At 40.4% G+C, this 116,834-nt stretch overlaps 14 protein-coding genes across 21 annotated transcripts; 10 read left to right on the top strand and 4 right to left on the bottom strand.

Moving 5' to 3' along the window:
* Positions 1-3,951: 3,951 nt before the first annotated feature.
* On the bottom strand, positions 3,952-11,145 carry LOC116257790 (OVARIAN TUMOR DOMAIN-containing deubiquitinating enzyme 2). Its single transcript, XM_031634781.2, has 10 exons — positions 10,998-11,145; positions 10,798-10,893; positions 10,516-10,604; positions 10,386-10,431; positions 5,983-6,091; positions 5,395-5,486; positions 5,224-5,286; positions 4,766-4,881; positions 4,335-4,410; positions 3,952-4,249 (listed from the first exon to the last, which is right to left on the bottom strand). Exons 1-10 carry the CDS (start codon positions 11,034-11,036, stop codon positions 4,193-4,195), a joined length of 783 nt encoding a protein of 260 aa, XP_031490641.1. The 5' UTR covers positions 11,037-11,145; the 3' UTR covers positions 3,952-4,192.
* A 6,513-nt stretch (positions 11,146-17,658) lies between these two features.
* LOC116246396 (uncharacterized) lies at positions 17,659-20,833 on the top strand. Its single transcript, XM_031618258.2, has 3 exons — positions 17,659-18,202; positions 18,697-18,828; positions 18,938-20,833. The coding sequence occupies exons 1-3, from the start codon at positions 17,735-17,737 to the stop codon at positions 20,504-20,506; spliced, it is 2,169 nt and encodes a 722-aa protein (XP_031474118.1). The 5' UTR covers positions 17,659-17,734; the 3' UTR covers positions 20,507-20,833.
* A 7,967-nt stretch (positions 20,834-28,800) lies between these two features.
* On the top strand, positions 28,801-29,178 carry LOC116267757 (uncharacterized). Its single transcript, XM_031649682.1, has one exon. It carries the CDS (start codon positions 28,801-28,803, stop codon positions 29,176-29,178), a length of 378 nt encoding a protein of 125 aa, XP_031505542.1.
* A 4,016-nt stretch (positions 29,179-33,194) lies between these two features.
* On the top strand, positions 33,195-34,057 carry LOC116246039 (uncharacterized). The gene is made up of 2 exons (XM_031617722.2): positions 33,195-33,336; positions 33,510-34,057. Exon 2 carries the CDS (start codon positions 33,551-33,553, stop codon positions 33,932-33,934), a length of 384 nt encoding a protein of 127 aa, XP_031473582.1. The 5' UTR covers positions 33,195-33,336; positions 33,510-33,550; the 3' UTR covers positions 33,935-34,057.
* A 4,883-nt stretch (positions 34,058-38,940) lies between these two features.
* Positions 38,941-39,725, bottom strand: LOC116250168 (40S ribosomal protein S16-like). Its single transcript, XM_031623637.2, has one exon. The coding sequence runs from the start codon at positions 39,649-39,651 to the stop codon at positions 39,220-39,222; it is 432 nt and encodes a 143-aa protein (XP_031479497.1). The 5' UTR covers positions 39,652-39,725; the 3' UTR covers positions 38,941-39,219.
* A 3,209-nt stretch (positions 39,726-42,934) lies between these two features.
* On the top strand, positions 42,935-51,075 carry LOC116257948 (uncharacterized GPI-anchored protein At1g61900-like). 2 transcript variants are annotated; one of them, XM_031634976.2, is made up of 8 exons: positions 42,937-43,304; positions 44,598-44,822; positions 44,927-45,532; positions 47,092-47,337; positions 47,521-47,532; positions 49,145-49,288; positions 49,772-49,816; positions 50,529-51,075. In XM_031634976.2, the coding sequence occupies exons 1-8, from the start codon at positions 43,247-43,249 to the stop codon at positions 50,591-50,593; spliced, it is 1,401 nt and encodes a 466-aa protein (XP_031490836.1). In that variant the 5' UTR covers positions 42,937-43,246; the 3' UTR covers positions 50,594-51,075. The 2 variants fall into 2 exon arrangements, with proteins under 2 accessions (XP_049932827.1, XP_031490836.1); XM_050076870.1 differs by lacking the exons at positions 47,521-47,532; positions 49,145-49,288; positions 49,772-49,816; positions 50,529-51,075 and adding an exon at positions 47,445-47,514 and having other exon boundaries at positions 42,935-43,304.
* A 1,640-nt stretch (positions 51,076-52,715) lies between these two features.
* Positions 52,716-56,247, top strand: LOC116257938 (probable disease resistance protein At4g27220). Its single transcript, XM_031634964.2, has one exon. The coding sequence runs from the start codon at positions 53,128-53,130 to the stop codon at positions 56,059-56,061; it is 2,934 nt and encodes a 977-aa protein (XP_031490824.1). The 5' UTR covers positions 52,716-53,127; the 3' UTR covers positions 56,062-56,247.
* A 10,641-nt stretch (positions 56,248-66,888) lies between these two features.
* LOC116246342 (disease resistance protein At4g27190-like) lies at positions 66,889-70,086 on the top strand. The gene has a single exon (XM_031618173.2). The coding sequence runs from the start codon at positions 66,948-66,950 to the stop codon at positions 69,879-69,881; it is 2,934 nt and encodes a 977-aa protein (XP_031474033.1). The 5' UTR covers positions 66,889-66,947; the 3' UTR covers positions 69,882-70,086.
* Positions 70,087-72,097: 2,011 nt separating this feature from the next.
* Positions 72,098-75,875, bottom strand: LOC116251445 (uncharacterized). Of its 2 annotated transcripts, XM_031625740.2 has the most exons (6): positions 75,509-75,875; positions 74,169-74,618; positions 73,874-74,084; positions 73,540-73,771; positions 73,286-73,348; positions 72,098-72,422 (listed from the first exon to the last, which is right to left on the bottom strand). In XM_031625740.2, exons 1-6 carry the CDS (start codon positions 75,813-75,815, stop codon positions 72,363-72,365), a joined length of 1,323 nt encoding a protein of 440 aa, XP_031481600.1. In that variant the 5' UTR covers positions 75,816-75,875; the 3' UTR covers positions 72,098-72,362. The 2 variants fall into 2 exon arrangements, with proteins under 2 accessions (XP_031481600.1, XP_031481592.1); XM_031625732.2 differs by having other exon boundaries at positions 73,874-74,618.
* Positions 75,876-76,592: 717 nt separating this feature from the next.
* On the top strand, positions 76,593-84,113 carry LOC116253536 (mitochondrial intermediate peptidase, mitochondrial). Of its 3 annotated transcripts, none has more exons than XR_004172454.2 (17): positions 76,593-76,864; positions 76,964-77,045; positions 77,136-77,188; positions 77,269-77,323; positions 77,708-77,846; positions 77,925-77,979; positions 78,417-78,639; positions 79,368-79,463; positions 80,495-80,614; positions 80,687-80,812; positions 80,972-81,127; positions 81,306-81,422; positions 81,690-81,815; positions 81,897-81,964; positions 83,140-83,275; positions 83,354-83,506; positions 83,636-83,775. XR_004172454.2 is itself a non-coding variant. In XM_031628397.2 (17 exons), the coding sequence occupies exons 1-17, from the start codon at positions 76,647-76,649 to the stop codon at positions 83,872-83,874; spliced, it is 2,070 nt and encodes a 689-aa protein (XP_031484257.1). In that variant the 5' UTR covers positions 76,595-76,646; the 3' UTR covers positions 83,875-84,113. The 3 variants fall into 3 exon arrangements, 2 of the variants coding, with proteins under 2 accessions (XP_031484257.1, XP_031484248.1); XM_031628397.2 differs by having other exon boundaries at positions 76,595-76,864; positions 80,600-80,614; positions 83,341-83,506; positions 83,636-84,113; XM_031628388.2 differs by having other exon boundaries at positions 76,595-76,864; positions 83,341-83,506; positions 83,636-84,113.
* A 372-nt stretch (positions 84,114-84,485) lies between these two features.
* Positions 84,486-90,271, bottom strand: LOC116253523 (uncharacterized protein At4g04980-like). 2 transcript variants are annotated; one of them, XM_031628368.2, is made up of 9 exons: positions 89,462-90,271; positions 88,777-89,003; positions 88,209-88,298; positions 87,983-88,106; positions 86,192-87,908; positions 85,947-86,112; positions 85,688-85,852; positions 85,299-85,451; positions 84,486-84,969 (listed from the first exon to the last, which is right to left on the bottom strand). In XM_031628368.2, the coding sequence occupies exons 2-9, from the start codon at positions 88,984-88,986 to the stop codon at positions 84,769-84,771; spliced, it is 2,826 nt and encodes a 941-aa protein (XP_031484228.1). In that variant the 5' UTR covers positions 88,987-89,003; positions 89,462-90,271; the 3' UTR covers positions 84,486-84,768. The 2 variants fall into 2 exon arrangements, with proteins under 2 accessions (XP_031484228.1, XP_031484236.1); XM_031628376.2 differs by lacking the exon at positions 89,462-90,271 and having other exon boundaries at positions 87,983-88,126; positions 88,777-88,799.
* A 2,466-nt stretch (positions 90,272-92,737) lies between these two features.
* On the top strand, positions 92,738-94,042 carry LOC116245751 (protein EPIDERMAL PATTERNING FACTOR 1). The gene is made up of 2 exons (XM_031617283.2): positions 92,738-93,040; positions 93,482-94,042. Exons 1-2 carry the CDS (start codon positions 92,929-92,931, stop codon positions 93,775-93,777), a joined length of 408 nt encoding a protein of 135 aa, XP_031473143.1. The 5' UTR covers positions 92,738-92,928; the 3' UTR covers positions 93,778-94,042.
* An 879-nt stretch (positions 94,043-94,921) lies between these two features.
* On the top strand, positions 94,922-102,980 carry LOC116263338 (uncharacterized). Of its 3 annotated transcripts, XM_031643067.2 has the most exons (11): positions 94,922-95,039; positions 95,178-95,546; positions 96,953-97,055; positions 97,847-97,959; positions 98,404-98,472; positions 98,973-99,088; positions 100,025-100,079; positions 100,165-100,285; positions 101,408-101,455; positions 101,586-101,680; positions 101,772-102,980. In XM_031643067.2, the coding sequence occupies exons 4-11, from the start codon at positions 97,855-97,857 to the stop codon at positions 101,871-101,873; spliced, it is 711 nt and encodes a 236-aa protein (XP_031498927.1). In that variant the 5' UTR covers positions 94,922-95,039; positions 95,178-95,546; positions 96,953-97,055; positions 97,847-97,854; the 3' UTR covers positions 101,874-102,980. The 3 variants fall into 3 exon arrangements, with proteins under 3 accessions (XP_031498927.1, XP_031498903.1, XP_031498921.1); XM_031643043.2 differs by lacking the exons at positions 94,922-95,039; positions 95,178-95,546 and adding an exon at positions 95,940-96,059; XM_031643061.2 differs by lacking the exons at positions 94,922-95,039; positions 95,178-95,546 and adding an exon at positions 96,216-96,392.
* Positions 102,981-105,697: 2,717 nt separating this feature from the next.
* Positions 105,698-110,295, top strand: LOC116250599 (ABC transporter G family member 9-like). The gene is made up of 4 exons (XM_031624355.1): positions 105,698-106,002; positions 106,735-107,533; positions 108,448-108,791; positions 109,169-110,295. The coding sequence occupies exons 1-4, from the start codon at positions 105,919-105,921 to the stop codon at positions 109,823-109,825; spliced, it is 1,884 nt and encodes a 627-aa protein (XP_031480215.1). The 5' UTR covers positions 105,698-105,918; the 3' UTR covers positions 109,826-110,295.
* The last annotated feature ends 6,539 nt before the right edge of the window (positions 110,296-116,834 follow it).

Raw genomic sequence — 116,834 nt, 5'->3', positions numbered from 1 at the left:
AAAAAGAAAGGGTCTCTCTCTTCTCTTTTTCTAATCTATCTTTTTCCAATCTAAGTTGACTAACTCACCTTTGTATATACATATACACGCTTTCTAAGACAAGTTTGGTCTTCATTATTTTTTAACCATAGTTAGTGGCTTACCGTATGTGGGTAATTAGCAAATCGGATGTAATTCTTTATACAAATCCAGAAAAGAAGATCGTCTCAAGATTATTTATATCTTTCTCATGCCAAGAAAGATGGCTTTTCTGCCAAGTTTAACTCGGAGAACTAATTTGAAACCCATGTGTTTGTTAACAGTCGTTAGATAAGAATGTAACATGTGTAAGAGACCCACAAAATGCAGATGAATAAGCAAGAACCGCTCCCTAAAAGAAGGGCAGTAAAGCTCACTTGGCTCGATGAGCTCCCTTTTAATCTTTCTTTGTCCTATCTCAATAACGGTCATTATTGGTCAAATTTTGTGTGCTTTCGTGCACATATGTATGTGTTTGTGTCCGTGTTGCATGCAGCCGGCATGCGCATACACGTGACACTGTTTTAACTTATTGGTTGGCGGTTTATTTTAGTTGTTAAAATGGCAGTGAGCCCTTAGACTAGTAAGAACATTTGGATTTTCTTTGCATGTAGCATGGATTTAAGATCTACACTCTTAAGATCCAGTATTTCTTCTCACATAACGTGGATTTCAAATCAGATTCACATATGATTTGAGAGTATCAAACACCGCCTCGAAAAAGCTCAAGCAATAGAGTGATAGGGTTTAAACTTTATGTAGAGATTTGGATTTATCAGCAAATGCATTCTCCTTACGATTGCTTAGTGGGTGAAGCTTTTCTTATGGAGAGAAAAGGACTCAATGCAGCCACTTCCATTCGCTTTTCTTTAAAAATATGGAACTTGTGTACTCACACAAGTTTTTAGCTCTATGTGGTGCCGTGCTCTACTCTGCTTCGTGACATTCTAATGGCTGGCATCCCGAACTGGACAACTACTGAGAGCACTCGAGAAAAATTCAGCACTGGTACAAAAGGCAGTCCACCATGTGGAGCCCATTTCCATCTTTGAATTAATTGTGGGAAAGATGCGACAACTGCCATCTTTGTGGTTTTCCAAAACGCATTTGAAGCAGAAAAGAAAAAAATCTCATGGGAAAAGGAACGGGTTTGCCTGTAAGGCGCTTTGTATGAGAAAATTCATTTGAATGTGAACAATGTGGGAGGTAGGCAGAAGAGAAAGCTCCGTTTATGGCGTGAAAGAAGTTACATTTTTCCCGTAAAACCTTTTAAAGAAAATTAAAAATGTGAACTAGAAAGATCTATCAGATTGAACCAACTGCGTATAAGAAAGTTAAGGGGGCATTTGGATGACATCATCTAACTTAGTTTTGCAAAAATTTGGTTTCTGAAAACTAAATCTGTTTAGTGAGTTTTAAAAACTTGGTTTAATGTGATTTACATTCCAATGATGTACTTACATATGACAATTACCACTTCAGTAGCGAGCAGATCTCCTCGATCGCCTAATAGAATAATTTCGTGAAGAAATTGCATGTTATTTTCAGTTGATCTGATTTCGTACTTGATTAATTAATGCAGATGGCACAACCAAAAGCATCCGATGAAAAATAAAAGCCAGAAGGATCTAAATCTTTTTCCAACGGTGATTTGAAAGATTGTTGGATCTTCTCATTACTCGAAGCGGACGGGGGATTACAGTTGGCGTGAGGAAATACAGGCCGCAGCAATGGCTTTCGTGCCTTCTCAGCTGCCACCTTTTCGGGAGAATTTTCGAAGGTAATGAACGGTGAGAACGTAAGTAAGTCTGTTGGTGTGAAGCGAAGGATAAAGACTGCTTTGCATGGAGGGAACAAACTTGAAAGCAATCGTGTGGGGAAAAGGGAGTGAGGCGGCGCCGCCTGCATCCCGGAAAGCTAAGTTGGAGGTTTCTCGGCGGCTTCTTAATTTGCAAGGGTCCTTTCATTCCATCTCCTTATCTCCTTTCTGAATGCTGTTGTCACTGCCTCTTCGTCACTCTTCCATGAGATGCTTCGATGATTCTACGACTTTAGTAAGCTTTTTTATTTGTTCGTGTGCAAGAATAGTCGATCTGTAGTTATTCCAATTTAATGCCTTCCACCTGGCTTAACCATTTCAAAACTATTATTATGCTCGTCAAAGTTTGTTGATAACCGATAGGATGGGTGGTTAAAAGAAAAATGTGATAGATATTTCTATCATTTAGCATTAGTTTACACTTTTTTTCTTTTTCTATTTCTATGAATGATTTGATGAAAACTGAATGGTAACTCTGGCTATTTAGAATCACTGAACTCATTCAGAGTCGTTCGATCCATCCATTGTAATGGACGGTTGAAAGAAAATATTATCAATTAATATTAGATGATCAAATGTCAATCTTCTTTCTTTTTTTTCTCTCAATTGTCCATGTAAAAAAAAAATCAAATGTGGCCTGACATCTACCTGTTCCTATGTGTGTATGCAATGTAGAGAGAGAGAGAGATAGAGAGAGAGGAAGGGATGAATGAGTACAAGCATTTTCAAAATAGGATTGGCTGAACCAGTCCTCCCTTTTGTCCTTTCCCTCTCCTACTAACTTCCCCAACCCCACCCCTCCTCTTTTTCCCCTTCTTAGTCTTTTGCAGAAAATGTGCGTTTGTGTGTGTGTGTGAGAGAGAGAGAGAGAGAGAGAGAGAGAGAGAGAGTAAGTTAGACTCTCAGAATTCATTGTAAAGTAAGATACTCTTTCTTTTTCTTTCCATTGAAAGCTTAGTGGTAAACGTTCAAAAATAACAAACAAAAAGTTCCTTGAAATTGTCCACGTCGTTATTATCTAATTTACATACATGTACACACAGATAGGGGCATGCGTGGTGCACGAGAGAACACTAAATTTTCTAATTATAGCTCTGAAAATACCGAGTGCTTCTAAATATAAGTTCACTAGATATGTCATTCCCTAAGGTAAATAAAAAATGTTTATGGACCATTCCGTTTAGCTTGCTATTGAAGGGATGAAAACCAATTACCACGAGAACAGCATCTCTTTGCCCAAACTAATTAGGCCTTTACTTACTGTCTTGATGCAATAGTAAGTTCGCCATGTTCAAACTGCCAGCTAAATGGAAATGCTCATGAACTTCTCCAGTGCGTCTCAGAAATGTAGTCGTGCTTTTGCATGTTTAGTTTTAATCGACCTTTGTCTTATCACCAAGTTTAGGTGTTTTCTCTACATTTCCGTTTCTGTCAAAACAATGTCAGCTCTTTTAACGCATAAAAGTTACACAGGCTCCTCTCTCTCTCCCCCCAATGCCCTGATAATACCATGGTGTTCTCCTGTTATAACGACTAAATGCAGGATCTAACCATATAAACGTGCTTCATGCAAATAATTCACCATATATGAAAGTCGCGAGACAGCCAGTTCTTTCCGAAGGGGAAAGTTGGTTCACCCATGCCCAAAGAAAGAGAGAGTATCCCTGGTATGGCACCCTTTTACATTATTCTCTGTTTCGTAGTAAGGAAAGACATGATCTCCCACTCTGAGAAATAAGGGGACATCCTGATCAGACAAATTGGATAAGACCACCCAAAAAGACTTCAATATAACATCACTATCAATTGCTGCTCCAGCTTTTCGCCATCTTATCCTCTCATCGTTTAGGCAAACCCATGCTATCGTGAAGGGTAAGTTGCTTCCTGTGATACGACTATTCATCATGTAAGCCTTTTTGCAATGACAACGGCATCTAACTTTTCAAGACGCACATTGCAGATTATCCGGAATCAAGTTCAGGCCCCTTTGAAAACCTTCTAGTGGACACATCAAATGAGAAACAACATCACGCCAGGAGATTACACCGAAGCATACAGATATGGTTCCATGATCATAAAAAGGCAACTATCAATGGGTAGTTCAATCACATGCGTGGAGGTGAAGAGATGAGTTTATTGGTTAAGAAATGTTTTTCTCAAATAGAGCCGCTTTGTCATGATAATTCTCTCATCAATTACATCTTTGCTGCAAAAAAGATCCAAATATTCCACAGGTTCCACATGGAGAAACCTAATTTTTATGTTTACAGTGTCCATATAGATGGGCCCCACATTCTCTTGTTCCAGTCAGTAGACTGGGTTGACAAGTTGTGTCATAATATCGAAAGCTAGCACTCACCTGTATTCTTGAAAGTTAACGTGTCCAGTTGCCTGTGCATGCTCCACAGCTTCCTGTCATATTGATGGAAAACATAAGTACAAGAATGACCACATGACAGACAAAAGTATGCTAAACCAAGTTCAACAGTTCTAGAACCTTCTGGCCCACAACTCCAATTTGGCAAACACCGCAACGCAGGGTAAAGTTTGATGTATCAGTGTAATTCCGCTTCCTGGAGTTTTACAAAGAAAGTGTCATATGACAGAGAGAAAGGAGGGAGCGGAAGAAAGAGGAGAGAGAGAGTTCAGAACACTGCTGAAAATTGAGCCTCCATGGACCATGATTAATTACCATGCGCAATTTGCATAACACAGAAAAAAGAAATAACAAGTGAAATAACATAGCAAAAATGTCAATAGGAGATCTGATGGTCCAATGTGTAACTCGATTGTTGTAACACTTAAAATCAACCAATATGGGTCCAGTTGCTAAGCACGCATACTGAACCAAGTACCATGAACCTAGGCTTTCTAAAATGTCCATAATTTTGACTTTGTGATGTACCAGAGAATATGATAGCTTATTACCTATGTGCTTCCTTGACAAGATTCAGAGCAAGCTGTTCAATGGCGCCAATAGTGCCATTACGTACTTGAAAAATTGTTTGGTCAAACTCCTCAGGGGCATCCTCAAAGGGTGACATCTGAAAGGCCAGTATGAAATCACTTTTGTACACAATACATTAGGAAAACATGAATGTAAACATATGCATAAATCATTCTTCTATGAAGCACTTGACGTCCCATTTTGGACTGGTACAGAAGAAAAGTACACCATTTCTTCCCTAAAAGAATGTCGATATGTAATGCCCCAAATGTTTAGTCTTGTATTGAAGTGGTATCAGAGCAGTTTCAACACTCATCAGCAGAGAATGATTCGCTGATGCAAACCACATCAAGCCTACATATTGATGCCACTAAGACAGATGACAACAAAAAGAAGATGAAATGAAAGAAAATTAATTTAATTAAAGTGCATAACGTACAGCTAGTGCATCATAGTGCAAGCCATCATAAATCAACATGACTCTCTCTTTGTAGTTTTTATCCTGCTCCAACAATAAATAACATCTCAATAAGAATCAGCACTTTACTGCAACGGGTTCAGCAATTTTAGATGAAAGATCAGAAAAGTGGCAGGAAGTACAGCCACAAACCTGGCCATACAAATCACACCGTGTAGTTTGTATGTCATATGCTGCAATTTCACGCTCATAATAATCTGCTAGTATTGAAAGCTCAATAGCACCTTCACAAATATGATAACAGAAACAGTATTAGAAGTGATGGTTTCTCTTGAGAACACAAAGGCACTTCGTAGGTTGTATCATGCAGAAAAGCTGCAACCAGCCTTAAAGACCCAAACCAATAGAGATTACTACTGAAGGAAATGCAGCTAGAGCTTAGAATTTGTATAAGTTACATGTAGCTTCAAAAATATATATATATATATATATATATATATATATATATATATAAAGTATAATCCATGCTCAGAAAAGTAGAAATTAACTTCTAGATCATGTTTTCCTAACAGGCGAAAAGGTACGACAGGTATAACAAGGATTATCAAAAGAAAAGACCATAAGCTATATGGTTAAATAATGATGATGATCAAGCAAATGTAAACAAGAGCAAGAGCCCCATCTAACTGGAGCAGAAATATTTAACCTTTTGAAAGGGTCATTTTTTTCCAATAAAGAACCATCATACACGTGTATGTTTTCATGTCTTGAAGGCCATACCTCCCCATTTTTCTGAATCCAGGATCCAGGCACAATAGTCTTTATTTGATTTCCCAAGAAATGCTTCATTGTACTTTGTAGGATCACCAGACACTGCTGCTGCTATGACCTGTTGAAGAAAAGGAAAAAATACAATATATCTATAAAGGTCATTAAGCTATTAGCTATATATATATATATAAACAAACAACAGGACCAGCTGTACGCTTGGATTACAAATAACAGATTATATATATATATATAACAACAGGACCAGCTGTACGCTTGAATTACAAATATCAAAAAATGAGACAAGAACATTTGAAGTTATTGCATATCAGAATTACTTTCAAACACACCACCTATTGTCAATGCCAATTGCAGACCATGCGGTCCCAATATATTATCAACTCCAAAAGAACCACTTAACCAACATGGTTTGCCCATCTAGTACAAAGCAGTGTCACAAAAGACGCTTTTGAAAAAAAAAAAGAGAAAAAATGCGATAAGTTAAATTGTCATTTAAAACTTTTAAAAAACGCGTTTAAAACTTTTTAAAAAACATTAAAAACGAAAAAACGTGTTTTTTCGTATTTTTTTCATTTCATTTTTTTAATGCCAAACAGTTTTCTTTTTTCATTTTCTATTTTTTATTTGTTGTAAATCTACTTGTTTTTTGATGTTTGTGTTATTACATTCTCACTGATTTTATTTTTCCCTAATTTTTAGTTTTTTTAATTTTTAAAAATTTATCATATTTTTCCCTTTTTTTCAAGCTCGCCATATTATACCCAAGAAAAATTTCGTCATTTAAAATTCTGAAATGTTATTTGTGACTATGGTACAAAGTAACCACCTCTGGTTGCTATGAAACGATTATCCACTAGACTCCCTGCAAGTGATGTTCCATATATTCTGCAGACATCTAAAAACCTATATACAGTCACCATCCTTGCCATCACTACCACTGAAACTAGACAAGGAATAACTGTATTATGGTTCATTAAGGGCTGACTTCAAGCATCTTCTGAACTAAAGCGTTATTTTCAGTGTCACAGACTCACAAATGGTAAGCAAAATTTGTCCACAAGAGCAATAAGCAGTCAACCTTGTGCAGGTTGAGCTGAACATTCAAAGTGCTAGGTAACACCTATGCAGCAACTCCCACAAAGAGGCCTATAGGGGCCTAGGCAGCTCCTAGTCAGGGCCTAGGAGGTCCTATTCAACAGAAAAAAGGTGAAAGAGATAATAAGGAAGGGGAAAAAGAGGAAAAGGGCCAAAGTGAAGATTTTGGAACATCTCCACCCTAATCAATATATTAGAATTTAGAAGATAGAACAACCAGATATAAGTAAACTTTTTACGTTAAAAATATAAAGTAGTATTTTTTGTTTTGGCTACCTAGATGCCCCGGGATAGGTATTCAACCTATGGCCCCGGGCATAGGTGTGCTTTTAACTTCAAAGGAGCTGAATTTATCTCACTGAGTGCTCCTGAACTTCCAAACTCAAATTTATGTGGCTACAAATAAAACAATTTTCATATCCATTCAATTAGATGGCTCCAAAAGCACGTCAGAATTCAGATTCAAAGACTTATTCACCTTGGGTTCACTCGAGTAGAAGTACAGCGCCATTCACAAAATACAATACCCAACAGGAGACAATAAATGCATATCCCAGCTTAACATTCCACTTTCACATTTGCAACACAATCAAGTCCAATAGGATATAGCATCCAACATATAAAGGCACATGTAATGTAAGATGAGGACTAGGATACAGAAGCACAAATGATACAGGAAGAAAAACTCACCAACATGTTATTTAGCATAATAACCTAAGCCACATGGATGCCAATATGGGTTCGGGTGTGATTATGGTGGCGAAGGTAAGTGTGTATGGCAGGGTGTGTGTGTGTGTATATAATATATATAGCATATGTTCAACAGCATGAAATTTCAGCAAAAGTCAATATTATTTTAAAGCCTCTCCTGACTATCCTTGCAAGCCCCACCCTCTCCCTCTCTGAAGGCATGTAGAAAGGTGCTATCAACCAAGCCCAGCAAATCTACACAGGAAGGTGCCTTCAATGGAAACCAATGTTCCATCCAGCACTGTGCTCAAGCTTGCCGTGACTAGTCAGTGGCAAACAGCTGGATTCTTCTAATTGGAAATCACCTTCTCTCTCTCTCTCTCTCTTGCTGCTATTTGCTGACTTAAGGTGTAGAGCACTGCTGCTATCGGTTAATTGGGAGCATCTGCCATTGCTGGCATCAACCAATGAGACAGATGAGATTACTCGACGTTTTTCCTTTTGTTTTAAAGTAAGATGTTTTAGATTGGATCTGACCCAACATACCCAAGTTTGCTGCCACAGTGTCAAAGAATCGGCATACTGACGCAGGTATGGCAACCATTTTAATGTGCTCATGTGACAGATAATAACAAAAGCAATGAAAGTTACCATGATTTTAACAAGAAAAGACCCCTTTACAGAATCTGATATTTACATGTCAAACACCGCATTCTACAGGTAAACGTTGTTTCAATACTTCTGTAGATAGATAAATATTTCCAATACCATGTTTTTGTACCATGTGCTTATTTTGGCTATTGAGCCCAGTCCAACTAATCTCAAGCGTTGAGAGCCTCGTCTTGAGCTCAGCTAGAGCTAACTTAACAAGGCTCAAGCCTGGCTTCACTAAGCACAAGTCAAGCCAATGTCAGAAAGGATTTCTAAAATCTTCTTTCTGAGAGATATATAAAACAGAGAGAAAAGAATGGGTTTTGAACTTGGAACCCATGCATGACACCAACAACGAGGAACACGTACACAAAAAAAGTTCACATCATGAAGCACAAGCAAAAAAAATTGTGTATACATACCTTTAAATTGAACATAACAGTAAATGAGTTCCAATGGGATAACTCGAGTTTGACTTGTTCAGTGTACAAGCTCAAGACATTATCCTGAACTCATAATCTCATATTTACTTAACATGTGTAGGGATCGAGCAAGCATATCTAAGTTGAGCCCACCGTGTTTGAGTTACTCGATTCTCCTACAACTTATATACACTGTGAACTAAGCGTCATAAGAATGCCCCATTGGAACTTCCATGGTTCATTTTCAGTTTAGTTTTCTATACTCTGCCTAATCCATGAAAAATGTGCTCAACGCTAATTGATATATTACTCTCATCTATGATGCCATTGGCTACTACAATAAGGGCCAAGCATGCACTGATTCATGAAGACATGCAAGGTACCAGAGAATATCAATCATCTCTTAGAAGATCATCCATCAAAAAACCAATTATAATTGTATGTTACGCTAATGAGAAAGGTCAGAATCAGCCATGAAACAAGTATACAGTTTTTGCATAAGTGTCATTTCTCATGGCCCTCAAGCCTGTTTAAAAGAAATCACATGAGCAGCATTCAGCAATTAAAAATGAAGATTTTTCACTTACTAATTATGTTAACTATACGACACAGAAAATATGTAAGAGGAAGACTAGAAGATTGCCCCTATTTTCTTCTGGTCTTTTTTTATGAATATTAGGTCATCGTAAAACGATTTTGACCAATTACTCTTCCTAGGTTGATATGTTCCCATATAATCCCATGCGGCCATGCCTATAAATTACAAGCAGGCAGCTTAACAGGAATTATTTTCCTTTTCTGGTATCCATAATTCACTTTGCTCTGTATCACAATAGTATATGAATACAGCTTACCAGGAAGCCTTTTCTATTAGCCATAATTCATTTTGATTTGTATTACAAACAGAGATGCATTTTATGTCCACATATCTTATAGTTTCCAAAAGAAGTCATAAGGGAATGAAGAAGCAATCACAAGAAAGAGGGATACCAAGTAACTACAAGGAAACAAGAAGGAACTACAGAAAAAGTAAAGAATTTGGATTTGGCCTGTATCATTGTGGTAAGAACAGATGGAATCAGAAGATAGTAGGCTAAAAGCAAGTGACAATCTTCAGGATAGCAATTTAATGGTTATTCCAGAAAACTGAAGTATGGGAATAGTTTTGAGCTTTCCATAAACCGGACGAGGATTCATACTCCCCATCTTTCTTCTTCCTGGAAAAGTAACAGGACCCATCTACCGTAGCATTGCATTTTCCAACTGCAGAAACTATAAAATGGTCTGTAAACACATCCAGGATGAACCATACACTACTTCTTCCGGATGTGGCTGAACAGACTAGTTTCCATAACCCGCCCTCGTCTTGAACTTGATTTAAATTGTCTCAAAATATTTCAGATTTCGGCCAAAAAGAAAACTTGCACCAATCAATCTCATGGAAGCGACTGCAATTGTCCATCTTAATAAAAGTACTAGGACTTCCATTAAAATCAATAGAAACCAAAAAGCAATGAAATGAAGTGTCTGTATAACCTGTCTAAGCTCCTGCGCTTTGTGTTTATTATGTTCCATCACGTATCTACAGACAAGGTAATCAGAGAACACAAATTACAAAAGAGGCACATAACTAAAAAACCAGTCAGAAAGAAGAAAAGAAATCAACCCGACAGCGTTGAACAGGCAACTGTTATCCGACGGTATGACCCTTCTGACAACAACTCCTTCCATTTCTCCAAAGTTCCAAACTCCCACCTGAAGAAAACCCAAAAGGCCCGGTACTAAAGGCCATCAAACCTCAATCCACAAATTCAGCAAAGCAAACAAAAGAACATTTTAAAAGTTCGCACAAATCCAAGTATGTATGACCCAGAAAACAAAATATCAAAAGTACCCAAACAAGAAACAGAACCAAATACACCAACAAGTCCCAACAAAATGTCATTACCTCTTCTTTTCCTGTACAAATATAACGTGTCTCAGAATGACTTGAAAATGGAAACAGAAGAACTTGTGGTGCTGCAAAAGCTTGTTGAGGAGTTGCCTGGACGCAGGTTGCAAAAGAAAATCTAAGACAACTAGCGAAGAGATATACTAGGAGAAAGCTAAAGTACAAAATTATAAGACAACAGAGTGGAAACGAACAACCTGGGGTCCTCTTCCTTCCTTTATTGGGTTGGCTATCATCCCATCTATTCCTCCTTACAAATTACAATATTCTTTGCGTGTCCGGGACAGAGCAGCGTCTGGTTTAGAGTGAAATCCGGAAATAGGTGGGGACTCTCGCTCGCTTCTGTCGGGGCGGACATATTTGGGTTAAGGGTATCAACGGGTCGGGTCTACATGGGAACCGGTAGACCACTATGTGGTATTGGATAATTGATACTCACTTTCAACTAGACTTGTCATTCGAGGAAAACGATAACCACGACCCAGTGTGCCACCAAACTGCCCCATAAGATAAAGGGTCCAAACCTCAAGATGGGTTTTTCTATTGGACTATGTGGATCTGATCCGAATCTGGATCCTCCATGTATTTAAGGTCTTGATCGACATCTTGGGGTATGTTGTGCGCATGCAATTGGTAGCATCATCCCATGCCACCTTCGATCGCATCAGACCTGGAACCATGGATCTTCAATTCTAGGAAATCACTTGTCAAAACTATCGCATCCCCAAATCCTGGATTCTAGAAATGAAATTATCCTATCAATGCATTTTTCATGAATCAGTGAATACCTTAATGTCAATATGGGGGCGTTTGATTGCTCCTATGCTTCAGGACCATTTAAATCACTTGCATCAGCTTTCATATTCATTTTCAGGAGCTCAGGTGACTAGGATGGGGCACTCAAACCCGGGTAGCTGCTATCCAGATTCACTAAAAAGGCTTATCTACAAACCCGAAGGTTGACATAAGTAGCGGATGGCACGAGAACGTCCCAGTTGCTACCAATGCGACTACGTCATTTCATGTCCACTCCAACGATTGAATAGTGGAATCACATAAAATATTTCGCGGTAATTAAGTATTTCCACCCATCTGCCTGATGTAGTTGACATATTTGCCTGAACAATATAATATGATAACTTAGCGTAAGGTGCCATATGAAAGAAATATAATATATAACACATGGTAGGCATACTAGGCAATAAATAGTCTACCGGTTTCAGGAAAAAACTTGCAGGGCATAAAAGATTAGGTTTGGGAATCCAAGAGGCAAATTTGGATGGACCAGAGTGTCCGTAACATGGTTTTGTGACACTTCTCCTCACCTTCTGCTTCAATAAACAAATGCCAACGGTTTTAAACGCAATGCCGTGGCCACATGTGCCAAACATGCCTTGAGCATGACTGCAGGAAGGCGTAATGGACATCCACAACCAAACATTCTGATTGATTGCTAAACATAAGCCAATTTACCATCTTCAGTTCTGCTTTCAAATATGCATCTAACAAAGACAGAGAGAGGGACCAAAAGCACCTGATGTAACAAGCGATTGCAGATTTAGAAAAAAGAAGTAAGCTGCTGATCTGAAAAAAAATGGCAGAAAGGGGAAAGCCACAACTAGCAATTCCTGTAAATGAATGAGATGAGTGGCAAACTATACACAGACGATATGGAAGGATCCAACTGTGAGATCATAGTATCACCTTACCGTGCATGTCATTGGAGATTCACCAATTGAATTAAGACAACAACATAACGTAGTTGGGGATGATCTGCTTGGGTTCCCGTAGGACTGCCCACAACCAATATCTAGATTCAGGCTTCAGATTCATGAAACCGATCAAATTGCACGAAGAAAACGATTTGAGTCAACCAAAATTCTTTCTTCACTTGAACTAAGTAGGTAAAGAATGCAGACAGAATAATCCAGTGGGACAGTTGGTAGAATCTTGAGGTTATAGCACTTTGATTTATGCAGACAAAATGGCGTACAACATCAAGCGATTATGGCATACTTTTGCAACTGACTTGACATAAGAACCGTGCAAGTGGAAAAAAACAAAGACAACCAGTCAAGCTATAGCGCAGATAAAGACGAAAGTACTAATTATATACAAGAGAAAAGAGAGGAAACGAAGAGCAACAATTCATTGCCACAAACTCACAATAATTAAAGGACAGAATCGAAGTGCACTGTTCAAGTTCACATGACAAGTTGAAGGAAGATGGCAGCTATATATCTTGATAAGAAGAATAATCCCCTCTGTGTTGTCATCATAGCGGCACCACTGTGAAGACTATTCGTATGCTCGCAAGTTGACAATAGATACTGCAGAAAGAAACACGCCACTTCTACATGAAAAGAATGAGAGCTAGTACAAAAGAAGTTTATGCTTCTCCAAAAGCAGTCCTCTTTTATTAGCAGAAAAAGAGTATTTACGTCCCAAATTGTGAGAGAACATCTCTTTCTCAACTGTGTTGTACAATTAAGTGTGGACTCAACCCTGCTACCCCTTGTCATCTTAGACAGAGAAAGGGCCACACTCACCAGCAACTCTTCTCCATTCTGGCGTCTATTTCATTTCCCATTTTCTAACTACAGTTTCCGAAAACAGAGGAAAGAAAACAAAGAGATAACAAATATGTACTGTTGATCCGTCCATCACAACCAGCTCCCCATGACCAACCTGAAAACAAGCACCCAACGCCGGTGTCATCATCAGTCATCCACGATGAAGTCGGCAGCAGAATGCGCCTCCGGCTTCTCTTCAGCAGACACCATGCCCTCCGGGTGGTGCATTGCCTGCAACACCTGTGGAGGCATCGAATTGAGGCCGCCTAAACCATCACCTCCTGATCCGAACAGCTGATACATCAATCTCACCAAGACCCCCAAAATCTGCATCTGGTTTTGGCAAGCGTCAGCATGCATCTGCATCATCTGCTTCTCATGCTCCATCTGCAAGCTCACCATCCTTTCCCTCCATTCCATCTCCTCTCTTTCCCTTTTCTCCTCCATCCTCAGCCTCTTCTGCCTCTCCTCCTCCAATTCCCTCTCCACCCTCAACTCCCTCTCCACTGCCCGCTGCTCCCATAGACTCTCCCTGTCCTCGCATTCAAACCCCCGCTGTCTTCCACCACCACTACCATCACTAACCCTGTCCCTGTCCCTCTCTCTCTCCCTCTCTTCCCTCCTCACCATCAAATCCCTAATTTCCAGCAAATGGGTGCACAACAAACTGAAAACCCTAGCTCTCCAACCACTATCCTTCTTCCATCTCTTCCTTCTCGACTGAAGATGGTCAGCCCCATCCTCCCTATTGCTCTCATCCCCCAACAATTCGTTCTCTCCGTCCAACCCATCTCCATCCCACCCTAATGCAAGTACATCAGAATCCTCATTCAGGCAATCAGATTTTTCACCCAAATCCACATCCCCAAACACCTCCTTGTACCGCAAGAAATTCTGCCAGTGGTTCACTCCATCCTCCCAATCATATTCATCCGCGTCATCACCTTCAACATCACCACCACCACCGCCATCATTCTTCCGCCTTTTCTTCCTCTTTCTGATCTTCTGCTTCACACCCATGTACTGGTGCCTCATGTTCTGGATCTTGATGGAGATATCCCGCCATGTCCACTCCCAGGGGAAGGTTTGTGGGTCTAGGGCGTGGTGGGTGGAGTTCACATGAGCACATATGGGCAGGAACTTCTTCTCTCTCGTCCTGAGTTTGGCCAGTGCCCCCGATGCCACCATTTCAGAGTATTTGTTGATGAGGGTCTCTTCTTCTTCTTCTGTCCATTTCTTCCTCTTCATCTTGTCAGTTTTGCAAGATCAACCAGGAAAGTGTTTTGAGAGAAAGGGAGAACGAGATTACTCTCTGCCTGCGGACAATTCACAAAAACGAGAGTGCACTGGATTTCTTTCCCACAATGCCTTGTAAGAGGGTCCCTACTTCCTGCCCCTGAATCTGCCTTGTAAGAAGGAAAGTTTCTCACAAAGCCTCCAACTCTTGTTTGACTGAGTGGAATAAAGTTTCACAGCCACCATGTTTGGGAGCGATTCACTGTATTTTGCGCATCTATCGATTATACTTTAGAGAAAAGGTTGTTTAATAATAGTATTACTGTCGCATGAGTATTTCCTAAAAGTCTGGAGCAGTAAAGTCTCTAGTAAATCTGTTTCATTTTTTGAAACCACAATTAAAACAAGTGCAAGATTGAAGCGAACGGGCCTGAATTCACAGTTTACTTTAGATTTTTGTATTTGAAAACAAAGAAAACTATGTCATAAGCAATCAAGGTAGTTGAATTTACAGTTTATCTATTATGAATCAGATGCACTTATTTTGCTTCATATTATTGGCAGTGCAAATCATATTTTTAAATCAACTGCTTCGTTTAATTTTTTTAGATCAACTGATTAAATGTAACATACTTAACTCTAAGCACGTTTTTATTATCATTGATCCCTCGGGGAGTTCAATAAATATTGGCACTTGTATGCACTGATTTCAACCTTATGATCACTTATTAAGAAACCAAAAGAAAAATGCAGTTAGGAAAGCATCGAAACTCCCTAGTTTTTCCTAAGAGGATGCTCTACGCGCGTCTATGTATAAACTATAAGTATCCCATACGTTTGTAGTTTTTAGATTTTTACAACCCCGTTTTAGTAAAATAGAGTTTTTTATTAGCACTTGTCTGTAAATTGCTAAACCTTTAGTATGAAACAGAATTGATCGACGAATTTGTGCTCTCGCCTGAGTAATAACTCGCCTAACGTGGACCGTTTTGGAGTTTGACTACGTTTCCACCGGGCCTGAATCCACGCCGTCAGCGGTTGGACTTACGGAGTCAGGCACACACTTTCAAGAAGCCGACCGCGACCGGTTTCAATTAATTACCTAAATGTCCAAAATACCCGCTCCTCCTTTCTTTCCTGCACCTATGAAGTGTAATTTACAATGAGACAACCAATTTATTCGTTTTTATGGAAAGAGGGTCTGTTTTTTTTTTTCCGAACCTCGCTGCAAAACATGTTTAACATAGCTTTTATAACATGATAGTTGAAGAGGTGGAATCCCCTACCTAATGGTTGAGAGTAATTGGTAATAAATTTAAAATTTTTTAAAATTATAAAAAAAAATTGTCCTGAAGTATTAAGATGAAAATAAGTTTTTTTTTTTGTAGTTTGATTCTGCCCCTGTCTAGGAAAAAACACGAGCCGAGTCGAGCCCGAGTTCAATCAGCTTGAGCTCGGCTCGACTAATGAAACATCGAGCTTGACTGGGCTCCAACTTGAGAATAGCTCAACAGAAGTAGCTCGAACTCGACTCGATTAAGGCTCGACAAACTCATTTGAATGAAATTGATATTCATCGTTAAGTGTTGAGCTCGACCTCGACTCGAGTAAGGCTCGACAAACTCTATTAAGGTTCAAGTTCGACTCTACAGTTACGTGTTGAGCTCGAACTCAACTCGATTATTTGAACGAGTCGACTCATGAACTCGAGCTCGACTTGTTAAGCAAATAACTCGGCTCAAACTCGTTCACAAGCCGAGCTTTAACAAGTCGATCTCGAGTAGCTCGACTCGTTTTTCACCCCCTACCCCTATCCCCTCCATGGGTTAGATCTAATATGAAGGCTTTGGCATATTCTATTGCACCAAATCTAACATTGACCCAAAAACATAGTTTTCTGTCTTTGTGTCACAAACTCCTCATGCGATCCATTAAAACAAAAACAAAAAATGTTTGATGAAATATGCAGATATATGTAAAAAGGAAGCATGACCAAGTTCTTGGTCTCCATTCAAGATCAACCAGCCAATGAAAGCGAAATCTCAGTGCAATCATCTCTTGTTTCCAACTAGAAGATTTCAGATTCATAGTGACAATTCAGAATGTCCTTGCCACAAGAAGGAGGTCTCAGTTCTTATGACACAGAGGAAGAAGAAGAAAGCATCATCTTAGCCACAGGTTTTTTTTAGAGAAGTAGCTATCAATGTAATAAGTTGCAAAGAATAAGCAAGGCCAATGTGGGGACAAGGAAAACCATCATTTCATCATGATCAAGAGGCCCATGTCCCTCTCTGGGTGGGACCAACAGAGTGATGGACTCCATGCCCAAGGTGGACCCCACAACCATAGCAAAGAATAAAAGGGGCCTTAAACAAGTGCACTGAAATCCAAGGCTCTCTCTACTCTCTAGCGAGGCGAGGGGCTGCTGCAACTTGCAAATTCAAATCTTTGGACCAGTCCTAAATAATAAAGCAAAATTGTTGTTTGGACTTAAGTTTCTTCTCCTAATTTACAAATTAAAATGGATATGTTCACGGCATTTATTTTATGATTATCATGAGCATTATTGGTCATGATTTCTAAAATTTTGATTGGTGAGTTGGCGTAAATTGCACCATGCTAAATAGGTTTGCAATTGGACCGGTTTTTTTGTTCGGATTTCGACGGGCCTTGCCTTTTCAGGTTCGACCCATTTGAGTCCTTATATACATGAAAAGAACTTTTCCCTTGCATTTATTTATGTGGATGAACTGTATTTATTTATCAAAACCACCTTGAAAACATAAAAATACAGCGTTTCTGGGTTTTAGATTGAAGAGGGTTTCTCATAAATAAACATACAAAAAATATTCGTTACTTGGACCTTGCAGCAAAAGGCAAGGGTAATAGCGTCATTTGGGAAAGTGAAGATGATGCTTCCGACCGTTACAAAAAATACAAAAAAAAATAAATAGGGACAACTCTGGCCCTTTCAGTAATTATTATAGGGTAAGGGTATTTTAGTCATTTACTTCTCTCTGGCTCTTCACTTTCTCTTTCGTGGAGACGCCATACTGACAGTCATCGCTCTCTCTGCTGTGTGTGGGCGTTTTTTGTTCCATGGCGTCTCCGACTAGGTGGAGAGGATGAAATGCGAAGCTGCTAAGACGGTTCCGATGAAGACTACGGCGGCCGCTTCCGTCGGACCGGAGAATCTGCGTTCCATTTCGACGGCGAATCGCAGGCCCCAGCGCCGGCGGAGGAGCAGCATCGGCCGAATCCGGCTCAAGCGGGAGGGCGGTGGCGGTGCGGCATGTGGCACAGCACGTAGAGCCGGCAGTCCGGCGACACCGCTGCTGACGTGGAAGTTCGAGGGCGATGACGAAGATGGTGGCAGAGGAACCAAGGCGAAGAAGACGGAGAAGAAAAAGAAGCAGGCCCAGGAATCCGGCCAGGACAATGGCGGGGGAAGGAAGAAGGGGAAGGACGAGAAACCGGCAGGAATCATCTCGGCCAGGAGGCTCGCCGCCGGGTTGTGGCGTTTACAGCCTGCGGAGGCGTCCCTCTCCGGCAAGGCAACTCGCCGTACGCTCCACCGACCTGTGGGATCTGAGGTTTGCTTTCATCTATTTTACATATCGAGATCTGCTTACTTCTTTCGGCCTTGGTGTAAGGATGCCATTGTCGATGTTAGTCCGTGATAGGCTTTATTCTTAGTGTTAGCTCGGTCTCAACCCTTAATGCCTAGTGGAGTAGTGGTCCCTGCTCTCCTTTTAGGGTTTCTCCGTGGTTTTGAGATCGAATGGAGTAGGACAGCGATTCGATCTAGGCAAGTTTTTTTACTGGATGTTTGGGGTTTTCAGCGAGGGTGAAGACGATTTTTGCCATTCTTTTTGGATCGAAATTGATGTTAACCTGTTTTACTTCGGAAAATGTTAAAAATGTGGTTCTTGGTTTAGTATTTGTGGACGTTTTCCCGGATCATCCCAAAAACTTACCGATCCTTGATCTGTTAGATGTTGTTTTGATACTGAAGGGAATGAATCAGGAACTTGATCTTGTGTCTGATCTCCATTTTTGTCTCTGGATATGCTGCTCTTATGTTCAGGCTTTCTTTGGTCACTTGGGGAATTCGTTTCGTCATGAATTCATTGAATCAACATGCGGGTCAGAAGCAAGGGATCGCCAATCGCAGAGTCCAGTTGCGGTCTCACAAAGAATGAATAAATTTTGTCACAAGGTACATTTGCATGATTTAGCAAGCAAAAGTATTCTTCTATGTGTTTTATCATGTATGAGTTTCTGGTGGGTTTGGATGTTTCTACTTATTGTTTTGCATACCATGGCAGCTTGAATCGTCTGTTGCATTTCCGGATCCTGCAATGGAGAGAGCAACAAAGTGGGATAGGGGACGCCAGAGAACAAGTGATGACGTCTATAGATGCTACAGTCAGTTGAGCTTTATTGAAGATCAACGAGAGCCTTCTTCCTCAATAGTTGCAGTTCTTCAATCAGAGCTTGATTTGTGCAGGATGCATATTCGTGAGCTTGAGGCTGAACGTAGATCCTCAAAGAAAAAGGTTGATCATTTCTTGAGGAAGCTTGCAGAGGAAAGAGCGTCATGGAGGACCAGAGAGCATGAGAAGATAAGGTTGGTGATTGATGGGATGAAGGAGGACCTCAACAGGGAAAGGAAACACAGACAGCGGGCAGAGATCATGAACACAAAGTTGGTGAATGAGCTAGCAGAGGCCAAATTAACTTCAAAAAGATTCATGCAAGACTATGAAAAAGAGAGGAAGGCTAGGGAGCTCATGGAAGAGGTCTGCGATGAACTTGCGAAGGAGATTGCTGATGACAAGGCTGAAGTTGAAGCACTAAAAAGAGAGGCCATGAAAATCAGGGAAGAAGTTGAAGAAGAGCGGAAGATGCTGCAGATGGCAGAGGTATGGAGGGAAGAAAGGGTCCAAATGAAATTGGTTGATGCAAAACTGACACTTGAAGATAAGTATTCCCAGTTGATAAGAATTCAGACTGAACTGGAAGCAGTTCTAAAATCTGGAAGTACTGGAGACCCTAGGGAATTGAAAGCAGCAGAGATTCTCAGGAATGCAATAAGCTTGGTGAAGATTCAAGACATAAAGGAATTCTCATATCAGCCTCCTACATCAGAGGATGTTTTCTCTGCCTTCGAGGATTCTGGTGAAGCAAATGAGTATGAGAAGGAGATAGAAACATGCTTCGGTTTAGAACCTGATCTGGGCTGCTGCAGCCCAGCGAGCCGTAGCTCAAAGATTCACACTGTGAGTCCGGAGGTTCGTGGTTTAAATAGTCATCTGCAAAAATATGTTGTAGCAGTCAATCGGAATGGATCTATAGATGATGATGGAAGTGTGTGGGACTCGGGCAGTCAAGATGAGGAACAAGGTTCTAGCAATTCACCTGATGGCAGTGACCTGTTCATTAATGGGCACCACGAAGGGAGTAACTTCTCAGGAAGTGGAACAGAGTGGGAAGAGAATGCTGATAATATCTCTGCAACTGCGGAAGTTGAGGTAGATTATTCCGCATCAGGAATGCAAAGAAAAAGGAAGCCTTCAACGGTGTCCAGAATCTGGCGGTCATTACCCAATAATGGGGATTCATTTAAGGCAATTCCAGTTGAAGTGACAAAGGGAAGGATTTCTAACCGGCTTATGTCTCCAGATAGAATATCTGGTGATGGAGTTCATACTCCAGGAAGTGTGGATCTCTGGAGCTCACCTGATGCAAGCAATCCCCGTATAAGCGGAGGCACAAAAGGCTGTATTGAATGGCCTCGCAGTGCTCAGAGAAACAGCTTGAAGGCAAAACTTTTGGAAGCCAGAGTTGAGAGCCAGAAAATTCAGCTTCGGCAGGCCCTTAAGCAGAAAATCTGAATGTCAATCTTATGCAGTGTTTACAGAAAAGGCCTGGAAGATGTGAATTTTTTAGCTTACCGATCGTGCAAGAATAATAAAATTCACCTGTGGATTTTGCTATTCTTATACTAACCAGTGAAGGCAGATTTCAAGTAGTGATTCTAGCAGAGCATGTTAGCTAGTAAAGGAATCGCCCTCTTCCTGTCGTAGCTGTTACAGCAGCATAAACTGCCAATTGGTAGTAAGCTCTGTACAACCAGCATTTTGGGCTGTCCTCCCTATCTTCTTTATTGTACTACAGTAAATTGTTCATGCATCAGGTAACAAAGTGTTCATTTATCTTGATTCTCTTGCTCGCACTCCCGAAATTTGCTCGACTTGGTTCTTTTCTTGTTCCAGATGTACCCATCTTAATGTCCTTCAGTGAGGTGTCTGCCAAATCTAGTGTGTAACAAAAACAATGGCCACGCGATAGAAAATATAGAAATCCTTCACCGTGATATCCAATGATCTTCACATGACGAAAATTGCTTGATTTATGATTGTATAGGTTAAATCTCTCAAACTGTGACTGACTGAGAATACGAAGACCTTTCGAACAATCAGCAGTTTAAGAACTGCATCGCATTAACATGCTCGTTTTAAACAACTACTTCTTAGATCCTTCGTTTCTTTTTCTTGTTTTAGTGGAGTTGCGTCTCTCTCCTGTCTCTCTCTCTCTCTCTCTCTCTCTCTCTCGCGCGCGCGCGCGCGCGAGAGAGAGACCCATGTGTAGTAGTACAGTTTGTCAGGAGAGTGAGATGTCTTTTTAAGTTTTAAGGAAACTGAATGCCTCGAGTCCTCGACCAATGGCTACAACTACAAAGTTCAAATATTTATAGGTCCTATATTTTACAAAAGGTATTGAGACTTTATAATATGAAGATTATAATTAATTGTAGATGCAACCACATTGATCTCCTCATTCAACACATTGGAACTTGAAGACAAGTATCTGTCAGTTCATTATATTATAATTGACATTACATACTTTTTAAAGCTAGTCACATGCCGCTGGATAACTCAGGCTACAAAAGAAGAATCCTATAAAAGATACTCATCTGACCTCAAACAACCTTTTGTTTATTGACGTGGGCCTTTCTTTTATAAAATGTTGAATGGTGGCCCCTCAGCAGAGTTTTCACCGGCATCATGCTTTTTCAGAGGCTTTTGAGTTTATCCTGGGAGATGTCAGAATCATCGAAGCACTAGCAAACAAGTGCAGATCCAGTAACCTTTGGATATGGTGAATGCTGCAGAACTTTGAGTTTCTTAGTCTGAACCATCTCAATCGGGATCTCCCAGTTGAGTGTATTTTTCGTGTTATTATTATATTTTTCCAAAAATAATCCAAAAATTATATTCAAGTCATTTCATAAACAAAATTTTTCGAGCACTTTGGACGCCCATCGGTTTCGAAATTAGATATTCCATGTAAAGGAATATGGACAAGCTCAAATTGCCAAGGCACATGCTACAGGTCTAGGGCCATAGACGAATGATAGCTGCAATGATTTAATTCTCTCATAGTCGGTGAATATTTTAATGATGCGCATAACTTTGTGCATGTATTATCGAAGAAAATATAATATTGTGTATACACTAAACAATACAAAGCAACTTTTGCTTGACTAAGTGAGGGAAACCATGCATGGCTTTCAGTGTTGCTCTGTTGGCAAATTTGGGCCCTGAATGCATGTTGTGTGTGTGTGTGTGTGTCAGAGAGAGAGAGAGAGAGAGAGATCAATTCAAGTTACATTTACGGTATTAGTGGTGATAAAATTCAAAGGGATTCCTTAACAAATAAGGCCAGCATCAACTTCAAATCCCATGTCAAATGCATCTCACAGTAACATTGAGGCTCATAGTGTTGCCTGTCAATGGCATACTAGGCTGTCTAAAATATTGGCAACCTTTTATTGCAGAAACTGGTCAGAAGAGCCGGAAATGTGTATTCATACAGCACAAGTCACCGCAAACCTTTCTATGATTCGCAAGTAGATGAACTAGAAGAGTAAAATCCAGGCCAAATAAGCAGCAGGGCCCAGGTCTTGGTTCTTGCTTCAACTTCTTCCTAGAAAAGATAATTGTGGCTAGCTTAGTTGCAATTGAATTAAATGCAGAGCATCTTGTAATATTTCCTTTTCCTCACTAAGAAAGATAAGGAGTGTTATGTAAGGAAGATGAGAGATGTTATCCTTTCAAGATATAGCTAGCATGTGATTCATCTTTCCATTTTGCAGAATTGCTGCAAATTACAGATGTCCTGCTAGCATGTGCTCATGGTTTTCTTCTGATGATTCGAAAATCAATGGCTTTAAATATGTCCAACATTTTAGACTCGAAAGGCATGTTTTTAGCAACAAATAAATATTCGATTCATAGGTTTTATGGCCATAAAACCATAATGGGCACTTCTAATCCATGTGAAATTGGATTGCACTTACAATTCATCTGAAGTTCTGAAACATGTGACAGGAAACCAAACTATCATGATTGATAAGGTTTCTAATGTACGTCTACAAACTTGTGTCGATGACCCACTTTGCAGCTCCCCACTTGCTTGTTCGTACCATAATGGTAGAAGCTACAAGGTTTTGATCCTTCGGCTTCCTCATTTCTTCAAATGGTGCTACATTAATTAAATCTGCCGCATAAAGTTTCTCCTTTTACCTATCAAACTTTTACCAGTAGGGATAAATTGCATGCCACCAGGAAAAACGACCATCAAGTTGAGCACCAACATGGAATCTTGCTGTTATGGTGTCCCTGGATTCACCACCCAAAATGCATCCTTTGCCAAGAGGCATAAGCATGGATATCTAGGGTTTTACACCGGAAAATAAACCTGAACAAGGTATGATAAAACAAGTACCTTCTGAATCAGCTGGTCGGACATTTCCAAGAAACTTGACGATTTCCTTCACTATCTAAAAGTTTTCCTAGAATCAGGGCATACCCATTAAAAGTATTTCATTTTATGGGACTTTTCAATCAATCTTTGGTTATTTCCCGCATAGCAGATACTGTAAAAGTTTTCCTAGAATCAGGGCATACCCATTAAAAGTATTTCATTTTATGGGACTTTTCAATCAATCTTTGGTTATTTCCCGCATAGCAGATACTGTATTAATGAGCAATGTGCCATCAATCTCCATGACCAATACCGGCAAGCAGTGGGTAGATGAAGTCCAGGAGCTGGTTTGAATCGGAGACGTCCACACCAAAACACGGGTCCGGCAGCATACACCATCGGCTAATGGGACCCAATGAAGCTTCACAAGAAAATTGCATGTGCAGTCGGTATCTGGGCGACACAAAAATCCGGTGAAATTGTCAAAGGTGTGCTTGTGAATCGGACTTGGCATTTCCTTTGATGCTCTGATATCCTTGTCTTTCTCACGGACTGGTGGAATCGTTCCTTCCCCATTGTTGTTTTCACACCATCTTTGTGAGTGATTAAGCTTTCAAAACATTTTGGGCGGTTGGTTTGCAGGGTATCTTAGCTACTTACGGTATTTCAATCACATGACCTATATGTGAACAGAAGTTCTTTACAACGCTTTCACTATATATAAAGATGATGATGATGGATTCCTTTAAGTTTTCATGGCTATAGCAGGATCTGACTTTGCTGGTCCTTTTTTTTCCTTTTTAATTAAAAAAGGAAACAACTTTGGTCATTCTTTCCATTGGTGCACATGCAACCTTTTTTTATTTTATGCGCTTGTATGGCCAGTGGCCCACACAGTTCCATAGAATTCATTTATTTCTTATTAATTGACTGTAATTATTTGCTTAATATATAATTCTATATTGGTTTCCTTCAATAATTTGCTTATTTATGGTGTCCCTCGATAACTTTACTTGGAAATGTCTAATTTTTTTCATAAATTAGTCACTCAATAAAAAAAAGATCAGGCCCCGCTGCTGTTGATTGGCAATTTGGCATGCTCAGACGTGTGTTTGCGGTAACTTGTTTAAGATGTCCTGTCAATCTTTGAGGTGATATAGAAATCATTAAAATCAATGATAAAATCATCGCACGCAGATCGATAGTCCGCGTTTTTCATAACCTATTTCTGTTTATGGAAGCAAAAAATTGACACAAAGTGCCCTAAAAATGACGAAAAGGAGATATATATATATATATATATATATATATGTACTTGTAGCTTTGTGCTATATTCAGCTGGTAACAGTGAGATTAAACTTAACTGTTTTTCGCCAACTTGAGAGTTGAAAAGAAAGAGTAGGAATCGCTTTGACTACCAAAAAGTATGAATTATTTATCAATATAATCTGTAAAATGTCAACATTATAATGCCTATTGAACTGGTAAGTGGTACAACTACAAAAAAATTTGCCTCTTCAGATCGATGCAGTAATCACGGATGCTATGTCTCACGGAAAACTGACGATGTGCCGCACAAAATTACCATAAAATACAAAATCTATGGCACCAGGATCCCAAATCTGACTTGAATTTGAGAACAATGAAACATGAGTAAGCCATATTATTCATTCATCAAACATATATATTACTATTTTATATTAGAGGCTTGAGATGAAGGTGAGGGGCCTCAAAGGACGTAGGATAGAGCTGATCGAACAGATGAGTATGAAAAAGGATGATCGCTTGTTTAATTTTTGTGGATGCTATTCTTTTAAATCATAAAAAGTGGGATCACAACACTTTATTGATGTGTTTATTGTACACCACCCGGGTTCTGACGTAACCCAAGACTTTAGAAGCAGGAGATTAAGGGTCTTTCATGTTTTTTCGAGCGTTCTTAACCTTACTCCAATACTCCCCTTAGTAGTTTCAACTCTAACCCCAAAAACACTAACAACCAGAACAATCATCTATTTAATAACCCTTTGAAAATCCATCACAATCTTCAGTATTAGACTAAAATTTTGGGGTGTTACAATCTACCCCCTGAAGGCACAGGCATCCGCGCGTGTGGGATCCCAGATCCGAGTGTTGAACCGACTCTGATATCACAATTCACCCCCCTTTAAAATACACGTGTCTACGCGTGTGAGACCCTAGATCCGAGTGTTGAACCGGCTCTGATACCACAATCCACCCTCTTTAAAGCACACGCATCCGCGCTTGTAGGACCCTAGGCCCGAGTGTTGAACGAGCTCCGATACCACAATCCATCCTCTTTAAAGCACATACATCCGCATGTGTGGGACTATATGTTCGAATGTTGAACCGGCTCTAATACCAAAGTAACAACCAGACCTACTCTTGGGCTCAAGCCTTTAGTTCAACATTTCTCAACCTGTCTCTTAGTAATTTCGACTGCAATCTCAAAAAGGCTAAGAACCAGAGCAACCACCAATTTAGTATCCCATTTTATAACGCCTTGAAGATCCTTCGCAATCTTCAATATAAGACTAAATTTTTGGGATGGTGCAGCCATGCAGGTAGGAAAAGTGAAAAGGAGAGAGGAGGTTATTGTCAAATCCCTCCCAGGTTCTGAGGTTCACATCTTATTCGAATCTAACTTTTAGATATACAACCAAATCTAACCGTATTATAATATGTTAAAACCGACTTTCAAAATGTATGGATATTGGACATACGAATTTGAATGCTGTATGCTGAATGCTATCGGATATTTATTTAAAACAGAAGTCTGATCTGATTGAATGTCAATTCTCAAATTTTGATTCAATCCAGTTTCTCAATCCGATGTTAAATTATTTTTCATATCTGAATTTCGACATCCCTCATTCCTTTGTAACTAGATCCTATTTTGAATCTTGCTTACGAAAAGCAAGTGATCCGCTTGGGGGTTCGGATTGCAGTTGCGCAACTCCAATGCGCCGACACTCTTAGCCGGACCAGAGAACGTGTCGTTTTCCTCACACGGCAAGTCTTTGGCAGACAGACCACTAGCAACTGTTTGGAAAGTGGGCAACAAGGGCCAAGCCATACGGGCTGATCCCTTTAAGTTGCATGGTTGTCAACTTAAATGTTTGAATGGGAATCCAAGTTGGCCATCCCTTGATACCTTCATCCTTTATTGCTCTTAGTGGAAACTCAAATGATTCCGTCTTTTTCTTTTCTTCTAACAAAAGTCACGTTGAATGTTGCTGCCGCATCGGGTCTACCAGGGCCTGAACAAGTCTGCACCCACCATCACTCCCTTGATAAAGATCTGATCCACAGTGTCCATACAAAGCATAATTATCGGTCCTACGCGTCGAGAATGAAGGAAGAGTCGTTGACAAGTGATATCAAAGATCCAAAAGACGGCCAGGATTTCGGTTTAGGATCGTCCAAGTACATGGGAAATCAGATTATGCTGAATTTGATATGCTGGAAATTAAGCTCCAAAACTTGAAATCCATGTCCAGATTACTCACAGTCGCCGCATGCGTTTTGTCTGGAAGTAACAGTTGTTGAGGCCTTTCCATGCAAGAAAATGGAAACGTACATGTGAAAAGGATCATTGTTCAGTTCACCTAATTAATATGTTTTGTTCAAATGCATTTCCATCTTCGGGTTGTCTTCACATCACGAATTCCATAGGAAGTTCAGTTGACAACCGTGCAATAATCAGTATTTTTCTTTTCCTTTTTGGAGACTTGTTTATTAACTTCAATGGAGTTGATCTAATTTCTTCTTAGATAATGTCCATTGGCAACACTACTGCTTGCATTGACTCACACTGCGTTTCAGAAAATAATTAAATCAACTTCTGAGAAAGGAATGGATTTCTATCGTTTGCTGTGAATCCAATGAAGCTGCTTGGTTAGGAACGAGTTACCAATTCTACATCATCATGCTTCGAAATTGTAGCACAATCATCATCAACATAGTTTTACTTTCAACAGCAAAGTGGAAGACAATAAGATCGTGGGAACGTTCCAATTAGCTGGCTCTCTTCCAATCACGCTTAACTTTGTTTTTGTTGCTTCTGATGTCTATATTGATAGCAGTACAAAAGAGTTAGGGTCCACCCACTAGGCAGACAGTCCAAGGTGGCACTGGCTAGAAAAGTTTGGTAAGAAAATTAAAAAAGCAAGCCAAAATGGGTCCCATAATAACTTTTTCTTTTTTAAAAAAGGTAATTTCAAGTGCTATTTTGTTTATGAAGAGTCCTTGCATTTTTTTTTTTTTTTGCTCATTCCTTAGAATCTTTGGCATCCCTTGTGTTCACACCTTGCTTTCTTGAAAGATGCCCTTAGTTGGCTAAGTTCATACCTCATACGTGGCCAACACCATCACCGTGGACGCCAATCGGCTCGGCTGAAAATTGACGGCGAAGTTCCTCACCGGATTTGGATCCAGAGAATTTAGGTGCTAAAAGCTAAAGAGTCCCCAACTTCTGGAACAACATAAGCCAAGTCTAGGTTAGACTTGTCCCTTCCTAGAGACAGAGGGTAGTAATGAATTGATTATAGAGATGCCAATGGATTGGATTTGAATTAAACATCTGATTTAAAATAGTCGCATGTGAGAAAATTTAACTTTTGATTAAGAAATTGGATTGGATCAAACAAATCAAATCAAATTTGAAAGTTAGATTCAGTTGTATATCTAAAAGTTGGGTTTGGGTTCAGATGTAAAAATAAAAGTCAGATTTGTATAGAATTTAGATTGTGTTAAAACCCGGATTGAGATATTGTGTAGATCTCTGTTTGTCTATAGTTATTTGAAATTAGTACATAAGCATCCGATAAATGAGATGCGGTAAAAAATATATCGGATTATACTTCGATCCTTTGACATCCTAACCAATATCCGGTCCTCTTGCCCATGTAAGAGACATAACACCCAACACCGAGTGGAGCTGACGAGCTGGAGCCGGAGCCGGAGCCGGAGCCCAAGCTGGAGCACGACAAGGACGTCGTGCCCACCGAAAAGGAGTCAAAGAGAAGAGGAAGGCTCTGCGCACCGCCGCTGCCGACGGCGTCTTCTACAGCAGGCGACCTTCATTTGCACCCTGGACTTTTATTTGCTGATTTGGCCAACACTGATTAGCCTCACCTCCCACGTCAGACTCATCTTCTCTCTGACTTGGCCTCAAATCCCAACGTCGGATTTGACGTTTTCATGTCACTGAAGATCTAGAGAGGGATAGAGAGAGTTAGGTCATCCTAATCTCTCTGCCCTTGGCAGCATATTATAAATACACGGCTTCTCTTTCTCAAGGAAGAACATTGCAAACCTTCGTAATTTTCTTGTTCCTCTCTCTAGATCGATCTCTTTCTCCCTCTATAGCTGGAGATATAACACACATACATCAGATATGGGCAATTGCTTGAGGACCCATTCATCAAGATCGTGGGTTGATGACGATGAAGATGACTTTGGTCTCATTGGTGATCAGACGCCGGAGTTGAGGCCGTTCATACGCGGCCGGAGCTCTGCCGATGGGGAATTCCAAGGGACGGGTGGAGAGTTTGGGTTCGGGGATCACAAGGGTCATGATCAGAAGGTGATATCGACAGAGGTTAAGATCAAGGTGACAAAGAAGCAGCTGGAGAAGCTGGTGAGCTTGGTGGGGATGCAGGGCATATCCGCCGAATTACTGTTGGAGACGGTGGCGAGCTTGGGGTGTACAGAAAGCGAGACTCGGCACAAGCACTGGAGGCCGGCCTTGCAGAGCATTCCGGAGGTGGACTGAGCAGATGACCATGATGGTGTACAGGGCTGCCCTTAATGGTTGCATCATGGTGGTGGTGATCATCAGAATTATGATATATATAACTCGATTGTGGAGAATGGACATGGTGGTGGAGCAGATGTTCGTGTTGGAATTTCTCGTCCCTTCCATGAAGCTGCCGAGATTTGTAAATAGGAAACTCTCGGAAATGGATTAACCTCTCTTACTCTCTCTGTATCTTGCTCTGGCTGCCCCTTAGCTGTTTGCATACTATTTATTCATCTACATGGATTGTTGAATAATTTTCTTGATGTAAGAATTTTTGGTTCATCAGATTCAGATCTCTCTCTCTCTCTCTCTCTCTTTGTGCCACGGCTATCAGTCAATTGCTATCAGAGGGACACGCCATCTTGGGACTGCGATATTCCTCGTCATAGGTGCCCATATCATGCAGAAAATTTTCGATCTATTGTTAATTTATACTCGAGCCTTAAATAGTGCCGGTGAGTTACATTAACAAATGAGGCATGTAATTATATAGGTGATCAGTCATGTAAGTGGAGGGCTTTGGTTGTTCATCAAATTAGATCTGATCAGTTAGAACAAAATTCTTTACATGTCAAAAATCTAGTTTGGATCCCTCAGCTCGACATGAAACTCAATTTCAAGCCTCAACGGGTGTAGCTTAAGTGGTCGAGCTGGTGGGTGCATTAATAGTGTGCCATTAGTTCAATTCTTGTAGGTGCTATTCGCTTAAATTACAAAGACGTCGGATGTGCTATATTCTGGTTCACAGGTCCCAAGTAATTCCAAACGCGCTGAGAGATGGGAGAAAGAGGGAGAGCTTCGACCTTTCGTGGCTCGTCCGATCGATCACATGAAACTCAATTCCAAATCCTTGAATCTCATATTTACTACATTTAATGAATATTTTAAAACATTTAATACATAAAAAAAAAAGGTTAATACTGCAACGTCTGTATCGCACCTCATATTCTTATTTCCACCAAGTATTGGTTGAACTGTATTTTTAATCACTCGATCTGCTTCATTGTCGATTTTTTGCAAATTTGCTGTTGTTGGGTAGTGTAGATCAAAAGGATGCAGGTCGCTTTGATCAAGTAAATTAATTAACAGTTCTCCTTGACCGGTGCGATTAGGACCCATTTTCTCTTACTAAAATTTGATTCCCCATTTCCGCGTCCCCTCTCGCATCACATCGATTCCTCCAATCCCATCATCCTTGCTGATGTGGTTAGTGCTTTCCCAAAAAATTCATTTCCTTTCGTTTCACGGATCACGTCCTGCATCCATTATGTTACCATAAATCTATGATTTCATTAATGTGAACCTACCAACATGGACGTTGTAAATAGGACCAGGTCTGCTTGTATGACTTCATCAATATATCTGCCTACCAACATGGTAAATGGAATAGGTGAATCTCATAGTGGTTGGAACTAGAGTTCTATTTACTATATTTCTAACCACTTTTTCCCTCGAATGGGAGAATTGAATGGCTCTTTGAGATCAATTTAAAGAAGTGAGATCCCACAAGGTGTAAAGGCATCTACATCATTTGATGTTGTCATGCTTACACCACCTCCACCATTCATCTCATTATCATGGTGTTGGTGCTTCAGAGTTAAGGTGGTTAGGTCCATGTGGCCTGCCCCCTAATGGTTGGGGTGACCAAACCTAAAAATTTAAGCATCTGCACTATTTTTAAATGGGTAGGAGGCAATAGAAAAAGCTTCTTGATGACATGTTCACAGGTAAGCAGAATGAAGCTATTGCTGTGTCTGTAGTCACAGCCTTTTAAGCAGAACAAGACACAGGAACTTTGGGAATCTATTGGTGTGGCTTTTAAGAAAGGTGGTTGAAAACTTACAGCTAGCAATATAGAAATCAACCAGACTCATTAGAATTTTCATGGACCTGGTAGCTGGTTGAATTGTTTATTTCTTAAAACCAGCAAGCAGGGGAAAAAAAGAAAGGAAATTGATACACTAAAATGATGAATAGCTAAAAGTTTCTTGAGAATTTGGGTGTGTATGTTGATTGGTTCTTTACACAAGTTCAGATTAGATATCAGACAATGATGATAGGCGGAATCTACCAACTTTGCTGTGAAAGCTTTTATTCTGGATGTATAGTTCAAACAGGCCTGCTTCCCTTGATCAATTCAGTAAACATCTAAAAGGTTCTCCAGATCTCCTTCCCTTCGATCAGAAGCGGTGCTGATCAGCTTTGGGTTACGTAAGAGTGACGACCACAAAAGATAAAATCATCTGGTAGCCACGCCCAATACGCCAATTTGTTTGGATCAGAAAAAAATATATATTAATGTTCATGATCACTGATCATCACCAGCTAGACTTTCTTGCTGACGATCGATAAGCGTCGATCTCTGGCTCAACGATAGCCTTATCCCCAGGCTGCGGAAAAGCCTTTCCAATAAAATTTTATGAAGAAAAGAAAATTCTGATATGTCCCAAATATTCTCTTGAGCTCAAAAGATTGAGAAAGAATGGTTAATTAACTGCCCGATCCGGAAAGAGGATAAATTATTCAAGATAAGTTTGACCGATAACCAGATGTCCTCTCGCCAGGTTAAGAGAGATTGGAAATAATGAGGCAGGTTAATAAGTGGATCGAATTAAGAACCTCAAATCTTGTCAGGTTAATTGCCGAATTCATGAGACTTTAGATTCACAGATTTAAGATCCATGGAACGAAATGCATCCTCGGCGCTAATCTAATCTAGAAATGTGCCCTCTCAATGAAATGGCTATCCTTTTCCACATCACGATGGAGCTGTTCAGCCTTATCGCTTTGATGGATAGAATTGTCAACGATGTATATCTGGGTCCATTAATGGTTCATGGTTTTGAATTTGATCTACCACCTTGTGGTTCATATCTCATATCAAAGCCAGAAGGAGCCAATTCCAATTTAACTATTGGAAACAAACAATCCTTTAAATCAATAAGCATCAGCGTGTTCATGTTGTCATTGTAAAAGCACGGTGGTCATGGAAGCTCATTCCGAGCAGACTTCAGAATCACGCCCCAAGAGAAATGCACCTGATTTGACAATTTTGCCGTTAAAATGAGAATTCATAACAAAATTTGGATATAAGAACAAACATCAAAAACATAAATAAAAAGAAGAAATATACAAGATAACTGGACAACAAAACGAAATAAGAGGGGTGGGAAGGGAGTGGATAGAAGGAGCGACACAGTCACCCAGCCGTAGAACGAGCACGGCGCCGCAGCCGAATAGCAATTTTGAATGTTTTCCTTTTTATTTTGAAGATGTATGATCCTTCGAGGTCTCAAGCAAATGATCAGCTTACGAAGTAAAGTTTGCTTATTTGGAGGAAATTTTCCCCGTGAGCATGTAAGCGGAAGAATATTAAAGCATGGTAGTAAGGAGAGAGCAGCTAGGCCATATAATCTCCGAAATTAAGTATTGATTGAAATGATCTTCACCCCTTACCCTCCTCCATCTTGGGAACAGGCCTATGTAAATAATATAGTGGACTTTTAATTCTTTTTGGTGGAACCTACCAATTGTAATGGGGATGACTTGACAAGGATTAATGAGGGTTGAGGATATTAGACCCTCTTGAAAATATTATGTGACATAAGAAAATGTATCCTTTCATAGCCTAATTTTCAAAAAAGAAAACATGAAACAAAGCCTACAACTGAAGATGTATGAAATAGGTGGGCCTTGGCAACAATATGTTAGTATTCATCGTATTCATCATATTTATTTCAATATTTGAACATACTATTATCGTTCTTGAACAGTCTCTAATTTGTTTGTATAAAGTAATCGGCAAATCCCAATATCAATCAGTTTCATTTTCTTGGCCCACCGTGCGGTGGGGGCTTATGTCATGGAGGGGGTGGTCCAACTCGATATACAAACATACTATATTTTATCATATAAATATCTTGAATATGAAGATTTGTCGTATATATATTAATTCTGATCTGTTGAGATTTAAGGAGGAAAATTTCTCTTCGACCTCCCATTTTCACGATGTTGATCAGCCTCTCGGATCGACGAATCAAAGTCATTCGCGAACCAAGACGAACAATGGCAACCAAGACTAGGCTTTCTCATCCCCGCGTCGAGCTATCTCACCCGTTCGCTGATGACAAGGTTGGCTTCTACATATTTGTGGGATTTTTCTCTTAAGATTTATTCCTTTTGACCGCTTGGTGGAAAAATCATAAGTTTGACGATTTCGCGCTTTCCAGATTAGAATAGAGAGTTTGAATTTTATTATCCCCACGTGTGCTGATGATTGTATATAATCTAAGTTCTACCTGAAGATCGGGACATATTTTTTCGGCATTCGTACACATAAACAAGCATGGGCAACTGTCTGAAGATCCAATCCTCAAGCTCTTGGAGCACAGATGATGATGATGGTGGCGACAAGGAGTTTGAAAATGGCCTTACAATGATGTCAAGGCAGCCTATGCGTACCGGGAGCGCGGCCGGCAGACGAACGGAGAAGATGGTTGAGGAGGGAGATGGAGGAGGGATTAATGGGAAGAAGGCGACGATGCACGGAGAGGTCAAGATAAGGATGACGAAGAAACAGCTGGTGGAGCTGGTGAGCGTGGTGGGAATGGAGGGGCTATCGATCGAGGAGTTTTTAGAGAAGGTCACCAGCTTAGGGATCGAGGAGAACCATCTGGAGCAGCGCCGGCACTGGCAGCCGGTGCTGCAGAGTATCCCGGAGGAGGCTTGAAAAGATGGTGGTGGCGGCGAGCGAAGAATGGTCAGGGTGACCATGAACGCCGGTTTTCGATGTTCCTGTAATGCAGCATATTGTACAGCGGGAACCTCTTCCCTGATATTTCATTTATTTATTGAACTGTGTAACTTCTTGAAGGTTTTCCTTCTGTTTCGTAGATGAAGAAGACATGATCACTCCATCTCTCGCTCTTTGAATTGTGGAACAGGAACTCTAAAATTAAAATTCTCGTTCTTTTATGAAATGGGATTTTACGTTATCAAACCAAGAATTTTAATTCCAAAATTAGAGGCTCATTCTTCAATTAAAAGTTCTCAAATTGTGATTATACCTCAGGGGGTGAAATTATGATTCCAGATTTTTAGAATTTTTTTCTAGGACAGATGCCATGATGGTTTTAATTCATCAAATTCTAGAATTTTAATTCCTGTTTTGTCAAACACATCATTTTCTGGAAGCAAAATTCTATACAATCAAGTACAAAATAAACTAGAATTTTGTCTCTATAATTTTAATTCTAGAATCAAAAGTCAAGGCCGTCAAATGCCCCCCAAATCAAATTCCACATGGGCCTTTTTCATAATTCTGGCCACAGAAAAGAGATCTATTCCAGTTCTGAAATAAGAAACACGATGGTAAAAACATTAAAAGCTTTATAAATTTTCAGATATTACCTGTATTCCCAAATAAGCTGAAATGACCATGCAATCTAGTTTTGATCTATGTAAATTTTTACTAAACCGTTAAATTGCGATCTAATCACGCATACTTTTTTTTTCTTCTTAATTTTGCTGTTGCTTTACATCCAATTTGTTTTTCCTAGTTTTTGTTTCCCGAATCCATCCGATTGTTAATGAAGACCCTGAGGAAACTACAGTACGATACATTTCTGGTCTTGAATGTGTTGATGGACTCTGCTCCGTCTAAGTGAATTTAGAGCCAATCAATACCCAGCCAGATCTCAGCTACTGCGAAGCACTGCTCGCATTTATTTGCAAGATTCTGCCACCAACATTGGTAGTAACCATTAATGAAGTTGATCCGTCAGGTTTCCGCCTTCTGAACAAGTCATCAGAATAAGTAGAGCAGCTTTATCTTCTGGTGTATGAATCCCTGCAAATCAGATGGTGGCATGGTTACGCCTAGTTGTAAGAACGAATGGCTTATCAAACCTAAACCAGAGTTTAAACAAGGAACAGCCTACGATTATCCATCTCTTTCCATGTCATTGGCCCTCAATTTAGTCATAAGATGCCTGAAAATATTGGGTGGACATGACACACTGCAAACGATTCATGCAAACTTTCCCCTAACATCTTCTCAACCATGGGACAACCACTGGAGGGATGAAAGAAGGCATATGGTCCGCAAGGTTTGCAGATAATGATGTTTAAAGAACTCCCGATTTATTGGACTCCATCCGGCATCCAAAGACATGATGGAAGTAAGAAATAGCAGAAGATTGCCCTGCATTTGGGCGAGACCGTGAGGCAAAGTTCCTTATTTCCATTTTTTTTTTTAAATTATTGCCCTTCCGCCTTTTTTAACTACTTTGTATTTCTAATATATTTTATCATAAAAAATTAGCAAAAGAGTTGTTCAATAAAGAAATGATGAACGAATAAGGTTTGCTAAATTACACTAGAAGCGATAGGATTGAAGGGGCAGATAGAAGGTCCTTCCACCCCAATTAATTAGCTCGTGAACAGAGTTCTGGCTGGTGCGAGACGACGTCTGAAAGAATTTACATCCGTTCCGACAACGAATTTATTATTTTCTACCACTCTACCTTTGTTACTACTGCGCAGACTCAGACGTGTGATTGAAGGCACCCAACAGGATAGCTACTACAGAGCCTTTGCAGGAAGTGATTATCGTAAATCACACAAAAAGGTGGGGGCGGCAGAAATTCAGTATCCTAAAGCCAACGAGTTAGACTCGATCAAAGAATCTCAGCGTCATGAACAAAGAAAACAACGTCAAAACCAAAAAGCCCATCAGATTTGTTTCCATTCTCTGCATACTCGGTTTTAATGTTATGCCCCTTTGCTACCAAACCCGTCGTTGGACTAACCAAAAACCAAGAAGCGGAACCAACAAAAATCAGATCCAAACAACAGGAGAAGATGGAAGAGAACAAGAAAGTAACTTCAGAAACAGCATGTAAAGAAAAGGGGAGAAAAAAAAGATGAGTCCCATCACCCAGGGGATTACGATGTTGTTTAACCATCTTCAATGACCTAAATTTTGTCAATCACTTAAGAGAAGGACAGGTCATTACAGAAGCCAGCATGCTTCCAGCCTTCTCAAAGCGTCCCTTATCATCGTCGACTTTCAGCTATTCGTCCATTCATACCAATGAAAGGTTCCCTTAAAACTTTAAAAACATCCCATCTTTTTAACTAAATGAGCGATCAAATCGCCCGTTTCCTGATGTGGACAAATTCCGCTGGGCATGGAGCTTTTCCAAGGGCCAAAACCCCACACTTAACTGGTAACACGTCACGGGCCAACTCAGCGTCCTGCTTCCATAACTACATGATGACATTAAAACACCTTCGACTACAAGACTCTCTGCCGACCAGGCCAGCCAACATATAGACTTGATTCAGCATACTACATAAAGTTCATTCGCCTGACAGGCTATAATTATAAAGGTAACTAACTTAACTTACACTCTCCTACAATCAGCACTCTCAAATATGATAATCACAAAAATTTTAGTTGATAGAATCACAATGCTAACCTGATCACAAAACAGTGCCCTTCTGCTAGAGAACAAACCTGTCTGCGGTTCTTTCTTAAAAAAGGCCATTTCACACCTCTTCCTGATCGGTAGAAAATACCCAACTTAAGCCTGAACCAACGGTGCCCACCCCACCCAACCACCACCCCCCGCCCCCCCTCTCAAAGAAAAGAAAAGAAAAAAGAAAAAGGAAAAAAAAACAAACAAAACAACACCATGGGTTGGGCCAGGTATAATACCTGGCCCCAAATAAACATTGTACAAGAGGAGGTGTTTATATCAGTCACCTAATCAATTCATCCACCAAAACTAGCAAGTAGAACCACACAATAAAAGATACCTAGCTGGTAAGATGATACTGAAAGCATGGTTCAGGATACTAACTCAACAACAGATTCCAAGAAACATCCGACACAAAGAGATCAAAAGGAATAGCAAACCATGGAATTTGTCATTCCAACGATAACTGACAAGTTGTACAACCCATTCCACAGCCTAAAACGCTCGAGTGTTTATAAGCTGGTGCATATACCGTCAGCATTATGCATCGTAGTGCAAGAAAACTTTCAACGAAACCAATGCAGAGCACCTAATATGGATCAACTTCTTTTGGTTGGACTCAGATTTTTAGAATTAGCAATTTCAAAGGAACATACAGAATCAACTGAGATATTCAAATAGGATAAACTTCCACTGTGAGTGTCCACCAGACAACCAAACAAACAAAATCACCAAATTATCAGACTGATTGCTAATTCCAGTTCTTAGAAAACGGTAAGCTTCACTCTCTAGCATAACTGGCCATACCTCATTAATTATCATCCTGTCTAGGCTTGCATCTAGAACCTTAGGCTTGGCTGATCACTTAGGCTAGTTGTTGTTTACTAGCACAACCGAGATTTTTATTTTCTTAATTTATTCTTCTTCTTCTTCCTTCTTCTGCTGCCTGAGGCACAAACTTTCTTCAGTTTTATGTACATATTCTTCTCCTCATTGTTTTTCATGTTACAACTTACAAGTGATTTAGTATTATATGTATGTGTTCATATGAATCATGTTTTTTTATGTAGATTCTCATTCTTCATTCCTTTTTATGATATAAGTATGTGTTTGTCACTTTATCAAGAAGAAACATAAAATAAAGTTGTGATCAAAATGTTGCAGTCTTATCCCTTCTTTATTTGGTAAATGAGAAATTAAAATTTTAGTCTAGGTCTTCAGCTAATAGAAATTGGAATTAGATATTTGTATGATCTATAAGCAAAACAATGGTGTACAACAAGAAAAGAATTACTCAATGCTTTCTAATTGTGTTGCATTGTTGCTTTGTTATAAATTGGCCATGATATGTTTTTCATTGAAACATGCTTCAATTTTTTTCACACTTTAACATTCAGTAATGCATTTTATAAATTTTTTCTTAAATCCTTTGTGCAGTTTAATGCACCTAATCCAGTCTAGGGTCTGTGCTGAAAATTGCCTGGACTTTGCTTAGCAATCCTAACAACATAATACAGAAAAGGAGTGAAGTCCATCTGTCACTAGCTCGTAGTACCATTCAAGTAGATCTTTCAGAAGAACAGAAACAATCACCTAACTTGAACACATACATCACTACATGCGTTCTGTAATTATGTAAAGACACGAGAACTATATCTCAAATAGTATTGACAGGCTACAGACACAAAATAAGCAAAAGGGAAGGACAAAAACACCATTTGATGCACCACCAAGCATGAAAAACATAAAAAACCTGGATCCTGTACTTTTTAAATTGTTAACCTATGTCACATGTGTGGGCCCAAGAACCAACCACTTGCGATAAGATTACATTCTGGTGCCCTTAAAGAAAATCATGATTCCTAAATAAACATACGCTTTCCACACAAACAAACATTGGAATTTGCGTATTTCCATATATCTATGCAAGAAAGCCAACAAAGTATGCATGAACATCTATCTAAACTCAAGAGCAGGAAAATAAGCAATTGTATCTCACTCCTGTAATCCACAAAAAAGTGGCCATGAGACATTCATCCAAATTCAAAAATCAGATTTATCCATTTGGTGTTACGTATGTAGAAACGTAGATAGCAAATCACGAATTCGCCACAAAAATCAAAAATTAAAGAAGAGCAGATCGGCCGATGAATAACCGAAATTGGAGTTACGGTTCCACCACGTACAAAGCACAATTACTAAAATTCCCATAAAATAGCATAAAATAGGGGTCAGGGGGAAGAAGAGACGAATGGAAATAAAATTGCTATACTTTATGAAGAACGGAAACTATGTCTTGATAATCCCAATAGTTTAACAAAAATGTAAATCAAAATAAACAGTGGATATCATCTCTCTCTGAGCTATCCTTCTCTACGCGTCCAAAAAAAACGAAAAAACCACACTTCACCAAAACTAGAGTTTGCACAATAGAACGGCGGATTTAACTAAGAAAACCGAAGACAAAAGAAGAGCAATAAGAAGAAATACGGTTCCCTCTCTTTTCATTCCCCCTCCAGTGGGCATCGGCGACTCAACGGTAGGACTTCTGGAAACGGGCACGGGCACCACGACCGCCGAACTTCTTGGGCTCGCAGCGGCGAGGGTCGGCGACAAGAAGGGTTCGGTCGTAGCGGACTAGGATATCCTTGATCTCCTTCTTGGACTGCTCGTCGACGAATTTCTGGTAGTAGGCGACCAGAGCCTTGGCGATGCTCTGGCGGATGGCGTAGATCTGTGAGGTATGCCCTCCGCCCTTAACGCGGATGCGCATGTCGACGTTGGCGAAGCGGGCCCGACCGAGCAACAGGATGGGCTCGAAGGCCTTGTAGCGGAGGATCTCCGGCTGCACCAACTCGATCGGGCAGCCATTAATCTTGATCAGTCCCCTCCCGGCCTTGCAGTACGTCACCGCCACCGCCGTCTTCTTCCTGCCGAAACACTGCACGGATTGCACCGTCGCCATGGCGGCCTCTCTCTCTCTCCCTCTCTCTCTTTCCCTCGCTCCCTCTCAAGCCAGTTAGGGTTTTTGTGGGAAACCCTAAAATGACCGGGACGTTTTATGTTGCCCTAGGGGTTCTTGCGTTAAACCCCTCATTTTTTATGTTAATTTCAGAAGGCGACCCTGTGAGGGCACTTTGAAATTTGGAATTGAAAAATCTGCCCTTGACTGGTTTCCATACCATCCAAGATCTTTTTAGAGACAGTTTGATTTCTTGTGAAGACGGCGAAAGTAAAAATGTTCTAAGCACTAAAAATACAAATCATGCCGTGGTTATATTGAAGGTGTTCGACAATAACATTTTGTTCTTCCAAAATATGTGGTATAAAAATACTATGCTTTTGTTTAAAAAATCATAAAGCTTTCATAGATGTTCATCTATATTCAAGTTAACAACTTACATGAGTTTTTAACAAGCTCGGTTTACCCTTGTGTTCAGTTTTTCTTTTTCTTTTTTTTTTTAGAACATGAAGCACAAACAAGAAAAAAACTAGATAATTTATTTCAACCAATCCAACACAAAATAACCTGATATACAATGGTCTTAGATGTTTGACGTCCTCGATCAGTTATTTTGATTTTTTTTATATATATGTAGATACTAATTCCTGAAATTTAAACAACCTAAGACACAAAATTTACCCTACTTAACTAAAAATTCATTTGATGGGTTGCATAATTTGGTAGGAGCAAAACATAACCGTGTTTGTTGACAAGGAAATTAAAGGTAAATTTTCCTTTCAAGAGTAAAAAAAAATTGACACTCAGAGAGGCAATAGTATTCTATTTCTATTCTACCTCATGGAAACGAAGGGGATAAGTCTTCTAGATGAAATTATCAGGGAGAAAAAATTTTACTAGAAGTGGATTTCTGCCCCATCCAAAGCACTGATGGTAAACCAAACACAACGCTTCCACAACAGGTGGCCAGGTTTGATTAGTCCTGCATCTTATCATTTTTGTGACCGAGTATATGGTTCCTGGTTCCACCTTTTAGAAATCGCCATTAAAGATGTATCTTTAATGTGTTGAGTTTCACAAGGAACTGACTTGTAATCTGAAAAAAAAATGATTCAATGATAAAGGCAGGAACTTCTGTAAGATCGTATTTGTTGGTTTCCATACTTTTCTTTTGTGGATAAGTTTTTCTCTAAAAACAACTTGTCCAGGGTGTGATTATCCAAAAAAGGCTTTTACCATCGTATTCGTGTGTATTTGTATGTGATATACACTTGTTAGATGAATAAGAAAATTTCAGCCTCTGATCTTTTTCATATCAGCAGTTGAAATAAAAACATGAAAGAAAAAACATATTTCTCATTGTTTTTCTATCTACTGTTTCTTAACAGTCTCTTTTTCCTTTTTATGACCTGCCAATTCTAGGATGAAGAGGATGATCATGAAAAATATTAATGTATATATATATAGGGTGCTCAGTATCCCGCCCAACTCGGGCCCGGGCTCAGGCATGAGAAAGAAGAACCGGGCAGGTGAGCTCGGGCCTCATAAAAAATTTTCATATATATTTTATTAATTTATATATATAATTATAATATTTTATTATGATCAATTATATTTATATACCTTTTTATATTAAAAATAATTTTTTTTATTTAATCACCAAACTCAAGCTCAAGCTTTAAGTGTCGAACCGAGCTCAGGCCTAAGTTTGAGTGTCGAGCCAACCAAGCCCGACTCTTTATCGGGCGGGCCGGGCCAGGGGCAATGCTCAGGTTTACTCACATGGTGTGCCTTCTATCCAAAGCCGCTGAGTGCATAGAAGTCAACGTCCTGTGTTGGGGAAATTATTGGTGTAACATGTAAACCATTTCCACTAGGAGCCAAAATTTATACATGTACAAAGACAAGACCACACGTTCTTGGTCCCTTCTCCAAGTTTTCTAAATAAAATGTAGGATTAGATAAGACAAAATAAATCCGGATCGATTTGCTACCTGATTACCGCAACTTTGTCAATGTCTTCCTCGCCAATGATGTGGACCTGCGAAGATAAGTTATTCAGGATTCTTGATTAAGTTTTAGGGCTTGGAACCCTTTTAGTTTTAAAGGATCAGATCCACTTACTAAAGGTGTGCTGTGATAGAGTGTGATTATGATAATTTAAATTATACAAGCATCTCTAATCATAGAGGGAAAAAGAAAAATGATGGAATCTCTTTATGAGAGAGTCGACATCTATACATATAATACACCAAGAAAGCTAGAATCTCTTTATGAGATGATTGATATCTATGAAGACTATAAAATAATACCTCGACCTTAATAAAGGTGTTTTTCGGGTGAGCAAGACGATTAATTCCATCACCTGAATGAAAAGCAAAGCCTCCCTTTCTCTTCGCCTTCATGGTTTAGAGATGCATCTGAATCAGACAGTCATGGGCATAAACCCTTGGGAGAACTGGAAATAGTGTCACACAATCCACTCCAGCCGCCCATTTAAGCTATGTCCCTCAGAGCCAATAAAAGTGCTTTTCAACTCAGTTCTTTACAAAAACTGGAAGGAGGAGCTAACAAGATACGAGAAACCTAATCTGGCATGAATGAAGGATTCATTCTTTTCACGAGAGAGAGAGAGGGAGAGCAAAATCATGATTAACATTGTCTTTAGTTTTTCATGTCAAAGTAAAAGCAATAGGAATCAGCATCTCCCTCTTCCTTATCAATAAGGCACGGAATACAAAAGAGTAGACATTTCAATGCACCACATTTGTGCGCATAGAATTCTTCCTCTCCCTCCCTCTCTTTCTCCCTCACCTTTAAAGAGTGAAGAAGATTAAAATTAACTACTCTAGGTAAGTCTCTCATTACATAATTAATTGAAGTTGTTTGATTTACGAAACTTTCTCTTTATCTTTCTCTCTATAACGTGGGTGCAGAACATGAAATTAAGGAATATTCGGGCTTCAAGATGGCAAAGGCAGGCCATGCTTCCCCCACTCATTAATGACATGTATCATAAGTAGACGGTGTCATAAATTGGTTGGGTGCCATTCAACTACTCCCCAATAAAGAAAAATGCATGCTCGGCTCGTGTGAAGCACAGTAACACCCACGAACACGTGGGACTTGAACATGAGCCAACTTAGCTCAGAGCTACAGAATTCCAATCCTTCTAACTCCATACAAATGATGCTCGAACTTTCAATATGATGAACATGTTCAGGTTTTGGTGAGGCCAAAGAGGAGCAAAGGCACCTCGTTTTGAGCTAGCTAAGCCCCACCTGGTTCACTCTGTCGCTGAGTCGATTGAACTCGTCCTCAAACGAAACTGCATCGTTTCAGGCGCCGAGCTGGTTGTGTACTTGTGTTTGCCACGCCGGCAGAATCGCTGGCTCATTTATGTATTTCTCGCGAACTCACGGCTGTTTCGGCACGTATGAAGACAGAGGCTTCACTAGTTCTGGCACGTGTGTAGCGAATGCTGCGGGCTCAGTGCTGGCTGATGTCCACACCTTAACTCTCTCTCGCTGTAGCAAAGGCGACTGGGGGCTAACTGGCATGCTTGTCGCCGAGATCCGTTGTGGGTAGGGAGAAGAAAATGAGGGAAGGTCTCTCTCTAGGACTCAGGCTTCTCCAATCACTGGTCCTGTTAAACTGTGAGTATTTTCTGTTACTGTTTTGTACAATGGGTGCCTCAAAAATTGAGTTCTTGGTGATTGGTGGCCTTGGTTCAGTTTGTGGTTGTTGACCTTATAGAGGCAGTGGAAGTAATGGTTATGGGTTCTAGGGGGCGGTTGTCTGTTGGTGGGGTTTCCTTAGTTTGTCTTGCAAAGGTTTTGGCGTTTTTGTTGCATTTGTGAGGTGAGGTTGCTTTCAGTTTGTAGTGGTGATCTTTCTTTTTTTTTTTGAGACAAAAAAATTGGTTCCTTTGTTTGGATTGCCTTCGATCTCAGAATTTCGGCCTGTGAGTGATGAGTTTTACGGCTTCGTTTGACCGGATTTCATTTTCATTTCTATTTCTTTAATCTGACTGTCTTGAAAAATATTCGGATGGAAAAGGGGAGATTGTACTAAGAGGTTGTAAGTTGCTACAAACAAATCCTAGGAATTTCTCGAACCAGTTTCTCTTCTTCTATTTTTGTTAGTTTCCTGAGGTTTGTACATTTCAAGTCTCTAAGAGGAGGAGATAAAATGAATCGCTGCTACATTGCATGTTTATACGGGCCTCGTTGTAGCTAATTCATCATTTCTATGGCGAACCTTCGGTCACTCTGGCATGTTGCAGTCGTAGCTGTAAGCCATTGGTGATCTTCCACTTTTCGTTGGGTAATTAACTAACTACTGGCTGCCTACTTATTGAAACAAGAATATGAGAAGAAATCAACATCAGGAGGTTGCTAGCTAGAAAATTGCCTCCCGTCAGTGGAGACAACAACTGCAATGGAGACAACTTTAGCTCATAAAAATTTGTTAGTTGCTTTGATGCGCACCATCTTCTTGTAAGATCATTTAGAATGATGTCAATGAAAAATTTCAATATCCCTCTTATAGATGTTTCGAGTTACTGTGCATCTCTTAACCATTGGTGTTGCTTGTGCATTTTGAAATCTCTTAATTCAAAAAGTTTCTCTCAAGTGATTTTCCAGCATAGGTGTTGTTTTACTTTTCATGCATCTATGAATTCACATGTAAGATGTTGGTAATATAGCTGATATGGGAGGAGACTGGTCTATTGGTACTTGGTATCTTTTTATTGTTGTGCTTTTGCTATTATATCTCTCGGTTGTGGAGTATCATCCTAGTCGCTACCTTGCGGTACAGCTAATTGTCTTGTTTCTGCATATGTTTTGATATATTACTATTCCTATAGGGTGGAATTGCTAACTCCTGCATGAGGTTATGTGCTTGCTAAGGTAACCCTAAATCTGTTCAATGTTTCCAATTTTCAGGCTTATATTGTGGACAGTGCAAACCATGGGATGTATTTCATAATTATAGTCTTCTTGTAAGATACACGTCTCGATCATCTCAGATAGATACTGTTAATAAGGTGCAAAAGCATGGCGCCATTTCTCCTGTGCCCTCACCAAGCAGTACTTCTGGTGCATTTATGCCCCTTCTGGCACCATCACCTTTGGCACCATATGGAAATAGCAGTGTGCCATTATTATCTGGTGATGACTTTTTTTTCCCCTAATTCATAAAAGTGCTGAACGAGCACTGAACATTTTGTTAAAATGTGTTAACTTTTTCATTTCCATACTTATTGCTTTTGCAGGAATGTGTACATTGAATTTTTCTGCGGCAGAAAATATGGTAGCAGTGACTGCAGTTGATTGCTGGGGATCATTTGCCCCTTTTCTTGCCAATGTTATCTGTTGTCCTCAGTTGCAGGCCACTCTAACAGTTCTTATTGGTCAATCTAGCAAAACCTCTGGTGTGCTTGCTCTGGAAACAAAACACGCAAACTACTGCCTATCAGATGTGCAGAAGATCTTGACAAGCCAGGGTGCAAATGAAAACCTCCAAAAAATATGTGCCATACGTCCATCCAATCTTACTGGAGGTTCTTGTCCAATTACAGATGTAAATGAGTTTGAGAGCACGGTAGATCTGTCTAAACTTTTGGCTGCATGTGAGAAGGTTGATGCAGTAAAGGAGTGCTGCAGCCAGGTGTGTCAGAGTGCTGTATCTGAGGCTGCAAGGAGAATTGCCTTGTCAGATTCTTCTCTTTCTAATCCAATGGGGATACCAAATTCTCCTCCACATTCAACTACAATTGATGATTGCATGAGAGTTGTGTATAGATGGTTAGCTAGTCGTTTGGATCCAGATGGTGCAAAACAAGTTCTAAGGCGTATATCCAATTGCAATGTCAATAAAGGTATCTAAAACTACTTTTTCTTCCATACTGAGCTTCTTGAACATTATCCATATGGGGCATCTCTCCTTTCATATACTGTTCAAATTACGTTTTACTGTTTTTTTGTAAAATGACAAAAGGTTATCAATCTTAATTACCAGATTCATAAAAGTCTTAAGCTTAAACTTAAAGTAAATTCATAGGACTGCTTCAGGTAACAATTTCTCTTTTGAAGCTGTTTCACTGCTTTGTTATCATTTTTAGAAGCTGCTAAAGTATGAACAATCTGGCATATCGCTTCAGGCAAGGAAAAGACATAGAGAAAAGCTGGGAGATGTGGCTAAAATTGAAAACATGAACTGGATGTAAAACTAAAGGTTTGCTCAGCAATAGAAAGGGTGCCTTAATTACCTCAGTAATTAGCTACATCATTGGATTATAAAGAACCAAGAGAGATTGATTCCTGATACTGAAATCTCTGAACAAGTTTGCAAGTTGTTTGATCTTCAAAATGAACACCATATGTGAAGGAAAATTGTTTATGCTGAACAGCAAAATGTGTGAAGGAAGCTTATAATATGATGGACAAAGTGTATAAAATAGTAAAAGTAAATAAGGAAAATATATCCCTAATCATTCAGTCAGTAATCTGTTTCTACGAAACTAGAACAAATAATCAAAACATTGCTAGCTCCTTGGTGCATATGCAGCACAGCAAGGGTTTGTCATGCATGCAGAAAGATTATATATCACGATTCCCTTTGAAGCTAAATTATTTTATTTCATAGATATTTCACTTGATGGTTAGGCGTACAACTTTTTCCTTGGATGATTTGTTTCTGTATCTGTTGTCAGTGGTCGAGCTTATTTATCACTGATGGACCATGGAATGTTCTGTACGACAGTACGAGTAGTCTTTTTTCTCTCAGTGGATTTGTTGAAAATTGACTCTACCTGGATCTTGGTTGAGCATGACATTGCCTGTAACCTGTATTGTTGTATATTGTTATCCGTCTCCACAGATGCAAAAAATCTTTAGTTGGATTTGTACTAGATAACGTTCATGCAATGTCATACAAGTCAATGCAGATATTCTCTACTATGTTCAAATGGTTGGATGGGATGCCTCAAAGTTGGACACTCCATCTCGACCATGCCAGCACACAACAAAGCATATGATTCAATTTCTGTGACACTCAGTCGCGTTTTAAGGGGTTTTTTCTCCATTATTTCTTCTGCTCCCTTGGGGGTTTTTCAGGAATTCTGAGGGATGTCAATACCCGGTGCTAGATGGGGTGTCCTTAACACCTTGTATGTGCCTCTCAGACACACTCTTGCAACACCTGTCTGTGCCTCTCAAATACATCCCTGTGTAACAATTATTGTTTGCTGGTTAATGAAAGAGTGAACTAGGAAAGGACATTATTGGGCTTATATTTACACTTTTGGTAGAAATTATGCATTTATTCTTACACAGGATATAAACTTATGTTCTAATTAAGATTTTATGTTTCAGACTGCTATTTCTGCTGGCTCTCCTCCTCTAATATATCTCTTTACTTTCATCTTTCTGAATGCAGCTTGTCCACTGGTTTTCCCCACAACCAAGAACATTTCCATTGACTGTGGAGGTGTGATTGGAAACCAAACTGCTTGTTGCAAGACATTGGCAAACTACATTTCTCATTTACAAAGGCAAAGTTTTATTACAAACTTGCAAGCTGTTGATTGTGCTGCCCTGCTTGGCATGCAGTTGCAAAAAGCTAATATCACTGGCAACATCTACGAGTTGTGCCATATAACCCTTAAAGATTTTACTCCTCAAGGTTAGATTGCATTCATGCTGCTAGTATAATAAGAGAGCAGAGTGCTAAGTTGTTGTCCAGTTTGTTGCTTCTTTCTAAATTATCCTCATCCTCTTCGATTCTTTCAGTTTACTGACTTTAGTTTTGACGTTTTGGCTTCTGGATTCTGGATGCTGCTGTGGTTGGATCTTCAATTATCATTAGTTGGATCACAAGGTAAATAGAAGACTTTTACATGATTAATTGAATCTGGAACTGTTGTTATTTTTGCTAACAGTGAATTATGGGAGGCTGTAAAGAAGATTGAGACATATAGAACCCTCCTCTTCAGTAGCATGAAACTTGCACACAAGCATGTGAATGCAGTCAAACAATCCCACATGCACAAACATGTATTGTTGTATCCTCAAGTTTTCATAATCCTGAAGGCATCATCTGTTGTGTTGGAGGCACTACTGTTGACATGATATCTGAGTTTATTGAGGCATTGAACAACTTCACCTAAGGGTGGTGGGATATGATAGGTGGTGGAACCGAGACGGCCGAGGCATCATGCCTAACAGAATCTGTCTGCGAGGATGGTGTGATGCCTTTGATGCTGGTTTGTTTCATAAATGCAAGCATCAGTTCAAAAACTGACAAGAAGCTAACATATTTATCCGTATAGCAGAATATAGAAGCCAGATGTCCTCCACTTCTTTCTCATTCACGTACACAGGTCTTTCCTGAGTACATCTTACTAACGGAATCAGTGCACCAATGATCAATAGTATGCTGTTGTCTATTTTTTATGATTAATCCATGTAAATGTGTTTTTCTTGGCCCATTTATTAAGTCAGGCTTTTCCCTGACAACATACGCTTTGACATCCATCCTCCTGTTCATTTTTCAAGTTAATACAAGATGAAGTATTAGTTCTTGTTAGCATTTGAGAGGTAAGTAGACATGTAGGGTCTCCTTTACAGAGTTGATCTGGATCTGCTTTCAGTTTTTAGGCCTAAGCACAGTCTGCAACATGTTTAGGAACTGAATTTAGTTATGCATTTAAATGTTCTTACTTGATTAGCCACATGGTCGAGTACCATGTTTTTACCACCACTAGTTGGATGTGGACAAAGTGGCGGTATGTTAAATTCAGGTCTCACTGCATTTTGTTCAGGCCTATCCTGACCCAATAAATCATATGCCATTTTTTACCACCACTAGTTGGATGTGAACCAGGTAGAAGCACCTCATATTCAGGCTTGACTCCCTCTTTGGACAGGCCTTGGTTGGATTGCAGTACTTACAAAGTTGATTATTTAACCATATAAACGTGAATATATAGCTGTTCATACTTGCGAGTGAAAGAAAGAAGAATTGCAGTTACCTATGGTATTCTACAAAATGAGGAGTGCTACATAGTTTCTGAAAGTGTTGGATACTCCAACATAAAAGTTGAAATGCTTTCAGGTACTCAAGTTGTAATGTGTGTGTGACAAAAAATAGCTGACGTTGGCCTACCTTTTTTGTTTTTTTCTTTATTCTTAAAAAAAAACATGCTTTTAGCATGCTAATAGAAGATAACATCACACTGTTTTTGAATTAGTTGATATTTTAAACGTTACCTTTTGTAGGTAACGTTCGGACCCTGGGAAACATGGCAGTAAAATTTTGATATTTTCAGAATGTTGCAGATACTTGTGACATAGCACACATGCATATCGTTGCACGGCACTGACCATACAATTTTTCTAGTGAATTGAGTTTTTGCATTTACTAATCTTTGAAGTATGAAATGTATTTTTCTCTTCTTGAATCTGACCTTTGTCTTTGTTTGTTCTGTTAGAATCTGGTTGCTTGTTGCCAAGCTTGCCTTCAGATGCAACGTTCGATCAATCAGCAGGTTTTAGTTTCACATGTGATCTGAATGACAACATTGCTGCTCCCTGGCCATCTTCATCTTTAGTGTCAACACCCTCATGCAATAAATGTATGCTCCTGCTTGCTCTTCTGCACTTCCATCCCGAGTCTGTCTTGTTAATTTGTTTTAATTTTTCAGTATGATAACTTTATGTTTAAATGCCTGAAATCAGTTCAGCATTGAGAGGTTTCTAAGTCAGTGTTGTGTCTGCTTTGTATACGGTGACTTCTTTCCAGTACATGTTGATAAGGAGTCTACTAGTTAGGTATACGGTGCCTTCTTTCCGGTACATGTTCATAAGGAGCCTACTAGTTAGGTTACCAAGGCCTTTAATGTGCATGTTGTATGCTCAGGTTGACTTTTTGGTTTTGCTTTTTGTCAACTAAATTCATTGGAGTTGAAAATGCCAAGCTTTCTTCTAGTTTTCTATTTTTTACATTAGAAATAGGACTTGATATGTGCTGCCAATAATTCAGTCATTGCAGTCAATGCCACTTATATGTTAAATTTGCTTAGTAGAATTTGATGACCATTTATATGTTTATACTGCAGCAATTACATTACCGGCGCTTCCAACAGCAGCACCTTCTCAGGGTGGTAAGCTGCTTTTCACTTTTCTCATCCTACCAATCAGCATAAATTTTTTGTTGTGAGGACAATCATGGTGTGGTCAATTCTGTGATGGTGATATACTAGGACTTTCGTTGTAGCTGAAGGTTGGTGGCATCGGTTGGAGCACTAACTCTTACATAAGTAAACATGTGAAATTAGAATCGTTCTTGAATTGGTTGCAAGGGTATCCACTAGGTTATATGCATTTTTAGGCCAAGAAAAGAATTAAGGGTCCTCAAAATCTGTTAAAACTTTGTTGATGAAAACAATGCATTCATGCCATCTTCGATATAGCCTAATCATATTTTGACCTAGTGCTTCACCATAGAGGGAAATATGAAGATAGCACCTTGTCTCCCTGGAAATCAGTGCAAGCTTAGGTGAGATAATAACTCAAAGGTAATTGAAAGAAACATCGACACTCCTTTTCTTGAAAGAAAGCATCTTATATTGATAGTTTGGAATGCAAGGCATCAATTTTTAAACAAGTTTCTTTGTGTTTAATATGGTGTTTAGTTCGTAAAATATGTAATCAGTAAGAGCATCTCAATTACCACTGTCTTCAGAGAGACAAATAATTGATAATTAGTCACCTAACCAAGTCTTATTTGATAAGAATATTTTATATACTTGGTTGTGTCTCTTGCGTTATGTGATCATTTCAATTTGTTCAGTTGCTTTCTTCTTATTTTAACAGGCCAAGGCAAGAAGCCCTTGCTCTCGTTGCTCCTAGTGTTGTTCGCGGTTTTGCTGGCTTTGTGATTGTCTTGGTTTTTTGGTGCTCTCTCTCTCTCTCTCATGGGCGCATGCATGTATCTGCATGCTTTTTGAAGCACACGTCTGCAGAAATACACCATCCTCTTCAAGCAGATAAACGTTCTCCACTCCATGCAAAGAAATTTGTAGTTAAACTAGATGAAGATCTCGGTCACGAATGTGCTGCTTTCAGGTGATATGACCCATCATTTGTTTATAGGTTTTGGGATTCCAATTGCATTTCTCCTGTCAGATGTTCAATAAAAGAGCCTTCTCCTCCAATGGAATTGTATAGTGCAACCGACAGCGTATAGTTTCTCCGTTTCCTCTCATTTCATTTTTCCTTTTCTAGAATATCTGTTTTCATTTGTACGCATATGGTGGCTCCAGATTTAGAGTTGATCTTGACGTTCATTTGTAGTCACTTCATGAATTGCCCTTAATTTCGTAATACAATTTATTCACCGCTTGGTGGTAGCCCCAGAAAACTTCTTTCTTCCTTTAATTTCTTTGCTTTTGATAGTCTGAAGATCGAATTCTTGGTGCACGAGCTCTCTGGCTCTCTCTGTCTCTCTGTCTCTGTCTCTGTCTCTGTCTCTCTTTCTCACTCATTCACACACATACACACACATTTAACCATCAGATCTGCATAATTTTTATTGTTTGGGTCGACAAACTCTCGCGGACTAGGCATGGATCATGACCACGAGATTCCCCCTTTTTTCGGGAGCACTTTTACCCACAACTACATAGATGAACTGTCAGTCTCTCAGATATACATCTTCGATCAGTTATTTTGTAGGGAATATGTATCAAGGAAGGAAATTGTCACATTCCTAGGTGTTCAAAATCTTAAATAGATCAAAATTCAAAGGTTATAATAGGAGTATGTAGATTTGAGGAAGGCTCCAACTCAAGTTTCGTGCCATTAAGATTAATATAGAATAAGGCGTAGGTCTAATCAGTTTAAGATGTCTTAGCGGATTGTCTAAGGTAAGTCTCAAGTTTATCCCCGGCCACGATCTCGACTTCTCAAATCTGGCTATATGTAAATGTCGGAGGAATTCGATATGGTGTATAAAATTGCATTCCGTTTCGAATCGATAAGACGAGTTCGACTACCTCTGACTTGGTAAGCTTAGACCGATCCGTCACGTTCCTATGTGTCAATAGCAGTTGCAGGTCGTTTTCCACAAACTGGATTTTCGATTTTTAAATGTTGCGGAGAATGAATTGTTTTGAAATGCTCTTTCTGAATTACTAAGAAGTCCGAATTAAATGTTTGAACAAGTAACTAAATGTTTGAACAAGCATCGGTGTGGATTGCAGTTTGGATTCGGTAAGTCCCACATGATTCAGGTTCGGACTCTTGACCTTTTCAAAACAAAGTCGAGTCTGAGCAGACTTAGACAAGATATTACATGTCTTAAACTCAAATTTTGTTGGATCTCGGGCTCATATCTAGAGAACAGGAAATACACGTGTGCTTACCTTGTTGAAGTAGGCACTGAGAACATTGTAAATGGGTTTAGATTGGTACTTTGGTTTAACTAATTCGGTAATAGTCTGCAAAAGACGAAAGCCACCCCTTTCCATTGCTTATAGGGTCTAATCTTTCAACTTGAATATCATGCACAGTTCAGATGAATAGTACCCATGAAACTTGAATATCATGCACAGTTCAGATGAATAGTACCCATGAAAATTAAATTGAGAATTAATAATTCGATCGAGCTCTTTTTACCTGAACTGCCGTAGTCCATTTAGATGAAAAGGGTTTTCATTTTTTGGGTCCAAGTCTTGAGGTTTTTTAACTTGAGAAAGTTTTTAATTCCTGGCCGATGGAGCTCTTTTGGTCGCTTCCAATAAGATTACATATTAAAATGTCTACATCGAAAATCCTCTTGCAGGTTTTTACGATGCAGTCCAGCTGATATGATGCAAATTGTCCTTTTGAGACCAATAATAGCACATCCAAACTGTTCCAACCAAAGTTGTCAATGTCGGATTCCAATAATTTGAGGGCAAACATGATTATTCTGTTTATAATAATTCAAATGGACGAAAGATCAGTCCAACAAATGAATAGTTGATGGTTCACATGCAGAAGCAATGAATAAGAAAGAAACTTACGTTACATCAGGCACGAAATCAAACAAACATCGATCTACATCGTGATGCCAGTTACTGTAGATAAATATGGAAAATTTAAGAGACTTAGATCGGTCTTGGTATGTTGAATAACTGAGAACAAGAAGATGCTTAGTTTGCTAGAAATTGAAAAGCAAAAAGGGTTCGAAAAGGAAAAAATTCCAAACGCGTGCTCAATTACGGACAACTACGAGCCCAAGAAAAATTGGAAGAAAAGGTGATTTCCCGTTGCCGCTCTCCTCTTCAACATCGTGAGTCGGACTCGTGCGTCACGTTCGGTCAGCCATCCCGTCGCGTTGAACGACTTCGTTGAGTGAGCCATTGACGCATCCTTCCTCCCCGGCTGATCACAAGAGAAGTTTCCCGATCGGATTTTTCGTTGCCCGACTATGATTCTTGAGATCGCGACTTGCATCTTACAGGGCTGCAATCTCTTCTGCGTTCTCTGCTCCCCTCAGCTGAAAGATATTATCCAGCTCAAAGAAAACAAACAGAGGCTCGACTATCAATTTGAGGTGCTCATGTATCAGAAAAACAAAATAATTAGCTACGTCGAAGGCGGCAAGAGGGACGGGAAAGTTCCTTCCGAACCAGTGGAGTGCGCCCTGCAGAGGATGGAGAAACTGGAAAGGGAGTATGGGGACATACTAAAGAAGTTCGAGGTCCGGCACTGTGGTAACTGCAAGCTGCTCTTCGAACTAAGCCGACAGATTGAAAATACCGGGGGAGAGATGAAGACGGAGAGGGAGATTGGCCTGAAGTACACGGACGGGGAAGGGGTTCTCAGGGATCCACCACCACCCATGGTAGAAGTGCTCCCTGTTCCCCATGTTTATGGCCGGGAAGAGGTCATCAACAGGATAATGAATCACTTGAACAACGATGATATCCGAATCATCGGCGTCTGGGGAATCACTGGAGTGGGCAAGACCACCCTTGCCAAGATGGTGAACAACCAGCTCATAGGCAAGGAGACGCTTGTCTTCTACGTGGACATGGAGGAGGAACCAGGTAACAAGGGGATACAGGACCAGATAGCTAAGAGACTGCAGATGACCTTTCGGGAGCATGATAACGAGGTAACCAGAGCCGCCATGCTCTTCAATAGGCTGAAGGAAAAAAAGTTTCTGCTAATCTTGGACGATGTTCATCGTAAACTAGATCTGGATCACGTGGGAGTGCCCAACAGAAGCGATCAAAGTATGATGAGCAAAGTGCTGCTCACGACGACCGACTTCGAAATGTGCAAGACGATGTTGAGTGATGAAACTGTTGAGGTGGATCCCCTCCCCAAACCGCACGCCTGGTGCTTGTTTCGGGAAAAGGCCGGGAAGGTCGTGGAAAGCCACGAGATACAGCCGCTTGCAAAGGAGGTTGCCGGGGAATGCGAGGGGCTGCCGCTCTTTCTGGTTCTCTTGGGAGAAATCATGAGGGATGTAGAGGAAGTTGGGATATGGAACAACGCGCTGAGGGAGTTGAGGGCCTTGAGGGTGACGAGGGTTCTGAGCAATTGGAGCGTGGCCGACGTTGACAAGCAATTCCGGCTATTGAGACGCAACTACGATCGGATCACGGATAGGAGCACTAGGTTGTGCTTCTTATACTGTTGCTTGTTTTCTAGACGCTACAGTGTGAATGTCAAGAGGCTTGTCTCCTACTGGAGGTCGGAAGGCTTAATGGAGGAGCTCAATAGCAAAGATTCGACGGACAAGGGGTTCCAAATAATTGAAAGGTTCCGGAACTCTTGCTTACTGAAAGCAAGGGACTCCTTCAGCAGCGTCATGATGCTGGGCTTGGTCCGGGATATGGCACTCAAGATGGCAGACGAAGAAGGCCACCAGTTTTTCGTCCGGGACGAGAAAACCAATCCTTTGAGGCAATGGCCTCCCAAGGGAATGATTCCACAAGACATCAAGAGAATCTCCTTGATGGGTCACCAAATACAATCACTTGCAGACCAACCACAACAAGTGTGGTCGGAGCTATCGACCCTGATCCTCCAACATAACCCTCTTAAGAGTATCATCGATGGTTTCTTCCATGGGATGCCCGCCCTTCAGGTATTGGATCTAAGCCACACAGAGATCACGACTTTACCGCCGTCCATCTCAACTTTGGTGAACGCCCAGGCGCTCTATTTGGGGGACTGTCGATACTTGAGGGAGATGCCGCCGATTGGGGAGCTGAGACAGCTTAAGTTGCTTGACCTCAACCACACTCAGATAGAAGAGTTGCCCCAGGGACTGGAAGAACTGAGCCAGCTAAAGACTTTGATCTTGTCCTATACAAAGAGGCTCACTAGAATCCGGCGAGGCCTCATGCCATGTCTCTTAGCCATTGAGGAACTCGACATGCACCAAAGTGCATACTCTTGGGGCCTGGAGGGCATGGCGAAGCTCGAGACAGCCACACTTGAAGAGCTAAGTTCCTTGCACAAATTGGAAGCTCTTTACGTCAATATTCAGAATCCGATTTGCCTCATTCCAAACGAGTTCGGTGACCAGTGGCGGATTCTGTGGCAATTCAATTTCAGTATAGGAGGAGACATCGATCTCCAGCGGCGCCACAACAGAGAACTCCATGTCATCAATTCCGACGGGCTGCTGCCAAGTGAAAGCGTGAAGATGGTGCTACGCCGGACTCAATCGCTGGTGCTGTTCAATTGCACAGGCATCATGTGGATTTCCCAAGTCGGCGGTTCCTTCAAGGACCTGAAGTCGCTCTTCGTTCATGGCTGTGATGATGTTAGCAGCCTGATGATAAGAGGAGATGACGTCGACCAAGATGGCGAATGGGGAGCGTTGGAGACTCTAGACCTGCGGAACTTGGCCAATTTGCAGAGCATATGGATGGGGAGAGCTCCTAGAGGAGGAAGCCTTCGTAATCTGACGCACATCACTATAAGCTGCTGTCCGAAGTTAAGGAGTCTGTTCCCCATCGGCATATTCGGGAAAGAAAACAGGCTGAAGGAGATCCAGGTATTGGGATGCGCTTCGATAGTGGAAGTATTTCAAGGAGAGGTAATGGAAGCGAGGGCTGTTGGCGACGGTGAGGTAGAAGATGAAGCTGGTCTCCCCTGCCTGAGAAGGGTAATACTCGAGAACCTGCCTAGACTAACAATGGTGTGCAAGGAGGAGCCTTTCCTTCCTTTCTTAGAGGAGGTACGAGTGAAGTCTTGCCCGCTGCTGACGAATCTTCCAATTCGTGAGCTTGGTGAGATTCAACAGATTAAGGGCTCCAAAATTTGGTGGGAACAACTGAAGTGGCAAAATGAGAGCATCAAAACTGCAATGCAGAGAAAATTTCTTGATATTGGGGAATGACCATCTTCATCATCTCTGCAATTTCATCGATACATATGCGCGTTGCCTGCATTGCAAAGACGATGTGTGTTTCTGTTTGAACTAATTATCTCAATTATGTAAATGTTGTATCCTGCATTACTTTTTTTCTTGTGTTTTGCTTTTAATTTAGTATCGCGTCTTAATTAAGATTTTTGGAATGGAGTACTCTTTGCTCTTCTCTCATAGGCAATCCGCCTTCTTTCAGATCAGCATGTGCACAAAAACCAGTTGTTCAGGGCACTTAACCCACTAAGCACAAGGAAAACCCAAAGAACACTCAAAGAAAGATGGATAACCGGTGGACAAGAAAACAGGAGAGTAGATGCGCCCAAAAGCATTACGAAAACGTTTTTGGAAAACCACTTTATGAGTAATTACTAAAAGAGATCACATTTTGTGATTTTTCTAACAAACAGGGATTTTTTTATGAGAGCTAACAAAATGAGCGTGAACCGAACCATCGTTAGCCTGAAAAATAAAATAATGAAGGCGGAAAGAATGAAATGTTTTAGTATTTGAAATTTAAAAGGAATTGCAGTAAATAAATTTTATTTCTCGCGTTAATAAAGTTTACAGTTTTTGGCACTTTTTACGGTCCTTAATAAAAAAAGTTACACAAAATAATTTATAGGGAAAAGGAAGCCCCCAAAAATGTTTTCCCCTACATAATTACCAAAGGTAACTATTTTCTTATATAGTATATAAACTTCACGTCCTGATATAATATACGCATTGTGTACTTTTAAACTTTAACCCTACCAAATATTTTGCCGAGAACTTCAAGGGACAAATTATGACCTCCTTCGTGACACCCTCCCTTGCGTAAGGAACATCTAAATACTGAAATCTGCGACATGAAACTGGGTACACTAAAGTTAGTGTTCGTGGGACATTAGGCATATTTTTTGTGAACAAATTACAGAAACCATCTAAAAGTTTGCTTAGTTTACAAAAAAAATGTGCACCCAAGAACGTTTGGGAAATTACATCTAGCCTTCTGCGTTTCATAAAATATTTCTCGCAGTATTGCTCCAAGGATTTGGCTCGTGTAATGTGGCTGAAAACATTTCCCAGAGAGGAACCCCTCATCTCTCATGCTTCTTGCTTTCAAGAATTTGGCTGCTTCATTCCTCTGTAACCCTTCTTCCCTACTTTTTTCGTTTACAACAAAAAATTTGTTATTCTGCCAGTTTCAAGTGTTGGATACTACCGACATAGAAGTTGGAATGCTCTCAGGTACTCAAGTTGTACATGTGTGTTGCTGTGGCAACGAATGGCTGGCATCGTACTGTCTTTTTTGCTCTCCTCTTTAGCCTTAAAAAAAAAAAGAAGCTTTCAGCATGCTAATGGAAGATAACAGCACACTACTGTTGAAATAATTGATATTTCAGACGTTACCTTGTTGTATGTAATGCTCAGACCCTTGGAAAGATGGCAGTAAAACTTTGATATTTTCAATGTTGCAGATACTTGTGACATTAGCACACATGCATACATACATATGCACATCGTTGTGTGCACTTTGACCATAAAATTCGCTGGCAGATTGAATTGTTTTTGCATTTACTCATACTGAAAACGAAATGTATTTTTCTCTTCTTCGCCCTTACCTTTCTTTGCTATTTCTTTTGTTCTCTTAGAATCTGGTTGCTTGTTGCCAAGCTTGCGTTCAGATGCAACGTTCGATCAATCAGCAGGTTTTAGTTTCACATGTGATCTGCCTTGGCCGTCTTCATCTTTAGTGTCCACACCCTCATGCAATAAATTTAAGCTCCTGCGTGCTTTTCTTTCCTTCTATATCGAGTCTGTCTTGTTAATTTGTTTTAATTTTTCAGTATAACAACTTTTGGTTTAAATGCCTGGAATCAGGAGTTCAGCATTTAGAGGCTTCTAAATCAGTGTTGGTGTCTGCTTTGTATACAGTGACTTCCTTGCTGTACAGGTTCATAAGGAGCCCACTAGTTAGGTCACCAAGGCCCTTAATGTGCGTGTTGCATGCTCAGATTGACTTTTTGTTTGTTGTTTTTTTTGGTCAACTAAATCCATTGGAGTTGCAAATGCCCAAGCTTACTTCTCGTTTTCTATTTTTACATTAAAAATAGGGCTTCATATGTGCTGCCAATATGGCAATAATTCAGGCGTTGCAGTCAATGCTACTTATATGTTAAATTTGCTTAGTAGAGCTTTGTGACCATTTATATGTTTTTACTGCAGCAATTACATTACCTGCGCTTCCAACAGCAGCACATTCTCAGGGTGGTAAGCTGCCTTTCGCTTTTCTCATTCCACCAATCAGCATAAGTTTTTTGTTGCGAGTATAATCATATGCTGTGGTCAATTCTGTGATGGTGATATACTAGAAGGACTTTCATTAAACTCTTACATAAGTAAACATGTGGAATTAGAATGGTACTTCAATTGGTTACGAGGGTATCCGCTAGTCTTTCAGATCCAGAAAAGAATCAAGAGTCCTCAAAAACAGTGAATTCATGCCATCTCCGATGTAGCCCTATCATGTTTTGACGTAGTGCTTCACAATAGAGGCAAATATTAAGATGGCACATTGTCTCCCTTGAAATCAGTGCAAGCTGAGGTCTGAAATAATAAATCAAAGATAATTGAAAGGAACATCTAAACTCCTTTTCTTGAAGGAAAGCATCTTATATTCACAATTTGGAATGCAAGCATCATTTGTCTTAACGAGTTTCTTTGTGTTTCATATGGTGTTCATAAAATATGTCATCAGTAATAGCATCTCAATTACCACTGTCTTCAGAGAGGCCAATCATTGATAATTAGTCACCTAACCAAGTCTTTTCTGATGAGGATGTTTTGTATACTTAGTAGTTGTGTCTCTTGCGTTATGTGATCATTTAAATTTGTTCATTTTCTTCTTATTTTTACAGGCCAAGGCAAGCAGCGCTTGCTCTCGTTGCTCCTAGTGTTCTTCGTGGTTTTGCTGGCTTTGTGATCGTTTTGGTTTTTTGGTGCTTCTCTCTCTTTCTCTCTCTCGTCTGCAGAAATATACCATCCTCTTCAAGCAGATACACGTTCTCCACTCCATGCAATGAAATTTGTTGTTAAACTAGATGAAGATCTCAGTCTGAACGTGCTGCCATCGTATGCTTTCGGGTGAATTGACCCATCATTTGTTTATAGCTTTTGCGATTCCAATTGCGTTTCTCCTGTCAGATGTTCAATAAATGAGCATTCTCCAATGGAATTGTATAGTGCAACCAACATCGTATAGTTTATTCTTTTCCTCTAATTTGATTTCAATTTTTCTTTTGTAGAACATGTCTGTTTTCATTTGTACGCATATGGTAGCTCCAGATTTATAGTTGATCTTGACGTTCATTTGTAGTCACGTCATGAATTGCCCTCAATTTCGTAACACAATTTATTCACCACTTGATGATAGCTCGAGAAAACTGCGTTGTTCTTTTTCTTTTTCTTTTTTTTTTTTGATAGTCTGAAGACCGCATTCTTGGTGCTCTCTCTCCCTCTCTTTCTCACTCATTCAAAGACACATTGCACATATGCACACACATATTTAACCATCGGATCTCTTGTTTCGGTCGACAAACTCTCTAGGACTAGTCCTGGATCATGACCATGAGGTAACCCCCTTTTTCTCGAGAATAAAGCAATGTCGATGCCACAAATCGCTCCAAGAGAAGGAACGACGACACCCGATTCAATTGCCGCCTCTAAGATTCATTCAAGAATCGCATTCGTCGATCAAAAATAGCGACGATACCGCGAATGGAAGCAACTATATCACCTAGTCGAAGGCAACAAACCTTTTCCTCTGTGGCAAATCAAGATTCAGATATTTCACTGAGAAATCTCAGCACCTAGAAAGGAGATCAGGCATATGACGGTTGGGAACCCAACGACAGGCTTCAGGCTTGTGATGGCTTGGCTCCTTAACTCCATGGAGCCAACCATCGTCGAGGGATTCATCAGCTTCAACAAGATATCAACAGACGTACAAAAAGATCAAAGCCCTTTCACCTGTATATGAGCAACCTCAAAGGGATGGGGGGAGTTGATCCCTGTATCGTGCAACCAATACTGACATCAGTGTGATAAGTCTGCGGAATGACGAGGACAAAATTTTTAAAGGGATGGGGAAACATTTCGATCACCTACGCAGTCAGATCTTAATGTCGAGTCCCCTATCTTCACTAAATACAGTTTGTGCAATGATCCAATGAGAAGACACTAACTGAAAGGTCATGGGTGGAGACAGCCCCTGAAGAGGCCACTGGTTCATCTCTCATGGATAAAAGGGTTGCATTCAAAGCAGACAATCGCTCAAAGATTTGCTAAATCTGAGACAGAGACCTAGATGCAGCACCTATTGTAAATAACTAGGTCATACCTAGATGCACCTGTTGTAAATAACTAGGTCAGAAATGCTGACACATTCAAGGATGGCCAACCAGAACTAAAGGTCACGAGATGCCAAGGAAACGATTACTGAACTCGTGCAACTGCTTAAACAAGTTGCTGAAATGAATACAACAGCAAACTTTGTCATCAAGCAAGTTCCACAGACAAACGTCAGAACAACGTACCCTCACGCAAAATCAAACTATCATCCAAAAAAATTCAGGTATACATTTAGCTATTAGTGCTTATACACCAGCTGATATGTGGATTTTAGATACTGGTGCTATGGATCATATTACAGGAGATAAGTTTAAACTTGACATTTTAAATTCATGTGAAAAATCGTATGTGAAGTAGCTGATGGATCTAAACTGCAGCAGCAGGAGTAGGTTCAGTTAAAATTTTTCAGCATGCAAAACCTAGTGATGTCCTATATGTGTCAAGCTTTTCTGTTGGATAATGAGTTAAAATGTGATGTGGTATTCACTAATAACTAGGCAATAATTCCGGACTCCAAAACTCAAAACAAAGATTGGTGAGGCCAACAAACATGGAGGTCTACATACAATCAGTCTACAGAAACTTAAAGGTGTTGTTCGTGCTGCAAGTGCTCAAAATCAAATGCATCTATGGCATTGCATATGATGTCACCCTGTTGACCATATAATAAAACAGTTGTTTTCTGTTTTTGGATAAACTTTGCAATGTGTGAGTCATGCGTGCGTGTTTGCAAAAATGTCTAGACAACCATTTGTTAGTTTTGAAATAAGAGGTGAACATTACTTTGAACTCTAATACACTCTGATGTACTACGGTTTTAGATACTATGTAAAATTTATGGAAGATATTTCAATAATGACCTGGGTTTATTTCTTCAAGAGAAAAAACATGAAAGTGTTCAAATGTTTTTTACAGTTTTACCAACTCTTGTACGCAGAAGGTTAAGAGCAATCAGATCTTCTACACGTCCCAGTGACTTCTGGATGTGGTATGTCAAGACTCAAGAGAGATAACAACAAATGTTCAATATCAGGCTACATAAAAAGTAATGATTCACCTAATACATGGGTTACTTGTAACGACCCAGCGCATTCCTGCACCAGGCTCAGGCTCTTGTTCCGCCAAGTCACAACCCACCCTAGCAGGACACATCACTCTGCAACTTGAAGCCAGTTAGCATTGATAAAAACGGAAAACTCAAGAGATTTAGATCGGTTTTGTTATGTGGAATAACTAAGAAACCAACGTTAGATCAAGACTTGATTGCTCTGATTTAACTTTTCTCTAAAAATAGTGACCAACTCAACATTTGAGAACGAAGGTTCTCGATCATTTTAACCCATTGATTTGTGATTAACTATGATTAAATTAGATGGATGGTGGTAGGTAAAGACGTTTATTTGAGAACTACCTATAATCATTAGCCAGTTGAATGTTTAATATTTGGACAGTTTTTGTAAATTAGAGAAAGGTTAGAGTCATTTCGTAAACTTCTAACTATTTATGTATGCAACTCAGCTAGTCAACTTTTGTCCAGATTCGAAACATATATCCAAAGAAAAATTGAAAACACTAATGAGTTCTGCACTAGCATTTATTAACACAAACAGAGAGCATCACCATGAGCCACCGCTTGATACAGTCAAAAGGAATTAAGATGTTCTCGTGGTCTCTATATACAAGAGGCAGGGGTATAAGTACAGCTTTTCCCATTCAAATGAATGTTGTTAACATGACTGAGTTTATTGAAACTCAGACGGGTTGACACAGTGGGTTTAAAGTTTAAACTCAGGCAGTTGAGGCTCGCCACAGTCGAGTCGAGGGACTTTGTTTTTTCTTCACCCCTCCTTTCCAACAACGTAGAACCTTGAGATTCGGAGGTGAATGAAAAACAGAAGTCTCCTCTTCTCTTCATCCCCCAAAGTATTGCTTTCAAAAGTTAAAAGGCTTATAAGTGGGGTTTAGGTGTTTCGGGATGATAAGTGGGGCTGTGATTCGGCGTTGGCGCGGCCAGCGAGAATGGAACCAGGGACTAGTTTTATACCAGCTGCACTGATACGTGAAAGCTGAACAAATAAATAGGAAAAACACGAACTGAACTCATCCAAACGCATTTAAATAATTGTTTCCGTGGCAAGACAAGAGAGGTGCGCCTTCCAGAAAACATCGACCATCGCAGGAGCTGGTCAGGGTCAACGAGTCTGGATTTTGCATATTCGAATCTCTTTTCTTCCAGATTTCCATCTCGAAGAAGTCACATCTCAGAGATAAAGATGATTGGCATGGTGATGTGAAATTTCATTTTGTAATTTTTGTTTTTAAAGTATAACTTATCTGCTTTGAATTCATTTAGTCAGATTTGGTACCATGCTTTCTTACTAAATTTGGATCCGAGCCTGATATCCGATTGAGATCCAATAAAAATTCAGTATGTGGGATTTGGGGACAAATGGGTACAGGAACGGGTTAGATGTAATCGATTACCAATCAGGTACTAGATTCATTTAGTCGGGTTTGGTAAGAAGCTTTATAACCGAATTTGGATCTGAGCCAGATACCCGATTGATGTCCAATAAAAATGCAAACGAAATGTATATAGACATCGAATCTTATCTTACGCGGAATTGAGCTGAATTCGACCTGAAATCTGAGGAATTTACATCTTGAAGAACAAAGACAGAAAATAGAATATGGACCAAAATGAAAACGACAAGGAACTTAAGTCTCATCTCTCATGTCATTCACGCACTTAGATTGTGAAAAGGGGAGGAAAGTTCCCAGTTTGGGGACCTCAAGACTCTGCGTCAATATCAATTTGCTCTTTTTCGCTCTTTCTTTTTTCCTTGAAATTTTCACTTGGCTATACTTTCAAAAGCAAGCCTTATTCTTTTTCTCTTGATATCTATCACCTTCAATTCTTTTGTATATTATCCTTCTATATATATATATATATATATATATTCAAGCCGGTTCAAACATATAACCTTCTTGACTGTAGCAGTAAGAAATTGCTTTAAAGATGAAAAGAAGAAAAAATTAAAGTTTTAATAAATGAGAACCAACTGTAAAAGGGTCCAATTTTCTTTTCTCAGGGGCAAAGTTTTCGCTGTATTTATAGTTACTGAGCTGCAGATCCAACAGCTGTAGATCGAATACTTCAGATGAATTGGTAATTTGGAAGCTTTGATTGTTCGATCTCCTACTGCAGTTTTAAGATCTTTTTATAATATCGGTCACTGGTCAAGGAGTAGGAGTGCCGCCCATTTAGCGCTCTCTCTTGAAAAAGAAAAATAAAAGTTCAATAAAATAATCTCACCCTGCTAGAGGGTTGATGACATAAAAGATATTCTAGAAAGTGAACCGCTTAGAGAGGAGAATGGGCGTCACCTAGGTCACTTAGGTCATGGACAAGAAGTAAACCGCCTAAAAAACATGCTAAAAGATATTTTATACGTAGTTTCAAAACGCTAGAATGTTGTTGACTACTGATTTAGTATAAAACATTGTTTGGTTCAAGTTGTAAAAAGATATTTTTTTAGTATAAAAATTTTTGTGATATAAGGGTAGTTGATATTTTTGATTTGGAGAGAGACGAGGGCTGATAAGCAACCCATCTTTGTTTCGAGTTCCCATTGTGTTAACTTTTTATGCTGCACAAGGAGGGAAAGTAATATAGTAGGAGCAGGGAACAGGAACGGAGTCAGTTTTTTTTTTTTTTTTAAATATATAGTTAACAACCAAGTCCACCCAAGTTCATGGGGGCAGTGACTCAAGTCTCGTGGGGCTGCCACATTACTGGACCCAGGTCCACCTAAATCTATTTATCAAACTAAGGTTTTAAAGTGGCTTGGTAGAGCACATGCCCTACCTCCTATCTGGACCATTACCCCGAGGCATTGAAAGTAAGCTTACTGCTTTGAGAAGAGGAAGAGTGTGGAAGCTTCGTCTCTTAACGGTGGGTGGTGCCTTGAGGAAAAGAAAAGGGTGGAAGCTTCGGCTCTCTCAGCAGGAAGGTAAGAAATACCCTTCCCACCCGAAGGGCAGCTGATATTTTTATGAATTAAAATAAAAAGTGATCAACTTAAAACATGTTTGGTCTAATCTGCTCGAGATCTCTAGCAGATTGTCTAACGCAAGTCCAAGTTTATCCCCGACCACGATCTCGACAACTCAACAATTGGTGAAGAAAGTTGGATAGCATTAATACGCAGATTCTGATGTCGTTTCCTTTTTTTGGTTTGAATCCCAAATTCAAATCTGAAATCGGGCTAGATGTAAATGTCAGAGAGAGGAATTCGATATGGTCTAGAAAATTGCATTCCGTTTCTAGTTGATGAGCCTAGTTCGACTACCTCTGACTTGGTAAGGAAGGTTAGACCGGTCCGTTACGTTCCATAAACTGGACTTTCTATTTTCTGACTTGCCCTGAAATGGTCTTCCTGAATTACTAAGAATCCCAATTAAATGCTTGAACAAGAATCGGTGTTGGATTGCAGTTTGAATTCGGTTCGGCCCGGGCTTTAACAAGTTCCACGTGATTTAGATTAAGACTCTAACTTGACCTTTTCAAAAGAAAACTCAGGTGTGATCAGCTTAAGGCAAAAGGCACCCTTTTCAAAAGAAAACTCGAGTGTTATGTTACACCTTTTAACTGCGTGGAAACTTAAGCACTTTCTATCTTGGGTGTCCTGGCCATCATCTGCTCAGTCCGACACCCACAAAAATCAAACTAAACTTACACGTCCCATGTAGCACTCAACTCTTTTTTTCAAACTGAACTTTACGACCAGACTGGGTCCAAGCCTGGAGCTCCTTCAACCTAATAAGTTTTTAATTTCTGGCCGATGGAGCACGTTTGGCCGCTTTCAATAGGATTACGTATTAGAATGTCTACATCGAGAATCCTGCTGCAAGATTTTACCATGCATCAGTCGGCTGTCCGATGGAGCACTTTTGGGCGCTTCCAATAGGATTACATATTAAAATGTCTACATCGAGAATCCTGTTGCAGGATTTTACCATGGAGCGCTGCCAATTAAAATGTCTACATCGAGAATCCTGTTGCAGGATTTTACCATGCATCCGTCGGCTGTTCGTGGAAATGAACAGCTGGCATTATGCATCTGAGGCCAATAATATCACATCCAAAGCGTTCCAGCCTGACTCGTCGGCGTCAGATTCCAATTATTTGAGGGTTAAAATGGTTTCATGTAAGTGGACGAAAGAACAGCAGAATAAATGAACAATTAAACCAATCACACATCAACATGCAACGTGATGCCAATTACCACATACGTAAATGTGAAAAGTTTAAGAGATTTAGATCGATTTTGTTATGTTGAATAAGAAACCAGCCTTAGATCAAGATCTAATTGCCCCGACTTAACATAGATACACCTCTTATCTGAAACAAGGAACCAACTCAACCTTTGAGATGGGTTTGCCGCCAAGTATGAAGGTCTAAATTTCATTGCCATCATCCGGGCCTCTTATGAAGAAACGAGATTTGGCATTAACCAGTATTGTTAAATAGAATATTGTTAGTTTTCTCGGAAGAAAAAGAATGCTTAAAATGTTTCAAGTTGAAAAGGAGGAAGGGTTGAAGAGGAAAAAACTTCCAAACATTTGCACGGACAACGGAGCCACCTTGCTACCGAAGGTGGTTAATTGCTACGGCCCAAACAAAAAAAATTAGAACAAAAGAAACAGTGATTAACTTTTACCGCTTTCTTCTTCACCATCCTGAGTTCCGACTCGCCATGTCACTGACCGCCAGCCATCCCATCGTGTTTGAAGAGATCGAATTACATGTGTTAGTCTACGTGACCATATGTTAAAAGGTGGATAATACTACCAATGTGTATATTTACAACATTATACGTGAGATAACAAATAAGATATGAAATAAAAAAACAAATCCGAAATATTATTTATGAAATAACAAAAAAATTATGAAATAATGAAACAACGAATGAATGCATATATGAGATAACACCGTCCGAGATAATGTTCATGATATAACACATTTTTTTTAAGATAACGAGGTAACAAATAAATATATAAAATAACGTTAAATATAAATATAAGATAATATTTATAAAATAATAAATGGATGTATGAGATAACACTAAACATATAAATATAAAATATAAGAGATAATAAAATATTTATGAGAACTCGAAATAAAGTTATAAGTGAAAGAAAAACAATTTTTTTTTATTTTTTAAAGAATATATTGATTAAAATGATATACAATAACAAATTTCACTTTTATCTAATCTTGAATTTTTTTTTACGGTTTTTGTTTTTATTCTTAAAAGAATTTCTTTTTATATTAATCATGATTTTTTTTTCATCTTTAAAATAACCTATGAAATTAGGTACAGCAGTACATAACCAGCTTCACTCGTTGGAAGACTTCCTTGAAGCATTGAAAGTCTGCAGACGGGATTTTGCGTCTCCCGACTATGGCTCTTGACATCGCGACTTGCATCTTTCAGGGCTGCAATCTCTTCTGCGATCTCTGCTCCCCTCAGCTGAAAGATATTATCAACTTCAAAGAAAACAAACAGAGGCTCGACTCTCAATTTGAGGTGCTCATGTATCAGAAAAACAAAATAGTTAGCTACGTCGAAGGCGGCAAGAGGGACGGGAAAGTTCCTTCCGAAACAGTGGAGCGCGACCTGCAGAGGATGGAGAAACTGGAAAGGAAGTATCGGGACATATTAGAGAAGTTCGAGGCCCGGCACTGTGGTAACTGCAAGCTGCTCTTCGAACTAAGCCGACAGATTGAAAATATCGGGGGAGAGATACAGACGGAGACGGAGATTGGCTTTCAGTACATGGACGGGAGGGGGGTTCTCAACGATCCACCACCACCCATGGTAGAAGTGCTCTCTGTTCCCCATGTTTATGGCCGGGAAGAGGTCATCAAGAGGATAATGAATCACTTGAACGACGATCGTATCCGAATCATCGGCCTCTGGGGAATCACCGGGGTGGGCAAGACCACCGTTGCGCAGAAGGTGAACAACGAGCTCAAAGGCAAGGAGACTCTCGTCATCTACGTGCCTATGAAGGACAAGCCAGGTATCGAAGGGATACAGACCCGGATAGCTAGGAGATTAGGGATGACCTTTGGAGAGCATGATAACGAGGTAACCAGAGCCGCCATGCTCTTCAATAGGCTGAGGGAAAAAAAGTTTCTGCTAATCTTGGACGAAGTTCATCGTAAACTAGATCTGGATCACGTGGGAGTGCCCAACAGAAGCGATCAAAGTATGATGAGCAAAGTGCTGCTCACGACGACCGACTTCGAAATGTGCAAGACGATGTTAAGTGATGAAACTGTTGAGGTGGAACTCCTCCCCAAACCCCACGCCTTGTGCTTGTTTCGGGAAAAGGCCGGGAAGGTCGTGGAAAGCCACGAGATACAGCCACTTGCAAAGGAGGCTGCCGAGGAATGCGAGGGGCTGCCGCGCTTTCTGGTTCTCTTGGGAGAAATCATGAGGGATGTACACGAAGTTGGGATATGGAACAACGCGCTGAGGGAGTTGAGGGCCTTGAGGGTGACGAGGGTTCTGAGCAATTGGAGCGTGGCCGACGTTGATAAGGAATTCCGGCTATTGAGACGCAACATCGATCGGATCACGGATAGGAGCACTAGGTTGTGCTTCTTATACTGTTGCTTGTTTTCTAGACGCTACAGTGTGAATGTCAAGAGGCTTGTCTCCTACTGGAGGTCGGAAGGCTTTATGGAGGAGCTCAATAGCAAAGATTCGACGGACAAGGGGTTCCAAATAATTGGAAGGTTCCGAAACTATTGCTTACTGAAAGCAAAGGACTCCTTCAGCAGCGTCATGATGCTGGGCTTGGTCCGGGATATGGGACTCAAGATGGCAGACGAAGAAGGCCACCAGTTTTTCGTCCGGGACGAGAAAACCAATCCTTTGAGGCAATGGCCTCCCAAGGGAATGATTCCACAAGACATCAAGAGAATCTCCTTGATGGGTCACCAAATACAATCACTTGCAGACCAACCACAACAAGTGTGGTCGGAGCTATCGACCCTGATCCTCCAACATAACCCTCTTAAGAGCATCACCGATGGTTTCTTCCATGGGATGCCCGCCCTTCAGGTATTGGATCTAAGCCACACAGAGATCACGACTTTACCGCCGTCCATCTCAACTTTGGTGAACGCCAAGGCGCTCTATTTAGGGGACTGTCGATACTTGAGGGAGATGCCGCCGATTGGGGAGCTGAGACAGCTTAAGTTGCTTGACCTCAACCACACTCAGATAGAAGAGTTGCCCCAGGGACTGGAAGAACTGAGCCAGCTAAAGACTTTGATCTTGTCCTACACAAAGAGGCTCACTAGAATCCGGCGAGGCCTCATGCCATGTCTCTTAGCCATTGAGGAACTCGACATGCACCAAAGTGCATACTCTTGGGGCCTGGAGGGCATGGCGAAGCTCGAGACAGCCTCACTTGAGGAGCTAAGTTCCTTGCACAAATTGGAAGCTCTTTATGTCAATATTCAGAATCCGATTTGCCTCATTCCAAACGAGTTCGTTGACCAGTGGCGGATTCTGTGGCAATTCAATTTCAGTATAGGAGGAGACATCGAACTCCCGCGGCGCCACAACAGAGAACTCCATGTCATCAATTCCGACGGGCTACTGCCAAGTGAAACCGTGAAGATGGTGCTACGCCGGACTCAATCGCTGGTGCTGTTCAATTGCACAGGCATCATGTGGATTTCCCAAGTCGGCGGTTCCTTCAAGGACCTGAAGTCGCTCTTCGTTCATGGCTGTGATGATGTTAGCAGCCTGATGGTAAGAGGAGATGATGTCGACCAAAATGGCGCATGGGAAGTGTTAGAGACTCTAGACCTGCGGAACTTGGCCAATTTGGAGACCATATGGATGGGGAGGGCTCCTAGAGGAGGAACCCTTGGTAATCTGACGCAAATCACCATAAGCTGCTGTCCGCAGTTAAGGAGTCTGTTCCCCATCGGCGTATTCGTGAAAAAAAACAAGCTGAAGGAGATCCACCTATGGGAATGCGCTTCGATAGAGGAAGTATTTCAAGGAGAGGTTTTAGAAGCGAGGGCTGGTGGCGACGGTGACATAGAAGAGGAAGCTTGTCTCCCCTTCCTGACAAGGGTGATACTCAAGGACCTGCCTAGACTAACAGTGGTGTGCAAGGAGGAGCCTTTCCTTCCTCTCCTAGAGGAGGTAGAAGTGAAGTCTTGCCCGCTGCTGAAGAATCTTCCAATTCGTGACATTGGTGCGATTCAACAGATTAAGGGCTCCAAAATTTGGTGGGAACAACTGAAGTGGCAAAATGAGAGCATCAAAACTGCTATGCAGAGACTATTTCTTGATAATGGGGAGTGACCATCTTCATTATCTCTGCAATGTCATCGATACATATCCCCGTAGCCTGCATTCCAAAGACGATGTGTGTTTCTGTTTGAACTAATTATCTCAATTATGTAACTGTTGTATCCTGCATTATTTTTTTTTCTTGTGTTTTTCTTTTAATTGTGTATCGCGTCTTAATTAAGATTTTGGGAATGAAGTACTATTTGCTCTTCTCTCATAGGCAATCCGCCTTCTTTCAGATCAGCATGTGCACAAAAACCAGTTGTTCAGGGCACTTAACCCACTAAGCACAAGGAAAACCCAAAGAACACTCAAAGAAAGATGACAACCGCGGATAAGAAAACAGAAGAGTAGATGCGCCCAAAAGGATTAGGAAAACGGTTTTAGAAAACCACTTATGAGTAATTACTAAAAGAGATCACATTTTGTGATTTTTCTAACAAACATGGATTTTTTTTATGAGAACTATCAAATGAGTGTGAATCGAACCTTAGCCTGAAAAACAAAATAATGTAGGTGGAAAGAATGAAGTGTTCTAATATTCGAAATTTGAAAAGAATTGCAGTTACTAAATTTTATTTCTCGCGTTAATAAAGTTTACAGTTTTTGGCAATTTTTATGGTGCTTAATAAAAAAGATACGCAAAATAATTTATGAGGAAAACGTAGGCCCTAAAAAAGTTTTCCCCTACACAATTACCAAAGGTAATTATTTTATTATATAGTATAGAAACTTCAAGTCCTGATATAATATATGCATTATGTACTTTTAAACTTTAACCTTAACAAATATTTTGCCGAGAACTTCGAGAGACAAAATTATAACCTCCTTTAGGACACCATCCCTTGCGTAAGGAGCATCTAAATACTGATCTGCGACATGAAACTGGGTCCAACTTCAGTTAGTGTTCGTGAGTTACTGTTCGCGGACATTAGGCAAATTTTTCGTGAACAAATTACAAAAACCATCTAAAAGTTGGTTTAGTTTACAAAAAAATGTGCACCCAAGAACGTTTGGGAAATTACATGTAGCCTTCTGCGTTTCATAGAATATTTCTCGCAGTATTGCTCCAAGGATTTGGCTCGTGTAATGTGGCTCAAAACATTTCCCAGAGAGGAACCCCTCATCTCTCATGCTTCTTGCTTTCAAGAATTTGGCTGCTTCATTCCTCCATAATCCTTCTTCCCTACTTTTTTCGTTTACAACAAAAAATTTGTTGTTCAGCTTCTGATGAGGCTCTGTAAGATTCAAATATGGTGAAGGTGGTAAATGTTTCAATCTTCGGAGTTTGGTTTCCTTTTTTAAGCAACATTCATTGTAAGGCTAATTTGCAGTTTCTCTCAATTTATAGGCCTTGATATTGAAGTGTGGATAGAATAAGTCACCTTCCTTCTAAGGTGCAAAACAAAAATACTAATGCTTATAGCGGCCAAAAGAGAAAGAAAACAACAAAAAAGTTTAGACAACCCAATCCAAAAAAATGTACGGAGTATACGATTCATGCAGCAATGTTCAAGAGAATTATCACCATCAGCCTGTTCCGTCTCTCGGTGCCTAACATTATTAGCCATCGAGATTGTCTGCTCACTAACCATATTCCTCAGGGTTTAATTTAAATTGATGATAAAGTTATAACATAATAGAACCAATACCAATGTACCATGACCACCAGCATTACGGGTTGCAGTGGCGGGAACGAGCAAGCATTTGATTTTATGAGCATGGAATAATCAGAGGTCAGTGGCCGGCTCATGAAAATCGGGGTAAAAAAGATCGCCTCATCTAGAGTGGACCATGGCATAAACGGAGGAAGGCAACAGCCAAAGAAATACCACTAGAACTAGATTAAAAGAGGCTGGTGGCCAATAGGAACAACGGATGATGACGAGAAAAGACGAGTTTTATCGTAGCTGGTAACAGTAGGAGATAGAGCCGGAGATGTAACAAGAGAAAGATCGCGAATAACTGGCAGACCTTCAAAAGCTTCTGCAAGTGGCAAGCTTTGAACGTTGTCCCTTATCCCAGAGAAAACTCAAGAGACTCGAAGGAGTGATCGCACAAGTCAGGCCTTACGGAGTCGACCATTTCATCTCATTAGTTTGTGATTAAATATGGTTAAATGGATGGTGGTAGGTAAAGACGTTTATTTGAGAACTACCTACAATCATCAGACATTTGAATGTTAAACGTTTGGGCAGCTTTTGTCGATTGGAGAAAGGTTAGGGTCCTTTTGTAAACTTTTAACTCTTTATTTCAGACATCGAGACAATTACATTATGGAAACATGTAACATTCATCACTGAAATCAGCCAGAGGACAGCATGTTACCTGCGATACATCCACATTCTCGGCCATAACAAATTCCCTGTGGCGTTGTAACGGGTCGAATCCCAAGTTTTAAATCTCTCAAAACTCGGTACAGCCAATGGTAGGCCGGCGTGACGACTAGAGAGACCAGCAACATTATGAGGGCGTCCAATAGGAAATTCCCTATCACTTTGATTTCTTCTTTGCGGCCGGCTTCTTCCTCTTTTTGAAACCCTTTCCGCTTTCCTGCAAGTAAAATAACTTTTAGGATAAAAACCAAACAGTAAAGCCAAACAGTTGAAACAGGTAAAATGGACTGTACTAGTAAAAAATGAAAAAGGGGAGAAAGATAATCAATTTTCAGTTTGGCGGAGAAAAAGGGCACGACGGTCATGGGAACAGACATGAAATACAAGCGAAGCATGTGAGAGAGGATTATCAAGCTCATAACTTGGTTTATCAACATGGAGCAACTGCAAACATAAAAAATTTTCGTTATGAACATTTCTTTGTGCTACTCAAAACATCTTCTCATTAGCTCTTTCATTGATAAATAAATATCATTTGGTCAAACAAGCCTAAAGCTTGCCTTCTTCATAATTCAGCTTCTGCAGTGCAAGCACTCATATGTTAAAGCAAAGAAGATTGTCTTACTTTTCACTAATCACCAGTGCAGAATTTGCATCAGGAGCAGTATTTACTGTTTAGTACAGTATTTTGTTTAAAGGCTTGGGCCACAACCTTTAATGAGCACGGAACTTGGCTAAAATTCCAATGTTAATTTCCCACAAGAAATCTGAGAAAATATACCTAGTTGTCAAACATGAGACTGATGATCAAGACATAAAATGACTAGCAATGGTGCCCCAAGTTTTCAGAGAACGTCTATGCGCAATAGGCAAGGACAGAAAATAACATTAAATTTTAACACAGCATTTATTTACATTGGTATGGAAACCTAATCTACTATTATCACGAAGATAATTCCTATATTTGTAAGAACAAGAGAACAAGTAATGCCAGAAAACTGAAAAAAAAAGTAACATGATAGGATTTCTTTGAATTTCAAGCAATCAAAATCTCACCCAAGGAGCCAATGCAGGAAATACCTTTCTGTAATTGCTGTATGCAACTCGGCCAGTCAACTCTTGTCCAGATTTTGAAACATATACCTGAAGAAAAATTAAAGACACTAATGAGTTCTGCACTAGCATTTTCTAACACAAACAGACAGCTTCATTATGAGCCATCGCTTGATACAGTCAAAAGGAATGAAGAGATTCTCATGGCTCTATATGCCAAGCGGCAGGAGAATAGCTATTCGCTTTCAAATTATTTAACAATTTCTTATAATTTCAAGTACCTTTCTTCCATCTTGGCCAGTATACCAGTGGCCTGCAGAACCTACGGCTTGAACTCTCCTCTTACCAGCATCTCTTGGAACTGTCGCAGAGCTTTTCGGGTTCACCCATCCTGTTGTCCCTAGAGGGTCAATTGCCTTTGAAGATTTTTTGCTGTCGCTCGAAGATCTCCTGTTTGAACATCCACGAGCTTTGGTCACCTTGACCGGAGTTTCCTTTTGTCCAAACTGACTCCTGCATGTCAGAAAGAGAGCACGTCATTTCATCCAAATCCAGGCCTTCGGAAAGATGAAAAGGAAATAGAATTTGCAAGAAAAGAGGGAAGGCGGACATTACATGTAATCAATAACTCTCTCCCCTGCCAAATCATTTGTCCCATTATTCTCATACCCAAGAGGGCGAAAATTTGCTAGTCTTCCAGATACGAGATTCCGGATCCTAGGATCATGATGATAGAAGTAACGACAAGCAGGAGGAATACCATTACACAAGTCCCCAAAGCGTTCTTCTTTGTCACGAGTCTTTTTTTTTTGGGAGCAGCTTATTCCTGCACCACCAAATTTACCCGAGAAACGTGACCTAGTGCTTCCAGCATCTGCATGTATTTTCTCGCTGTGCACCACCTCCTTACCTTTCGTAGAACTGAAATGTTCTTGACAGAACTCATCAAGAGCAGGCGTTGCCAAACTTATAGGTTGCTTTTCATTGAAATCTTTCCAAAAGGTCTCCAAAGGGTTCGACTTGGAAGAGGCCGTCACACCTGATGTTTTTGGGAGCATATCACTCTGGGAAGATTTGGGGTTCCCCACGGATGCCTCCGCTCTATGCCCAATTCTGCATGTATCCTTGGAAGGCGAAGGTTCGTCAGAATCAGAATCAAGTAGTTGGATTCTTCTCAGAGGACTGTTAAATGCTGACGAGAGCATTGATTTGGTGGTAGTGGCAGAAGATTTTGAAAGTATGGAGGTCTTAGGAACAGCTGAACTTCTTTTCACACTGGATCCACCTGTTGATTGAGAAGTCAAGACACTCTGGGAGCGCAATGAAATCTTTGAGCTGCTACAGACTGAAATTTTTTGAGCTGAAAGGACGGGGGAAAGTGTATCAGTAAAATAGTTGTTTTATGCTAATAAACAGAGAGAGGTGATTCAGCACATAAAAGACATAAATGCTTTAGCTAGCTGGTGCAAAGCTCTTACTGCGTCATGAAATACGCTAAAAGAGCAAATGACGAGGCACTTCCGAGGATTTGATCAGTACCAAAACTGCCAGGGTCGTAGGGTTAACACTAGGACTAACAGCAATAACTTTATCCGAATCTACGCCTATGACCCCGTGGTCACGAACAAATGAACGCAAAAGGCCATTGGCTACTCCACCTAATAAGAAAAAAAATTCTGACGACTAAAAAACCAGAGAGCAAAAAGATGATGGGGTAAGATTAAACACGGAATTCACTTTTTCTCCTTGAGTTGAAAAACATATTTGACACATAAAGTTTCAGATTCAGAGAACGAGAAAGAAGACAAGAATTCCAATCAAGAACCGGATCAAATGTAATGTACAAACAGTTCACGATTTAACGTTTCATTCAATGTCACGCCTGTTGCGATACAAACCCTGAACCTTGTTCAACAATTTGTTGATAGATTTACCAATCGAGAGACCATAAAATCAAACTCTTCCGTAAACTGCTGAAGAAGATTAAAGAGAGAAGCCAAAACCTAAGATCGTTTCCCCTAATTATCCATCAGGTAGGTATACTTCCGCGATCAATTTAAAAGGAACGTAATACTGTACCAACATTCACGATAAAAAATTTCGACCTAAAACTATGCACACAATGATAAAACCACAAAATGCCGATTCCCGAACAACAGCGGAGCGGCCCCTCAAGAAAGAAAATGAATAAAGAAACCCTATAAAGGAAAAACATTCGACGTTGGAAGCCACAAACACCCATGTTTTTACCTTTGCAACGATCTTCCGGTGACGACAACTTCGAGAAATTCTCGATCTCGTCATCAGCATCAGAGAGGACCTCCGACACGGGATCATCCGGCGCAGACCGAGGGCGTGGCGGAGAAGAAGGGCCTCTCTTCAGCCGCTTCAAAACAGGAGGCGGAGGATCCTCTTCTTCTTGCCCTTCATCTTCCAGTAACAAATCGAAACTCGGTTCTGGCGCTCCGACTTGACGAGTTGGGGTTTCGTCTCGATGCTGATCCTCATCAAGGGCATCGAAGCCGAGGGAGAAAGACGGTGGCTCGAAATCCTCCATGGACGTGCTGTTCAGGGGAAAGTTTGGATGAAATTTTTTGAAAGGAAAGGGAAAAATCGGGGCGGGAGGAAATTTATCGATGGCGCTAAAAAAAGGCGATGTCCGCGTTCCAGCTTGGTTGCGGGAACAGGTCGGATATTATTCTCCAGAAACTGATCCAGTAAATGTTTGGATCGTGGACCGCTTCATTTCTCCAGATCTGGATTCCATTGCTATCAATTTTTCTTTTCCGGATTATTCTTGGTTGAACCATTGTCACTATTTGTCAGCTACACCAGTCCCGCTCCAGAATCGACCATATTTGAGAACAAGAAAAAGCAGTTTAGTCCATGATTCATTCAGTTAGTTCCATTTGAGTTCAAGTTTTAGGTTCAGTTTGGATGTTGAACCCAACCTAAGCAGATAGTATTTAAATTTTACATGAAAAGTAGTGTTTAAATTTTACATGAAAAGAATACGAAAGGTGAAATGTCAATTAAAAAGTTCATATTATATAAGAATACATTACATTAAAGCTAGAAATCAATAGAGTGAGAAGAAATTAGATTAAAAGAAGCTGGTTTCGAGTAACAATGACTGTAATATCATCTAATCAGATTTTACCAAATCCAATCACACTTAGTTCTGTTTCGGGTTAAGATCAGATATCGAAACAAAGTTCGGACCGTTACCCTTCCCTCGTAGGTTAGGGGCTGGGGCAGCACGAGTGAGCCGTGAGGTCATTTTGGCGATTCGCGCAGCACGCGAGAGAAATCGAGGGAGGGAGTGAGGGAGAGAGGGGGCGGGAGTGAGGGAGAGAGGGGGCGGGAGTGAGGAGACTTTAGACGATAGATGGTGGGATGCCGATTCACCGCCCTTTCTTCTCGGCTATGGCTGATCAGGAGGAAGGCGCTCTCTCGCTCGTACCACTTTGGGCGAGCAGATTCAGTTTCACCTTCCATACTCACTTCACCAACCGCCCACCAGCAGGCCGAGACTGGCCTTTATGGTTTCGAACAACTGAAGACGCCCAAAGGATTCCGTTATTTAGTGAAGGATGCGATCAAGAGGTACCAAAAATAGACTGCCCATTTCCATCTCCTTTTCGTTCCGTTTTGTTTTACTCACGTTAGGAAGCAACTTAGAGAACAAAATGGGTCTTTTTCCAGATCAGAAGAACTTATTGCTTACATTTCGAGGCTTCCTCCCTCGGAAGATGTCATTAGGGCCATGGATGAGATATCAGATACGGTATGACTTTCAAGAAATGGTGTTGTTAGTCGTTTATTTGTTCTGCTCTTTCCAAGAATGAAGGTGGTGCTTCTGTTCTTTGTTCCTCAGGTCTGCTCTGTCGTGGACTCTGCGGAGCTGTGCAGAAATACGCACCCGGACAGGTTACTTGAAAGTTGAAACATACATTGGTTTCTTTCTCCGGGATGCATGGACATCTTGATAACTGTTGCCTGGTTTTCAGCGAATTTGTCAAGGAGGCAGATAAAGCATCCGTAGAAATGAATGCTTTTTTACACGTAAGTCGTGTTCTTCCCTCGTCGTTTTGATGTCATAATTAGTTATTATACTTGTGAGTTATTCGTTATAGTCTAGTTCTTCATAAATGCTTTATTTGTCGATTTTGATACCGATGCTACATTGAAGTTTTTTCCTTTTTTTTTTTCTCCTTGAACTTTTAAAAATGAAGATGGATGTAATAGTAGAGTCGTGTACTAGTCAGCTGACAAACATGTTAAAGCTTAAACCGTATTGGTGCCTCTAAAACGGCTAAGGCATTTGGTTTTCCATACTTAAATTATAATATTGGGAAAATATGAAAAATTTCCGCCTTCTAAAAGGTTGCGTTCATGCTTCTATTAACAGATTGAAAAATTTTTCTCCTCTTCTGAGATCTTTTGCAGCTGCTAAACACAAATCAGAGTCTTTACGATGCAGTCGTTAAAGCAGAAACGGAAGGGGTGCTGACAACTGTTGAAGCTCAAAGAGCAGCTCATACTTTACGGACTGACTTTGAGAAGGGAGGCATCCATCTTTGTGCTGGTAAGCATGCCATCACCTGTCCTATCATGTTAATATCAAATGAAGATGATTGTGATTCTTGATATCCCTATCTTGCAGGGAAGTTAGATCGGGTGGATAAGATAAATGCTGAAATTGCTCGGTTAGGGAGAGAGTATGTGTCTGTAACTCAAGCTACCAGATTATGACATTTTATTGTGGTTTATCTTATTTATAATAGTTGCTTTAATCGATTAATTAGAATCCTTGATTTACATGGGCCGTTACCTTTAGAAGCTTAAAGATCCTTTTGGTCCTAACACATAGGTTATGTGTTTTTCTGGGAAGGACATGTCTACCAACTTGTGTTATTCATTTTTATTTTAATTACATACTCCATGGGATCATATATCATAACCCACTTCTGGAAGTCTAGTTTGGTTTTGGTTTAATTGCTAATAGTGAAAGTGGTTGGTCCTACATTTTGTCATTAAGTAGTTTTCTTTCACTTGTATTCAATGAGCAGCCCCTGTCCTCAATTTTTTAGTCTTTAGTAGTTAGATGTTGACTACGACTACTGTGTCATTTTTTCTCCTCTTCGGTTTTTGTCAGGTTCAATGAAAATATAGTGAATGACCCAGGTCAGTTTGATGTATTTCCTTCTTCACGTGTCCCAAAAAGTCTACATCATATTCTTCAACGCATCTATTGCACAAAGTCTGGTTCTGTGAAACTATCAGTAGAATCTTCGAGCATGATAAAAGAAAGTGGGTTTAGGATTACAACAGATGAGGGCACTCTCTCCTCCATATTGAAATGGACAAATGATGCAGAGGTACATTGAGTTTACATGCTGATTTGAACTTATCTTTTTATCCCAGTGCATTATGAATTCTTGGTTGAGAGCTTCTTCTTGTAATATTTGAAAGAATGCCGTAGATCTTCTTTTTACATGCCAATGGGAGAGTAAATGTAATTGAACCATTATGTGTTTATGGTGGTTCAAAGTGAACCATTGTCACAAATATCACGAGAATTTTGAAAATATAGTGATATTTATTAAAAAATCAAATAACATGAAAAAAAGAAAAAAAATCACGAGATTTTGAAAATCTTGCAAAAAATGAAAATTTTCAGAATTTATCGCGATTTTTGCACAAATTTTCCTGAGATTTTCATACTTTTAATTGCCCGACATTTACTTGTAAAGAACAACTTCACTGAAAAATACTCGAGAAAACCCTCGCCAAGATTTTCCCAAGAAGGATATTTGTGACAGTGGTTCAAACCCATCGATGTTGCTTTTAACTAGGTGCAAAAAATAAAATTTAGATATGCATATCTTGCACCGGCAAGTGCAATTATCCAAAAAACTTACTGGTTACTAAATAGAGGAATGATGGCTATTGTTCTTTTCCACTAAAAAATAACTAAAAGGGCTCCGAACCCCATTTTTTTCAGCTCAACATAAGTATCCACTTTCGATGGTTAGGTTGGCTTTTTGTTTGCTATCATAATAGTATGTAGAAGTATCTTAAATCCATGTAAAAAGCTTATGTGCAGGTCAGGAAACGAGCATATATTACAGGACACTCTGCTCCATTTGCGAATCTATCCGTACTTGATAAGCTTATAGCAGCTCGTCATGAGCTTGCACAGGTAAGGCTATTTTGCTGTCCATAATTATCTTTTGCTACTTTTCTCATCACTCATGCTAAACAAAACTTTAGGTTTGGATAGTGATAGAGTTTATTAGATTTTTTTTTTTCATACTAATAGAGTTTGTGGGGTAAAAATTTGGCAGGACACAATATTGATGGATATGTCCACTTTTTTCAGCTGAACACCATGACACCATCCCACCTCATGTCGATATGCCCATGTATAGACAGGCCTGGGCACCGGGTCGGGCCGCCGCTGGATACCTGGTACCCGGCCCGATTCGGGCTCGAACCCAAAAAAAGGAACCTGGGCTGGCCCAATAAGCCTGAGTTGGCCCGATAATGAGTTTTTTTGTTTTTTGTTTTTTTTTTAATTTTTAATAATAATAATTTATTATGATTAATTATATTTATATTTTTTTATTTAAAAATATATTTTTAAATTTAATCGAGCTGGGCTCGGGCTCGGGTTTTTCGAGTCAGCTTGGTCCTGGGCCCGGGCCTGGGTTTTGGATGTCGGGCCGGCCCAATGCCCAGGTTTTCATCTATAATAAGAGGCCATGTGCTTGCTACAAATTTCTTTATACAGAACCTGTGCCTTTCCAAATCTATAACATTAACAATTCTTTTGTGAAGCTTGCGTTTGTCAATCCTGTTTCAACAGCTGCTTCTTGTGGATATCATATAGCGAATTGCACATACAACTAATGTTGTAAAGAGCTGTCTGGTGCATGCTATTTTATGTATTCTATATATCTATTTCCAATGCATACTTATAATTTGTCACCTGGCTGGCTGCCTTTGCAAGTAGGAACAATTTTTTGTCTTGCCAATTCATTTTGCTTAGACTGCATAACATCATTTATTAGTTTTTTTCATTCTTTTGAGATGCAATAATAAGCACCAATTTTCTATTTTCTTTATTCATTCATTTTTGAATCATCATCTTGTGGTTACCCATTTTCTTTTGAGGTGTATCAAATTGGTACGATCCATTCCACTTGTTATTCTACTCAATGATTGCTGTAGATAATGGGGTATAAGTCTTATGCTGAATTTGCATTGCAACCTACAATGGCATCGTCTCCGGATGTTGTAATGGGATTCTTGCTTGAACTGAGCAATATTGTTAAGGATCGAGCAGATAAGGTACTTCTTGATTATCTTCTCAATTCTAGAACTTGAAAAATTGAGTGCTAACAATGTTTAGCTTCAATTTAGGAGGTGGAAATCATAAGGAAAGTCAAATCTCAATTTTGTGGAGATGCAAGCGGAGATGTACAGCCATGGGATGAAGCATATTTCAAAGGAATTATCAAATCTTCAGCCTATGAAATAGATCCAACGGTAACTTTTTCTCACATAACGGTTTGTAAGGGATTTCTTCTCCTACATCACTTTTTGTGCACGTAGGGAGATTTGTAATAGTTGTGCACAATTTGGTACTAACTTCTCAAAATAGCTGCTTGCTTTCCAGAATATATCTTATTAATGATATGTCAACAGGTTGTAGCATCTTATTTCCCATTATCTCAATGCCTTGAGGGCCTTAAAGTTATTGTGGAGTCATTATTTGGTGCAACATTTTACAATGTTTCTCTTGCACCGGGGGAATCATGGCATCCAAATGTGGTTAAGCTGTTATTCCATCACCCTAATGAGGTTGTAAATTTTCTTTTATAGGATACATCATTATTCCAATTATCTTTCTGTTGGTTAATATACTTTATCATGACATTGAAATATGTTTCTAGTCGAGCACCAAGTTATTTTTTTTTTTTTCATTTTTCTTTTCGAGATGACTGATATTTTTTTAAACGTTTGCATGCTTTTGTTATAGGGTGACTTGGGTTTCCTATATCTTGATTTGTACAGTAGAAAGGACAAGTTCCCAGGTTGTGCTCATTTTGCTATCAAAGGTGGAAGAAAACTCTCCAAAACGCAGTACCAACTTCCAGTAAGTTACACCATCACTAGAAGTATTAATATTGATATATTATACTTTTAACATCTAAAGTGTTCCCATGTCATTGTTTGTTTAATTTCTTAGCGACTAGATCAGTGAAACTGTAATGCTGTTGAAAATACCACTAGAAATAAAAATGTGGTTTGGAAATGGTTTTTTTTTTTTTTAAAAAAAAACTTGAGTTGGCTGGAACCTTAGTGTCCATAGTGAAGTTTTATGGTTATTTCCCTCTTTAACTGCAAGAAATGATTTTCCTAGGTAGTCGCACTAGTCTGCAACTTCTCTGCCAGACCAGGGCCATCAACTTCCAATCTTAATCATTGGGAAGTAGAGACACTATTTCATGAGTTTGGCCATGCTCTCCATTCTCTCCTATCAAGAACGGTAACAACATCTATTGCCCTTCTATGTTTCCAAGAATGATGTTAAAATAATTTTGCTAACTAAGGTTCACACCCTTTTTAGGACTATCAACACTTTTCAGGTACTAGAATGGTTCTTGATTTAGCTGAAACACCTGCCAACCTCTTTGAGTGAGTATTATATTTTTCCACTGCATTTTTGTGTGTATATATCATTAGTGTCTGTTCTTGAGATGCAGATGACATGAGATAGTTTTTCCTTCCTCCTTTGAAAGAACTTGTTTAGTTTGTGGAATGTATTATAGAACAAGAAATGATTGACTGCTCGAATTTGGTCCTTTAGAAGCTGCCCCATTTAAAGATGCATGTCGCATGATACTGTCTGACTTACTTTAAATTAGATATGCAAATGTGAAAAGTAACTCTAGAATCAGAATCTTGTTGACAATAAATAATCAGTGTTTTAGAATTTTAAACCTTTCATGTTATAAGTAGGCTATAATCCTAAAGGGTAAGTCACATAGGTACTTCAGTAAGGTTCACGTACCTGTGTCACCGTACATGTATCTTCATACGGGTACCCAAATTGTACCCATACTCATGTGACTTAGCCTCAAGGCAAAAAGTCCACTTTTGTACTTTCCTCGGACAATTGTCACAACAATCTTTTTGCTTCAAAATTTATAAAATCTTGTTACTTGAGATGGGAGTACCAATCAAACAGCAGTCTCATGTAGATAAGCTGGTATAGGTGAATTTGTTGATCCCATAATGTGTATAAAGTATAAACCAAGCAAAACCAAGATGTTGACTTGCAGAAAGGCTAATCCTAGTTTATTTTCTTCATTTTGATAAATAAATAATCTGAAGATCCATTATAGCACGCAAAGTTGTCGCTCAATACAGTGGTTGGATATGAACACAGAATATTAAAGAGTGTCCCTTTGGTGAATTCAAAACTAATCTGTATAGACTCGTCCTCTAGAAGAAAGATGATAATGCTGATAGTTTGTGCAAGTGGAGAATGCAAGCAAAACCTTTAGAATACATATAGCTTTCGTCTTTATTTATTTTTCCTTTGGCGGTTAGAGTCCTTCCTTCCTATGATTTTTTATGCAACTTTGGTGCACGATTCCTGCATGAACTTCTTTGTTTCCTCAAGTAGTGGAATATGATTTGGGCTTCTTGCATTAGAGTGATTTCAAATGCTGGTTTTGTTCTATTATGAATTGTACCTTACCCTTGTACATGGTCATTTTGAGCACATGTGTTGGTCTTCACTATGGCATTTTCAGGAAATCTCACAATTGTTGAGTAATTCATATTTTGGGTTTTGTGCATCATAGGTATTTTGCATGGGATTATCGGGTTCTGAAGAGGTTTGCTAGGCATTATTCCTCTGGCGAAATAATTCCTGAAAACTTGGTAGCTTCAATGAATTCTGCCAAGAATATGTTTGTTGCAACAGATTTGCAGCGTCAGGTAAATTTTCAATTGTGGAATTTGATCAATGTGCATCATTCTTCTTAATGTCATTTATTCCTCAGATATTCTATTCAGCAATGGATCAAAAACTTTTTGGGGAGCAATCATCAACTCCAACAGACACAATTGATATGGTTGCGGATCTAACAAGAAAGTATACCAGTTGGGGTTATGTAGAGGGGACACATTGGCATACTCGATTCAACCATCTTATAAACTATGGAGCTGGTAAACAATATATAGAAAATCTTTTAGACATTCGTTTTCTTTTAGTAAAATAATATGTGATTATGATGTTTTCAGTTATTACAACTAACTGTTTTGCTGGTAAAATAATAAGTGATTATGATGCTTTAGGTTATTACAGCTACTTGTATGCCAAGTGTTTTGCTGCTACAATATGGCAAAAGGTCTTCAATGACGAGCCGCTATCCTTATCAGCTGGTTCGATACTAAGAACGAAGTTCCTTCAATATGGTGGTTCAAGGGATCCGTCTGAAATGCTGAATGATTTTCTAGGCAATGGCATTATGAGAAATACCAACGGAGGATCAGTTCCCAATGTTTGTAGCTTACGCAAAGAGCTCAACATGTAACTATGACAACAATTTGCTGTACAGTTGATTTTTTGGTTCTTTATTTTGAGAATGTAGTTCACTAATGTTTCTTGTGAGTTGTGTATATTTTTTTTTTACCTTCAGTTGCTAGAATGGCTACACCATAGATTTTTTTTTTCAAGTAGCTGATACTGACAATTTGTGGCACTAGTTTTATCAGCTTGACATCCATTTTATCAGAAATGATAAGACAATGCCCAATGATGGCGGAAACTGTACATGAATGATGCTTATAGAAAACACACAATCATATGGTGTGGACGAAAGCGCTCAGGTGCGAGCCTGTTAGGACATAACGATGCTAGTGTTGTGCGCTAAGCCATCACTTCATTGTCGTGGAAGTAGACAAATTTGGTGAGGCAAAATTTGCAGGACATTCCAAATTCTATGCATGTGAAGTGTTTTGCTTTCCTTTTTGCAGTCATGTTTGTAATGGGCACATGGCATGATTCAAAAACCCACATTATCTGTAAAGCAGAAAAAGCATGTAATTATCACGAGATGAATATTGATACAGTTAAAATGATCAACAAAAGTGTAGTTTTTTAGGACGAAGTGCAGACATGAAAACTGCGAGGTACAAATTCAGATGGAAAGCCAACTCAACTTCAACGCTTCAATAACCCAGAATGTTTAATGTACCAAACTAGAAGGCTGTTTCCATCTACATATAGCCCTGCAGCAAAAAATGTCTTGCTTTATTTACAGCAGATCGAAGAGCCAATACCTGTACTTGTTATAAACCATAGCACCAGTAAAGGGGCGCTCTATGCTTACTTGACTCTGTAGACACCAAAATTTCTATATAGCATGATGTGTACTAATAAGATACATGACTTTAGAAGATATTGCGGATCTGGAGCACAAACTGCATTATTCAAGAGGATAACTTTCTATTTCTTTTGCCAATTCTGCAGTCAATTGCTCTGCCCTATCATCTTGCCCACCAGCAAAGTGATACACCCTAAAGGCTAACTGAAATGCTCTCCAAAGCAGCTGAGAGCATGACTTCCGCCGGCCATTGGCTTTGGCACTGTTTTCACCATTAATTGCAGTTTTTGCTTCTTTGCTTTCCTGTAATAACACAACGGCAATATCACCATCATCATCAACGTGACTTTGTCTGGAATGTGCATGTTCATTTTCTAATGATTTATTAAAAGAACAAGTGGGTGTTATGTGTGAAATTGCACGCTAGCTAGGATAAGCCATGATAGCCTGTGGGTCAGTTGTGAACATGCATCTTTCACTACATTGCATAATTGCATTCATGATGAGCCTCGTAATCAACAAAACTAAGAAGATTTCAATGCTGGAGTCCTCCAAAGAGCAGAAATGAGAAGAGAAGGGAAAAACAAACCCTTACTGCCATTTCTATGCAATTTGAGAAGGGAAAAACAAACCTTTAGTGCCATTTCTATGCAATTTGAGGAGAGATCCACCATGGCTTCCTTGATTTTCACAAGAACGTTGAAGTCAAAGGTAATTTGATGACTCTGAAAACGTTTTGATTCATCATCCTTTGTTCTGTCCAGTGAATCAACTTCCACTTTGATCTGCAAATGCAGAAACCACACGGAAGTACAAGTGGGGAAAAAAAGGAACATGTATGGCTTAGGATACGGTTCTTTTCCATATTCCACTGAACCCTCATCGTGGAAGTGTTGCATCAGAATGAGGGCCAATGAGGTTAAGCTCACCAAAATTGCGCATTCAGAAGTTTGCGTTTAAGTATCAATAATTATCATAGGATTTCATTTACAATGGCAGTTCCATATCTTTGCATCTTTACCTTATCAAAATAACTTTCGATCCTGTTGAGTTGCTGTGATAGTGGTGAAACAAGTTTCCAGCCCTCTAAGTTTTTGACAATTGCATCTAGTCTTGTATAAAGTGCAGACGCGGTTCTTAAAGTCTCAAGCTTCTTAGTTGGAAAACCTTCAAACTTTGATAACACCTGCCACAGAAGTCTCTTAGGAATAATTAAAATTTACGGAACACAAACAAGAAGCTAAGTGTATAGGACTGGCTGAACAAATTAAGAATAAGACCTGTGTCTCGTCCGTTAGTACTTCAAGATGAAGTTCAACGTGTTGATGAAACTTTAATAACTCAGCCATGTCCTTTGTTTTAAACGAGTCGATGGCTGATTTCATTTCTCTTATTGCCGTTGCATGCTTCTGTACATCTTCTTCAATCTGGCGAAAATAGGCTGACCTGATCGGGGCACAAGCAAATTCTGAATGATAAATTTGAGGACTTTACTGGCTTAGCAAGTTGAAGGGAATGTTGAAACCTTTTTGTCATCTCAGCAAGTGCATCGGCCATCCCCTGCTTCTGGTTCTCACTGCTGCTACCACCTTGAGACTTACGTGGAGATTTGCCTTCTGGAGTTCCGCCTTCAAGTTTCCCCTTCAGAAGCCTATAAAGATTGCCAATTTGTGTTGATCTCTTCAGCTTGGTGTTTGCTTTCTTTGGGCGCAAGGCTCTCGTCACACCTAAAGGAGGTGGAGGTGGAGGAGCAGCTGCACCTCTTGGCAGAAGTGGTGGAGGTGGAGGAGCAATGCCAAGTTTTGGCGGCATTGGTGGGGGTGGAGGAGCAGAACCGCCTTTAAGCTGCGTTGGTGGTAGTGGAGCAGCAGAACCGCCTTTTAGGAGCATTGGTGGTGGTGGTGGTGGAGGAGGAGGAGGAGCAGAACTTTTCGGTGACACTAATGGGGGTGGAGTTGGTGGCTGAGGTGGGCTTGGATCTGAAAGGTTAGTGCTGCTATTATTCTTACTAAGGGCCTCTTTCTCTACCTTTGATGTTGCTGGATTTAATGGTGGTGGTGGAGGAGGATGATGCGCAGATATGGGCTTCAGATGCAAAAGGGGAGGAGGAGGAGGAGGAGGAGGAGGAAGAACAGATATAGGCTGCAAAGATGGAGACATAGTAGAATATGCAGCGGAGGGAGTCACAGGAGTAGGTGGTGCAGAACTGGTACACAGACTCTCCAAAGTTTGTGAGAGAAAATGATGTATAGAAATCGGTTTCACAGGTGTTGGAGGAGGAGCATGAATAGATACAGGAGTTGGAGGTGCAGGAAGGAGACTCGGTATGGACATTGGTGTCGCAGCTGTAGGAGGAGAAGAACTAATAGCCACAGGATCCGACACTGCAGGATTAAGAGGACGAAGAGATATAGGCTTCAAATGTGGAGGAGATACGAATACAGGTTTGGAAGCCGGCGTAGGAATGCTGCCCTTTGAAAAGGCTTCACTACTAAAGCTAACTATATCGCTCTTGTTCAAAAATGTGGTACCATCACCACTACGTTGACATTCATTGACCTTGTTCATTGCAGCATGGGAACCAAGTTCAGACATGGCATCGCTGCCAGAGCTGTTATCATTCATGATCTCTTTCGGATTGGCATTGTTCACAAATGATTTTGTAGGGCTGCGTATGACACCAGACATCCTAGAGGGATCATTTGTAGTGCCACTGGTATCATCTTTAGGCACAATTTGACTTGTGTCTTTCAGTGCGGTCTTCAAGTCCATGGGCTGTTTTATGGAAGAGGGAGCTACTAGACTGCTGGAACTATTGGCTACTTCGACCTGCAGTTTTGCGTTGTCGCTTTCGCTGCTCGAGCCATGGAGGATCCCAGGACGGGCCTCAGGAGGTGTATGAGGAAACATGTGGAAAGAGAGGCGCTTCACATCCATGGGCTTCAGCTTGCCTACTGCTTGAAGTCTTAGAGGCCAAAGCAATGGAGGTGAGTATGTAACAATATCCTCAGCATGGAATCTCAGAGAGGTTTGTGGTGTCTGTGGTAGAACCGAAGTTGGAGTGAGTGGTCGCTCGCGGAAGCCCTTGTCTTCTGAAGAACTTTTGTCATCATCTCCCTTTAAAAGGTCATCAAATCTGGCCTCTTGGTGTTTAGCATTGTTTTCATCATCTTCCTCCACAAGATCAAAGATGACCTTTGCCTCCTTAATCATGCGTCCTAACCTCTCCAAAATCATTTCACCTTCACCACAAAAATCACAGTCAGTAGCCCAATTTTGGGAACCACATTGTCAGGACAAGATGGTGCGAGCATACTCAGTTGGTCCAAGGTGAGGTCCTCTTCCATTTGAACACGATTTTGTTCAATTTTTACAGCTTTGTAGTTCACTGCCCACGATTGTTGGACCCCTCCAAGAGTTTGATAAAAATGGTGCAAGATCTATGGAAACAATCCGGTTTCTGTTAGACCAAGGAGCGCAATTTTATGACTTTCCAATTCTATCAGTAACGAATATGGAATGTTATATGCTGCCATAATGACCTGATAAATTGAAGCAGTTTTGTCAATGGGAGCGCATGAGACATGCCTGGGGTGCAGCCTCTGTAGATCATCAAATGAACGCCTAAGCAACTGCAAAAACAACCATTTAATCACCGAAAACGATATTTGGTAAGCATGGATATTTCTTTAACGCTGTGTTTGGATGAAGGGAAAGAGAAGGAAAAGAATGGATGGAAGGGAAAGGGAAGGGAAGAGAATGGGAAGGGAAAGGGAAGGGAAGAGAATGGGAAGGGAAAGGAAAGAAATTGATCATCCATTCCTTTCCCTTCCATCTCTCCATTTTCGGAGGGATTGAAATTAAATTAAAAACTCATTTTCTTCCCTTTTTTTTTGTTTCCTTTCCCATGCATCCAAACACACTTATTAGTTCTTCTTTCTTTTCCTTCCATATTAATTAGGCACCCAAAACAGGAAATGTCTTTCTTTCCATTCCTTTCCCTCCCTCTTCCTCCATCCAAACAGGCTGTAAAAGAAAACATACAAGGGAAGGATTTTAATTTAATTCCGAGGTGAAGACTGAGAAGGATTAAGTCTGTTGGTCTGATACCTCGTCCAGGGAAACAGATTCGTTACATGGAGGAAGGTCGAGTGTGGCCCGAAAACGATGCACCGTCTCCTTTAGCTTTGCAATCAAATGCGCACTTCCTGCCCACCCACTGGACACGGTTGCTTTTCCATCCAACCTGCCACTGTTCACCCAGTGAGAGGAGAACGATGGAGTCCTTAATCCCTCCAATGTGCTTAGCCCAGGTGCCATTTTTATCTATCCCTCACCTGATATCATTTGAATACAAATGACAAGAAAAGCAGCAGTTCAGCAGTTATGTACCAGTCTCTCCAATATAAGCGTGAGATGAAAGAAGGCCGCACAGAAGCAACCATATGGCAATAAGACCATCAAATCAATTGCCATGGATCTAACTCAAATTAAAATAGGTGTATTGTCTGACAGGAAAGACGAAAAACTCGCATAAACCTACAAGTTACAAATAGGTGTAATTGTCCGATACACAAGAATAATAAAAGCCACAGATACTAACAAAATCACACGATGGTTCTCTCTCTCTTTCCCTCCCTCCCCGCATGTACGTATGTATTGAAATGCAAAATCGACGACGAAACCAAACAAAACCAACAAGATCACAATGCCAAGCATGCGTCAATCTGAAAGCAACCACAAAATCAACCAACGGAAATTAAGAAAATCTCATCGCAGCAATGTTCATCTTTACCTTTTCCTTATAAGATGATGAAAATGCGGAAAGGAGATAGGGGAGACGCCATAAGGCAGAGATTCTTCTCCTGCAATCTACTTTCTTGCCAAGATTTCATGCTGGTCCTGTGGCTTCTCCCTACTAATTCAAAATTTTGCAAAAGTTGCAATTTGGTGCCACTAGGGCAGGGCTTTCTTCTGTACGACACAGACGTACCGCACCTTCCCTTACCTCTCTTTCAGAAAACCCCCACTTTGGAGTTTGGCCACCTCTCTAAATTGTCAATTTAGAGATTTGAACATTTCCACCACCTTGAATTTGTACCCGTCTCTAAATTTCTTCTCTCTTTTATCTCTTATGCTACAAACACCGACAGTTCTAACTTTTTTGTTTTTATTTTTATTCTTGTAGAAAATGTTGAGGAAGCAGATAGGATTAGGCGGGGAGATGAAAAAGATGGGCCTGATGGAGGGATTCCAGAAAGAGGGGAGAAGCGCAGAACTGCCGAGAGGGCTCCCCACCTCCTTTTCCTAACGGGATACAGGGAAGATAACAGCAAACTTTCCTCTTTGCCTATTTTCAGGAGGGTGGTGGGAGGAGAAGGAGGCGGGGAGGCCGGCCATCGCATCGCCGCTGGTTTCTCTTTTGGCATCTGTTCCTTGCTTGCTAACCGTTGGTGACGCAAAAACGGATCGGAACAACGTCGGATCTTGTCAAATCCGATTCCATAATGTGGACGTAACATCTCCATGAGCTCGGATACGAAGTACAAGTTAGAACAGCTTAATCTGCTGATACAAGATCAGAAAAGGTGATGAAGAGCATTTCCTTTGAGTGTAAAACTTTCATCTGGAATTTGATCTGAATCTGAGTCGGGTTGGACGTATGTAAATCTTATTTTTAGTTCCTGACGGTGAGTGCTTTCCTGATACTTTTAAAATGTAAAGTATATGTAGTAATTTTTGTAGTTCACAAGGTTTCTTTTCGAGAAAGTAATCCCAGTCCCAGATGTAAATGCAAGTTAAAACCCAACAATGTTTTTGAAATTGATGTAAATCATATTCTACAAACATAGAAGACCATAACAAATCAATGTTTTCAGAATTCCAGAAAATTTTCATTTCACAAAACCCCATCTGTATGATAAAAAGAACCGATCCAAGAGCCTCCACCTAAGTTGTTTAGTTTGAAAACATATCCGTCGAACTAAAACTCAACCAAGATTAATGTCATGCAAATGTAAACTTTCAAGGGAGTAAGATGGTCATGCATCAGATTTTTGGCAGTTCATATGAAAACAAGGTCTTATGGCAACCTGTTTCCTTGACTAGTTTCTAAAACATGATTTCATTTGTGCATTTAGATGACAATAAAAAACAACATTTTCCATGAATAACCAAAGGGAGGCCAGATTATTAACTCTAAATTTTGTCAAATTGGATTTTTCAGACCCAGTTCGACTGTCGTGCCACCTTAAATACCATTTCACCAGTGCAAGCGAATCACGGAGAAGGTGCTCATGGCAGCAGCAGTTGGCGAGCTAAGATGTCCCTCGATCCATCGATTTCTGAAAGCTACAAAACATATACGTGTGGAAGGAATTGCAGTCTTGGATGAAGATCGCTATATAAGGATTCTTCCGTGAGAGTATGATGCTGTTTACTAGCGGGACTCATGGCGATGGCACCCACCTGCTGCTAGTTGAATTGAATGCATGTGAAGAAGAAGCACAAAATAACTGCCCCAAGATCATGGCAATAATGGGAACATGGCAGCACGGGAATAAATGAATAATAAATGTATATACACCATTCGATGCGTGTAAGCCTGCTCTACCGATCATGCGAGAGATGTGGGGACATAAATGGATTGGATTCTGTTTGATATAGCAGACTATTTCTGAATCCAACCTCATTGATCAACGTTGCCATAGGATTCGCCAAAATGGGACAGTGTGGGGTCCGATATTTTGGATCCACCTTAGGCCATGCTGGACATCGTAGCCACCCTCTAGAAGAGATACAGCTTCATCTCAATTTTGTTATTTGATATAAAGTTTGAATATATGTTAGACCAACAAGCGGCAGAGCTAGAAATTTCTGGCGAAGAGATACTAAAATTTTAAAGTTTAAACTTTAAGGGATTCCTGTTTATGAATAAGTAAAAATTATAGCGGTATCAGTACCTAAATAAAGTAATTTATTTGGTCTACTTTGGGCACCCACACTTGTCTCCGACGCTATCAGTTCTACAAGAATGTTTAATATATTAGCTTAATGGAAGCCAAAGAAACCCCTTTTTTTCTCTTGCTCCAAGGTTTAGAGGTGTGCCGGTGCGTGCTTAGTTGGTGCTCCTAATTATAGGTCAACTAACTTATTGTCTCATTCTCCCTCATATACCTACACACTCAAAGCCATAGTGTTCATGTCAATCAAACTGACAATGTGATACTAGCATGTATCCCACCTGCCTGAGACCAGCTATGTTATGTTGGGTTCCAACCCACCAACTTAATCGAGAGCCCTTGTGGGTAGTGAACAAAATTTCATTGAGAACAGAATCGAGTGAACGGGAGAGAACCTCACTAGCCAATTGAGAAGCTGAAACTTTACTAGCCAATTGAGAAGCTGAAACTTTACTTCCTTTCCCTTTACCTTCGAGGATCAAGAACTGTTGGGCAACAGTAAGAAAGAGGAAAGAGAGAGAGAGGGTTGATAAAATGAGAATGCATAAGATAAAAAGTCTTTTAAATATAAGAACAAAAACCGCAACAACAAAATATAAGAAATATAAGAACGAAATATACAAAACACCGAAGAGGGTTGATAAATGGAGAGAGTCACCCCGGGGAGAGAGAGAGAGGGCATTGTTATGGAACATTAAAAGAAGTCACATTATGACCGCAGTGGGAAGAGAGAGAGAGATCCTCTTTCGGTGGCGTGGGTGTAATAGTAGATATCACATTATTACATTCCTTTGTACCTTGTAGCCATTAACGATCACGCGTAGCTCTCCTAAGATGCAGAAAGGGCCTGCGCCAGCCCCACCACACTATCACTTCCTCCTCCTCTTTAATTAACCAACACACGCAACGGCAGGCGAGTGATGATGTTCTTCACGTAAATCAGGACTCCATTTGCCGGCTGCAAATCTTGCTGCTGCTTCCCTTCCATGAAACGTCATACGAAATACTCAAGCCTCAAACTCGCAATGGTGACTCCCAACCCCTGTGGCTGTGATCTCTAAACCCGAAAAAACCTCTCCACTTCTGCTCCTGTACTTCATGTGATCCCCACCTCACCAACCTCGCCCACCCTGTGATCCACTTCAATGTGCCACCTCCAACCGCCTTTAAATGGTGCTCCTTGCCCCCTCCTCTCCGCCACCAACTCCCACAGTACTCCAACTTCCAAATTCTCACTCTCAACACTAGTCCCCGGATTTCCATACTCTACCTTCTGTCTTTCTGATCCTAGTTTTGTACAATGGCAGCGAAGAGCCTGCTTCCCATCAAACACCTCATTCTTGTACTCATCCTTTTCTTCGTCCTTCAATCAGCATCAGCTGCGCGGAACATCGACCGCCATCGTCGTCGACGTAAGTATACTGTTCACTTTCCAAGTTCTGTTCTCATGAAGTTCGGCAGTACTTAAATCCAAGGCGTCAGGCCCTCAGTTATGTTTTTTTGACGCTCTACCAGAAGTTACCACTTGAAATTAGGGGCCTGGCTTTTTGGCAGGAAAGAAATTCTATTTCTGAGGCAAGTCAAATGACATCATAAGTTAAAGCAGAGATTAGTTTGTATATGTGTCTTTGGCAGTAAGGCCAAAGGGATATGAAAAACTTAGCCGAAAGTAAAAAATTTTCGTTTGTATTCTCCACAGAGTACATCAGCTTGATCATGTTCATGTACACCCCAAACCCGGTTTCCATATAGTTGTTTATCAGAAAGCTCAAACTAAGTGAATGTCATCGTCTGTAAGCATGTTTCTTGGTGCATTCTTTATAACGTACATGCTTTGGTGATCCTGTTCACAGATCGCAGCCATCACCAGCTAGCTGCCCGGCCAAGAACTGCAATTAAGAGGCTGTCTCTGCTAAGACCGGAGTATTTGACAGAGGGGACTCAGGGGAGGCACGGCAGACCCAGAGCCGCAGCGGACACCCTCCAGGTCGCCGGATCGAGCCTGCCGGATTGCTCGCACGCATGCGGGTCCTGCTCGCCATGCCGGCGGGTGATGGTCAGCTTTGTGTGTGCAACACTCGAGGAAGCAGAGACATGCCCCATGGCCTACAAATGCATGTGTAATAGCAAGTCCTACCCTGTGCCATGAGAGCACATATACATTTTGAATGGCAGCCAACCGTGTCTTGGTCTGTAGTCTGTAGACTCTGTATCATAGAGCAGAGGTGGCCAGGTCCACCATCTTCCCTCCCCAAGGACTTTCACCCTTGGTCTTTTACTGGGCATCATGAGTTGGTCCTTTTTAACCTATTTTACTGTACACAGTTAATTACTTATCAGGACTTAACCCCCTTTTTGACATGTAACAGACTGATAGGACTCGATGAGAATGAGAAATATGTTCCGTTTTGTTACTCCCCATTGTTTTGCTGCTTAGCTAAGTTTTCGAGAGAATCAGCCTGTTTGGATTAATACAAATGAAACTCCACTTGGGTTGAGAGACTGCCTGCTCAAATTGCAGAACTGGATGAGACTTCCCCTGCCCTTGAGGCCTGCCAATTTATTTTCCTTAAAAAGCAAAAAAATATTGTTAAAAAGTTATTCTCATGAGAAAGAAGAAACTCGGGGCTCGTCATAATCAGCACTAAAATGAGGTTACCAACACCTTTTTCCAGGTACCAAAACTTGCTTTAGAATGGTTAGATGGAGACCAATAGATGAAGGAGAAAACATGGTATTTTAGCAACATATTTCGACAGGTCGAGAGATGTTTCAAATCATCCAACATCTGTCTTCCGTTTGTAAATACATATTTCGGATGGATTTTGGATCGATTTTGCTTACAGATCAAAATTCAGAACCCGAATATGACCCTGCCAAACTCGGGTATAACCAAAGGTTTGAAATAATCAGATGGTGAAAAGGTTAACAACTATAACGGAGAATTAATTGAACGGTAAACCTATTAGCCCATTGATTTGCTTTATATTTAACCAGGACAGTTCATGCCGTTGGATTTACTAATTTGGATTCGATGCTTTTGTAATGGAAAGAGGCAAATGTGAGGCATGTCCCTTCAAGATGCCTAGCTGTAACGGCTTCAAAATAACCAGAACATGAAATTGTTATAATTTTGAATATATTGATGTTTATCCCAATTCTCATTAAAGTGGTTTGGTCTTTGAAGGGTTTTCATAATTTCAAAGAAACATCAATCTTTGTTAATGCATTTCTGTTAGGTTTCTGTAATGCAAACTAATATTGTCGGTGCTCAGGACAAGAACTTGGCCTCGGTTAGACTTAAAATTTTTTAAGCGAAAAGAAAAGTCCAATGTTCTGTCATTCATTAGCTAGTGCTGGACAAGTTCAAAGGCTAAACAATGTATATTGACTTGGGCAGTGATGTATCTGGTAATTTGTTTTCCCTTTTAGCAAATTGCTTTTGGTTATTTTTTGAAGAAACAGGGAAAGGCTAATAGCATGCTGACTGGAAATCAAAGATTCTTCTTCTGTGCCTTTGTCAAGAAAACAATATCTGGTAATGTGCAGTTATTCTTGGCCCTGGCTCGTTAGGAATGCACCAGCTAATATCTATGAATTGTCATGAGCGAGGAGCGGGCCAATCTCGCGTCCCTCCGCGACATTCGGGATTCCTTTGCTGATGGATCCACACGTTGTTTCAATCACCCAACCCCTCGTCCCCGGCCATCCAGCCCGTCGCCACCATCCTCCTCGTCGTCATCCTCTGAGAGTCACCGCCACCACCACCACCACCACCCTCCATCGCCGGGAGGTGGAGTTACAGAAAGAGGGATTAGATGAAGGCCAGAAGGCAAATGAGGATGCCTGTCTAGGACTTAAAAACGTAATCATTGCGCTGATTTTTTCTTCCGTCGATCCACTTTCGTTACTTTTCAGGTCTCTCTCTCTCTCTCTCAAATAAACTTTCTTTGGATTGACGTTTGTTGTATTGTTAATCCATCTGCTTGCGGCTAAAGTTTTACTTTCTCCCCATTGGTTTTATTTGGACGTGCAATGTGCAAATCGGGTACACTGTCATTCCATCTCTTTGTCTCCGTATACTGGTTGAAACTCATTTTTCTGAGATCCCATGTTGGTTTACATAGTTGCACGTATTTATTTGTTAATATATGTATTAGTATTAGGCAGCTTATTTCAATTGCTTAAATCAACTCAAATGTGTTTTTGCAGATTGAATTCCATCCAAATGCACATATATGTAGAGAGAGAGAGAGAGAGAGAGAGAGAGGGAGAGAGATAGATAGAGAAAAAAAGATAGAGGGCCAATATCTCAGTTTAAAAAGATGCAGGTCGATGAGATGTGTTGTCTTGTCTATGGTGCTTGGAGGAAAAAGGCTACGCTTTTCCCCTCTGCTACATTTCCTTTTGCAGCTCATTTTGAAAAATTTTGTAAGTAGTGTCGGGCTTAAAGTTGTCTCCATGTGTATGTGCGTGGGATCTTTTCTTTGGACCTGCATTCTATGTCATAATTCTGTCACCGATAAATAGGCTCTCCTTTCTTGCTTTACATGATTATTCTGCTTTCCTCCCTGTTGATTTGGAAAAATGAGGTGCCAACGGGTATAAGTTTGCATCGTTGGCTATCAGTCTCCTTGAGACCGTCTCTGCCCTACTTCTTTGTTAAGTAGGAAGTCGAGACTTACCTGAGAGACGTTCCATAGGTGTCTTGAGATGAGGATTAGACGTAGAAAGTACATTCCTTCATGTTCATCCCTGATAGGGGTCAGCTCTCTGTTTTCTCCTTTTCCTTTGTTGGTTTGCCACTATAATTTTTCAAAGTTCAAGCCCATGTGCAAATTTCCCAGTTGACGTCTTAGGAGCAAAAATAGAAGCGGGGAGTATTTTTTTCCTAAATGACTTCTAACGATAGATACTGGCACACTGTTTTTTTCTTATGTATGTGGACTTCACCAGAAGCGGAAAGAAATCAGAACAATTTTGGTTTTTGCTTCATCTAGGCGGGGTCTTGAGAACAGATTTAGAATCACAAGAACATGGTTGTACTTGTTTATGAAGAGCGACTTTGATTACTTGGTTGGATGCCTAAATGTAATGCAAAGCGAAATTTTATTTCCTTCCTTCTTGGTGGGTTGGGTTTCTTTAGTTTACGTGGTCGCAGTTTTAAAATAATATAATAGCCAATGGTTATGCTTTCTGAACTTCCATTTGGCCATTAATGGTCGAGTCTTATCTTGAAGTCCAACTGTGGTGTTCGTTGTCTTTCTTTCACTTCGTACATGGGGAATATAGTTTTGACTGCTTAATCCTTATTGACGAAGTAGGTTGATGAGGATGAATTATATTGGAAGAGAAGGGGTAGGTGCGAGGAGCTTGCATGGGCACATAATTTTTCTCACGTAATATCTCAGTCAGCTCAATGTGTTGGTGAGTTTTCTGCTTTCTTCCTCTTGATGTCTTTCTTTGCTTGCAATTTTCTTCTGTCATGGACTACAGATTGTTCTGTAAAGAACGCCTCAGCCAAGCACATGAAGGCAATTACGTTTCATAGTTTTTCACATCATAGCTGTGAAATTTATTGAAGTTCCATGAGACAGAACGCTGCCGTGGAAAATACGTCTTATCTCTACATGATCTGAATTTGATGATGCTGATCTTGGTAATATTGATGTTGAGGAAAAAAAATTATATGAAAATTTTGACTTGACCTGTCCTGGTATGCGACAACATTTGCCCAGATGATGGATTAAGTTCTTATAAACGAGTATAGACAGTTTGTTGGAAAATAAAGACAGTTTCTCTTGCAAAAGGGGGTTAAGGAAGGGGATTTATATTGAAACCATGTCCTTCGTATCTATACATGCATTGTGTTTGTAAAGTTTCTCTACTGTAGATAGTCCGTTATGCCCGTTCATTGACCATGTGAATCATGATTCATGCTTTAAGAGGACGAGCTAGTGAATGATAAGTAAATCAAAGCTTCTTTTGTAGGAAAGCCGGCTATGAAATTTAACAGGAAATATTCCTCAGTTTGAACTGAGAAGAACTTGCTGTAATGGAATGTTACAAACAATATCTAGAGATTGATTCCCAGAAGTCGACCGATTGTTCATCTCTGACATTACCTTCTGAAGTTGCTCAAGTATCAACTTTCTCTTCTTGAAGGGACATTTGAAAATTTGCATCTCCTGTAGTCATATGCGCAGTTCTCCTTGCAGCTAATGCTATGGTTGGGCCACGATCATGGATTACTGGACTCTTCTACCGTTCCGGCAATAAGCGCCATGGAAGCAGTGGAAAAAATATAGATTTTACATTGACTCCTCTTCAGGTAGATGTGAACTTTTCTTTTCTTCTAATTTTTATTTCTTTCTTTCTTTGAGTTTGTTTCTCTTTGCTTCTAATTTGATACATTTGTCTTACCTGATGTATGCATATTGTTTAATAAGCTATATGGCAATATTAATGAGTAAGAAGAAATTAGAGGCAAATCTCTGCTAATGCAACTTGGACTGATTGATACTGTCAGCTAACGATGCCTAACTATACTGCATTTGCTGGTCCTTTTCCTCCATGAACAGTTCTATGGAGGTACCCTGTATCAGTTGAATAAAGCATTGTTCCTCTGATACTTGTATCTTTTTCTCTCAGATGAATTATACTTAAAATTCACAAGTAGAGTTTCGTGAAGTATGCTTGCATTGGGTTGACTTGCTGCCATCTCTTCTTTCTTTATTTATCAATTTCAAACTCAATATACGTTGGTTCCTGACAGGAAGAAAGATTGCAAAAGCTTCAACAACGATTAGAAGTACCATATGATGAGACGTGTCGTGATCATCAAGTAAATTTTGCTTACCTTCTTTTCTCCTTTTGCCTGTCTATAACAGCCTGAACTTGCTGTTTTCTAGGAAATCCATGCTATACAAAATCTAGAAACCCAGTGGCTTGTCTTTTTTTTTTTTTTTGGGATGTCTTAAGGCCATAGACAACCCTGAGGGCTGAAGGAAGTTCATTCCAATAGAAGGATTTAGCTGTTTATCTAGGAATCCAATCAAAATTTCATAGAATAATCTAAAACACAAGAAGTCCCTGTATCGGCAATGGCCTAACTTGGAATTTTGATACTGATAATCAAGTATTTGTCTATTCGATGCTATTAAGATGATAAAGATATTTATGGATCCCTAGATACCTCATAAGTACATCTGTCTCTGGTGTTTTAGTTTTATCTTTCTGTAAAGGGCTTTTTCTGCTTATTACTTTTTTACGTTTCCCTGGATAATGTTGTTTAGTGTTGGATGGTGCTTGTGCATATCAATGACTTGGACCCTTAACTGGCAGGAAGCCCTTAAAGCCCTGTGGGATGCTGCATTTCCTGATACTGATCTTAGTGGCCTGATCTCTGAACAATGGAAAGAAATGGGATGGCAAGGCCCAAATCCAGCCACTGACTTCAGGTGAAGCTACACCCTTTTTGTCCTCATTAGATAAACCGTTAGTCTTCATCTTTACCATAGGAAAGAGCTTACACATTTGGTCGTGAGCCCTTTTAGCTTTTCATATACTCGTTTTGTGCTGTCGTGGCATTATTAAGTCAAGCTGAGGTCTAGATGGTCAGAGTTAGATCTGGCTTTAAATTTTATCATTGTAGAAAAGCAAAGACATGAAGCCTGTTCAAGCCAACTGGGCATATATTATTTTGATTTTCAAGGTTCTTAAGCAATGGATTTTATTTGCAAACTGAATATGTCAATGTTTATACTGTAGGATACCATATATGATAGATATCTCACACTAGTTAAGGGACTTCGGGCAGAATCAAGCAAACTACCTGTTTTTCATATTCACTAGCCAAGACTTTTGTCAGTTCAAAGTTCAAGCAATCCCTTTTCAAGCCAAGTCCATGCCAAATCATGGACAGAAGTCCTATTTACTAGCCCCAAATACATATGCTAGTTTCTACCTAAAATGTGTCATGGGAGATCTTAAAGGATGATGCACTTTAGGTGTGTATCATCTGCAATAAGGGAACATTCTATCACACCAGACATGGGTGCTATTAATCAATCTATGTTTTAATTTCTACATTTGGATGCTGTTATCATATTGAAGCCAACAAAACGTCTTTCGAAAATCAATGGCTGAAGCAAACCCATGGATGGGCTTATGAATTTACAATTTAGCACGTTTCCTCTCTTTTATGCTTTCAATGATTTTGAGTGTGACCTCAATTGTCATGTCTTTTGTTTACATGTCCCCCTTATAACTGCAACCTTCGTGAGCTTAAATTGCATTTACTTTTGGTTTCAACTATTATCATGGATTTCATTTCATTATCACATGCAAAGTTGAAATTCACGCGCTCTGACCAACATAGTATGATTCTTGTGCAGGGGTTGTGGGTTCACTGCTCTCGAGAATCTGCTATTTTTTGCTAGAAACTATCCAGTAAGCAAGAGCTAACTCATGCAACTCCTTGATTTTTCATTTGTCAAGTTGCATCTGAATTTACTTCACTTCTTTTCGGATGAAGGAATCTTTTCAAAGGTTACTCTGTAAAAGGGGAGGAACGAGAGCTATGTGGGAATATCCATTTGCTGTTGCTGGGATCAATGTTTCATTTATGCTAATAAAGATGCTCGATCTGCTATCTGGTTAGTGATGTGGTAGGCAATGTTGTGGTATGATTTCTATAAATTTCTAACTTCATGTGCAAAAAAATAAGTGATGCATAAGTGATGCATGGAGCAACACAATAATCTCAGGGAACGAGGGAATGATTTTCTTAAGTCTGAGGACACTCAGAAACTTTCAAATTGATCTACTTCCATTCAGGACACTTAGTTAATTATGCTAATAAAGATGCTCGATTTGCTATCTGGTTAGTGATGTGGTAGGCGGTGTTGTGGTTTTTTCACATGTAAAAAAATATTCAAATGAAGACTTATGACTGGTAGTTCATGCTTGGTGTACCTCATGAAGCATTCTTATAATCCCAGGGAACCAGAAGGAAATTATTTCAAGTCTGAGGACATTCAGAAATTTTAGAATCAATCTACTTTGACTCAGGACATCTAGTTAGGATCACCAGGTTTTCCAGTGGGGAAAATCATGCAGTTTTAAGTCATCTTTTCTCATGTTTGTGGTTGCATCAAGATTTATTGCCTATACCAAATCTAGTGGATTTTAGACAGAGAAAGGTAAAGAGATGAACTGACAATTTCTGATGTTGGAAAAAGCACGATACGGCCCATTGTATATATCACGCATGCTTCTGGAACAGCGTGGATTCCAATCTGTAGATTCTTTGAGACTGTATGCCGAAGGGTGGTCTAAATATTGCATCGCCTCTCTGTTGTTTTCGCACTAAAAGCAACTCCACCATATACAGACCATAAGTGTGTTGTTTTCCCACTAAAATAAACTCCACCATATAACAGACCATAAGTGTGTCTTCAGAACGAACCTTGTGCTAGTGCTAATGCTAAACCTTGCATAAATTGACATAGATCCATCAGGCCTGCATCAAGTGCTTCATAAAGTAGTTTTCTGCTTACCTGGAAGCATGGTTTACTTTCAATGGTGATCGCTAATCCTAGTTAGCATGGAAAAAACTTTTTGACTATATATATAGTTCGAAACTGATTGTAGCCTTCAAGAAGTTAATCCTTTTTTGTCTACTCTTTGAACTTGCTGTACTGGATGGAATTGGTAAAACTGAACACCCTGGAAAAAGGTATTTCTACCTGACATGTTCCTTTGTTTCCTTTATACAGAAAGACCACGATCTATACCTGGAATGAACTTTGTGAGGATCTTGTCAGGTGAAATTTCAATTCTTTCTTGTTGGTTGATGTCTTGAAGTTGCTTCACCTCACTTTCAGGTTTCGTTTTAGTAAAGTTAGCATTCGCTTCCTAATGTTGCCTTGTGAAAATTTATTTTTGAATTTACAGAGGATGAAGATGCATTCGATGTGCTGTATTGCATATCTTTTGTGATGATGGACGCCCAGTGGCTTGCTATGCGTGCATCATACATGGAATTCAATGTATGACCAATATGCTTTTTCCCTTTGTGTGTATTTCTGCGCGTTTCCTATCTGACAGGGAAAGATGATAATCTGTTCTCTGCCCTTTCAGGAGGTTCTGCAAACCACACGGATTCAAATAGAGAGGGAACTATCACTAGAAGATGTACATCGAATTCGGGATTTGCCAGCCCACAACCTATTGGACCAGTAAAGCTTTTTGTATCAAATACAACTGTAAAGTCAGACAAAGATTTTATTTGACCATCAACCTCACATAGATAAAAAATTGTACAATGGCTAAACTTTTCATCCTCCTTATTTTGGCTTAGGATTAAGGGAAAAAAAAAAACAAAAAAACTCATAACTGAAAGAGAACAAAAGCAAGAGGCATGAACCAGTAGTTGATTGCTTGAAAGTTGAGACTGTATACAGCATGTACGTTCGCCAATGCAGAAGCGAGCTCATGCAGAGTGTCATATCAGAATTAAAAACAGAAAAAGGAAACTCAAAGATCCACCGGATGGAAGATCATTCACGTAGATGTTAGCTGATGGCTTTTCTTCTACTATGTTTTACATATGAAAATATCTACATTTCTTATCAATAGACTACCCAACCTTATGAAAAACAGGTGGGCATGTGGAAAAAAACCAGGACTTTCTGTTGTTAGAGAAGGTGAATTTCTGTGATTACCTTCACATGAAGAAGCTTGGATATGGAAGGCAAGTAGAGAAGATGGTAGAAGGCCTTCTTCTCACAGTCCTCTGCAGTGCGTCCCACCAAACGTCCACCATTTCGCCAGCAAATCTTACCAGCCGCGGCCTCACGAAGACAGCCCATAAGCCGATTGCCGCCATCGCTATTTCCAGGCCCAGCCCCATTGACGCCACCACCGCCAATCACCAAAACCATGAAGAAGAACAAACAATAACCTTACAGATCCACATTCCTCTCGCATATATCGCCGCGGGCTAGTTTGCTGGTAAAAGAAAGGCAACAGAAATGTGAAATTTGTTCTCTAATCCGCCATTCCTACCTTCCGGTCAAAATTTTTCTTTTGCGAGGTAGGCGGAGATAAGGCCATGAAAGCGTACATGGTAGTGTCGCAAACGGGAGTAGGGGTGGGTTTAGATGCAAAACCTGGTTTTGCCCCGAAGACAGTGTTTTCGGAATATTTGGATAACATAAAAATTGGGTTTGAGAAGAACCCAGTTTCAACGAAGCCTGATTTTTCCAAAAGGGAGATAAAAACCTAAAACTTGGTTTTGAACATGTCACAGCGACACGTAAACCAAGTTTTAAAAACTTAATAAAAGAACCTGGTTTCCACAACTGCATGTTTTCACAAAACCGAGTTAAGTGGGGGTGCCAAACATACAAACGGCCCCTTAAATTTTTCTTTATGCCAATCAAAATTGCAGGCCGAACACGTTTAGGCGCATCGATGACAAACAAGTAGGCTGACTGGATTTTGCCTTCGATGCTGAATTCTTAAATCTAGTCCATTGGCCTGTTTCCATGTTTAGATACATAGCCGTGAACCTCTGTAGTCAAAATTGGAAATCTAAATGGAAACCAGGCATTTCCTGGAGTGGTTTCACACGGGAATTGGTTGATAGAACTAGAAAAGTTCAGCCTCAGGGGGTTTGGTGTAGTGGGTAGCGCTTTAGATGTTTAAGCAAACAGCCAAAGTGATAGCTACCCCTAGCCTAGCCATACGCGTAAATGCGTGATTGCGTAAGTGAAACTAATGGCTGTGGTCGATACACAGATCTCAGTCAGGAGGGACCCTTTTATGTGAAATTTTTTTACTTGAGGAAAGGCCAAAAAGATATTTATATGCATTTAAGTTAGGTTTGAATAAGCCCGTGGTGGCACCACCACCTCCTTTGAGATCTGACAGAAGCACCGTTCCCTCGGCCCAATACATTCAAGAGAATTGCTTTATAAGATTCTTTGCAATGTATGTACAAACCCTTCATTTCTTTTGACTGTTCTAAAGCCCCAAGACAACAAAGATCAGATATATTAAGCTGAAGAACAGCACACTCAAGGTATATGGGCGAAGAAAGGGACAGTCGTGAGCTTAAAGGCAAAGCAGTGAGTCATATTGAATATGACCGATCATGTGGGCGCCGCTCCACTCTTCAACCCCACATTTCGCCTGGATATGATGTCGGCTATGTAGTGGACGTTAACATCTCATTTTGAAACAGTGATGTGTATTCAGGTGTCCGTGGCGCCCAAGGAAAAATGTACCAATGCTCTCATCGGTGTTAACATTAATTTGTTAGATTTTTTGGTTATATTGGTTTTGGAATCTTTTCATCAAGTAGTTAGGCGGAACCCTATTCTGATTCATTTATTTTCCACTCCCTAAAGCTGGCCATCTCCAAGTGGATCGGCACACATACTTTAGAAATGGATGCCACAATATTCCGAAAAGGTGGAAGCGGAGCCACGTGCTGCAGGTTTACTTCCAACAAATCACAGGGAAAATGTTCTTAGAATAGCAAGAACAAGTGCAAGGGCCAAGAACAAGATTTCTCGAAGTAAGACAATATGAATAGGAGAGATAGGCAAGTTGGTGTTAATTCTTGCGCCGTATTTGGGTACATGATAGGCAAGTTGGTTATCGAAAAAATTATTAGGTACGACCCGTTGGCGATGCCTCATGAAATACTGGACCAGTCGCTGACTGGGTTCGACTCTAGCATCTTCTTTAATGCGACCCAATTGCATGCAGGGCTCGACCTGGTTGAAGTTGGACCAAACCGCCGCTCAAGTCTGGTCCACTTTTAGGCCAGTCGAAGCTGAAAGCAAAAGTTCACATATTCACTGGGTTAATGATGCGGCAGACTAAGACTCCCAGATCCAAACTGGGCTAACCATGACCACATGGTTGAGTGAGCTCCAACGTTACGTGATCCACTGTAGGACTTGACAGAACCAACATTCCGGGTAGATATTGCTCGCATTGAAACTCAACATCCATATATGAATATTCTGGTTCAGGATGGCGCAGGAATGTTCCTGCTTTTCTTGGTTTTCCAAATTCTTTAAGAAAACATTTACGTAAAATCAAGTTCGTCGAGTCTATCTATTTAGGTCGATCAAGATGCATTTGGGAAAGGATATGCCAAGGCAAGTTGTTACCAAAATGGGAGTAGGACGGAAGTTATTATTCAATTTCTTTGTGAACGAAAGAATTATGATCCGCTGCTCAAAAAAGAGCCTAAGCAAAGGATATGCCAAGAGAAGTTATTACCAAAACGGGTGTAGGATCAAAGTCATTCTTATTGATTTTCTGGGTGAACAAAAGAACTACGACCCACTACTAAAAAAGAGCCGAAGCGAGTTCTTTCTCCTTGTTTGCATGGTCTAGGGCTGTATTGGTTACCTCATGGGAAGTCAAATAACACGAGAGACATGTCTGCCCAAGTGCACCAAACTGCATGAACATCTCTAGCTGCCAGGTAAGGACTTGTCTTGACTAATAAAAATGTGAGTGCACATGAAGCTTGGACTTTCGATCAACAGTCCCAGCTAGCATTGTGGCGTGTGGCACCACACCAAGCCCAGGCAAGGGGATCGAGGCCTTCCTTTCTTGATCTTCTACTTAAACTATCTCAGGCTATCAGGCGCTGTTAAGACTTGAACTAGCAACCACTTGAGCCGGCCTATTAGGTGCAGCCCAACAGGCAACATCCCCACTTGAGCCGAGGCTACAGGCCGAAAGGGATATTTGATGGCTGCTGAAGCTTTTGCAGGAGGCAGCGCAACGAAAGGTGACTTGAAGTTTCTACCAGCAGGGCAAGGGCAAGCTGCTTTTTCCCTTTTTAGGAAGAGGAGAATATCTAGAAATTTACTGCCCATGATTCTCTTGCTTGAGGGTCACCTAGATGAATCTGTTCAAGATCTTAAAGGCTTGGGAGGCGGGCCTAACAGAACGGGCTCTTTGCACCCCCCAGCAAACATGCCGAATTAGGCTTCCTCCCCTTTAAATGCGGTATCACAGAGATTGAGAGAGCCAGGCCAGGCTCCTTCCACGCTAAAACTGCCACCACCCTTTCTTTTCTCCCTAGCTTTCCTCCTCTTTCACGCGGCCTCAAGAAGCGTGGCCATTCCCAGCTTTCCCCTTCTTTCATCTCACTTCAACAGTCCCTCTGTTTCTCTCTTGACATAGGGAGAACTAAGCCCTCTGCTTCTATAGTCCCTTCCGTTACCTCCATCTCTTTTGCAGGGGAGGGCCTGAGATGGACGTGCGCGACCAGGAGACGCGAGCCGAGTCCGGCCCTCGTTCCCTTCTCGGGCAGATCCCCCGCCCCGTTACTCTCAGGGTATGTGCTTCCTTGTATATATGGACGTAGAAATACATAAAGATGACGCCGATCAAACAAGGGCGTTCTTATCTAGCGCAAAATGCATCAAGCGACGATGGGATTCTTGATGTCTCTTCGCCTTCTTGACAGCATTTCCGTTTTCGTTTCTTTCCATCGCATGCAGTAGGGAATGCGTTAGCGATGCCTTTTGTTCTTCTCATGGCATGCACTCGAGAACGCCATGTTCAGACGATGGGTTCTCTTCTTTTTTCTTGTTATTCATCTTGATGGTACTGTTATGGCTCATCTCTAGGCCCCCTTGTAAAGGCTCAGGTTCGAACCCCGTGTTGCAAAGGTCGAACCCAGATTGAGCCTTGGTGTCGTTCTTGAACTTCCCTTTCGTGGGGGATGGAGGCGATTAGAGCTCTACCAATCAAAACCTGCCAATGTAGAGTCAGTCGTCTTTTGTCTTGAAGGGAACAGCCGGTGTGTGTTCGCGTGCATAGTCGGCGGCGATGGTCTTTCTTGTCTCGGCTCTTGAAGGAAAAATTCAAACCCGTTTCTGGTTTTACTTTTTCTTTTCTCCTTTTTCGTTCGCCATGAATGGAAAGAATTCTTCTCTCTCTTTTTCTCCGTGATCTTGTTGGTGTTTAGATTCCCGAAGCCCACATTAAGTCGACGACAATTTTCAATGGTAGGCTTTTCATCTTACTTGTTCCTGATCCCGTTTGTGTCATCACGATTTTGCAGTTTGAGAACGTGGTATACAAGATCAAGACCCAGACAGAGAAGCGATGTTTTGGTCTACTTGGCTCGGAGAAGGCGACAGACAGGACCATCCTCAAGGGCGTCTCCGGCGCGGTTAAGCCCGGCGAGATCCTCGCTATGTTAGGTCCGTCGGGCAGCGGCAAGACGACCCTTTTGACTGCGTTGGGAGGTAGGCTCGGAGGGAGGCTCGCCGGCAGCGTCACCTACAACGGCATACCATTCTGCAACTCGGTCAAGAGGAACATGGGCTTCGTGACGCAGGACGACGTGCTGCACCCCCATCTGACTGTGACTGAGACCCTCGTCTTCACCGCGCAGCTACGCCTACCCAACATTATGACAGCACAGGAGAAGGCGAGCCAGGCCGAAGCTGTAATAGCGGAGCTCGGCCTCGCCGGCTGCCGGAACAGCGTCATAGGGGGAAACTTCCTCAGGGGAGTGTCTGGTGGGGAGCGGAAGAGGGTTAGTGTGGGCCAAGAGATGCTGATCAACCCTAGCTTGCTCCTGCTGGACGAGCCCACCTCGGGGCTTGACTCGACCACGGCTCAAAGGCTTGTTTCCACCCTTGCGGGCCTAGCGAAAGGGGGTCGGACCATTGTCATGACTATACACCAGCCCTCCAGCAGGCTCTACTATCTCTTCAACAAGGTCCTGCTGTTGTCCGATGGGCACCCTTTCTACTTTGGGCAGGCCTCCGGCGCTCTGGACTACTTCTCCAGCATTGGCCACTCACCAACTCTTGCCATGAACCCTGCTGATTTCTTGCTTGATCTTGCTAACGGTAAGATAGGTTTCTATTTTGGTTCTCCAGCAAGGTTCTCGTGCAGATTAGCCGTTATTGGCCTAGGCTTCACTTTGTACATAGCAGTCATAAATCTGGAACATGGCTAGCCTTTGCGGTGACATAATTTAATTCTGAAACGATTTCAGTTTTTGTAGACAAGTAACTCTTCCATATTAGAAAGTAGGTTTGGCAAATGAACTGAATAAAACAGAACGATCATGTTTGGTTTGTTCATCAAATTAAGGGCAAAAACCTTGCATGTGAACAAGCCTTGGGCACGATCAGGCTCATCTTCTAAAAGAATCTTTGAAAACATTTGTTAAAGTTTTGTACCATACTTACGTTCACACCTATACGCATAATATATTAACTTATATTTGTATGGAATTCATGTGAGCTTATATGAGTTGAATGGGTACTGATTACGTTTGTACATATGCTGGTGTCATCTGCATGTGATGAACAAGCTGAACATTGCTTACGAGCCCTTGTTGGACTATTTAATAGGTGAACAGAGCTAGCCATGAGCTGACCCTATGAAGAAATTATAGGTCTACTTTTCATGGTTTAGCATGACACTTTTTTTTTTTTTTGTTCTGAAAATAGTCGGTAAGATCCTCTCATTAAATTTTAAAATTATGTTTCCTTATACAAGCAATGACCCCTCCTACCATAAGCAAATGGATTTCCTAGAAAAGCATTTTCGTGCGAAATAACTTTTACCATGGCTGGTAAAATGTTCCTCCCAAAAGCTAAGTGGAGGTTGCAAGCACAACCCAATTGGCTTTCCAACACACTGGTTTTTGGTAATGGTGCTGCAGCTTTGGTCGATCAATCAGTGGGGTTTTTGCTTTCTTATGGAATTAACCTTCTTATTGTTTGTGGCCTTGAATGACTTTGCATGTGCTCAGGCATCAGCACGGACGAGTCAATGGACCAGAGGGCCACGAAGCAGGCCTTGGTGGCGGCGTATATCGAGCAGTTGGAGCCATGCGTCAGAGAGGAGGCACGAGGAGAAATCGAGGCTATGGAAAATGAAAATGGGGGACGGAAGAAAGAGAAGAAGCAGAATTCAGGTGACGAGAAGCAGTTTCAGACCACATGGTGGCAGCAATTCACGATTCTTCTCAGGCGAGCTTTGAAGGAGAGGAGGCACGAATCTTTTTCTGGCCTTAGAGTTTTCCAGGTTTTGATGGTGGCGCTTCTATCTGGCCTTCTGTGGTGGCGCTCCGACACATCTCAGTTACAGGATCAGGTACTGCCAAGACGCAAGTTCTGAACGTATGGCCATCATTCTTGTTAATCTGATCGCTGGTGGCATCAACCTTCACGAATTTGCTTCCACCTCGTAAAACTTCCTAAGCAGAAATCAATTCCTCATTGCCGTGTTTCATTTTTAGCAATGTTTCCGAGGCTGAATGTTCATTACCAAATTAGTGCAACTCCACAGAATCTGCCGGTGTGTGTCGGCTTAGCAGATTCATTGTCAAGCCCAAACACTTCTTCTGCAGCTTAAAGTTCTAAAAATCTTCAGATTTTCAGCATGTGTATATAGAAGATTTTCATTGTGACGGTGTTTGTTAATTGATCATTCCAATGTTCTTTGCTTCTGATCCTGCTTGTGATTAGTAGGTGGGTCTCTTGTTCTTCTGCACTGGCTTCTGGGGCTTCTACCCTCTCTTCCAGGCGATCTTCACATTCCCAGATGAGCGAAGGATGCTGATGAAAGAGCGAGCTTCAGGCATGTACCGCCTCTCATCCTACTTCACGGCGTACATGACGGCAGATCTTCCGATGGAATTGGTTCTACCCACCATCTTCATGATCATAACCTACTGGATGGGAGGTCTCAACCCTTCTGCATTCCGATTCTTCATCACCCTTTTCAGCATCCTCTTCTCCGTCCTCGTCGTCGAGGGCCTAGGGCTAATGCTCGGGGCAGTGCTCATGGACGTTAAGACTGCGTCCACTCTCGCTTCTGTCATCATGCTCACCTTCATGTTGGCAGCAGGGTTTTATGTTCAACGAGTTCCTGCTTTCATCTCATGGATCAAGTACATCTCCGTGATCCATTACACCTACAAACTTCTTCTGGGTGCACAATACTCCCCACAGCAGACCTACGAGTGCAGTCCTGGAGTTGCTTGTCGAGTTGCAGACTTCCCCATGATCAAGGCGGTAGGCTTGGATCGCCTGGCTGTCACCGCCGGCGTGCTCGGCCTGATGCTCGTCGGCTACCGGCTTGTAGCTTACTTAGCCTTGATGCGGATCGGCAAGGCACCAAGATGAGCCAGACGTGGGTGCAAGCCTAGAACCAGACACGACTCGTTCAACCAGATAAGCAGGTGCAAAAAGAGAGAAGAAGAGGCAGTTGTTGGTAAGGGACTCAGGTTGCCGATTGATCCTTTATTATCTAATAATTTTAGAGAAAAGACAAACAGAGATGTAATTAAAGGAAGAAAAACTAGACAAGCCTTTTTACTGCCTCCCCATCCTTAATAGTGCCATGTAATTGTGGGTTTGTTGGTTTCCATACTACTGCATGCCCACCCTTCTTCTCCATAATATTCATGTGTCTCAATTTTGTACTGCTTTAAAACTCCAAATCAAACAGCTAAGAGTAAAAAATCATTGACAGCAAAGTGGAGTGATCTTGGAGGCCTAAGAAGAAACGAGTTTCATGATTTTTTCAACGGGAAGAGGGCTTTGAGCATGGACAAGAAGAGCGAATCAGGTACAAGTCGCAGTTGGACCCCTTTCTTAACACTTCAAAGTTTTTTGTATTAAACCGATGTGGGAACGAGGATTTGAAACCCTTGAGGCGTTTATGAGTGCCGTTCATCTTAATGACGGACGCCGAGGGTTAAAGGTGGCTTTCTATGTTTTTCTGTACCCAGGAATGTTTGGTTGCATTTACTTTATTCAATGGTTGAGAAATGGATCCTGATACTGAATATGAATGTGGATAATCTAAATCTATTAGAACATGGATGCATCTCGAGTTTGGCAAAAGAAAAGAAATTCTCATCAGAGGCATTTCTTAATCATTTAACTGTAACCACTGAATGCTGGGAAAACGGATGGTGCAATACAATTGCATAGGAAATGCGTAATGGCAGTTCAAAAACAACTTTTGTTTTCTTTTAGTTCTACGAGTTGCCATAACTGAAAACTTAAATATGTTATTCCCACTCTCGTAAATTTGGAGCCTGTCTAGATTGGTCAGACCTCAAAATTCCGTGCTGAGTTTCGAGGTCAGGATATCGAGTTTCGAGTGTCCTGAAACTTTTCTAACTCCATAAATTGAATTGAGTGTCTACACAAGCCCACATGAAACTTTTCTAAGCCCACATGAAACTTTTCTAACTCCATAAATTGAATTGAGTGCCTACACAAGCCCACATGTGCCTCCGCCCCTGATTGTGATTCTGGTACACCCACTTGTAGCGACTTGCTTCTTTTACCAACTGCTGGTCTAATCAGCTACACCAAACCGCTTGTGCTACCGTCTTTTGGCTACTTAAATGCAAATCCTGCCTGTATAAACAAATAAATAAAAGCATCCTAATGGGGCTAGAAATTTTCTAATGCAAATATTGAAGAACAATTTCAATACCCTAAGGGAAGCACTTCTATGCAAAATTCCAGTTGAAAGGGGGCAGTAATATGTATAAATATGTACATGCATGAAAATTATAGAAAGTTAGGAAGGCAAGCAAGTGCGCCCATTTATTTGTGGCTCTGCCACTATGACATCTCAAAAGTTACAAGTCATAATCTTACGATCATAAACGTTCACTTGTTACTTTACTTTGAACCTGCGCTGATTCAGAAGGGGTCATATAAATATTCATTTGAAGGTGTCCTTTTTCTTTGACTCATGGAGGTTAAACTTTCTCAAAGAAGAATAGTTGGGACTTCAGGCTGACTTCTTTCCCAAGATTTCAACAAGGCACGAATATTGAAGAACAATTTCAATAACCCTATTGATTGGCTGAAATGCAGTCGTCTAGGGATGGTGAAAATTTGTTCTTTTTTACACCAATTTATAACTAAAGGTGGCCTAAGTAAAAAAAGGTACACAGAATGGGGGTCCTATTATGAGTCCAAGAAGATGATCCGTCACCTTGATGAAGAACTGTAAGCCTTATGACTGCATCTGGGGCTCACCCTAGCAAGCATAGTAGTTGCATTTTGTAATGCCAAATGAACCGTTCTATGTCACCCGGGTTTTAATTTTTCATCAAGAGGTGTGCCATCTTTCTCAAGATTAGATAAGAACGAAACAATCGGCAATCTGAGTCCCTTAACAACATCTTCTGTTCTCTTTTCTGTCTTTTCGCACATGCTTGTGTAGTTGAATGAGTTGTGCCTGGTTCTAGTGTAGCACCTACTTCTGGCTCATCTTCGTTGTTTTTTGCCAATCCAGATCAAGGCCAAGTAAGCTATGTGAGCCGACAGCCAGCCGGCGAGCATCAGGCCAAGCACACCGGCAGTGACAGCCAGGCGACCCAAGCCTACCGCCTTGATCATGGGGAAGTCTGCAACTCGACAAGCAACTCCAGGACTGCACTCGTAGGTCTGCTGTGGGGAGTATTGTGCACCCAGAAGAAGTTTGTAGGTGTAATGGATCACGGAGATGTACTTGATCCATGAGATGAAAGCAGGAACTCGTTGAACATAAAACCCTGCTGCCAACATGAAGGTGAGCATGATGACAGAAGCTCAGAGTGGACGCAGTCTTAACGTCCATGAGCACCGCGCCGAGCATTAATCCTCGGTCCTCGACGGCGGGGAAGAAGAAGAGGATGCTGAAGAGGATGATGAAGAATCGAAATGCAGAAGGGCTGAGACGTCCCATCCAGTAGGTTTTGATCATGAAGATGGTGGGTAGAACCAAATCCATCGGAAGATCTGCGTCATGTACGCCATGAAGTAGGATGAGAGGCGGTACATGCCTGAAGCTTGCTCTTTCATCGGCATCCTTCGCTCATCTGGGAATGTGAAGATCGCCTGAAAGAAAGGTAAAAACCCCAGAATCAGGCGCCAAGCCAAGGGGGCCATGGCCTCCTCATCTGATTTTTGAAAATTAAAGTTTTACTTGTTAAAAATTTCAAAACACCTTGATTTCACCTTTGTAAAAAAAAAAAAAAAATAGAAAACACTTTGACATCTATGAAAAAACTTCACAAATTTTATTCAGCCATTCCTATGCAGTTTCGACCCCTAAAAAGAAAATCCTGTTTTTGGCCAAGAGCAAAATCCAGTACAATGAAATAAGAGACCCAGTACCATTTGGTCGCTTCTCCCTCACTCTCTCAAACACACCCGCGCCGACACACAGTGTGGACATAAATGGTTTGAACTTAGTTTGGATCTATATACCCAGCTTTTATCTGACTCACCCAATCAAAGACTCAATTTCAATATGGGATTTGAATTTCCAATATATATATATATATATATAACGTCAATCTGCCGTGACTTGATCTTCATTAGAATTGCTAGGATCCAGCGTGCCATCCGATCTGCATTAGATCGGACAGACAAGATTGCCCCCTCAAGGCGCTTATATAGCATACAGCCATGATAGCATGTGGAGCACCGGTGCAGGTAATCAAGGTAGGCGAACAAAGCGACGATCAGCAGGGGCCCTCTCTAATTTTTTTAAAAATCGGAAATTTATTTCAAAATTTTGAAACTTATAATTTAATATATATATATATATATAATTTAGAAAAATTATATTTTGGCTCTTATTAAAAATTTGAAACTATAATTTGGCTCCTACAACAAAAAATTGGAATGGATCTGCTTTCCGCCTACATGGCAGGGGACATGACGGTGAATGATCGAGATCGGTGGTGACAACTTCAGGTCAGTGCCTACATTAAGCTTAATTTTATATAAAAGCCACTATCAATACTCCATAATTTGGTATTTAATCTTCTTTTCTCCTTGTTCTTCAGCAGAAAGAACGGAGAAGAAAAACGAGCTGCGTGGAACAAGGATAGAAGTTAAGTACGAGCTCCTTAATTTCCAGTTTTTCTTAGTTTCCTCGTGTATCAAGGCCAAATTGGGAGTGGGCGCATCGGCACTACTAAAATTTTAATGGTCATGCATTGTTTTCTTATTGAACTTTATTACTACAATTTCGAACACTTTGTACCGTGAGATCTACCAATCACCAATGCTTAAAATACTAAACTACGCATTTAGACAGTAGATATTGGCCAGGTGACACACTCCAACCTATTGATATATATGTAAGGTTCATAAAACTTGTAGAATAAGTAAATGTGAGGGATATGTGCGTTGCCTGTGTCGCATCTAAATTATCAACTAATTGATAATCGTTTGCAAGGTAGCACGTCCGAAAACATTCCAACCTGTCAATCAAAATGATTAGAAAACATATATAAAAGTTCATTAATTCCGCCTTCTGTATATTTACATAGCCATTGCATGGTTGTTTCAATTATTTTTGAACTAATTTTCACAAATCCAACTAGATAATGAGAGAATAAGCAGAAACAATCGAAATTATAAGAAGAAACAAACCCCTAGAACTCAGCATAGAGGACAAAAATTTTTAAGAATTTCAAGACCAAAGGTCTTATAAATTCCTTTCATAAAATTTTGATTTGTATAATCGATTTCATTTTTGTTAATTTATTGGACAAGTCACAATCGTTTTTATTATTAGATTTGTCAAAAAGTGCTTAAAAAATCATAGAACAAAAAATGCCTAAAAATATGAATTTCTAAGAGAGGGACGTTAGAACAACGGCAAAGAGAAGTTACCGTAATTAATTAAGGTGCCATCCCGCGTGTTCTTGCAACTTTCAGGAGGATGGTTCGCAGACACCGTCAGCGCATAAATTTTTCTACCATCTAGCAACATTGAGCATCCGACATATAAAAAATTTCCTCTATATATATATATATATTGTTGATGATAAAGATGAGAACCTCATGCGGCTTAATTTCCTCTTGCTCTCTTCATTTTATTTCAAAGGGCCAGATTCTTGCTAATTCCGGAAATCGGGCACCTCTCGCTCTTTCATATACAGAACTGCAAAATGCAAAAATCATTTTGGCCGGAGTTCTTAACCTGAAACTGAAACATATATTACTTGTTCTAAAATAATAACTTTTAACTGGATTTTAAGTTACCTCAAGATTTTTTGTGGACAGGAGATTTGATTTTAGGCTCATTAGTTGGGTCAGGAATTGCAGTGATAGAATTGATGGAAGGCCACCATCTTAGAATTAATAAATACAATTGGGAAGAAAACTAGGCATTTATTCATCTTCTATAGAAGTATGCATTAGTAAAGTTGACATCGTGTGGTGATATACATGTCTTTCCACTACAGTTGGACGAGTCGTTTCTGGTCCTCTGGAGCTCTCCAACGATTTGTTTATGGAGTTTGAGGCAGATTCAAGTGCTGGGCATGTGGGAGAGGCAGAGGTGGGTGCAAATATTTCACCATCAGCAGCAGCAGTAGCAGCGACTAATCTGCCGGCAAGACTATTTTCTATAGCTGCCATTCTGTACAGACAGTTACTGTACTAAATTAATCATATAAATCACATCCATATTATTGGGTGTTATATATAAACCATTTCTTACATATATAGTATTTATATACCAGTGTATCTGAGTCAGCTCGAATTGCCTAATTCATATGGTTTGTTCGACATCATCAAAACTAATAAAAAGTTTTATTTAAAGACTCTTAATTAACGACAGACCACCATCATCCGTCTCAAATGACAAAACCTAAGCGGCAGCCCTGTTTGCCTATATAGAAGGCCAAATGAGTTCACTTTTTAGGTAGTCAGGTTTTTTTTTCAAATAATATCTTTACCCTAAAAAATTTTTACTGATGCGTTTCAAAATTTCATACCTTAAAACAGTATAAGTAGAAGCTTCCGTTCAGCTTTCATGAAGCTTTGATTATACGTCCAAATGAATTGGTCCAACAATGGTTTTCGTTTAAAATGTTGAACACAATTAGAACACTGTGACTTGTACAAGAAACAAAAAGGTAAAATTTTTCTGATTACCTGTACATATAAGAAGTTGCGTTGGCCAGCCACATGAATACGAAGATTTGAATGCTTATGACCGTTCTAGGTTCTTGCAGTAACGTCCTTTCCTTTTTTCCAGGAGTCAGTAGACAGTCTTTCAGCTTGAAAATACATCTCACAAGTTTCAAAACGACAACTTTTGACTCGACGTGGCCATCATTTGACAGTAAAAATGTAAAGTTTCTTTGTTTCATTTCCATTGGACACACTCAGAATGATCCTGAAACTAAGTTGCATACGTATGAGATGCTTGGTAACCACATTTTACGTTTGAGTATCTGTTTAAAAAGACTTGAAAACTCCAAATTCAGCTTGCTGACCCGTAGTTGAATAAATGAATCCCAATTTAGACAGCAGCAGACCGACGAAATGAAGGAATTCCTACATCCTTTTCTCATCAGATCTCTAGTAGGGGAGCTTCCTTGGATGGGTTCACTTCAGTAACTTCTGACAAATAATTCAAAATAGTGGTTCTTGCATAATTGAACAATAAAGTACCATATGAGTGGAAACCTACCAAAACACACAGCTTTTCAATTAGATGAATCGAGAAGACGAAGTTCAGACAACATGAACTGTATGAGGAAGTAACACATGAATGGAAAATTATGATCTGATGACAGAAGAGTTGGGTTCCCCATTTCGGGAGAAGTACTGGTTTGCCATTCATTTGCCTTTATATAAAGAGATGGATGTTGGTAATGGCACCAGCGCTAGCTGCGTATTCAAACGTGGCAGCTTTGACGCAAATGCAATTCTCCTTCATGTATATCTAGAAGGACTTCATCCTAGATGTTCAAGTACACACGTAACCTTAGCGATGCAAGAATCATAACCTACAGCTCATGAATCATGTATTAATTTAACTTTTCTTGTGAGAAATCAAATGCTGTCACATCGCTTGTTTTTTTTTTTTACTGGAAAATGCATTTGATTATATTAAATTCATTTTCAGGGAAAATTTTGATTTTTAAATGGACGCTTAATTACTAAGCATGTAAATGTTTAACTTTCAAAACTTTTTACATCGGAATCTATGGACCTCAATAACTTGTCTTCACGCGGCCTTCTGTTGATCGTTTGAAATATATGATCCAGTGCTATCAATATCAGTACAAATCGGTCCGTACTGGCGTATATTTATGTTGTCGGCCCTATGATGAACAGAGGGTTGTTCAGAATCGCGTGGATTAGTCTATTT

The sequence above is a fragment of the Nymphaea colorata genome, chromosome 1 (genome assembly GCF_008831285.2).
Source record: "Nymphaea colorata isolate Beijing-Zhang1983 chromosome 1, ASM883128v2, whole genome shotgun sequence".
Lineage (NCBI taxonomy): Eukaryota > Viridiplantae > Streptophyta > Magnoliopsida > Nymphaeales > Nymphaeaceae > Nymphaea > Nymphaea colorata.
Note: the sequence above shows the minus strand (reverse complement) of the source record. Positions and strands in the feature narration are given on the sequence as shown.

Excerpts from the sequence above, each read along its gene's own strand:
- LOC116245751 (XM_031617283.2), top strand. The coding sequence starts at position 92,929 with ATGGCAGCGAAGAGCCTGCTTCCCATCAAACACCTCATTCTTGTACTC. Across the intron at positions 93,041-93,481 it reads CGACCGCCATCGTCGTCGAC|ATCGCAGCCATCACCAGCTA; the intron begins GTAAGTATACTG and ends TCCTGTTCACAG.
- LOC116250168 (XM_031623637.2), bottom strand. The coding sequence starts at position 39,651 with ATGGCGACGGTGCAATCCGTGCAGTGTTTCGGCAGGAAGAAGACGGCG.
- LOC116263338 (XM_031643043.2), top strand. The coding sequence starts at position 95,964 with ATGAGATGTGTTGTCTTGTCTATGGTGCTTGGAGGAAAAAGGCTACGC. Across the intron at positions 98,473-98,972 it reads AGACGTGTCGTGATCATCAA|GAAGCCCTTAAAGCCCTGTG; the intron begins GTAAATTTTGCT and ends CTTAACTGGCAG. Across the intron at positions 101,681-101,771 it reads CATCATACATGGAATTCAAT|GAGGTTCTGCAAACCACACG; the intron begins GTATGACCAATA and ends CTGCCCTTTCAG.
- LOC116250599 (XM_031624355.1), top strand. The coding sequence starts at position 105,919 with ATGGACGTGCGCGACCAGGAGACGCGAGCCGAGTCCGGCCCTCGTTCC. Across the intron at positions 107,534-108,447 it reads CTTGCTTGATCTTGCTAACG|GCATCAGCACGGACGAGTCA; the intron begins GTAAGATAGGTT and ends GCATGTGCTCAG. Across the intron at positions 108,792-109,168 it reads CATCTCAGTTACAGGATCAG|GTGGGTCTCTTGTTCTTCTG; the intron begins GTACTGCCAAGA and ends TGTGATTAGTAG.
- LOC116253536 (XM_031628388.2), top strand. The coding sequence starts at position 76,647 with ATGGTGGGATGCCGATTCACCGCCCTTTCTTCTCGGCTATGGCTGATC. Across the intron at positions 77,847-77,924 it reads AGGCATCCATCTTTGTGCTG|GGAAGTTAGATCGGGTGGAT; the intron begins GTAAGCATGCCA and ends CCTATCTTGCAG. Across the intron at positions 80,615-80,686 it reads TTAAGGATCGAGCAGATAAG|GAGGTGGAAATCATAAGGAA; the intron begins GTACTTCTTGAT and ends GCTTCAATTTAG.
- LOC116253523 (XM_031628368.2), bottom strand. The coding sequence starts at position 88,986 with ATGGCACCTGGGCTAAGCACATTGGAGGGATTAAGGACTCCATCGTTC. Across the intron at positions 88,299-88,776 it reads AATCTGTTTCCCTGGACGAG|TTGCTTAGGCGTTCATTTGA; the intron begins GTATCAGACCAA and ends TTGTTTTTGCAG. Across the intron at positions 84,970-85,298 it reads GCATAGAAATGGCACTAAAG|GAAAGCAAAGAAGCAAAAAC; the intron begins GTTTGTTTTTCC and ends GTGTTATTACAG.
- LOC116257790 (XM_031634781.2), bottom strand. The coding sequence starts at position 11,036 with ATGATAGCCAACCCAATAAAGGAAGGAAGAGGACCCCAG. Across the intron at positions 10,432-10,515 it reads TGCCTGTTCAACGCTGTCGG|ATACGTGATGGAACATAATA; the intron begins GTTGATTTCTTT and ends CCTTGTCTGTAG. Across the intron at positions 5,287-5,394 it reads GGTGTGATTTGTATGGCCAG|GATAAAAACTACAAAGAGAG; the intron begins GTTTGTGGCTGT and ends TTGTTGGAGCAG.
- LOC116246039 (XM_031617722.2), top strand. The coding sequence starts at position 33,551 with ATGGGCAACTGTCTGAAGATCCAATCCTCAAGCTCTTGGAGCACAGAT.
- LOC116257948 (XM_031634976.2), top strand. The coding sequence starts at position 43,247 with ATGAGGGAAGGTCTCTCTCTAGGACTCAGGCTTCTCCAATCACTGGTC. Across the intron at positions 44,823-44,926 it reads CAGTGTGCCATTATTATCTG|GAATGTGTACATTGAATTTT; the intron begins GTGATGACTTTT and ends TTGCTTTTGCAG. Across the intron at positions 49,289-49,771 it reads AACACCCTCATGCAATAAAT|CAATTACATTACCGGCGCTT; the intron begins GTATGCTCCTGC and ends TTTATACTGCAG.
- LOC116267757 (XM_031649682.1), top strand. The coding sequence starts at position 28,801 with ATGGGCAATTGCTTGAGGACCCATTCATCAAGATCGTGGGTTGATGAC.
- LOC116246342 (XM_031618173.2), top strand. The coding sequence starts at position 66,948 with ATGGCTCTTGACATCGCGACTTGCATCTTTCAGGGCTGCAATCTCTTC.
- LOC116257938 (XM_031634964.2), top strand. The coding sequence starts at position 53,128 with ATGATTCTTGAGATCGCGACTTGCATCTTACAGGGCTGCAATCTCTTC.
- LOC116246396 (XM_031618258.2), top strand. The coding sequence starts at position 17,735 with ATGAAATGCGAAGCTGCTAAGACGGTTCCGATGAAGACTACGGCGGCC. Across the intron at positions 18,203-18,696 it reads ACCGACCTGTGGGATCTGAG|GCTTTCTTTGGTCACTTGGG; the intron begins GTTTGCTTTCAT and ends TCTTATGTTCAG. Across the intron at positions 18,829-18,937 it reads TGAATAAATTTTGTCACAAG|CTTGAATCGTCTGTTGCATT; the intron begins GTACATTTGCAT and ends ATACCATGGCAG.
- LOC116251445 (XM_031625732.2), bottom strand. The coding sequence starts at position 75,815 with ATGGAGGATTTCGAGCCACCGTCTTTCTCCCTCGGCTTCGATGCCCTT. Across the intron at positions 74,619-75,508 it reads ACCGGAAGATCGTTGCAAAG|CTCAAAAAATTTCAGTCTGT; the intron begins GTAAAAACATGG and ends CCGTCCTTTCAG. Across the intron at positions 73,772-73,873 it reads GAGAGAGTTATTGATTACAT|GAGTCAGTTTGGACAAAAGG; the intron begins GTAATGTCCGCC and ends TCTGACATGCAG.